The sequence below is a fragment of the Adiantum capillus-veneris genome, chromosome 23 (assembly GCF_014529385.1).
Source record: "Adiantum capillus-veneris isolate H3 chromosome 23, ASM1452938v2, whole genome shotgun sequence".
Taxonomy (NCBI): Eukaryota; Viridiplantae; Streptophyta; class Polypodiopsida; order Polypodiales; family Pteridaceae; genus Adiantum; species Adiantum capillus-veneris.
In genome coordinates, this window is record NC_140953.1 from 11,783,854 (window position 1) to 11,928,032 (window position 144,179).

A 144,179-nucleotide genomic window follows, 5' to 3' on the forward strand; every position below is an offset into this window, starting at 1 on the left:
TGGACTCAAAATTGTCACACATATCAATTGCCATAAGTGAAGCTATGGTTCTATAACAAGTACAAGGGCAATGTGCATGTACCAATGCCGAAGATAATTGCAACAAATCTGGAACAAAGGGAGCTCCTTGCATGGGAAAAACACTCTTAAAGAGCTCACCAACACTTGTAGTGCTCAAGCGCATCAACGCATAAAATCTTGCGCATCAGTGTACCTACATTGTGCTCTACAATCGTCACAGTGATGCAAATCTCAATCTGCCCACGAGCATGGAACTTGGAACCAATGAAAACCTATAAATGGTGTATAGTAGACTCACGATTGGAATATTCATCGATCAAAAATTGAGCGTACCATAAGTCTACATGTAGCCATGGAGAGATCACACAAATCTCACTCTTATGAGAGTGGATACAAGAATACCAATCCGTGTCTAAAAACAACCATATGCCCGTCAATGTTGGAGTGAAGTCAATCACAACAAGAGAGAATCACCGTCTTAATCCAATGACCACAAAAAGTGTATGGCAATCAAGCCAAAACTATGGCAAGAAATCTAGGGAAAATTGAACAGAGGCTTCCCTATAAAATGAGCAAAGTATCAATGCAAACTCTCAAACCATAAACCGCATCAAATATTCCAAAGTGGAAGAAACTCTTGACCACTATTAACTGACTAAAATCTGTCAACAAAAGATATGGAAAAGTGGGAGTAAATCTCGACCACTATAGTTTTTGAAAGAAGACTCAAAATCATAAACCTTAACACTACTCAATGCCAATGAGTAGAAATGCCAAAATGGATGCACAATGTGGCATACAATGGCAACCCACACTCAACATATATCCACAAAGTGTCCACACATAAACAAGCACCAAAAGAGGAGCAATTCAAAATTTGATCAATGCAAAAATAGTTCTCTCAAGAGAGCTCACTGGCACTCAAAAGTGCTCGCCAAAATGCATGTACAATGGGCATCACCCATGCACCATAACCATATGCAAATCCATCTGCAAATATCACAAGCCAAAGCACCAAATCCTTACCAAAGTGTTCTGTGAAAACTTGTGAAAGAAGCTCCACTTGTGTGCTCAAAAATCGCGCCTCTCAAGAGACCGCTTCGATGGTGTGTAAACACCCTTGTGATCCTTTACCCAAATATACCAATAAACGCTCAAACCACAAGCTCTACACAAGTTGAAATTGCATCTTCAACTCAAAATTTATGCACCTAACTTTGAGCACCTATCGTGCTTCCAAAAGTGTATGAAACTCACACACTATGCATGTAGAACCCTGGGAACTGCCGTGTCCGAATCCTCTGCCCAACCTCCCTCCTGGCCCTAGGATCCCTTCTCCACTGGGCAGCCAGGTCCTTGACCTCCAGGGTGGCCCTTGGCCTGACATTACTTCCCCCTTGGAGAAGCATTTTCGTCCTCAAAAACACAAGTGGTAGTATCTTTGTAAGAACAATGATGTTTTCCTTATTGGCATTCCATACGCGAGCCAATTGTGCATATGATACTTGGTGCAGTGAGGAGGTTCAATGAAACCAAGAGCAACATCTTGATTTTCAACATTGTAGTCCTTTTGCAACTACTTGTATCTAAATGGTAACTCAATTTGCACAACTTTCCATGAAGTTGTGAGCCAGATTTTCAACTCGCATGAGTATCTTGAAAATCTCATAGCTACTAAGGGACATAATAGTAGGGAGTTTCCTCATGTGAGATTGCTGAACATTTTGGAACACACAGAACTACATGTTCACCCCTAATGAAGGTTACATGCCAACATACTTTGTCAGCACACCTATTAAGTCCTTGACTTATGAAACTATTGAAACAGTATCCATCCCCACCACAACAGGTATTCAAAATTGAAAACCTTACTTAAGCAAATTCTAGAATAGGGAGAAAATCGCCCATTCAAAATGCGTTGTGCTAATGTATGCTCTTAGCAGATCCTTTAGCAAAAAATACTTGTAAGCTGCCCATCCAACACGGGATGAATAGCAGCAATAAGAGTGAGGTGCTTTCCCCCAATCACTTACAGACAGTCTTCCACAACTGACGATAAACTATGACTCAACCATTGAGTATCCAACCATATATTTTATATGGAGTGGAGACAACCAACTAGGTTGAAAGAGGATTGGAGTTTAAACTAGCCAATCACAAACACCCAAACTCAGCCATTACCTTGTATGGCAGGGTGTAAACTCATACTATATCTGCAAGAGAGATTGCACTGGCAGTGCAAAAGGGTGCAGAAAGAATAAAGTCTATAAATTTGCATGCCGCTCTGAACACATTTGTGTTAAACACTAGGGCCCATAACCCCTAGTGTGCATGCATTTAACACAAACATATCCGAACCGCAATTCCATGACGAGACTTTCCATGATAGTACGTGAAAGTCTTGCAACAAAGTTGGACCATAACAAAATGTGACAACCCAGTCACACCTAGGTACCAACCATGAGACATTCTCATGAACGTAGCATATGTTGCAATACATAGAAACGACCCTCCATTAAGGTGGTTTCACAGCACTTGTAATCGCAACAAGTCTGTACTTAGTACCCGACAATTTTTGGCCACTTAAATTGTGCCTGATACTGTGTGCCTCAAATGGTCTAATGAACGGATGCAATCAACACCTAGGGATTGTGTCGTGACAGATCATTAAGATTGGGTGCCAGTACAATCCTTGAGACATATTCACCACATGTGGAATATGTCTCAAATAAGGATGTTAGGAAAAGTGGCATCCATCAAGTACGAGTTGTACTTGTGTGTGGAGGTAACTGCAAACACTCTACGATGGGAGTGAGAGGGACCCTCATTATCATTCTCCACATTGGCTAAACTGAACTCCTTGAGTTCCTGGACCATGTGGTATCCCATGTGACAACATGTGCCAAATCGAACCCGACAAGTGGGGTCATAACAACATAATGTATATTGGACACTACGGTCCCAAAATACTTTGTTCCAACAGGCCCTTGGCATGGCTCTGAAAGATTCAAGCATACTTATATGACTTAAAAAAACCAAGCAAAGCATACTAAAAAATGGAATAACACCAAATCAATAGATGTGTACCTGGAGATTTGAACGTAATGGTCACTTATCCGTGTTCAAATACAGAGGAGCACGTCGCCCACCTGAGAAAAACCCAAGCAACATTGCACTGGAAACCCTGGGCCTGTTGCCTTCGCAATCCAAACCCGTTGCATAGAATCTACGTAGTCAAACCCCTTGGTAAGACCCTTTGTAGAAACTGCTCAACTAGCAGGTAACGATAGTCAACATAGTCAACCGTGTACAGAATAATTGGAATCAACTTAAAAAGTTGAATTTATCCACTACCGTGTGGTAAAGTGCGGAATTCTTTCCTTGAAAGTATAACAAAAATGGATCAAATTGTGATCCTCCATGCCGATGGGATGATTTCGTAAACATCCGCTGGGTCTTACCCCAAAACTATACTTCCATAGACACTCATAGTGCTATAAAGAGAGTAGGATATCAACACAAGTGAAATGCCTAGCTCTATGGATAGCCATGCTATCGCAACGATTTGTTGCAGCTAGACTTCGTGATAGAGATCAGCTGATGTGAGTTTAAGGCTATCAAAAACTCAACTCGACCGTCGCACTAAAAACACGTAGTGCAAAAATGACACTCGAAACATCCGTAATGACAAGACTCTTACTCGGCCATTAACATCGATGGGGAGTCCACTGGGTAGATTTGTTCAAGCTGGAGAACAATCACCCAAGGAATGCCAATAGTTGGGTCTTACCCTAGATCTGACAATGACTCTTAGCCAGCGTGTGTGGCTCATAGCCCGCATGGCAAGTAGTGTTCAATCGTCGAACCAATGAAGAATAATTTGGCTGGCATCTTGCCCAATTTCTAGTGGAGAGTTAAAGAACCTTCGCTCAGGCTAACTCGCGAACAGAACATGTATCAAAAGATTCTTAGAAAGTTGTCATTATTCTTCGAGAGAAATAATAGAGAGAAGAAGAGCATGCTGGGCTGAGGAACTTTCCTTAAATTTTGAGAGTGTGTACCCAATGTGTGTGCTCTTACACATCTTATGCCCGACTTGCAGCTTATCCTATAAGCATGCAAAAATCTGCCTGTATAACGCTCTCATCGAGAGAGGTAACAAAAAACACAAGCCACAGCTTGACCCACCTACCATGTATGGGGTCGTGACAGTACAAAAATGTCTTAAATATGGCACTTTTCTTGTGAAATAAGTCCTACCTTTAGTTTCCTTTTAGTGTTGTTGTGTGTGGATAGCAACCCAAAAAAAATCAATGCAAAACAATCCATCACTTATCTCGTGTCCTTGACAAAGTTGCTAGTGTGATAGCGGAAGCGTAATCCATGAAGCGGTGGAATTCATGCCACCTGGTTAGCATGCCTTGCATGCAAAATTGTAAGCCCGTGGCTATAGTGAGGGCCTCAAACACAATAGCCAAAACCATAAGTGCCTTGCACAGGTGTACTGATAGGGATTCTGGGAGTTAATACCGTGATTGTGCCAGTTCTTCTTACTTGAGTGCCAATGCCGTTGATGCTAAGGCAATGGGCATTATCTTGGCACAAGTGAGAAGCCTTGCTTCGTGTAAAACTATCAAAGCACTTTGCTTTGAACAACATACAATTCTTTTCAAAGTAAATGTGTAAACATGAAAAAACAAACAAAACTTGAAATTGTCTGACCTAGTCATCTTGCTGTAACCAGTTGCTTTAAATTTCCAAAGAAAAAACTCGCTAAAAGGTGGCTCATAACCATATCTGCTTTGCAAGAGAGAGTTGTTGCATATGCATATATGCCCTCATGTATCCTATACGCCTGTGTGGTACGTAATAAAATAACATGCAAACACATTGCCTATTCCTCCCCAATTTTGTATGCTCCTCCTGAGTGCTCATAGCTAACAATTGCTCTTTTTGACACACATATGTCAGAGTAGAACAGGATTGACCTTGTCAAAATATTTCATAGAGAATTGGCCTTGCAAAATTTTGTTACTGATTGAGAATCATAAGATTGCCTGATAGTGAGAGAGGTATCATCTACAGCCGAACTATCAAATATTAGCGATTGTCCAATACTACTGATCAAAGCAACCTTTGCTTGACAAGTTGGCATTGTAAAAATTCATGTGATGGTATAGGTGGTGGTCGACATTGGAGTCAGCTCATAGCTGTGAATACAATGTTTTTCCACTATGCTTCATGTGGTTACGTTGCTTGCTTTCCTCCTCCTCTAGGTAACACAACGAGGAGATATCAAAATGAATAGCCGTGCTCGTGAAATGTAACTGATGGGAGACAGCTTGCCTAGGCGCTTTTCCCTAGAAAACTTGTTGTACAACATCAAAAAATGGTAATTACGGATGGGCCGTGCTGAATAACTTGATCGTATAGGTCAGAGGCCCTGCCTAACTTGCCTTTGTATCAAGATGCAACCTCCGACGCACGTGTGTTGTCAAGTATTGTGTACTCAAGCCATGCTTGATTTATGGCTACGACCACAATCCGCCGTGCTTGTGCTTGGAGTGCATTTCGTGCACGGATTTTCGTTGCATGACAGAGCTATGCAACATGTTTGAAAGAATTTATCAAACAAACAAAAAAAAGAAATAAATGCATACCTTGATGTCGATCACCGGCACGTAGCATGCACCTATACGCTTCCCAACATGTGGCAACACTCCCCTTCCGGTAATAACACGGTATACAAGAAGATGTGCAGACAATTGTACTCCTTCCGGTTCAAACGCTGCAAAGTACGCTAGAATCTCCCACCTCAAGCGTGCTGGGATAGGATGCTGAAAATAGGGGCCTTGTCAGTGGGTAAGTGCCCTTGCATGGTCGAGCTAGGGCAATAAAAACAAAAAACAAAAAAAATTATACCTTGCATGGCGGCAGCAGATTGCAAGAGGTGGGAAGAATACAAGGCCGACGCTGCAGACCTTCTCCGGGCAAGGTGATGTGACGAATTTTATCCCCCACTGCAGCGCAAAGCCAACCATGTAACTTGCATGAGAATCGGAGCAGGTCAAGCGGCCCCCCTTCTTTATGCAAGCCCTCCTTCACACGCAACTTCGTTGATTGTTCTTGGCTTTGCAGGGGCGGTTTCCTGCACGTCCTCGACCTAATTCTAGCATGTCCTCGACCATGTTCCTCCTTTGGCATGCCTTCACGCACTTATCAAATCCTCCATGGTAGAGACTTCATGCAACCCTCCGTGCCTTCTTCCTTCCTTAGAGAGAGAGAGAGAGAGAGAGAGAGAGAGAGAGAGAGAGAGAGAGAGAGAGAGAGAGAGAGAGAGAGAGAGAGAGAGAGAGAGAGAGAGAGAGAGAGAGAGAGAGAGAGAGAAAAGAACCATGCCGAGCCTTGTTCGACTTGCATGCTCCTCCATGCCTCCTTCTCCCCTGAGCTCTGATACCAATGTAGAACCCTGGGAACTGTCGTGTCCGAATCCTCTGCCCAACCTCCCTTTTATAGCCTCCTGGCCCTAGGATCCCTTCTCCATTGGGCAGCCGGCCCTTGGCCAGGTCCTTGACCTCCAGGGTGGCCCTTGGCCTGACAATGCGGAAACAAGAAACCTAAAATTGTGGTATACAGTCAGTTTCAGTTGAATATATATTAAAAAGTGAGTATTTGCATAAAGTTTCTTTTACAAAGTTGTAGAGCAAGTCAAAACAAAGGGGCAATGAGGGCAAAATTTTCAGAACTGCACTCTCTACAAGGAGAAAAACAAATTTAAAAACAGTGTTACTACGCACACAATTTTTAGGGTAGCACCTTCACTTACACACTATCTTCTGCATTCTCGTCTGAGATTCCACAAAAGCATACATCGCTCTCAACTGAGCTCACAAGATCCCATTGTATTTTCATAAAGCTTTCAAGATTTCTTGATCTCTTCATCGTTGAGAGTAAGCTACCACCTCAAAGCTCTCAACACCACCATGCTCTCCGCGATCACCATGAGCTCTGATACCAATTGAGAGTGTGTAAATGTGGTGCATGTGTGGAGAGAGAGAGAGAGAGAGAGAGAGAGAGAGAGAGAGAGAGAGAGAGAGAGAGAGAGAGAACACAAGATGTCAGTGGAGCAGCTCACCATAATATGTGAGAGAGCACCCCTTATTCTTCTATCTAGTAAAGAATAACGTGTGTACAAGTGATGGGCAATCAAGTGTCTCTGGCGCATTCAACCGGGGTAAGAGGCATATCGCCTTTACCCCAAGTGTGGGAACGCTCCCTTAATTTGATTTTTGGTTAAGTTGTAATCCCTTGGGCATCCTTATGTGAAATGCAAGCTCTCCAGGAGCCATGGAGATGGACGATACATTGTGCAAGGCTTTGAAGGGGAGAGAGAGAGAGAGAGAGAGAGAGAGAGAGAGAGAGAGAGAGAGAGAGAGAGAGAGAGAATTGTTTGGTATCGATTCACTTCCACCTCTCCCCTCACCCCCCGCAAGCAATCATGTCCACAACATCCCTACTCAATTGATTAATCTTCTTCTCCATGCACATGAAAACTCACTCAAATGTAAACTCACTCAAATGTAGACCACCCCTTTTCTCTCCCTAATAATATCTCGATACCATTGTGAGGCCTTGGGCTCTGAAATGCATCTCTCCTCCCAGCCTCTTGTTCCTTTTATAGGCAACCCCTCAGCTATGGTTTTAGACTAGACCCTTGGCATGACACTACTGCTAAATTGTGTAAGGAAATGAAGGGGTCACTTTAAACTAACTAAGGATATGTGTCCAAAGACACAAGAGGAGATAGTCTATATGTCTAAAGTTCCATATGATGCAGTGGTAGGTTCTCTAATGTATGCTATGGTCTGGACAAGGCCAGATATTGCACATGCACTAGGAGTTGTGAGTAGGTTCATGGACAACCCAGTTAAAGAGCACTGGCAAGCTGTGAAGTGGATACTTGGGTATTTGAAAGGGACAACAACAAATGCTTTGTGTTTTGGAGGAACTGATATTTTTCTGCAAGGATATACTGATGCAAATATGGAAGGTGACAAAGATACTCAAAGAAGCACTACTGGCTATGTCTTCACGGTTGGAGGCACAGCAGTAAGCTAGGCTTCAAAGCTGCAGAAAGTGGTCTCATATTCTACAACGGAAGCAGAGTATTTAGCAATGACAGAGGCAAGCAAAGAAATTTTGTGGCTTCACAGATTTTTAGAAGAGCTTGGATTCAAACAAAACAATTGTGTCTTGTACATTGATAGAGCCAAAGCGCTATCCATCTTGTGAAGAACTCAGTCTTTCACTCAAGGACAAAGCACATTGAGGTGAGATATCACTTCATATACACTCTTTTGAAAGAGGGACAACTAAAGCTAGGAAAGGTATATACAAGTGAAATCTTGCGTACATGTTTACAAAGGTGATCAACAGAGATAAGTTGAGCTTTTGCTTAATCTTCAAGCAGCATTCAAGGATAAGAAGCCAGGATGAAAAGCAGTCCCACAGGTTTGGTTTGGAGATCAGTCTCCAAGTGGGAGATTGTTAAGTATGGAGCTTGATTTACCCCTTATAATTTTTTTTGTAAAAAATGCACATTTGTAAAGCCCCCGTTATGAGGAGAAGCCATCGTGTGTGAAGAAAAATCACTCACCGAAAACTAAAATTTTCACGGCCATCGCCGGAATATTATAATCGAACGGAAGCCGAAAAATGGTCGAAAAACGATCGGTTGGCCGGAAGTCAATGACCGGTGGCCGATTTCAAATTGGACTTATCTTCTCAAGGACGGCCACACATGGACGCATGGGAGAATTTAACTCGGATTTGTCTACACAAGGACAGCTACACACGGCCACCTCTCATGAGAGAGGGTAGCCCTTTTGTCCTATAAAAGGAGGCCTTTTCTACACACAAAAACGGATTGAAGAGGTGAAGCATTGTAATGCATTGTGAAGTTGATGCAACAAGATGGACGTGAGATGGTGAGAGTGAAGCAAGGCGGGATCTCCAAAAGGGTATAATCCTTTTGTAATCTACTTCTTGTTTTGAAGTACTAAACCCATTGAGTGGAACGTAGTCCACATTGGGTGAACCACGTATATCGTGTGCTCTCTCTCTCTCTCTCTCTCTCTCTCTCTCTCTCTGGTGTGTGAAAATTATCTCTCTCTCTATTAAGTAAATTACTCAATTATCTACTTAGCTACGTCATATTCCCTAACAAATTTATCCTATTTGAGGGGTGCTTTGGGAATTTCAACAAATTTCAAGGGTATTTTGGTAATTTTTCCTATTTAAAAACAACCAACTACAACTAGCGAGGGCTTACAAATATCGATCTTACAGTGAGTTTGTATTAACTAAAATTTGAGAAAGCCTCAAGTAAAACCATCCCCTCACACAATTCTGGCAAAAGAGCTAGAAAAGCCTTTGAATAACCAGTTTACATCAATTGTGCCATTGTTTGAAGATGTGACTAGTATTACACGTGACATTTCCATATAATTAGTAAAATAACAAAAGGTATACCTACTGGCTTCAAAAAAAAAAATCACTAGAAAATATATTCGCCACCTACATAGTGCAAGGACAGTCTGAAAGAGAAGAAAACTCTAAAGGGAAAATAAGCAAAAAAAAAAAAACACACAAATGTATGAATGTGCACTCGAATATCTCTACTCTGTATGGACACGAAGTCTTTTGGTTTTCCACTTTCATGGTCTTTCATTTCCTAAACTCACCCTTCGCTTATGCACTTAAGATGTTTTGAAAGGTTCTTTACTTTTTCGAAATTGGGAAGACCTAATAGTTTCATGTAAAAAGAAAACAAATTATGATTCCTTTTTAAGAAGACACGTGACGCTCACACCACTAGGCACACTTTAGAAATAAGCTTAGTTTTAATTTATTTCAAAATATTAGCTATTAGTATACTTCAAAATAATAAGGAAAAATTGCCAAAATACACCTCTAATTTGTGGAAATTCTCAAAATACCCTTCAAATTTCAAAAATTCTCAAAATACCCCTGGTTGTGAGAGTAAATTTATCCAAAGATAAAAAAAATTGTAGCTTTTCATAAGAAGACTGATTGTCTATCAATACAAGATACTAAAACTAGAATTTGAGCTAGTTATGTACGCTTTGGAGATGAATTGCTTCATTGTTTTTAGACATAATTGTCTTTTTTGGGGAGGTAATTTATGACAAATTACATGCTAAGCACTAAAAAATGGATCTCCATTGTCAGAAAAGAATAAAGATTAGGGAATCGTAAACATTCCAGATAAAATAGATACAAGGGTATTTTGGGAATTTTTGAAATTTGAGGGGTATTTTGGGAATTTCCACAAATTAGAGGGGTATTTTGGTAATTTCCCAAATAATAATAAGTAAACCAGCCAGATAAGGCAGGTGGAGGCGCAGGGTTGACAAGCTACTCTGAAGCATGGTTGGCGCCAACGCTGTTGTTGCTGCTTCCAGCAAGACGACCGTGACTAAGGGACGAAGTTGACCCTAGGGGGGCATGGAAAGGCTTGTGGGTTGTATGACAAAAGAGTCCACGTTCTAGCCCTTGCCATTTATAGTGTTGAAACGCTGCTCCATTCAAGCATTGCTGCACAACTTTGGGTGTAAGTCCTAGGCTTCCTGTATAGCATCCCCAGCTCAGATGCTGCAAACTATGGCCGCCTCTATGTTGGTGCATTCAACCAGGGTGCCCCAGCCTTGTCAACCTCCTCTTGCAGCTTTGACCTTCTGATGGGTGATAAGAGTCCACAATGAGATTGCTAAAGACTACTGGAGAAACATGTTGTGCTTGGCAATGCTTTGTCCTATGTCAATGCAAAATGAAGAGCCCTTACTAAAGCAAGTAACGTTCTTAATGAGTGTTCTATCTTGAATGCCATGCTTGCAACTTGAATACCCATGGCCTTACACAAGACCTTTACACTAGTCAGGGGTTGTTGGGGGAACATGTTATAGAAAAGCTTTGGTATGGTCTATATGTATACAAAATGTGTAGCCCTTACAAAACACAAAAAGTTCTTGCCAAGAGTGCATTCCAAAGTGTAGTCCCTTCAGAACATGTTGATTGCAGGATATGCCCAACATGGGCGTGGCAAGGAAACTCTAGGTTGTAGTTGTAGGATGGACTCAACATGGTTGTGGCTTTGGGCTTTTCTAGCCAGATGTGAAGAGATGGCCTTTTCCAAATGCAATCACCTATGCGTGCACTTTGAAGGTCTATGGCCTTATACAAGAACTTCACATGGATAATAGAGTCCAGCATGAGATTGCTAGATTGGGGCTGTTGGAGAAATTTGTTGTGCTTGGCAATGCTTTGATCTTAATGTATGCAAAATGTTAAACCCTTACAAAAGCACATAAAGTTCTTGATGAGCTTTTTATCTGAAATGTTGACTCTTTGCAATGCCTTCATTGAAGGATATGCCCAACATTGCTATGGCAAAGAAGCTATGGGCCCTGTGAAAGGATGGCCTTTCTCCAAATGTGATCGCCTATGCTTACACCTTGAAGGCATGTAGCCTTGTACAAAACCTTTACATGGGTGAGAGAATTCACAAGGGTGTTGCTAGGTAGTGGCTGTTGGAGAAACATGTATGTGGTGCCTTTATAAAACCACATAAAGGTCTTGATGAGCTTTCTGTTCAAATGTCTTCCTTTGGAACATGATGATTGTAGAATATGCCCAACAACATAGTTTCCTCTCAATTTTTGTGGTTAATGAATATCCTGTAAGCATCAGCAGTTTTGTGTCTACGTAGTGATGGCAAGTCCATCGAAAAATTTAGGGAAGTAGTTTTTTATACACAAGTGAAGCATAGACATGAAGAGCATGATCAAGAGTCAAAAAATTTCTTTTCTGACTGACCTAAATGTTTGCTCTCATAAGAAGGATTGGCACCAAGTTAGTAGGATACACCCTGAGCTGGCTTACTTCAGATATTTGCCTATTTAGGGACTTTTAACTAGTGGAACAACTATTTATGTCTTTTTTATGATTTAACATGTGTAACTTACACCTCTTTTGTCATAATGATTTGTAGTGAAATGCACCTTGTTATCAAAATGCACATTGATAACAAGGTGAATAAGTCAAAGTGCCAACACCAAATTACCATTGAGAAGTTCAAGTTGTTATCTTGTTCTTGAATACTATGACTATGTAGTATGAAATGGACTACAGTGTAAGACGTGGCTTCAGATTCTTGAATACTATGACTATGTAGTATGAAATGGACTACACTGCAAGGCGTGGCTTCAGATTCTTGAATACTATGACTATGTAAAAAGAAATGGACTATAGTGCAAGGCGTGGCTTCAGATTCTTATAAACTTTGGAGAGACACTGTGCCGATTGTCCACCATACTTCTGTATAGCACTCATGTACATCGTGCACAATCTATTTTTTTAAATAATTTCTCAAAATTTTCTTGCTACCAAATATTTAACTAGTGTTTCTTTTTCTTTCGTAGCTTATCAAAGGCGAGATTTTTGTTGTACAAACTTGCTCAAGCGAATAGGTTTTGATTTATCTATTTTGTTTAAAAACTCTTTTCAAGCAATTTACCCATAGTATCCTATTCACAAATCAAGGACTATAATTGCGATTTACACATAAAATACTAAGACAAGGCCAACTAAGCAAGACTAGTTTGATTGGATAGATAAAAAGTTTCCTTGAGCACTTCAAACAGCTTAGAAAGTTCAAATTACATAAACCCAATGCTAAACATAGCTATACTAGTGAATTTCAAAGGTATAGCTATTAGAAGACTCAAATAAGTTTATGCACATGTTATACTAGCACTTTAATGGACCCAATGCCTTCTTATTATGCCTCACCTCTAGCTTTAGTGCACTAATATCAATCTAATTAGGCTTCAATCAACATAATTGGAGTTGTAACATCAAGCGGATCTGAGATTGAGCAAGTAGCCCCAATGAACATTATGACACAAGCACAAGCAAGGAAATATGAAAAAACATCTTGGGGGATCATAATAACCACAATCAGCTCAGACACACATAAATAGGAAGCTAGCAATGTTAATAAAGAATTGCTTTTTGAGGTACGATCTCAATGCTTGATTGAAGAGCTCATTTAGTAGATTTCATTGGATAGATTCATCTGCCTTGTTCAAGACATAAAGTTCTCAACTTTCACTCATTAGCGTTCTTGCTAAGGAGAGAATTGTAAACGTATTTCTTCTGGAGATACATCTCATTAAAGCATGTAACTAAATTTGTTAATTTTCTTTGGTATGATTGTTACAAGTGATATCAAGACGTCCAAATTATCTATAAGCTAAAGTGTTTATTTCTTGTGTTCTAATTGCACATTGTGCTTTTTCTAGGCGAATAAACAAAGACAAAGATGAAACTCAGGTTCTCTGCTCAATGGAACATTTGGCATTCCCCCTTTCCAAAAACATCATAGCACCATTGGTCAGCTTGTCACTTATCGAGTTCACATGGAGGATAGCCCATTGAAAGCTAAAGGATTGTATAGCTACTTTGTGGACTTCAAGGAATCTTTTGATATGTTTCCCCACAAGAATCTTCACAAACACGGAGGAACTCCAAGTGCCACGGGAACATACGCATGCAATTTCTCATATTCATGAGAAGGTGATATTTCAAGTGCGTATGGGGAGGCAATTTCAGATTTCTTTCACAAGTACATATTGCATGTGATAGACACCAAGGTAAAGAGCAGCTATGTTGTTCTTGTCAACCAAATATGATAATCCCCAAAAATACTTAAGCCAAAAAGTGGACCCAACCAATATGCTATTCACAAACCCAAACTGGTAGAGGTTTGCTCATCATGTGGTTACACTAAACAAGCCACTGGCGCGGCGCACTGTAGATAGAGTAATTCCTGTGCAAGGCAACCAAAAGGTTGTGTAGTTATAAACACTCACATACTAGGCTACATATTGCACACTTTTGAAAGATGGTAATTTTTTAATTGATTTCAAAAGATTATTCATTGTTTTTTTTTTTTAATCAAAATAAGTAAACCGCAAACTTTGATGTGTTGTCTTCATAAACCCATTGAAAAGGTTTAATTAAGCTGGCGATCTCTTAGAGAAACACATATATTGATTGAATAGAGAAGAGGTTTTCGTGAGCACTGCAACCAGAACGTAGACTTGCTCAAAAGTTAAAGTAAATCAAGAGCTAAACATACCTGTACTAGTGAATTTGAAAGGCATAGCCATTAAAAGACCCAAATAAGCACATAATATAAGCATCATGGTGTAACTTTGAGAGGTCCCAAAATGTATGCAAAATGAATGGTCTAATCAGGTGGTTTCAATAGCTACGCAATGGAAAGATTGTGCGTGTTGCATAGCATAAGATGCAAAACATGCGAGACAATTCAAATCAGTAATTTTGATATGCCTACTATTGATTAAGCTGCATCACATGATAAACACTCTCTAACCCATCAAAATCAACTCAATCAAATGAAACACAAGACTTCACCCCATGTTTGTGTGTTCTCATTTGTGTGCTTAAAATGCTTTATGCTATTATCTCATGTTCCTATACAAGGTATCAAATGCAAGCATTTCACAGACCATGTATAATCAAAAGCCTTCTGGTTGATTTTACAAAAGCAGATGAATTATAGAGGGCATGGTCCAAGCTTCAAATGTAGGCTTCCACCATCGGTATAGAGGCACAACTTATCACAGCCAAGCAACGGATTAAAGAGCACGTTTAATAAATCGCACAGAACTATTCGGATGGATTCATTCACCTTGGTGTGAAGAATACTTGAGACTTCAAGGTATAAAGATCTCAACTTTCACTCATGAACCTTCATGGTATAGACAATTTTTGTAAAGCTATTTACATCTCATATAAGTATTTATGTAAATTTGTTTATCTTTTTTCTTTTTTGGCAAGAAAAGAGATCCTTCCATTAGTTAATAACTGCCCGAAGGCTACATACAAACCACCTCTACGAGAGAGAGCTACATCAGAAACATGGGGATACTCTCATAGTGAGAAAAAGTATGTACGGTGAAGGCTAGATCACGAGATGGGAGGAGGAAAACGCCACACTGGTGGCCGGTAGTGCCATCTAGGTGCACCTTGAACTATGGTGAAGAAAGTCCCTTGGCGCTAGAGTTGCAAGAAAGACTCTCAGCACTCCCGCATGCGGTCGGAGCTGCCCTAAAGTCTCTCAAAATGACCCCGGAGTGTATGTATTAGCTCCAGCCAAATGTCACAATCAATCTCTGCCAGTGGAACAGGGCAAGCCTCAAAGATGCGAAGGCAACGGGCCCCCCAGATGAACCAGAGTGAAGTGTAGGTTGACCCTCCTGGATCACTATCATCCTGCTGGTGGAAGCCAACTCAAAGTGGAGTGCTCGGCTCGTGAGAGTGGACCAAGCTGCAACACCCGTGTGTACTGTCGGGCTGTGGAGAGGGCTGGCATCAGCCGAAGAACCCAAAGCCAAACATGATGTGTCATCGGGCAGTCCCACAAACAATGACGATGACTCTCCAAACGATGGCCACAGACTGAACATGCTGTCGAGAAGCCGCTGTGTACCAACCAACTCCCAATTGTTGTAGCCCTGTGCGCTACAAGCCACTAAAACATAGTAGCTCTCCTCGGCTGCCTGCTGTCCACAACCGCTCGCAGAAGCTTGACAAGACCTCGGCTGTGAGACCCTCTTCCTGCCAGTGAAGTGTTGCAGCTGGGCAAGCCTCTCTTTGTGCTGTCAGTATGTGTCGCCCCAAGCGAGCTGTGTACTGGAAAAACGAGTCCTTGGGTGATCGGCTGAAGAGAAAGGATCCTGCCAGAACCACTCTCCCCGGTCCCACTGTACTCGTACCAAAGGGCAGCTCTCCCAAGCCGAAAGCTGCCAGTGTCCTGAGACTCTGTGAAGTCCACCCTCTCCCTGAATCTCAAAAAACATGCGGGGCACTGTGTCCGAACAAGCCCTAACAGTAATGAGGACCTCCAGGCACGTGAAGGCCCCCATCCATATGGGAGTTGTTGCCTCAAGAGGGGTATGCCACGCAGCTGGTATAGCCTCTGTAATATCCCGACACATGCTCTGCACCCCCCTCATGCCTCGAAGATGGATGCTCTGAAACTCCTCGGGAAGGTTTGAAAACTGTAGCCAGTCACCGAAAGTGGGGGCTGGATCCTCTGCCATGGGACCCCAAGAAACATGAGGCCTGCTGCCAACCAAATCGCCTCTCTATGTGCTAACCGTGGGGGTTCCAAACGAGAGGCTGCCTCAAGCACTCCCCTATGCAAGTGGATTGGTGCTGCTCCACGACAAGAGGCTGCCTCAAACTCTCCTCTATGCAAGTCGCGTCAATCTGCAGCTGCTCCCAGGACCTAAGCAGACTTGCAGCAAAGCGGTCCTCCCTGACTCAACGCATCTCTGTAAAAACCCACCTGATGGACGGGCTCCAAGGGTCACCCGTATGAGGGACTCGAGCACGAACCCGATGTAGCAACAACTCCTTCCAAGGCTCCTCCCCTGAAGAAGTCCTCTGACCACTAGCTTCCCAAGGAGGGCTCTGCTCTGCGGTGCTGGGTCAATACTCCCTAGCCCTCCCTGAGAACATGGTAAAGTGATGACCTGCCAGGACACTTTGGCATTGGGTGTCACGCCCTGACCACAAAAAATTCTTGATCAGCCTCTCCAGCTGGCTAATACAAGAGCTCGAAAAGATCCAGCAAGACGTGATGTACCACATAGTAGGCAAGAGCACCTGGTTGGGCACTACCACTCTACCAGCCAAAGATAGCCGTGCATAACTCTAATGAAGCAGCTTCCTCCTTATGGATAGGAGGGGAGCAGGTTGCTGTTCTGTAGACAAACCCAAGCCACCTGACAGTCCAGATATCGTATAGAAGTCCCTGGGGGGATCCACCTGAAGCCCTCTCTCGGCGACCAGTCGGGCGTAGGAGCCAACTCAACCCAAAAAGCCACAGTCTTTCTCCGGTTGATCAGTGCCCCTGATGCACAACAAAATACCTCAAGAGCCTGCTCACACCAGTGCAGACTGGCCTCATGGCCCTCCAAGTACATGCGTGAGTCGTGAGCAAACTCAGCGTCAAGCAACTCGATTCCCCTAATAGGGAGCTCTAAACCACACAAACCAACCACCTGTGAAGACAAAAAATTTGCTCATTGCCTCAACATAGAAGAGAAAAAGGAAGGGGGCAAGAGGCCAACCCTGTGTAATCGAACGCGCATGAAGCGTTCCCCTCTTCCCCCTGCCAAGAGCACCTGACTGTGCGCACATTTGTAGAGAGTCGACACTCCTCTAATCCAAGCATCTAGAAAGCCCATCCAGCATAGAGTGCCCTCCAGGAAATCCCAATCAACTTTGTCGTAAGCCTTCTCAAAATCAAGGAGTATCACAAGATCCTCTCCTCAGAGACGTGAGAGGGCCGACACCTCCCAGAAGGTAGAGATGTTGTCAAGGATATTGCACTCCTTGACAAAACCTGTCTGAGTCTCATGTATAATAGTCTCATAGTGGCTGAATTCTCAACCTCATAGCCTTTGCGAAGATTTTGTAGGCTGAGTTGAGAATAGTGATAGGTCGCCACTGCCGAATCTCGTCCGAGGAGCCCCCCTCCTTCAGAATAAGGTAAATCAGACCCTCACTCAAGTTGTCAGGCATCTCACCAGTGTGCAAGATGTGATGGTCGGCACTACATAGATCCGAACCAAGCAACTCCCAGTACTCCAAGAAAAAGTTGGGAGTCAAACAGCTACCTCAGGGAAGTTCCTTGAGGGCCTCATGGAGCTCCTCTAGCTGGAGAGGCATCTCTAGTCTCTGACACACCTCCTCGGGTAAGGCATCTATGCCCAAACCTGAACTCTGCATACACCGTGGCGCTCTGACTTTGGCTCAACTGAAAGCAGCTCACGGTAAAAGTCAGTAGCAAACCGCACGCATATCCTCTAGCTCTGAAGCAACTGACCCATCAGGTCTCCTCAATTGGCTAATACTGGTGCGCGCACGGGGAGGCACACTAGTACTCTGTCGCCCACCTGGGTCCATTGAGATGCCTATCGATGAAAAGAAAACTCATGGCACCGCTCCTAAATGGTGGTCAGCTCCTGTCGAGCCTGCTGCATCTACTCCTCTAACCAAGGACTGTTAGGGTGGCGCTCCTACATCAACTGTAAGGAAGCAATGCCTCGTCTGAGCCGCTTCTCCTCCTCCTTGGCCGCAGCGCCGCAGCCAAGCGAGCTGCAGACTCTTGAAGGAAGAAGCAGCTAAGCTCAGCAAGTCGAGTGGCCACTCTGCTAGCAGGGGTACCCTGCGTGCCCAAACTCTCTGTCCAAAGTGCCACCACCCGCTCTCTGAGCTCTGTATCTAACAAAATCCTCTCGGGGATGCGCAGCATCACACTCCCACTCCCCTGTCTGTTGGTCACAGTAAGAATCACTGGTGCATGATTTGAGAAAGAAGTCCTGCGAGAATGCAAACAAATGTTGGGATTGGTGATGGGTGCAATGACTTCAAAGGGGCTTGAAGCTCAAGGTAGCCATAGCTACACAATGAGAGAGAGAGAGAGAGAGAGAGAGAGAGAGAGAGAGAGAGAGAGAGAGAGAGAGATGAAATGAAATGAAATGTAATATTAACGTCTTCAAAAGGCCAAAATGACCTATGAGACCAAAAGGTTACATGTGGTGAATCTAATACCAGGTCTGCGTACAAAAAGTACAAAGAATTGAAAAGAAAATAGTGGGTAGGGGTGGGGTGAAAGCTGATACAAAGGGAATACAAAGGGTGAGCTAATACAATGGAGCTCTCTGACAGTCGAGGCATCATATACATATACATATACATCAATATCCCGAATGGCTCCTATGTCGCGCCAGTATAGTATGGATCCTTTGTCGCAATCTGCGTCGATATCCAGAGGGCCCCCTCGTCCGTGGGCGGCGGGACCGCCGTCCCAACTCTATCGCCCGATCAAGCGGTATGCCTCTGGTGCCTCTAGTGTTGTTATGCTGTAGAGGCTGCTCGAACTCCTCTGTCTGTGACTGAAAAAAAATTTTAATCTTCCGTTGTCGCTGGATCTCTCTCATTGTAGCTCTCTTCAAGAGGTCCTCTCTGTGTTTGCGAATCTCCAATAAGTATAATCCGAGGCATCTCTGATCCTGGTATCTCATGACTCTGGCTCAAAACCCTCTCTGAATAGACAGTGAAAGTGGCCTCGTATCTCATACTATATTGGGCAGTGACATATGTAATGTAGCTCTATCCCTAGCTCTATTTGGCACACCTGACAAATCCTGGACTCAAGGGGTACTCCTCTAAATCTGCCAGTCTCGATCTCTAGCTGATGTGAGGATATGCGTATCTGACCAATAGCACATCGTATCCCATGGGATAGATGAGTATCCATGTATCCTGGTCTCATCACAAAACCATCCTCCGTGAGTTGGAGAAGATGCTCTCTATAGAAAGTCATCTTCGTACCTAGCTCATGTGTAGGTTGTATCCATGTCCTCTTCGTATCCAACTCAATCAAGTCCTGTCTGATCAGCCTGGTAATCTCTTCCCTAATGAGGGAGATGGAGGGTGCGTCCAGAGAGTACTGAAATGGGGTAAGCCGGTCCAGAGAAGGTACACTTGCAATACTAAATATACAAAATGTACAATAAATTACCTTTATCAGAATAGGATATGTACATAAACACTCCACTTAAAAGGCTGAAAAGCTATCCGGCTAAGAGCCTTGGACTTACATAAAGGCATAAAAGATAGAATGTAATATCTTGCCACACAAGCGCTTATCCTCCACATAGGTTTCTACAAGTAAGAGTTGTTTCTCACCAAAAGACTCAGACTACGCTTGGGACGTGCCCACCCAACAATCCTCCCCTTGGACATGGCTATATTGAAGAAAGGTAGATCGAGACTCAATGCCAAACAAGCTAGTAGTCACACATACTGGGGTAGTCACAAGACTAGAAATAGGTCTCATCTGATATGGTGTCATGAAGACTTAAGATTCCTCCCCTCAAACAAATAAGGCGAAAGACCATATCTACAATACAACTGCCGGGATCTACTTGTAGTAGCACCTCCCCTTGCTCCTAATCGTCTTCTTCATTTGGTATGGTTTGCTGTTGACGCCCCTGCAGCTCATCCATGCTTTGTTAATGACAGCAGTAGGGTTCGGATCTCTTTTTGAAGAAGTTATTTGGCATACATAACAACATGCGAATAATGATGTCAGCACAAACGAGGAAGGTCTTACCTCCAATCACAATTGGGGCAGTGTCTAATCCTCTTATGGTGAGTATACACAAAGTATTATATCCATTGACGATAGATAATACATACATTTCCTTGTGATTTTGTGCATGATTGTCACCTCTATACATTGATCGAAAGAACATGGGTGTGTACAAAATTTCCATAGCATGTTTATGCATTATACTCGTGTCTTTGACAACGAACCGAAGGTACTTGACGATGTCGGGCTTGGCCATTTTTGGTTTTGCAAAACCCCCTTTGAGACGTGGCATGTAAAACAAAAATTCTTTTATTTATATTCTTTGAGCTGCACATGTCATGTGAAACTTTAGGGCTTGAATTTTTCCTTGCAAAATGCTGTCCGTACGAATTCTCCCTTGCAAGGACTTGGGGTCATAGGCCTGAAGCGCAGGAACAAGACTTTTGACAGAGGCTAAATGCAAAATGCAATGCCGTGTCTAGTACACATTTCGCTTGGGGTGCCACATACTGGCAGCCCTGAGAGAGGCTCGTCCTGCTGCAGCACTTCATTTGCAGGAGGAGGGTCTCATAACTGAGTTCTTGTCAGGTTTTTGAGAGCGACTGTGGGACTGCAGGCAGTCGAGGAGAGTTACTATGTTTCAGCGGCTAGTTGCACACAGAGCTACAGCAGTTAAGAGCTGGCTTGTACACAACGGCTTCTTGGCAGCCTGTGCAGCTTCTGGCCATCCTTTGGAGAGTCAACGTCACTGTCTGTGGGACGGCCTCATGGCACAACAGGTATGGCTTCGGGTTCTTCGTCTGATGCTACCTCTTTCCGCAGCTCGAAAGTACAGTTGGGGTGCTGCGGCCTGGTCCACTCTCACGGGCCCTATGCTTCATTTTGAGTTGGCTTTCACCAGCAGGATGATAGTGATCCAAGGGGGTCGACCTACACTCCAGCTTGCCACAGAGCTTATCCCCCCAGGAATGGCACTGAGAGGTGTGTTGGGAGCTTGTATGTGGCCTGACCACTTTGGTTCATCTGGCGGGCCCACTGCTTTCGCATCTTGGAGGCTCAACTTGTCCCTCCAACAGAGACTGTTCGTGACTTCTGGCCGAAGCTGATCCACACTCTCAGAGGTCAGTTTGAGAGACTTATGGGCAGCTCCGACCTCATGTGGGAGCACAGAGAGGCTTTCCTACGACTCTAGCACCCAGGGCCTTTCTTCACCATGGGGCAAGGTGTGCCTAGATGGCACTACTGGCCACTAGTTTTTTGAATTTTCCTCCTTCCGTATTGTGATTTAGCCCTCATTGTACATACTTTGTTTACTCTCTAGGAGAGTCTCCCCACGTTTTCTGATGTGAGGGCCGAGAGGCGGTTGGGGCAGGCCGTAGCTTTGCACTGCGAGAATGACGATTAATGTTGAAGGCTAGCTGTGGTGTTGCTTCAAGCTCGGGCAAAAGCAAAACAACGGGTGTCCATTTAAGTAGCAGTGCCGCAAATGCTGTAATTAGCAGCGACGGGCCAGGGAGCAGGCTTTCCGGGGTAGATTGAGCGTGCATTGCAGAGGGCTGAAGTGTCGATACCAAATGCGAATCACTGTGAAAACAATGAGCCCCCGGACAGTTTTGCTGAGCTTTGATAAGCTTGTTTGCCGAGAGTCCCGGAGCTCGATGATGATACTCAATGTAGGCTTGATGATGCCCACCAAAATTTTGATTAAAATCCTTGCTGACGAAATTAGATTCGCTACCTCGGATCAACTGACCGATTGCAATTCTCTTAACGATTTGACAATCTGCGGGAATTTAATAGCTTCAGGTTGATGACGAGCTTCTGTGGCTTTAATTCCCTCAGCACTAGAACACTTGAGAAGCCGTGGGCACCTCCAAGTTGCACAATGTGCCTATGCAAAGGCAGCCATGCCGGTGGACTTGGTGCCTTACGCAATGCGATTTACCATTGGATCTGGGGTCCGCCGGGTGGCCAAGATTGTGAGACTTCAACAAAAGGGGTGTTAGGTAGGCATTAAAGGCTCAAAGCCACACAGACACACCTTTCGAAACTCAGACCAGCAGATATCCCTGAGGCTAAAATGCAATAAATCTGAGATATTAATTGAGCAATTAAAATGACGATGCTGGGCCGATTTAAGCTCGAAGAGGTGCTACGAGAAGCTTTGAACAAGGACTACGCACACACATAAAAAATAATTCTCCATTTTGTAAAATCAAGTGCGCTTCTGTGGCCACAAATTGAGTAGCTTCGGTGAAACACTAATGCAATTATGAATCTAAAAGCGAGTGAAATTACCTACACACACACACACTCTAGTGACAAGTTAAAATTGATCAATTAGTGAGCTTTATCAAAAAAGGGATATACACAGTAAAGAAGAGATAAGAGGACACTCAATGAATGAGCTTATTATGAGAGTGCTAAATGAAAAACGCAAATCAAAATGTTAACTAGGGGGGATTGATTACACTCAAATGCACCCTAGCCTGAGCTTTCATACCACTTGTTGGGATCGATGATGGGTGCAATGAGTTCAAGGGGGCTTGAAGCTCAAGGTAGCCATAGCTACACAGTGAGAGTTAGAGAGAGAGAGGGAGAGAGAGAGAGAGAGAGAGAGAGAGAGAGAGAGAGAGAGAGAGAGAGAGAGAGAGAGAGAGAGAGAGAGAGAGAGAGAGAGAGAGAAGGTACACTTGCAATACTCAATATACAAAATGTACAATCAATTACCTTCGGCATAGAATAGGATATGCACATAAAGCCGTTACTTATAAGGCTAAAAAGCTATCCGGCTGAGAGTCTGACTTAGTTTAAGGCATAAAAGATAAAGCATAATATCTTGCCACACAAGCACTTATCCTCCACATAGGTTTGTACAAATAAGAGTTGTTTCTCACCAAAAGACTCAGACTAGGCTTAGGACGTGCCCACCCAACAACAAATCCTCTCATGTCACAAATACGGTCACTCACATAGAAGCGATCTATCCGAGATAGATTCACTCCTCCTACTCTGCGGTCAGAGCGAGAGAAAGATAAGCTGTCTGGAGGCCGCACAAAGCTTGCATGCTGCCAAATATTTGACATCCTCAAGGTCATACATAAACGCTCCAAAGCTGCCAACTCACGCCCGTGCACAGTAGCATGACTACCTCCAATCCTATAAAATGGGTCCTCCAACATGTTGAATTTCCCCCCGACACATCATTGCTCTGCATGCGGCAAAGACTCTACAATATGTGACCAAAATTCAGTTCGTGCACTTGCCACATTGCACGCATAGATGTTCAGGAAGCCCATGAGGCAACCATGAACTTGCATAGTACTACACTAGGCCTTGCCTGGCACAATAATACCTTTGCCTACAATGGCCTGCTGCCATGTTCGCAATAGTCATATATACCCCTCCCTGAATGCCTCCAAACCCAAAAGCAGCTGACCAAAATGTCTCATAGCCGCCACGCAGAATTTGACCACATCGCCGAATGCAACTCTCGCAAAGATGGTGCTCTTGGTGCATAAGAATATCATACCACCCACAAGGCATCTCTGAGGCTCCTGACGCAAGCGGCCCCTCTGGCGCTGAAATTGGGGCCCACTTAAACCCTGCACATTCCATGAGACAATCCTCATGGGATCAGTGAGAAAAGACCGATGCTACAAAAGCAGCCAACCTCGCTATCTTCGGGGCCGGCTTGGATGGGGAGTAATCTGCTTGGATGGGGAGTAATCAGCATCTAAGCGACCTCTAAAGAGACACGTCTAGAGTGACTATCCCACCCACGCCCAAGCAGAGCGTGTGGTCCATAGGGCTACATCCTTTGTCCAAGAATCCTCATGTACAAATACATAGCAAGGAGCGCTCTGAGTGTCAAAAAAGTGAACCACAAGGTGTCTACATCTTGCTACATCCGGTGGCGTCACACTGAGCTTGGTTAGGGGCCAAAGTGTCTGTATCAAATCTGTCAACCCTAGGTCCCTTGTGTGGTGTGAAAACTCTACAACCTGGACCTACAGCCGGTCAAGAACTGTGTGCAAGGTCCACTCTGTGTGATCCTTGCCACACAACCGAAGGGAGAAACCTACCACTGTATCCAAAGCCTCGGTGCCTCTGACTGCTAGAAAGAGGACGTGAACTCGGAAGCAAGCTGCCTCAAGGTCGGGAGTAGGGTCACCAAGGAATCAGGTGAAGCTGTAGTCAAAGAAATCCCACCGTCAGCCAATGTCAAAACTGGTCAGCTCGCGGGGGACTGATGCAAAAGAAGAGGCATGTACCAGAAGTGGTGTCCTCAAGTAGGGTTGTCCCTCCCGAGCCATTCGACTTGTAGAGAAAGCACTACCAAGAGAGCGTCTAGCTGCGGATGAGTGTCCAGTCCCGACTCCCCTGTGTCGTCGGAGGAGTGTGGGATGGGCCAGGTGATGAGGTTGAGGGCCCAGCAGGGGAGACGGGTGCAACGAGAGGTGGGGATGGGGGGGGGGGGGGGGGGGGGAGGAGTCTCAAGGTGGAGGGTAGGGAGGTGGTGGCGGTGGTGAAGCTGAGGTAGAAGGGGGCTCCTCAGAGGACTCCTCCTCCAAGGGGTCGAAATCATTCTCTATCGAAACCCAATGCTCCTGAGATGCAAGCAGTCTGCCACCAAGGGAGGCGGTGTGGCGAGCCCATCGCAGTCGACGACAACCAGGCACCTACTGCCAGCCATCAACTGGCTGGTCGCTAACCTCTGTCGAGGTGTCAGTCTGTGTGTCCTGGATACCTTGTCAGTTGCGCATGTTTAGCCTTGGGGGAATGAGTATGCGCTGTGGGTCAAGATCTCCTGCAAGGACATGCCTTTGCTAAGTGGCCGATCTGCCTGCAAATGAAGCACTGGTTCAAGAGTTCGAATACTTCACCCTCTAGCGTAACCACCCACCACTCACCCTAGGGAGAAGAACCACTTCAGAAGGTGAGTGTCACGAACCAAAACACGTACTGAACACCTGCAACCTTGGCGGCAACTGAAGTTGTCGTGCACGGGGTCTCCAAGATTGTCCCGATCTCGGAACCAATCTTGGAAAGAAGCGGTAGGTACTCTCTTCTCAGGCCAGGGAAGCAGACCGAAATGGGCAGATCTGCCGCCTCGACAAGAACATCCGAAGCTGGGTCGAAACCATGGCACCATTGTCAGAAATAAGCTCTGACCACTCAGATGGCCAGCGGGTTCATCGAAATGACCTTGGCAGCCATCTCGGGAGTCTCAAACTCGATCTGGTAGTATCCTCGCCCAAGAAGCTGGATGTCAATGATCTTTCCCACCTCTGCCAGAAAGCGGGCCTGGAGGAGGTCACGTACCTCACCTCGACTGGGTCGACTGCCAATGATTTTGCAGATGGCAAAGGTGGCCTAAAGGCGCTGCACCTTTGCTGCAAGGCTCGCCTGCTCTGCTGGCGACAGAGCACGTTGTATGGTGGGCTAGGTGGGGTCGGGCGAGGGGGCTTCATCTGAGTCCCCCTGTACCGGAGCACGAGCATCCATCTATGTCTGCTACTGCTGGCAAGCGGGGTGCCGACACAACCTTTGCTGCTACAAACCCTTCCTCAGGAGGGAATCCGAACTAGGACAAAGGGAGGTCGACACAATGAGAGAAAGAAGGGTGGGAGGCGGAAGGGGAGGGCAAAGGGAAGGGGGGGGGGGGGGGGGGGTGCTGTTAGAGTTTTGGCATTTCAAGTGAATTGCCCATTGTGATCCCATTATTTAGTTTGTCTTTTAGGTATTTATTTTACTTATTTTTCAAAGTCTGGGTAGGGCAATTTACTGAGGTTGCTATATGAGCAGCCCTCAGCCCCCACTGTATTGCATCAATTCATTGCCAAGGTTGGTTGGTTCAAAGTATCTCTCTCTCTCTTTCTCTCTCTCGTGTATTCTCCCCGCTCGTGTATGCTGTAGCAGGCTACAGTGTCACTTTCACAGGACACACAGTTAGTACAGTTGGTCTAGGCTGGTTCACACTGGACGGAAACTTTGGGCTGGGCAGTGACACGTGGCAGCAGAGATACGGATTGGTCTAGTGGACATCGTGGCCAGGTCACCACATGGCTGACATTTATGAGCTGTTGGTGGCTCTTTATGGTGGTACATATGAGTAGTAGCGGTTGGTCATCGGGATCTTCTTCACCTCTAGTCCAGTGACGTAGTCGGCTAGAGAGAGTCTATACACAGAGCACTTATTCACCATCCTTGCACATCTGAGCCTCGACACCCCATTGTACCTGAGAGTCCTAGGGTGGAGTTGAGTGTGCTGCCACGCCAAAGTCTGTATTAGTTCTTTGAGATAGTCGAGTCATTTGTTGTGGTCTATTGTTGCTGTTGTGTCTTTGTGAGCTCAGTTGTTGTCTATTGTTTCCTGTTTTCAGTCTGTTAAGTGAGATTGTCACGCACATTGCACTGAGGAGCACCCACTGTAGAGAGCACAACACACTATCTGTGCTACAGGTACTCTCATTTTGGCGATCACGGTGGGACCCCAACTGAAATCTCACTCTGTGAAGTACAAATCTTGAAGCTAGTTGGGTTTATCTAGCTTCGCCTACCTTGCCTTGCACTATTCTCCTCTCGCCTTGTCCAACTGGTCTAGTCCTCCCTCGCCGTAGTCATCTCTCGTCCTGGTCCAACCAGTCCTCGTCCCTGGTCTAGTCCTCCTCGTCCCTGGTCCAGCCTGGTCTAGTCACTTGCCTGGTCTAGTAGAGTCTAGACCAGTCTTCAGCCAATTCAAGGTCTTCTTGCCCAAAGCTGGGTTGGGTTGGTCGTCACTGCATGACACATACAAGGCGGTCAGTCGAGCGTCAAAGCGCACTACTGAGCCCTCTAAAGTACTACAACAGAAGAAGACCTTTGGTACCTAGTAGAAGTCCATCAACCTCATCACCCATACCTCCACATACATCACACATTCCTTCATCAGGTTCCACATCTACCAGATCACCTTCTCCAATAAAGCTCTCTCCTATTCTACCACAGCAGGCTATTGAGCAACAGGTTCAACAAGTGGCCATGGAGGCGTTGGCTAGTGTGTTGGCCAAGGTAAACATCAAGTTCCCCACCTTCAAAGGACTCTCTTCAGAAGATGCAGACGACCATGCAAGGAGGTTCGTATCTCTCTGTAGGGGTCGTGGTCTTAACAAAGAAGATGCTTATTTGGTACTTTTTCCATTCACCTTGGACGGCTTAGCAGACAAATGGTACAGCCAGTTTGCAAAGAACCATTTTGCAACTTGGGCAGCCTTAAGACAACAATTCTGTGCAGCTTTCAAGCCAGGTGACTACCAAGAGAAAGTGTTGGATGAGTTGGCCAACATGGTGCTCCAGCCAGAGGAGACTTTTGCAGAGCTTATGACTAAAACCAAATCCCTGGTTGCCAAGCTTCCCCAGCAACCCGGTGAATTCATGGTTAACAAGTGGGTGGAGAAGGCGCTCCCCAAAACCTCTCAGCAAAAACTCCGAGAGAGCCTCCGACCCGACGCCACTCTGGAGGAATTCATCGCAATTGCTACTAGGATAGAGGGGGCTAGGAAGCTGTTCACCAACTCCCCTCACGTAGAGACCACCTCTATGTTTTTGGAAAGTCCTTCTGATCTTTTAACTTCTTTACGTAGGGAACTAGAAGCCCTAAAGTTACAGCGAGCTCTTCAAGAGGAGAGGTCCTTCTCTCTTAGACTAGAGAAACCTCCACATCACGAGGCATTGGAACAGATCAAGCGCGAGCTAGAAGAGCTCAAGTGTCAGCATGAGACTAAGGCTACGGTTTGGTGTAGCTCATGTCGCTCTCCAGGACATCCTCCACAGGATTGTCCCCTTCGAGCTTATTGCCACTTTTGCGAAAAGTCTGGGCATGAGGACAAGGACTGCTACTACCTCAAGGGATTGCGACAAATACAGCAAAGTCTTGGTCCTACTCTTCAACAAGGGCCAGCACCTGCATCCAACATGGTTTCTTCCTGTGGCCATCCACACCATATGCCACCTTTGCTGACAGCCCCTCCTATGCAAGGTATGCAAAGTACTTTTCCGTCTCAGAGCTTTAATCATATCCATGCTACCTCATCCCCTCAAAACTTCTATGCCTCCATCTCCACCTCCATGCACCAGGAGCAAGGACCACCTCGCACGTCGACTCGCCCTTTGAATCGGCCCATTTTGTGCTACAGATGCGGGGAATATGGACATTACCAAAGCAAATGCCCCTTGCCAGAAGGGTCCCCTCCCTGCCGTCATTTCCTTGAAATGAAGGATCACTACAGTAAAGATTGCCCTAAACTTCGTGCATCCACTACTGCGAACCCAAGTCAAAGCCAAAATGAGTTTACCTTTCCGAAGCTCAATTTGATAGCACTGAGCCCCACTCTTCCTTCAACCACCCCCTTCCACCCATGTGGTTACCACTCGAGAGAAGTTGCAGTTGGTAGAGGAGTCAGCGAGCTTCCTCAACCGGGCCCAGAGAGCCGCTCTCGGTCTTAGCATTCCAGCAAGTTCAACTCCCCACACATTCACACACCAGTGGATACCCTACCTGCAGGCTGTTAACAAGCCATCCCCCAGTGCCATGAAGGAATTCAAATCTTTGCTCTCCGATATTAATGACGCTTTCTTGGAAGCAGTTTCCGATCTACAAAAGATCAAGGTACCTGAGAAACCACTAGTAGAACAGGAAAAGCTTATAGCAGAGACAGTCTTGAAGAACACCTTCCAACAAGTGACACGTGGCAGCAGAGATACGGACTGGTCTAGTGGACATCGTGGCCAGGTCACCACATGGCTGACATTTATGAGCCGTTGGTGGCTCTTTATGGTGGTACATATGAGTAGTAGCGGTTGGTCATCGGGATCATCTTCTTCACCTCTAGTCCAGTGACGTAGTCGGCTAGAGAGAGTCTATACACAGAGCACTTATTCACCATCCTTGCACATCTGAGCCTCGACACCCCATTGTACCTGAGAGTCCTAGGCTGGAGTTGAGTGTGCTGCCACGCCAAAGTCTGTATCAGTTCTTTGAGATAGTCGAGTCATTTGTTGTGGTCTATTGTTGCTGTTGTGTCTCTGTGAGCTCAGTTGTTGTCTATTGTTTCCTGTTTTCGGTCTGTTGAGTGAGATTGTCACGCACATTGCACTGAGGAGCACCCACTGTAGAGAGCACGACACACTATCTGCGCTACATATGCTTCCGCATTGTCGAATTTGACATGGTATCAGAGCGAGGTAAAGAGAACCGGCACTGTTGAGAAGCCTAGAAGAGACGGTGCTTCCCATTGCTCTTAGTGTTTCCTGTTGCTCTATCGCAGTGTTTTAAAGTTGTGGCCTTGGTGGCGTTTTTGGACAGCACTCCATTGAATGAGAAGATGGCGACAGCGTTTGGAAACGCCCGACCCCGTTCCTCTTCACCGACAGCACTTGTTCTCTCTATTGCCCTGCATTTTGAAACGCAAGTGTACTCTACAATGCACCCCGAAATCCTCCTTTGCTGCGCGTTCTGAAACGCTACATGCCCCGCCCCCTCCATAGAGTATGAGTATACCTTTTCTATAGTAGATTTTGAAAGAACAACAACTATGACATAATACTCAGATGACCATTCATGCGACTACTGAATATAGTCCAATACTGGGGATATGATCATATATACCTCAGGCAGATGGAAACCACAACGTTCTCAAACAGAGGCGTGGAAGACCCTGCAAAATAGCAAAAAGAACATGTTGCAATCCATAAAACAGACAAATCTGCATTACTTGGAAAATCCAGTAGCAACATAATCGAAGCTACACGTAAACAGAGAGAGACAAAGAGGGAGATAAAGTGAGAGAGCATGTGCAGGTGCACCTCCTAGAGTAGAGTGCTACGCCGCGTGCTGAGACGCCCTTATCTACGTGACTTCTCTCATCACTTGCATGCTGCCTGCATCTTGAAATGTTGTGTTGGCCTTGCTTTGGGATTTTGAAGCACAGTGAAGTGGCATCAAAAGTTTTAGTTTGTGCGGCTTGGGGACGAGTTCTCAAACTCACGGGTGTGAAAGGGACTTGCAAAGGGCAACGGAAATTTTGTTTTTGGTAAGCCAAGGGAAATTTTTTAGGTCATTTGGAGAACCACATTTTGTACCTATGGGATCCCCACCCTTGCTCGGCCACCAACAACTCGAATGACCAAGACCAATCACCGACTATGGAAAGATCATAGACCACCATCCAGTCACAACGGCCTATGCTCAACCGAAGCTCTCAAGGCATGCTTGACGAGGTCGACAGTACCAGTACTCAGTTCGCTCCCTCGGTACCCATGAAGTCCGACCACAGTTGTTATAAATGTGGCACGACGCTTTGTTTGGCTCGAGAGTTCGAAGCTAAGCAGGAACTCACAGATAGACAAAGACAAAGGCAAGTTGGACAAAGATTACGGTAATAAAGATTTGACAGAGGAGATTGGTATGGCACATGTGGTGGTGACCACAATGACCACGGCACCAGATTTCAAGTCAAAGGGCAATTGCCGCCACTAGCTTCAGCCAAAGAGAGGCTTTGAGTGGCACAGAGGGGCAAATTGTGCTCCTTATATTTAATTCGGACACTTGTGTTGGAGTTCAAGTTAATGGTGTTTGAGCCCGTGGGTCGGGGTTCAAGGCACATGCATCTGGCAAGGAACCAATCAAACGTATCAAAAACACTACAGATGAGTGCACGAATCCATTGTTGTGGTCGGATTATGGACAAGATGTGTTTCAAAGTTCATTATCTTGGAAGTATTTTCGAACATGATGTGTTCACGATTCATGAATGGGGATTCTTGGACGTAGTGTGGTCTACAGTTCAATTTTCTAAGAGGAAACCGATGCTCAAGATGGCATTCTTCTAAGGTACAAACTTGAGGGTAGCATAACCGAGGTGTATCCGGTAGATTGATCAACTACTGGAGTGTCCATGGTAGCTTCTTTATCAACTTGGCCTCACTCTTTATGTCCACTATGAGTTGCAGAGAGGTTGTTAGAGTTTCGGCATCTCAAGTGAATTGCCCAATGTGATCCCATTATTTGGTTAGGCTTTTAAGTCTCAGGTCTTTATTTTACTTAATTGTCAAAGTCTGGGTAGGGCAATTTACTGAGGTTGCTATATAAGCAACCCTCAGCCCCCATTGTATTACCTCAATTTATTGCCAAGGTTGGTTGGTTCAGAGTATCTCTCTCTCTCTCTCTCTCTCTCTCTCTCTCTCTCTCTCTCTCTCTCTCTCTCTCTCTCTCTCTCTCTCTCTGCTCGTGTACGCATCCGCATCGTCGACTTTGACAAGGGCAGGGCAGGAACAGCGCGAGCGGGGGGAGAGGGGAATGTGCAGGGCGGGGAGCAGGGCAGCGAGCGTAATCCAACTGGTTAAATTTGTTGATCTTATTTGGTATGATGGTTATAAATGGTATCACAAGCTGAAGTGTCCATCTCTTTTACTATAACTGCAAATTGTGCTTTTCCAAGGTGAAAAACCAAAGATGAAGATGAAACCAAGGTTCCATTTGGCATTTGGCATTCCACATTACTTGCATGTACACTCTTAACAAAAACCAAGGTAAAGAGCAGCTGTAATGTTTCTGTACGATGATGGCGAAAAATAGACCGGCCAAACAATGCACCCAACCGGTACGCTGTTTACAAACCCAAATTAGTAGAGGCTTGCTCATCATGCAGTTACCCCAGACAAGCAACTGACACACTCTATATAGAGTAAAAGATGTGCAAGGAACTGAAAGCTAGCAGAATTATGAACAAATTTACAGAGTTACAGCTTCACATTTTTCGTAAATTATCAAGACGTGCTTGTAGGTCACTGTCGATGCCCATGTCATCTCCATTGGCAACGCTAGCTTGTGGAACTTTTGATCCTGATGCCCTTGCAGGTTCAGACGATGCCATTGGAGCGCTCACCAGCTGCAAATGGCAAACAGTAAAACCTCAAGTTTTGTTTACCAGAAGGACTCCACTTAAATGCCATTAATTACAGCTGATAATCACAACTTTTTGAGAGAACCCTTCACAGCACCATTCCAAATCTTCCTTACACAATCCATATACCTGAGAATCCAGATCAATGCCGATTTCATCTAGTACTTGATTCACAAGCTCCTCTGTTTCCTCTTCTTCTTCATCCCCCTCCATCGCATCATCAATAGCGTCTCCCATCATCTCTGTAGTCATCTCCATTCTCTCATTCTGCCTCTCAAACTCTTGCATTATCCTCTGGATTGCCAGCAAACTCATTTGCCGGTTCATTTGTCTCATTGCTTTTGTGACGCCTTTCATTGCCTCCGCCATTGATTGTGTTGACTTCAAGGTCTGCTCAAATAGTATTAATGTAACTGAGAAAGCTCCCTTCAAGGGAAGACTAAAATTGGCCCCAAATCCTTACCTGTATTCTTAAAGAAACCCCTTGCAATTGAGACTTCAAAGCATAGAACTTGGTGATTTCATGCCTTGTTCGAATTAAATCTTTTGCCATTACCCGCACTGCACCCTGTCATTGATAATGGTTTCAAACGTCTCAAAAGTTAAATGTCACCGAGTCATTAAATTCAACAGGAAAAAGCATGTGTAACCGTCAAAAGAATGCCCACCAAACACTATTTTGAAAAAAACCACTGTTCTATTCTTCATACATTCACCCACACGCGCACAATTTTTTTTGTAAAAACACAAAAACTCACAGTACAAATAGATGCATCATCACAAACCATCCAAAGGAAAGTTTGCAGTTCTTGAAATGTAAAAAGTTATGAAGAGACTACAGCAAATTCATCGTAAGAAATCTTAATGCTACATAAAAGTGCTGTTTGTTTGTCATGCGAGTGCATACACGCCTGTGTTTTGTTGCAGGACAAAGTGGAATAAGATGACTACAAAATAAGGTGCTGAGAAGCTAAATATAAATTAGCTTCGAGACTAGACCGAAAGAAATTGTTCAAGATGATTGTTGAAAGCGCATGGACACAAGGGCACAGACAGGCACTAGCAATTATTTTGTCTATGGAACGCACAGTTCTATTCAATAGACCAGGCAGCGAGCTTCACAACGAGGGCAATGTAAATAGTAGGAAAATCTTCAAGCTTAATATCATGAATTTTATTTATTTTCTAACGACCATAAGGGATTGTCAGAGAGCTAGAGCTACAAAGGGAGGCAAAGGAGTCAAAATCAGCCTACCAGAACATATTTCTGGTTTGCATCTGCCAAAAGAGTTCAAAAAGCACTATCTCAACAAGAAAAGAGGCATCAAAATCATCAAAAGAAACTTTAGCATACAGCCGAAATCCCAAAGGAGGCACATATGCTAGCCTCTTTTCTGAAAGTCTCCCTAAGTGCATCGTGGAAATTCTGTGTCTCGCGAGGAAGTCATTGCTTTTGCAATCAATCCTGTTGTACTCAAACATAACATTTGTTCATTGCAGACAATTATTGCCCACAAGCACTCGCTGCAATGTCATTGTTCTGTCCAAGTCAACCCTGTCACGTCATTCGTCTAATAATTTGGATCTCCACGTCACAGCCTTTCCGTCCCTATAATTTGGATGAAAATCTCTTGGCTTTCCACTCACTGAGCAAGCACCCAGAGACATTTGTAGAGTCCCATGGCCTCATTATGGCCATCACACAGCAGCCTACTCATCCATTTGTCGTCATGATCGATGCTTCACATAAAGCTTCTGGAGGCGCATTGATGTAGAATGATGTGTGATTGCTTTTGATAGATCATAGTAAGAAGTTAACTGCTATTCAAATTCAATATCCTGTCTATGACAGAGTTTTTGACAATTGTGCATGGTAGAATTGACATGTATGGTCACGCGCCATCAATACACGTATGAAGACGTGCAGTACTAATCAAACTACATAAATTATAATGTGCTGTGGATGTTACGTACGATAAAAATAGAAGATTTGTTATTTTAGCTTAGAGTCTCGTCCTTAAAGAATAAACAAGAGGAAAAAGAGCTTATTAGGATATGGCTAACAAGGCTAGAGCGCAAACAAATGGAAAAAGGGCCAAAAAGCAGCCCACAATGTTAAAAAATGGTCATTTTGGCCAGTCAACAAAGGCCCCAACATTGACCTGAAAGCTGTCAAACGAGTCCTGAACAAAGTACACTAGTTCATGGTACGAAAAAGAATGTACAAGTTGTCCCGTACGTCAAACGTGATTAACCTTGGTGAGTGGGCACTTGAAACATTATCGTTAGGTAGCTGACATGTGATTAAGACAGATAATCAATCAATGCAATACATTTCACTCACCCTATTTTAAATCGTCACAAGTTCCTTGCATATGACCACTAACTGTGTCCCTGGTCTTCAAAGATACTCTTAGCTGTTTGCCGCAACCTAACAAAATAGCAATCTCAACTATTGTCTTCAACATCCTTGAATGTTCGTAGGCTTGGAGTTTCAAATTGGAAACTCCGTCTCAAGCAAAAGTGAAACTCTTTTGTAGCTTATTCTCTTAGACTTTCATCCCCCATTGCTTCATGGTTTTGACATTCTTGTATGGCTAATGCTTATTCAGGGCTGGCCACCCACTGCATTGCATGTAGATTGCATGGCCCAAACCTTCGAGTCGCTTTCGTCTAGTCATTTTGGGCAAGATGGTGGGGCTTTTCATTTTTATCCATATTTATGAGGTTTTAAGTTTTCCATAATCTGGATTTTTGTCGGCTGATTGCCCTACATAACCTACTTCACTTTATGTGTGCCTAGGGTGGGTAGGCTATCACTCGTGCTTTGAGTTAGCAAAGCGCACTCCAGAGGGGATATCTGATTTAGTTCACTCCACCATTGGGGTGAAACAAGGTTGCCCATTGTCTCCTACTCTACTTGGTATGTATGTTGAAGAGGTGTCTAATTACATTGACACAGAGGGTGATATTGGTGCCCAGCTGGCAAGGACGTGGATCCCATTGTTGTTATATGTTCATGATATTGTGTTGATCTCTGACTCGCCAGAGGGTATGCAGCGACAGTTGGACGCATTACACAAATTTGCAAAGGATAGTAGATTGTCTGTAAACCTTGGTTTTAGTTATGGTGTTTAACACCACACCACAGTGGATCAGGAGATCAGCACCGACTTTCACATATGGTCAAGAGATTGTAGAGTATACAGATGCATACACTTACGTTGGGGTTGTCTTCACTGGGCCGAGGTTTTCTTTCGGGAGAGCAGTAGAGACTAGACTGACTAGAGCTTTTGCGGCCTTGGGAGGCATGGAGAGGATGTGTTCGCAGGTTCAGTTTCAGGAACCTCGGACAAAGTTACGGCTCTTTGATACCTTAGTAGCCTCAGCTATGTTGTATGGGGTGCAGGATGGTTGGAGACGTATGGAGAGGCCCTTGGTATCTATGATCTCTCGACTGATCAGAGCCAAGGCCTCCATACCCCATGCTATCATTCGAGCAGAGCTAGCTGCCCCTCCTATGGAGATTGAGGCGCTTACCAGATCAGTCTCCTTTATGCACAGCTTGTGGGATACTACTAGAGACAGATATGCGAGACTGGCCCTTGATTCTTCCAGACAGTTAGCTCTTCAAGGGGACACTTCATGCTGGTATGCACATATGACATCATGGTTTCAGACGCATGGTTTCACCATGCACAGGCTGCCCCCTTTCAGTACTCTCTTCAGGCACCTTCGATGTCTCTTACACGGGTGGAGATTACTAGACTCATCCGTCAAGACCCGATCCAGCTGAATACCAGGAGGACATGGATAGAGCCGCCACAAGAGTTGGGCATGAAGAGGGCTTTCTATAGAGAGCATCTTCTCCACCTCACTGGAGATGGGTTTGCGATTCGACCTAGCTACATGGACACACATATGTCTCATGGTTTGCGGTGTGCCATTGGTCAAATACGCACATCCTCACATCAGCTGGAGATTGAGACTGATAGATTTAGAGGGATACCAGCAGACAGAATATGCCGCTTATGCCGGTTAGAGCCAGAGACAGAGCTACATTACATATGTCATTGCACAGTGTACTAAGAGGTACGGGGTCGTTTCCACTGCTTATTCAGAGAGGGTTTTGGTCCTTTCTCTAGGGTCATGAGTTATGAGGATTAGAGATGTCTTGGGATATATCTACTTGAGTTACACAGATATAGAGACACTTTACTGGGAAGAGATAGAGAGAGACAGTCCCAGAGACAGATTACAGATTTCTTTTCACTAGATATGGGACAGCCAGAGGAGCAGTCATCATTGAAGAGCTTGGCCCACACTCATTCGACCACTACCGGCACTCTCATCGACCGAGCACTAGAGCTACGGAGATCTAGACGGCAACGATTGAGGAGAGGGGCTACACAGCATCAACGGAGACTACAGCAGAGGATTTGAGCCATACTCTCTCGATATCCAGAGTGCATATGAGGATGGATTCTAGTAGCAGTATCTAGTTCTTTTGTACCCAGACATGGTATTAGATTCAACATTTTGTAACAGATTGGTCTCATAGGTCATTTTGGCCTTTTGAAGACGTTAATATAACATTTCATCTCTCTCTCTCTCTCTCTCTCTCTCTCTCTCTCTCTCTCTCTCTCTCTCTCTCTCTCTCTCTCTCTCTCTCTCTCTCTCTCTCTCTCTCTCTCTCTCTCTCTCTTTTTTGAGAAAAAGTCAGGGCTGTATATTACTGAGTACAAAATAATCCCAGCGGATGCCAAAATAGCCTATCACGTGGGGTGTACAAGCTGAATGAAAGGAGGAGAGCCACTATAGTGACTACTCAACTAGAACAATCTCATGGTGGTCGGTGTGAGGAGTGGAGGAGAAACCACTGAGGAGGGGCATAATGCCAAGTAATCTGACCACCTGTCAGTGTGAAGAAGAGTGGGAATCGTGCCCAACGCCGAAGGAAGGCAAATCGACCAGACTCGGCTGCTCTAGATGTACCGGAGGACGAATCCCACTGCCAAATCAGGGTGTGAATGGTGTCCAGCCAAATGGCAGTGAGGATATCCTAAAGGAGCTGTGGAGCCACACTGAGAATGTGAAGACAACGAGCTCTCCAAATATTCCATAGTGTAATACTAGTGATGACTGAGAAAACTGCATCACATGTCTGCGTATCTCCCTGCCAAGCAATCTGTGGTAGCATAGCTAAAGTCCCTCGTCGATAACCAGTCGAGGTAAGCATGAAGGCTGGATCTGTGGCTGAGCCCTCGTAGAAAAGATGAAGGCCGGGCATCGACATCAACCATGAGACAGATCCCCAAGTAAGAAATCCATGCTGAACACCTGATCTACTGAGTAGAGAGAAAACTGCAAGCCACACTACATGGGAAGCTGAGCATGACCAAAGACAGTGGGCAGGTGTCTCAAGTTGGCGCAAAGGGCAGCGAGTACATAACGGATCATGACCCATAGTAGCTAGCCAAGTCCCAACTGGTAGTCCCGCATGACCAATCATCCACATGAAAAAGGAAATACGACAAGCAACATGTAAATCCCAGATTGCGAACCAAAACTGTTGCAGATAGGCATGAGAGAGACCTGAATGTAACTAGAAACACATACGAGTGGGCTGCTGTGGTTGCTATCTCATCAATGCTAATCTTCCAATCTTGACAGTGTACTCAAAGAAGGATACAGGTGCACCTGTGGGATCTGAGTGAGGCCAATGCCACTCTCCTGGGTCCCAATAAAGCTGCGATAGGGCACGGCCCTCCCACACCCAAAGCCTCCAAAGTGCAGCATCAGCGGAAGCAAAACGGGGGTCAACACAACGACGCTTCCCACGTGAGCCAACTACTCGTATGGCCTCCCAACGGGCGCCGGAGAAGATAAGTAGTGGAGAAGTGGCAGCATACGTCAATCTAGCATGAATCCCCTGAGAGTTGGCAGTATCAACTGTGAATAGCATGGTGTCCAAACGAACTAATAAGAGAGTGCTCTGGTCAAAGAGGCCTTCCCAGCCATAATGAGGGGGCATCTGAACCGTGCCGCGCATGACTGCATCCCACTGTGAAGGAACGGCAGAATCGATCTCAAGCAGTCTGTCTGGCACCCCGCGACCAATGTCATAATGTTCTGCCACAAAATCTGCATCCAGCATACTTGTCTCATAAAACAACTGCATAGAGGCAGCAGGGCCAGAGTCCCAAGCAGCCCAATCAATGTGAGTCCTCTCTCCAAGCTGACGAGGTGGATTAACCGAAGAATCAAGAACTGTAGCATTCCAAATGAGAGGCTGGCGCTCAATCTCCTCACGACATGAGGGAGGTGAGCGTACGATAGTCCGTCTCACGGAAACCCAAATCTGAAGGAGCGATCGGAGAAAGGGTGAGAGGGTGGAAGTGGACAAGGGAGCATCTGTAAAGAGAAAACGATACCCTGAATACCAAGTATGACCGTCTCTAGTGCCGAGTCGTGGAGTCACTGTGCAAAGAGCAGCCTGAAGAAGCATCTTCCAAGGTTCTTGGCCGGGAAAAAGACCCCAAACAATAAGCTTGGTAAGAAGTGCGAGGCTCTGTAACTCTGGATCGATGATGTAGACGGCCTCCCTCTGACCTAGGACGAATGATCGTGGACCAGCGAACTCTAGCACGAGTATCAATAGTCCCATCTGTGCCACTCCATAAAAAGTTTCTTACTAGTCGGCGGAGCTGAGCTATCACACCAGAATGTAACATCCAACAAGAAGCTGTATACCATACTGTAGCCAGAATGACTTGGTTGGCGACCAATGCACGGCCAGCCAACGACAGATGACGTGAAGACCAATGACATAGCTTCCTGCGAATAGACTGTAGTACGGGTGCAAACTGCTGCTGTGAGGAAACATCAAATCCAACCTGGAAGCCCAGGTATCTGCATGTCTGACCCGACTGTAGCCATGTGAAACCATTAGCTACCCCCCAAGTAGGTATGTCATCACTGACAACCAATAACCCAAAGGATTTATGCCAGTTAATGCGTGCACCATTGGCAATGCAAAAAACCTGTAGGGCCTCGCGCATTGCATCAAGAGCGGGTAGCAAATAGCGCAACATGAGCATAGTGTCATCAGCAAACTCTTGATCGATAAGGTCTGGAGCTGTAGATACTTGCATGGTCAATCCCCGAAATGCATGACTCTGAGCACGAAGAAAGTCAGACATAGTCTCTCCCACAAACAGATACAGATATGCTGCTAAAGGACATCCCTGACGGACAGATCGAGAAAGCTCAAAACTGCGACTGACACGGCCACCAATAGTAATAGCGTTGCTGGCAGTTCTGAAGAGAGCGGAAATACCTGAAATCCATCTCAAAGGGAAACCCATCCTGGCTAAAGATCCTTCGAGAAAGTCCCAGTCGACACGATCGTATGCTTTCTCGAAGTCTAGGATGAAAAAAGCAAGAGGTTCAGAAGATGATCTTGCCCACTCTACTGCCTCATAAAAAGTGAAGATATTATCCAGGATGCATCGATCCATAACGAAGCCTGTCTGAGAAGTATGAATAAATCTTGTAAGAACAGTCGCAAGCGATGGTTGATCAGTAACGCTAATATCTTATAGACCGAAGGGAGTAGGGTAATAGGTCTCCACTGTCGGAGCTGAGTGGTGTCACCCCCCTTTGGAATAAGAGATATGAGACCTGAACAAAGAGCCGGATGCATATATCCTGATGCAAAGATGTCCTGACAACCGCGAAGCAGTGGTATATGCAATACATCCCAATATGTCAAAAAGAAGGCTCTAGTGAGACCATCCTCGCCTGGACAGGAGGATGGATCAAGACTCTCTATAGCAGCATGGAGCTCTGTAAGTGTGAAAGGCGCCAACAAGATCTCTGCCATAGTGTCTGTACAACGATGTCGAGTGTGCTGCCAGATTTGCTCACGGGCAAGTAAAACCTCAGGAGTGCATACATCAGCAGTGAACACTGTCTCAAAATAATCTGCAGACATATCAAGAATAACATCAGGATGCATATGTAGTGTCCCCTGAGCATCGCACAAAGTCCGCAGAGTGGTGCCAGGAGGGAGTTCTTTATGCGCCGCGAAGAAGTCTTTATTCATTCGATCAGCTTTAGCTATCCAATGAGACACTGAAGCATGATGCGTGAACTCAGACCTAGCCTCCTGTACGCGACGAATCTCTTCTGTGAGCTCTGTCTGTCTAGCAGCGAGATAAGCATCCTGAGGCCACTCCTCAAGCAAGCGCTGAGTGGAACCAAGAGGGATGTGAAGATCAGACTCGCGTACTCTCAACTGACGATGAATGATAGCAGTCTGATCACGGCAGTAAATACTAGACTGAGAAATGCAATGAGCAAGAAACTCTCCAGGGGGTCCACAATAAGAAGCATCCGTGGACCACAAGTCATGAATCTGCTGCTGCAATACTTGAGTGGTGAGAACACTGTCAGGGATGCGGCAACCTCGTCTCTGAGCAGAAGATCTAGTGAAGGAGATAAATAATGATGTGGGAAAATGATCTAAGAGGCTGGTTCCTCTCCATATAGTAGTAAATCCGCCTAGAGCTGCTGCCCAAGGGCCAATGTAAAAACGGTCAAGTCGCTCTAATAATCTCCCCTGCTGTCGCTGAAACCCCCAAGAGTAATGAAGAGTAGCAGGGTGATGACCAAAAGAGGGTATGTGCAAGGCGTCAACACCTTGAATAGCTAGAAGAAATCGATCCCAAGCTGGCTGCTCATCAGGAGAAATGGATGATAGAACGGGAGGTGTGGTGGCTCGCCAATCAAAGTCGCTCTCAACGTTGTTGAAGTCACCTCCAACAACCCAAGAGTCTACAGCAGGTAGAGAGAGCAGCAGCCAAGGAGGACCAAAAAGTAGCCCTCTCCCGAGGGGTAGTGGGTGCGTAGACTGACATAAAACCAATGATAGATTCCCGAATCCGAATAGAAACATAAACTGCTCTGCCAGCGACTAGTGTGCCATGCTACTGAACTGAGGCCAAATAACGTGGCCCCACTGAGATGCATACACAGCAACTCTGACCATGAAGGCCCAAAGCAGGCTCCCAAAAAGTGCGAGCGCCCGATGGCATGAGATTGCCAAAAGGAGTGGCAATCTTATGCTCCTGTACTAGTAGTATATCCACAGTGCCCACTACATGAGTGTGTAAATCTCTGCGAAGTAAAAGCTTACGGGAACCTTTTACCCGAGAAGTGTGTAAACCATTAGCATTTCAAGAAAGTACATGTAAATCCATAGACTGCATGAAAGAGTAGGTATAGTATCTGACTAACTGCGCATCTTCTTGGAGGCAGCTGGACCATCCAAGGGGTGAGCTTCAGGCGGTAGGAAAGCAACCCACAAGCCCTCTCTAAAATATGGTGTCTCATTGCACCAACTGCGCACCTCAGCTTGTTTACATTGCATTACCAATGCTGCAGCCTTGACACCCCAAATGCGCATAGACATAGGAAGCACCACATCTGAGGATACATGAATGACCATAGGCAGTGAATAGCAAGCATAAACATCACTCCACTCCATAGCACCAATACATGAAGGATAGTGAGGAGACAAAACATCGGGGGCAGAAGTAGACAACCATAAATGTAGCTGAGCCATAGTCTGGGCGTGCACAAAATGGAGAACCTGATCCTCGGACCATTCCTGAGCAGCGTGGAATGGAAGGAAAAAGGAATGCGTAGGCTGAGAGCGACTGCCAATCAAAGAAGGAACACAACCTGTCTTGTGATGCATAAGGTAGAGCTGTACCCGCAATGGTCCATCTGAGTCACCGCACATCTCAGCCCAATGAGTGCCCCAGGAAAGAGGGCAAGAGCTGAGAAAACTGCGTGGGACGTAAGTATGAGCTGCTGAGGGAGGGGGGGGACCAGAAGGTGGAGGGGGGAGAGCAAGGATAGGAGGAAGAGGAGGAGGAGGGAGAGGTAGTAGCGGTGAATGATCCATCTGAAACCGGCCTGTTCAATCCAAAAAGGGCGGTAGACTTTACTTTAAACCTTGATTTAGCTTTCACCCATTATTAGTCGTCTATTTTACCTGTACTTTCAAGACACAACAAAGGGGAGAGGGATACAGGCTGCTAGATTGCACCTGTATGAGTAGACGGACACCAGATTGGCCCCTAACTTAGGCGCCCCTTTCGGTATTTCTTTATTGTTCAAAAGAGGGAATAAACGCTGTGGTTCCCTACAAGCTGCCCCGCACAAACTCGACTGAGTTTCCATTGTTCCAGCCCGATTTCGGCAGCATAACTGTACTAGAACCCTTCACAGTCAGTATTCCCACGCATTGGCCGACTTCCCGACACATACGAGCACTTTGCAAAACCTGGCGAGAATCTGCAGCACGCTGAATTCTCTGTTTTCAGCCCTGAAAATGCGCCAGATCACCTGTACAGCGGTCCCCTTGCGTCCCCGAACCTCCTGGGGGTATTAGGGTCCGTTTAGGGCCAAAACCCTAAACCTGCAAAAATACACAGCAGGCTGTAATTTACTGTTTCGGGCTCCGTTTCGCATGCCGGTCGCATCCGTAGCAAGTCCTCGAGCTCCCACACCTGTAGGGCTACTTGCCCTTTGAATCGGACGAGATTTCTGGCGTGAAACCTCTCCGAATTCACCTGTACCTGCGGGGGGATTAGCCGCTAGCTAATCCAGTACCTGTGCAAGAGGCTCTTGCCTCGGCAATCGCGCATGAACCCACACAACTGTACATTGGTCAAATGAAAAGCCCACTAGAGGGGCACAACATACTGCCAAAGAGGAGAGAGAGGGCAGTGCATAGCGTGCAGGGCATCACTCCTGGCACCGCACTGTACATAGGAGGGAAAGCAAGCACTCCATAGCTCTTAACCTGTGACCCAATTGAAAATGAGGCTCTCCCTCTCCTAAATTCAGCGCCACTTCTTGATGCATGAGGCAAGTGCACCAGAAGGTGCCACTTGGCACATTTATAAGCATTTTCCCGTTTCGGGGTTGCCGTCTAAAAATATCCCAACCGGTTGCCCAGTTGACTTCACGGCAGAGTAAGAAAATGTTCCCCTTGTCATTCCGGAGGTAATGACGCCAACACATTTTCAAGTCCCAAAATAGCAGTTCCCTAAATTTTAGGAGATGCTGCCATTGTATCTTTCTAGGTCATCCGACCCTCTTTGTACACTGCGGCCACATCCAGAACTGAAATGTAGCCTCTGTAGCAAAGGATTCCACTTTGGCTAGTCAATGACCCCACTTGGCTAACCATAGTCCTTGTCCAACCTTAGTGCTCTCTTGCCCTCAGGCCTGGACTCCCTCTGGACAGTTCCACACTAGCTATGCAATGCAGGGCAGTTAGATTTCCCGAGGGGTGTTTCCAAAAAGTGAAAGTAAATAGATAATAAGAAAGAAATCAACAAAAAGGATAGATAGTAGTCACACGCTGGTGACACCATCTGCATGGGAATAGGAGCCTCGGGAAGAGGGGAAGGAGCGAGTGGAGGAACATCAGGTGAAAGAGGAGCTGGTAGCAGAGGTAAGTGATCCTGTGCTGAAGAAGAAGATTGGTGAGGAGAAGCAGGGAGAAAGGGGGTGGTGGAAACTTGAGAGGGAGCAGGAGAGGTAACACTAGGGGCTGCATGCATTGGAGGTTGCGGACGAGGACGGAAGGAATGGTTACGACCCACTGTCTGCCATGCTGCCTCAGTAGGAGCTGAAGCAGAGGGAGGAACATGGAGGGTCGAAGCTCTAGGAGCACCTGCAGGCTGAGGAGGTGCTCGAGTAGTAGTAGTAGGAGCCGCTTGTTGGCGTTGACCACGTGGCTAAGCATGAGTGCCACGAGCCGGCTGCTGTTGTCGCCGATGGCGTGGCAGTGTGGGGCATTCTCGCGCCAAGTGTCCCATCTCATGACAGCGTAAGCACTGCCCTGGACGGCCAATGACTACCATTCGACAAGAGTAGTCTCGATCACGCACAGCCACAGTAACTGAATCTGGTAATGAAGTATCCCCAAAATCCAAGACCTGAATGCGAGGTGGACCAGATGAGAAGATGCAGGATCCTGGAACTACTGTGCCAAAGTGAGCAGCAATCATCTGAAGGAGATGCTCATCAATAAAATGAAGAGACATATCCGGGAACGAGAGGGTCAGAGGGAATCTGGGAATAAGGTGTTGACTGTCAAACTCCTCAGTAGTAAACTCGGGATACCACCTCGTCAAGTATATCATCCTGCGATCAAAGAGTATCGAAGAGCGAGCCAGGAGAGCTGAGGCAGTGGCGGGATCTGAAAGACGTACCATGAATATGCCTCTGCCAAGGAATGTAAGCTCCAAGATCCGTCCTTGAGTAGTGCCCAATGCAGTCTGACACCAATCGCGTATAGAAGATCGAGGTGGAGACTGTCCAATCATCCGGCCAACCAAGGCATGCTGTGCCAAGTGTTGTACTCTGGAGTCAATGCGTGTCAACAGGTCGCCAGTACAGTCCACGCGACAGGCAAGTGGTGATGGAGCGCCGTGTGTAGCACTCGAGACCGGCAAAGCCACCATGAAGAATGGGCGAAACTGGCAAAAGGAAAAAGCACGACCCGAATTGAAGGTTGGACACTTTCTCTCTCTCTCTCTCTCTCTTTCTCTCTTTCGCTTGCAGGCGATTGAAAGAGGCGCGCGGTTAGGGTTTGGGACAGTTAGGGTTTTCGGATTTTTAGGGTTTCGTGGAATTAGGGTTTCGTGGAAGCTGACTGTTAGGGTTGCGGGGAATTAGGGTTACGCCGGCAGCAGAGCACACGCAGGCAGCAAGGGCGTGCAGGAAGCAGAGCACGCGCAAGCAGCAGGCTGAGCGCGCGACAGGCAGGGAGCAGGGCGCGTAGCAGGGCATTCCGGGCGCGTGCGGCAGACAGAGTGCAGGGCGTGCAGGCTGCATAGTGCAGGGCGCGTGCGACAGGCAGGGAGTAAAGCGCGCGGCAGGGCGTGCAGGCTGCATAGTGCAGGGCACGTGCGACAGGCAGGGAGTAGGGCGCGCGGCAGGGCGTGCAGGCTGCAGAGTGCAGGGCGCGTGCGACAGGCTCTCTCTCTCTCTCTCTCTCTCTCTCTCTCTCTCTCTCTCTCTCTCCCCCCCCCCCCCCAAGTGTGGTAGATTGGTTATGCCATTTCCCTCTTGAATAACAGGTCTTGAGTTCAACGCCTCGTCGGCTAGATCTTTAAGGTCTCTTGGGATAGTTTCCTACGACGTTAAAACTCTCTCTCTCTCTCTCTCTCTCTCTCTCTCTCTCTCTCTCTCTCTCTCTCTCTCTCTCTCTCTCTCTCTCTCTCTCTCTCTCTCTCGCGCGCGCGCAATTACATGAAAATCCTTCAAACTCAAAAACAGTTTCCCCCAAAAGCTGGAGTTAATTGCACCTTGCGCAAATTGCGGAATTCCGTATGCTGCCACGTCAGCACTACCATCGCAAAATCCGGCCGTCCGTACAGCCTATCAACGTGATTTCCAGTCCGTAGAGTCAGCCTACCAACTCCCTGGTTAATTCCTAGTGTCCCTAGGGCCCTATCGGCAGATACCCATAAGTTGGAATAGCTTATAAGTTTGGTCTTTGTCTGTTAGGCATGCCACGTCATCAATTTGTGACGTACCCCCTCTTGAAATAATTGTAATCACCCTCGATTACACCTGCAAAACAGACAGAGGCCATAAACCAGTTCAGTAGAGACTCACTCTATGTACCGATACGCTAGACAACACAAATCTAGCACTTGCATATAGACAACTCAGTCAGTGCACATTCAGATTATATCCAAATCAATCAAATAAAAATTCATTCCAAATCTAAGACCATGATTCCTGGCAATGTATTTAGAAATCGCATCTAGATCCACACCGGACCTCACTAATGTCGGATTAGCTAATTCTTATTGTAAAGACCGGAATGGTACACTCATTTCGTCTTTCAATCCTGCACTCAAACAAAATCTCATGAAAGAGTACACATCAATCAGATTCAAGTTCGGGAATTCCCATTTCCAATTTTCTTAGTCATAAATTCATTCAGCAAAATACTATCAGCATAGCAATATCCCTGAAATCCAAAAGGAAATCAGTGACTTTATTCTGTCTAGATAATCTGTGACAAAGGAGCGGAGTGACTCCCCTCTCGTGCAGTCTCGTCTGCACCAGATTCAACCTTGCTCATCTGCGGGATCTTTCGGAATAGACGCAGCTAAGCCGAGAGCCTCGAGGTAAGTTCCAATATCTGAAGAGTATCTACCAAGTCTAATCTCGCAACCTTGTTCGGAAAATCTTACTCCCACAACTTGCACTACAGGATATCCAAAACTCCATTCTACGAGACTATGCTAATGGCAACGATGTTTGTTGGGGCGTAGAAGTTTTCCGTAATTTTCTCGATGGCCGTAAGACTACTGATTACTTGGTTCCAATACCCTACGCACATGGCACGAGTACATGGAAGGTCAACCTGAATTTCGTGGTGTACCCCTTGCCCAAGCAACATTGAATGGGTTAAAGAAAAACTTCGTACCGGAGAAATTTGTATTATCAACAAAACCCTTTACATTAATGCCTTTCATTTGCTATGATCACCCACAGTAGAAACCGCCCGTGCTCGTAAGGTACTTATTTTAAATCAGCAATGGGACTGTTTAAAATTATGTTCAGAGTCTGGGACACGAACATTAAAAATAACGTATGTTATTCTTTTCATTCTGTTCCCCTCGACCTCTTTCACAACGTATTTGGGAAACTTCTGTGTAATAATCTCTACCAGAATATCATGATGTATGATAACTTTCATAAACCACAGATGTCCTTTGACTTTTGGAACATGTGCATTGGGGACCAGTGGGATTATTAATCCCCATACTTCTCGGACCACCTCACGGAAGCCGAAGTAGAAATACATGAACGCGAGCACATATCAAACATCAATCTGAGTTGTCATAGGTTAAGGTGGATTCACGCAATGAGTTAGAACATTGATAATGCACACTCACACTGAGATAACTTGAGAGGACGCCTATGACATGTAGCTCATGCATATCGGGGTCATACTTGCACTCAAAAAAGATTGATGCTTTGGAGTGTGGGCTAGATCCGCCAGAAACAACAATTACAATCAAGAAGATGGCATGATCATGAGAGATTGCTCGTTGTGCATATGTGGGGTGAATTCTTTGAATACGTATATGTATTCACACGCATCTTGGATTTATGGTTTGAAGCTAGAATCGTGATGTATATGAAAAGAGCTTTCATTTGATACCCATATTGATGTCTCTTTTTATCCCTTTTAAGTTTTCTCTTCATTCCAGCCATCATTATCTTGCTGAAAACTAGCTCTACATCAGCCCAAGGAACCCTCTACACTACTCCTGTCATTTCCCACTCTATGTGCCATGTTCACTACTTCATGAAGCAAGTTCTCTCTCCTCCTAATTTGTTGTTTTTATAGCAACGCCCAACGCCTTCGTGTGTGGGCAAGATCCTATTGGTATTGTAGCCTTTGGCCCACAAAAGTCCAAAAACTATTCTCAGTCGCCCTATCTTTCCCCATTCTATGGAGTCAAACCTTGCCCTTTGGGAGTTGCCTATTGACCCTTGAGAGGTGCACCTAGCCACATGCAACTACTATATAAGTAGCTAGTTCTTGTACACTTCAAGTGTTATTGTTAGTTCAATATCAATCAAGTTATCTTTGAGTCTACACAATCTTTCTCTCTTGCAATGAGTAATTAGTGCGCCCCTTTCGGTATTTCTTTATATTGCTTGAACAAAGCACAACTCTTTGGCTCTGCTCTGCTCCACTTCTCCATGGCTCTGCTCTACTTCTCCACACCGTAGCCAGACTTAACAGTTTGCGTTGTGAAGGGCCTCTGGAAAGAGGTGTGGTCAAACCAAGCTGTCTGCACCGTAATCATCCTGTAGAAGTAGGGAAGCCAGACTGAGCAGTCTGCGCTGTGAAGATCCTCTGAGAAGAGGAAACGAAAGACCAATCTATCTGCACCGTCTTGCCTGTATCTCCTGCCTCCAATCCTCCGGTGTCAACCAAAACAGAATCCATGCCAACAATGCCACCAAACCGTGACTCGGTGTGGTTCTAAATGTGAATGAGTTGGGTGTAAGGTGCAGCGGAATGAATGTTTGAGCTTTGCTCAAGATGAGTGCTCCGAACTATGCTCAAGGTTCCTTTTGTTCTTATGGAAGGGAGAGCCTTCCGTTCTTAATGAGAGAGTGCAATGAACACAACAAAGTGAACGGACACTGTGCGTGAAAGTGCATGAGACTGAGAGATAGAGAGAGAAGAGAATACGACACAAGAGACGTAAAACCCTCCTCCGAAGGCCCCACTCTCTATGGCGCGAGCCATCTACTATTGATTGCACAAATCTCTACAATGCTTGGACTTGCCGACAATGTCGACGACGATGAGGACAACGATGAGACGGGTTGAAATCTGAAAACGCTAATGGCTGAAATCTGCAAATCTTAATCTGCTGAATACTGACTCTATGTCGGTGACGATGACGATGCGACGATGCGACGACGACACGCTGAAAACGCAGATGCTGAAATCTGCGTTTCCCGGGCTGAAACTGTAAACCTTGCAGAAACTGACCGTGCAGCGAGAAATTGCTGCGGGAAGGTGAGATTTGCGAGGTTCGAAACTTGATCTGCGATGTCTAAGGGCTGAAAACTGAAAATGCTGATGCTTCTTGGTGTTCCGTCGCAGTGAATCTGCAAAACGCTGGGGCTGATTTGCAAATCAAAAACGCTAGGGCTGAAGATGGTTCTGGTGTCGCCGGATGTTCTACAAATGCAAAACGCTAGGCTGATCTGTTGTGTCGTGATGACGCCGGGCTGATCTACTGTGCACAAATCGCCAAGGCTGGTCTGTAGATGAAAAACGCTAGGGCTGTCATGCTGATGCAGAAACGCTAGGCCTCTTGGGGTTCTACTAAGAAGTTGTCTATTGAGCGAGTGCTCCTGCTGCCTCTTCTGCCAGAAAGTGCTAGCTCTGGTTTGCTTATATACAAACTTAGCAAAATTGCCCTACCTACTTTCCAACAAAAGTCACTTAAAAATAATAAGTGAAAAATGTCAAAAATAGGGAAAATAGGCCTATGCATTGTAAAAATGCTACTGATGGGATCTGACAGGAATCTGATGGTCATGTTGTGTATAACCAGAGGATATGCATCTAATCTAAGTGTCTGGACATGTACGGTCTGCGAACAGACTCACAAAAGTGCCAGATCACTTCCTATTCTAGATTGACTTGACTGAACTGAACCCTGATCATGCTATAGCTTGTCCACGAACAAGGGTTGGATGTGTCACGTGACATTGGGAGTGGCCTACTGCCCAAGTCGAGGGATAAGTCTACTATAAGGTTACCGAGGGTGAGTGTAAGCAACTCTGAAGGTAGCAATCCAAATGATCACGAGTGTAGAAGAGCAACTGCACTACCATCCAAGCCAAGCTCCGAGTGACTCCGGAAGTAGTCGCGGGATGATGCCTGATCTCCCACATCTTGCGAGTACACTCTCCAAGAGAGTTCAAGTCACTAAAGTCCCATTCCATGTAAAGTGAAGGAAAAAAATATTGTCTTCTCTAAAGACTGTGTATGCAATGTAGATGAACATAGAGACGGAGTGACAACCCGTTCATGAGACACATGCAAACAATGAGATCGAATCTTTTCTGTTTGATCGAAATCAATCAACTGTGGCAAATCACAATGGAAATGCGCATGCTGGGTGCTCATACTTTCATGTGCTCTTTCGGAAACTGTGTCATGCCAAGGAAGAGACATGGAATGTGACTTCCTGACATACAAACTTTTTAGCTTTTCATGAACAATCCGCATACATTTGTGCTCATCCATGAGAGAAACGTGCTCAACATACAATATGTCATGCCTAGGAAAAGGGATCACATAACGATGCTGACTAAAATACAGGAAACGATCACGAATGAAACATTCGAACAATGCGTGTGTGATCAATCATGCGAACACATAATACTTCCTGTGAGGGTTCTTTGGACCTAGGCTCGAGAGCCAAGATCGGTTCTTCGTGACTGATCGAATCTGCGACGAGGTTAACTTTGCTAGAAAAAGCATCCACTAACACATTATCCTTGTAAACAATCACATCATCTTCATGCAGCTCATCGTGCTTGTGAGAAATCACATCTTGATCATGCAAATCATCATGCTTGTCATTGTCATCCAAATCATCATGCAAATCATTATCCTTCAAATCATCATGCTTCTCATAATCATGCAAATCCTGTGGGTCATGCTGTGGAGAAAAAGAGATTGAGAGAATCTCCTTATCCTGAATCCTTTCAACCTTGTCCTGCATATTAGCAATGAGAGATGGAGAAGGAGCAATGTCCTCTCCATGAATGACGGTAGGAGAATCACTTTTGGCATTGAGAGTTAAAGTGTTAGTCTCAAAATCAATGAGAGCGTTAGTCTCACGAAACCATCGAATGCCCAAAATCATATCACATCCTGAGAGAGGAGAAACAATAAATCTTCTAGTGAAGGCAGTTTGTTGAATTGCAAACAACACATCAAGACACTCCTTCGTGATGAGAGCGTCCATACCGGAACGAAAGCCAGAGACCTCGATAGGAGATCTCGGACTAACTTTGAGGCGGGCTCTCTCAACAAGAGAGGAACTGATCACATCATGCATACTACCTGGGTCTTAACAATATGACAAAACGGTGCCCCGACGTACGACCATAACATTTAATGAGAGAATCATCAATGGGAGGGTCCTGAGAAACTTAGGACACACTCGTGTTATCATTCATTGCATTGACAGAGGAAGTGGGTGTTGTGGGTTCTTTAGATTCATTCGATTCAAGCTTAGGACATGTTCTTTTTATGTGACCCTTAATGTGACAATGAAAACAACAACCTTCCTTAGAATAAGTGCTTTGTTCTTCTGACGTGATGTAACCTCCTACAATTCCTTGTGCTACCTTTTCATCTAGAGTAAGCTTAGGTTTAGCAATTGTGTTAGCCTTACCCTTAGATTCATTTGAAGAATTCTTTGATGAGAAACTCTTGGAAGATTGATTAGAAGAGTTATCATTCTTACCGCTCTTACCGTTCTAAGGGTTCTAAAAAGTCTGCGAGGTACTTGTAGAAGTCTTGTTCTCCTTAGGCTTTCCCTTGTTGTGCTTCATCTCCTGGGCGAGAGCAATCGCTACCGCCTTGTTGAGATCGATTGGATCGAGTACCTTGACATCGTACTTGATATACTCGTCCAATCCAAAGAGAAAAGCCTCTTTGCGCTCATCATCCGATTTTCGTAATTGAGTGCCTAGCTGCAAAACACGATTAGAAAAAGACATGACCGGCATACCATTTTGCTTGAGAGAGCGCTAATCGTCTTTCAATCGTGCGAGGTACTGAGGTGGCATAAACCGCGCCTTGAGCTTGTCTTGGAAATCAGCCCAATCGAAAGAAAGGGGCGTGAATCCGTCGGCTTCCTCTAAGTGCGCACCTAGCTGTGCCTCTTGCCATGCGTGGTACCAATTGATGGCATCACCGGTAAGGTACATGGCTGCCGTCAAAACTTTGCTATTTCCTGTCTTCTTAGTTGTCGCAAAATAAGCATTAAATTGATGCAACCAAGAATGAATAACCGTAGCATCCATCTTATCGTCATACTTACTGAAAGTCGACTTCTCTGTGACTGGACGGTTGGAATCCGCGTCGTGGCTTGCACCACTTGAGGAACTCCCACGATCTTTGGGTGGTTCGGTCTTCGAGGCTAGGACTTGGGCAAGCAATTCTTGAGTGGGTAGCTTCCTTCGAGCTTCACACTCGGCCTCCAAGGCCGCGGCTCGTGCTGCTGCTTCCTCCTTAGTTCTTTTCTTTCTTTTCTTGCGTCGCGCTTGTGTTCTAAAGCAAGACGCTTGTCTTTCTGTTGTGCGGCATGTCTGGCATTTCTTTCGTCGCGCTCGCGGTCCTTGGCTTCTTGGTCTACGGCAATTCTTGCAATTCTGTCGTCGTGCTCACGGTCCCTAGCTTCTTGTTGTTCTGCTTTGCTGGCGAGTTGTGCCAATGCAACTCGATTCGTTTCTTGTTGTTGTGCCATCATGTCCAACATCGACTTGACCATCATCTCCATAGGAGTGAGTGCAACTCGTGGCGTAGATGGCGAAGGGGGAGGGTCGAAAAAGTCTCTTGGTGGGGAAAAATCTTCGCCGCCTCTCTCATGCTCATCACCTGTATGCGAAGTATCCATTCCGCTTCGGGTGACGACCATGCACTATGATCTTTGGTTCTTAAGTTCACGAGGAACTTGGGTTCTTGAGGGTCTTGGTTCTTGAGGTTCTTGAGGATCTTGAGGTTCTTGAGGTTTTCTTTCGCTTGCAAATCGCGTTGAGAAGGATCTTCTCTTCACCCGAATTCTACTCTTTTCCGCGGGCGCACCCCTTGGCGGCCTTGCGCTCACACCAAGGTTGCTTTTTCCCACCTCACTTCGATTGGCCGGCCGCTAAGTGCACGGTCCGTTCTCAATGAGTGAAAAGAGACACAAGGGGAGGCTGGACAAGCCCTTCTTTCTTGGGATTCCTGTCACTCTTCAACAAAACACGATTAGGAATCGACACGCCCAAGTAAACTTGGGTTCGTGCGACCTCAACAAGCAAAAAAAATTCTTGTGGTTCTTTCCTTGAGTGATACAGAACACTGCCAAAGCTCTGATACCAATGTTAGGTGCAGCGGAATGATTGTTTGCGCTTTGCTCAAGATGAGTGCTCCGAACTGTGCTCAAGGGTTCCTTTTAGTTCTTATGGAAGGGAGAGCCTTCCGTTCTTAATGGAAAGTGCTATGATCACGAACAAGGTGAATGGACAATGTGCGTGCAAGTGTATGAGGCTGAGAGAGAGAGAGAAGAGAGATACGACACCAGAGACGACGTAAAACCCTCCTCCGAAGGCCCCACTCTCGTCGGCGAGAGTGGTCTACTTACTGATTGCACAAAGTGGTACAATGCGTATGCAATGGACTGATGCAACTTGGACTATGCCGATGACGACGACGGTGACGACGACGACGACTTGATGGCTGAAATCTATGGTCTTCTATCTGCTGATTTTCAGGACTGTTTCGGTGGCTGAAATTGACTGTTTTGGCTGCGTTTTAAGGGCTGAAAATGGTGGATCTCTGCAATGCTTCAAAGGGTTACTCTGCTATAGGCTGAAAATGTTGTGGTTCTGATGTCGCTGAGGCTAAAATACCAAAAACGCTGATGCTAGCAAAAACGCCAGTGCTGATCTGGGCCAGAAATCCAAAAACGCTGATGACGGTTGCAATTGGAAAACGCTAGGCTGCCTGATGATGGGGCGATCATGCAATGGGTGAAATCGCTAGGGATCTGCTGTTGCCGGCGGTGACTGCAAGGAAAAACGCTGTCTGATGTGTGTATCCAAAAATGCTAAGGGGTGCTGATGGTATGGCGAGGTTGGGAGCTCCAAAACGCCAAGTACTGGGGTACTACTGAGAAGTTGCCTGTTGAGCAGGAAGCTCCTGCTGCCTCTTCTGCCAGAAAGTGCTAACTTGGGTTTGCTTATTTATTAACTTAGCAAAATTGCCCTACCTACTTTTGTTGGAAAGTCACTTAAAAATAATAAGTGAAAATAACCAAAAATAGGGAAAATAGGCTAAATGCACTGAAAAATTCCCCTGACTGAATCTGATGGATTTTGAAGGGAATACTAATGATCATGCTGTGTGCAACCAGAGGATATGCATCTACACTCAGTGAATGGGCATGCACGGTCTACGAATAGACTCACAAAAGTGCTAGATCACTGCTAATCTAGACTTGACTGGACTGACTGAACCCTTGTCGTGTTGTAGCTTGTCCACGGACACATAGGGTTGGATGTGTCACGTGACAATATATAAGCAACCTAGGGCTAGCACTATCTGGCAGAAGAAGAAGGAGAGCATCAGGCACTCAAGTGCAGCAGGCCTCTGGAGACCCTTCTCAGCAAGACGATTTCCCCCCCCCCCTCAACCTAGCGTTTTGGAGCAACCTCAGCCAGCGTTTTTGCTTAGCAAATTCAGCCTTGCATTGGCGTTTCCAAGCAATGTTTTCAGCCAGCGAATTCAGTAACACAAGCTTCTTCAATGAGCGTTTGTTTCCCCTGCTGCTTAGCGTTTTTCAGCCAGCCCCTTTCAGCGTTTTTACAGCAGCTGTCCAGCGTTTTCAGCAAGGGCAATTTCAGCGAACAAGTGCACATTGCAGCAGCTACTTCGGCAAGGAAACCCCAGCCAAACTCAGCGTTTTTACCTCAGCCATATCAGCGTTTTTCATCAGTAAATTCAGCCAATAGAAGCCAACAGATTCAACCATTCCAAGCAAGAAAAGAGGACCCAACAAGAAGCATCCCAAGCACTCAGTTTTCAGCCTTAGCATCGTCCTCGTCATCCACTCCGTCGACATCGACATAGCCATTATATTTGCATTCAGCATCTTGTACCAGATTGTGCAATCAAATGTAGACCACTCTTGCCATCAAAGTGGGGCCTTCGGAGGACGGTTTTACAACATCTCTGGTGTCGTATTCTCTTTTCTCTATCTCTCAGTCTCAGCACCTTCACTCAGAGTGTCCGTTCACTTGTTTGTATCCATTGCACTCTCTCATTAAAGAACGGAAGGCTCTCCATTCCGTAAGTAAAAGGAACCCTTGAGCACAGTTCGGAGCACTCATCTTGAGCAAAGTTCAACATTCGTTCCGCTGCACCTTACAAGGTAACTTCATCCTCTGTGAAAAACACAAGCCGAGAGGCTGCTGTCCACCCATAAACATAACTGCAAGGTGATGAAACACTGCTGTCCAGCGATTTTCAGCGTGCTCGTACGCTCCTGGCATGGTTCGGAGCGGTGCAGAGGGTGTAGGGAGGGCGGGGAATCAATATAACAACCCGAGGTGGGCTGAAAACATAGTAGGTGTTTGGCTGAAAGCTGCTAATCTGAAGAGGAACTGAAGAGGAACAAGACCGGCAATGCACCGGATGCAAGGCCGTGTGTCGTAGGCAAGATCTGGTGGAGCAAATCTGAGCGTTGTCCCCTCTGCTGCAAAAACGCAGCAACTGTCCAAAAACGCAAATGGCAGCCAAAAACGCTAATGGAAGAAGGAGATTTTCCGCGACGAAATTGCCCAAAAACAGTAGCGCTGGCAGCCAGAAGCAAAAACACCATGTGTAAATGCAAAACCGCAAGTTGAGGAGGTTCCCCCGCCACAAAAAAACGCAGATTTCAATCGCTTGTCTGGTGCATGCAAAAACGTTGGCAGATATGTGCTCCTTTAACAGAAACGCTCGTTGTTGCTGATCCCTTAAATAGAAATCTTGATGCAGAGATGCGCCCTTGGATCATCGAGAGCCTAAAGCTACTGACACCATGTGAGAGTGCGCATGTGCGGAAGCGCGCGCACGCGAGAGAGAGAGAGAGAGAGAGAGAGAGAGAGAGAGAGAGAGAGAGAGAGAGAGAGAGAGAGAGAGAGAGAGAGACCACAAATGCAAGATATGGTGAAGAGGGGGCGATCAGCCCCTCATGACTACCATGAGCAGAAGACCCAATACACAATAACCAGATGATGGAAGTGGGTACCCCCCTGGCCCCATAAATAGGTGCCCATGGGGAGGCAGGGCAAAGCCTGGAGAAATCCCCCACGACCCAACATAAATGATATATGGAAATATATGAGGGCGCTTGGACAAAGTGGGTGGCCGGCCCCAAACTCGGGCGGCCGGACCAGGTACAACCTAGACTATGGGTGGCCATCTTGGAGACATACTAGCCGTACAAGTATGCCCTAGACCTATGAGGCAGCAGAGTGGTGTAAGTCTAACAGAAGTAAGGGTGGGAGTGGCTAATACGTCCGGGGTCAAGACACGAAGATACTTCAAATAAAATTCCACTACACTTTGGAAGCGCCCGTTTGCTCTGTCTTCTCTTTGGTGGGACCGGTATTCTTTCAGAAAAGCACACGCCTGAAGCTCTGATACCACTGTCACGGGACAAGCACCACGTGCCAACGGAAAAGAACAGACTGAACAACTTTAGGCACTTCAAATAACAACTGAACTGAAAGAGATGCACAACACACGAGACGAGGAGTGGTGGAATTCCACCCCAAGAGAGTACTGGCCCCAAACGTTGCTGCCCCTTTCGGTGTTTCTTTATATTGCTTGAATTCAATACATTGTCGGTACTCCACCCTCTGCACCTCCGTACTGAAGTATGCCAGACAATGAGCCCTTTGCTTATATTTAAAGGCCCTTTGCTCATATTTAAAGGCCCTTGGCCATAAAAAGCAATTACATGAAAATCTTTCAAACTCAAAAGCAACTAGCCCAAAAGCAGATGCTCAAAAGCTGCCAACGCAAAAGCAGGAATCTGTATAGCTCTGCACGTCAATAGTCAACATAAAACGGGGAATTTTGTACAGGCTTCCACGTGGCACTGTCAACGTAAATCGCTGGCGTCCATATAGCTACCATATCATCTAAATTCACAACGGGAGATTTTGTGGAGAAATTTCTTTTGCTGCTGCTTCTTCTTCTACTACTTCTAGGGTTTAGGCTCCTTGGTCGGGATCTGCAGGTTGGTTCCGTTCTTCAGTGGCTTGACACGTTAGCAATTTGTGACAGTGGCACACCCCTTTAGAGGCACAGCTCCCAGGTGGATGGGGGCCTTCACACGCCTGGAGGTCCTCATTGCCATTAGGGCTTGCTCGGAGATAGTGCCCCCCATGTTTTTCGAGATTCAGGGAGAGGGCCAGCTTCACAAAGTTTCAGTAGAGGCCCCACAGGTTGCGGAGTCTGTTTTTAGAGGATTAGAGTTGTCGGCATCTGTGGGAGGACTTGTGTCATCGATCTTGACCCAACACATCTTGAGTCAGGACACTAGCGGCTTTGGGCTTGGGAGAGCCGCCCCCTGGCACGAGTGCATTGGGACCCAGGAGAGTGATTCAGCCGACCACCCAAGGACTCCCTTTTTCTAGTACACAGCCCGTTTGGGGCACATATTCATAGCACACTGAGAGGCTCGCCCAGCTACTGCACTTCACGAGCAGCTGCTGCACTTCACTGGCAAGAGGAGGGTCTCACAGCTGAGTTCTTGTCAGTTTTTTGGGAGCGGTTATGGGACAGCAAGCAGCCGCGGAGAGTTACTATATTTCAGTGGCTGGTAGCACACAGGGATACAGCAGAATTGGTTGGTACACAACAGCTTCTCGGCAGCATGTGCGGCCTGTGGCCATCTTGTGGAGAGTCAACGACATTGTTTCAGGGAGTGCCCCATTGCACAGCAGGTTTGGCTTCGGGTTCTCCGGCTGATGCTAGAGCCCAACAATACACTTGGGGTGCTGCAGCTTGGTCCATCTCACGGGCCCAACACTCCACTTTGAGCTTGCCTCCACCAGCAAGATGATAGTGATCCAGGGGGGTCGAACACTATAGCTTGCCACAAAGCTCATCCCTCAGGAGTGGTGCAATAACAAAGAGTGGTGTTGGGAGCTCATTTGCGGCCTGACATTCAGGTTCATTTGGTAGGTCTGCTGCTTCCACATCTTCGAGGCTCGGCTTGTTCCACCCGCACAGACTGTTCCGAACATTTAGTTGAAGCTGATACACACACTTAGGGGTCACAGTTTGAGAGACTTCAAGGCAGCTCTGACTGCATGCGGGAGGGGCCGAGAGGCTTTCTTGCGACTATGGCACCCAGGGCCTTTCTTCACCATGGTTCAAGGTGCCCCTAGATGACACTATCGACCACCAATGTGGCTTTTTCCTCCTCCCATCTCGTGATTTAGTCCTCATTGTACCTATTTTTTTCTCACTGGGAGAGTCTCGCCATGTTTTTGTTGTAGACCTCTCTTGTAGAGGAGGTTTGTAGCCTTCAGGCAGTTATCATTAACTAATGGAAGGATCTCTTTTCTTGCAAAAAAAAAAAAAAAAAAAATCCCAGAAGGGCCACCACAGTTTGGGGCCATTACTTACAGTCTTGAAGTGGAACTCCGCCACTCTCTCTCTCTCTCTCTCTCTCTCTCTCTCTCTCTCTCTCTCTCTCTCTCTCCAAGCCACTCTCGTCCCCAAATCCATCTCCCCCCTCCCCCGGCAAGTACAGGTTCGACACAGACAGTGTGCAACAAGAAATTTTCAAATTTTCAAAATTTTCAGCAATCAAATTGCAGAAAATTTTTAGAATTTTCAGAGTTTGATTGCAGGCAGAAATTGAGAAAAATGTCAGATTGCAGATTTTTTTGCAGAAATTGCAAGGGTACGCAAAATGTATGCTTGATGCGGGAGAAAATGTATGCATAATGTGGAAACATATGTGCACATAGTGTGGCTCTCATTTTTTTGGCGACGATTAAGCATGAGGAAGCAGAATGATAAGAAGAAATGACGGAAACCATTACCAAGATGAACCGCAACCTATTGGGCACAATAAAATGTTCGAAGGACGCGTGTTGATCCAAGAAAGCAAGATAAATGCACTAGAAGATCGTGTGATGGCTCAGGATGAAGAGATTGCGTCACTCGAGAAGGATCTCGCTGAAGCACGATCAAGAAACACACTTGAAGAGGGAGAATTGCAACCCTCAGTAATAGAAGAACTCAACACGATCAAGGAGCAAGTACGGGCCATCAAAGAGGGAGAAGAGCAGCACGAAGAAATGATGACTTCTTGGGTGGATGTTATTACAAAGACTTGACAGAAGGCGGATAAAGCCGAAAAATGGATCGAGGTTGCCAAGAAAGGAAAAGGCAAGCAAATAACGTCCACGTCCACACCCACTATTATTAATCTGACACTAGAGGAGGAGCAAAGAAGACGTGTGCGTGCTTTACATGTGAGAATTTGCAGCCTTAAAGACAAAGATAATGTGGACAAAGAGGTAAAAGAGCTCATGGCTTTGATGGGGGTTCATGAGCCGATGCACACAAGAGCTTGGAGAGTGGGCAACAAGAAAAATGGAAGCAATGCGGAAACCTCGAAAGAAAGGGCACTCATCCTTCGTTTTCCCTCCATGGAAGCATAGGTCGATTTCGGCCTCCAACGGACGTTAAAACCTCTCTCTCTCTCTCTCTCTCTCTCTCTCTCTCTCTCTCTCTCTCTCTCTCTCTCTCTCTCCCAACTCTTTCTTGGGTATTGTACATTGCAGATCTGAGGTTGGGACCAGTTGCAGAGGAGGGAGATCCACATGGGTAGTGGGCGGTCCAGCAGATCACGGCTGATCCAAAAACGAGATCTACGGCGAGTCGTTTGAGGCCACGCAGCTGTGTACAGTCGGAGAGGGCTACCATCACCTGTTGCTGCTCTGTTCAGCATCCAATTCACCTTTTCCGCCAGCCACTCTGACAGCCCTACCTGCACAATCTGCCCTTTCTCTCACACTGTAGAGTAGTGCAACCCCTTCTCTTGGGCTGCCAGTTCTGACAGTGTAGATATTTGTATGTACTATCGCTTCATCTGTGGCTGCCCGGTTGATGGGGGTACCCTCTTGTGCATTGGTGTGTCTAAAGAGTAGAGGTACAACTGCCCAATTTCAGATAAGTATCTTGCACCGATAGCTGTTGTTTTGTGCCCCTTAAAACAGCACATGTTGCTGCTACTTCGCATCATCCACTGCCAATTTGACAGACCATGGAGATTATTATTGACTTGGTTTTAAGTTGAAGTTTTAATTCAGGCTGTCAACCAATTAAGTCCACATAACGAGAAGTCACAACAATTCTTTGACTAATGAACATCTTTAGTAACATTAAAGCATACAGGTGCACCTCTTCACATGCAAACCTGATTTTCTTAGAAGCTACTTTTCAAAAACTAGATGTTGCCATGTTTTATATAAAATTTATATGTTTAATAAAAGATGAATATGAGAGGCGGAGCAAAGGCATACCATCTGATTTTGTTTTGCTGTCTTCTTTATTTCAACAATCAGCTTCTTTTCTTGGGCCTGCAAGCTCTGCCTCTCCCTCTCTATCTCTCGGATCGACTTATCAAGCATGCGCTTGTTCTCCCTAAGTAGTTCTGGACGTTTACAAAAGGGGTGATCAAAAAGTCTAAGAATTTGCAAACACAAACACATGGAAAGAATGGCATACCTGCAGGTGTCTTCTTCTTGCCAAAAAGGAAACTCATGTTGTAGCCTTATTTAAGGAGAGCAACCTTTGCAAGATGTATGCGCGCGCGCGCGTGTGTGTGTGTGTGTGTGTTTTTGTGGGGGGGGTGGGGGGAATTTAGCTAACCCTATGTATCCTCAAAAAGATCAGAGCGGCAAAATGAATCCTATTTCTTTACTGAATCCTTAGTTGCAGCCCGCAAAGATTGTCTCAAGTAAAGGTATTTCCTGCACAAATTATTTGAAAGTTAATAATAATTCCAACAGGATGTGCAAGGAGAAACCATGTATTAAATTACAGGCAATGGCATTATGCATGAATATTTAAACCCTAAGCAGAAAAGATATTTAGATTCTAAAGTCTTAACCTCTGAAAATTTCTTTGAGGCAGTTTCTAAAGAACCACCAAATTCTCTATACTGCAACACAATATATAAAGATGAGCTTACGAATTAAAAGAGAGGCTAAAACACTTCCATAAAACACAAAAGCAAGGCACACAAGAAAACGGATAAAGAAGAGAAACCAAATCACCTAAATTTTCTATAAACAAAAAATAGATAAAGAAAAACCAATACTTACTTGAAAATGTTTTAGAAAAGGATTAGACAAAGTAATAGAGAGAAGCTTACCTGACTGAAACTTTGAACAATCACAACAAGGATAACACACAACACAAAGACCCTAGGGGTCGACCATGCAAAACTTACCATACCACGTAAGTGCAAGACAGGGGGTCTTTCAAAAAGCTAGATAAGCCAGAGTTTACCGGAACGCGGAACAAGAACGACGACGGGATCCCCGCGGAATAAGCGAGTAGACGAGGGGTCCGGAACGGGAACGGCATGGAACAGGAGGCATAAAAAACACCCAAATAATGCAATTTTTTGCTTTATGTGTTTGAATACAAGTAGTATTAGAGTCCTTTGACTCTAATACTCAAAGAAAACTCGATTTGAAGACCATTCACCCCTATTATGACTTGATTGCGTCGAGTGGTGATATGCAGTCATAGTACATACACAATAACACATGCGATTACAGATTTACGCTCTCAAGAGACAAGACTTGAAAGTTGAGCCATAGCATTGAGCAAAATTTAGTTCTCCATTGATTTTGGCTAACAAGGCCCGCCAAGGCGCTACAAAAAAGATAAAACTCAAGAGACTAGAGAAGTCTAGACTCAAGAGTGCCAAGGCCCAAAAATCTAAAAGACCCGAGCTTAAATTCTAATGTACTCCAATACAAAAAAAACAATCCCCTCCCCTGCGCACGCACCTGCACACCCTCTCTCTCGCCATCGCTCTCTCCCCCCCCCCCCCCCCCCCCAATCCTCCCTCGAGATGCCTTGCCTTGCATAACCCACTGCCTGCTCTGCCCGCAGCCAGCCCAGCGCGCAGCAAGTTCACAGCGCGCCCGCCCCAACCCCTCGCGCCTCAGCCCGTCCGCCCCTGCCTCGCGTTCCCACTTGCATTCCCCCCCCCCCCCCCCCCAATCCCACTTCTTAGCTCACAGGAGTTTGTCTTTTCAGCCTTCTGGGAGTTTCACGTCACCTTCGTCCTTCTCGACTCAGTAGCAGACACAGAATGGCGGTTTCTGCTCCACCTCAGAGGGACTCCACTGAAGCCCCCTCGCCCGACACCACAGATCCGACCCTTTGACTTGCTCTCTCGCTAGAAGAGCAAGCGAGCTTGATGGCCGAAGTCGAGCGCTTGCAAGCCACTTCAGTTATTTGTAAGATCATTGGCACTCGGCCCAGTCGGGGCGAGGTTCGGGATTTACTACAAGCCCGTCTTCTCTCCGATGTGGGCAAGATCACCAATGTCCAGATCCTCGGGAGAGGGTACTACCAGGTAGAGTTCAAGTCTGCAAATATGACGGCCAAGGTGATTTTGATGAGCCCACTCGGCATCCGAGCAGCTCGAGCTTGCTTCCGATTTTGGCATCATGGTTTTGACCCTTCTACAGATGTGGTCCAAGAGGAGGCAGACTTGCCGATTCCGATCTGTTTCCCAGGCCTGAGGCGAGAGTACCTCCCTCTCCTCCCCAGGATTGGTTCCATGTTCAGGACAGTTCTCGAGTCTCCACGCACTGCAGCTTCAGTTGTGGCCAATGCCGCAGGTTTACCTACTGTGCGGGTTCTTGTTCGCAACACACACTCCCTCCCCAAGGTGGTACTGCTCCTCGGGTGAGTGGGGGATGGATCAGACAAACTATGGACTATTCGAGTCTCCCAAACTAGAGATTCATTTGTAGGCAGATGGGCCATTTGGCAAAGGCCTATCCTCGTAGGAGACCTCGACCCACAGCGCATGCGCAGCCTCCCAAGGCTGAGCATGCCAAGCAGCAAGATACACAAGACGCACAGGTTGGTACCTCGACAGAGACCAGTGATCAAACAGCTGACGGTTGGCAACAAGTGCCTGGTCACCGTCGACAGGGGGCGGCTCGCCCTACTGCTCCCCCTGGTGGCCGACCTTCTGCAGCTCAGCAGCACTGGGTTCCGACTGGGAACTGTTTTGACCCCCTTCAGCAGGACCCGCCTAAGAAGGCCCTGTCCACTTCAATTCCTCCACCATCGCCTCCTCCTCCCTCACACGCTGCCGCTCCGCCTCCCCCGCCTCCTCTCCCCCCCCACACCTCCGCCTTCGCCTCCTGCCCCTCCTCTCTCCCCGATGGGTGCCCACAGCCTGATCTCCCAACCCCTCCTTCACTCCTCAGACGCAAGATACTAGACACGTTTCTGCCGCGAGGCATTCTCTTGGCAGTGCTTTCGCTACGAGCCGTGTGGCTCGAGAGGGACAACCCCACCTGAGGCCGCCTTTTTTGGTGCAGACTTCTCCCTTTGCAACAGTCCCTACAGGTTTGACTAGCTTCGACATTCGCAGACACTGAGGCTTCTTCGACTACAGCTTCACTCGGTTTCTGGGTCACTCTTCTCCTGACCTGGAGGAGGCTAGCTTTTCAATCCACGTCCTCTTTCTTGCAGCTAGAGGCATTGAGGCTTTGGACACAACGGTGGGTTTCTCCTTTCCGTTGTGTGGTAGGGATCTCACAGAGTGGACCCAGCACACAGTTCTTGACTGGCTCCAGATTCAGCCTATTGAGTTCTCACACCACACGGGGAACTTAGCGGTGACAGATATGGTGCAGACACTTTGGCCTCTTGCCAAGTTCAGTGTGACGCCTCCAGATAGAGTGGGTTGCAGGCACATTGTGGTGCATTTATTTGATGACACTCAGTGCCCTCCTTGTTATGTATTTGTGCATGAGGATTCTTGGACAGAGGATGTAGCCCTTCAAGCTGCACGCTCGGCTTGGGCCTGGGCGGGACAATCACTTCTTTCACGTTGTCTAGAGGTCGTCCGGATGCGGATTACCCCCCATCCAAACGGGCCTCAAAGATAGCGAGGTTGGCTGCTGCAACAGCATCTGTTTTCTCTCACTGACTCCATAAGGATCATCTCATGGAATGTGCAGGGATTAAGAGGGCCCAGTTTCAACATGAGAGGGGTCAGTTGCGTCAGGAGCTGCAAAGATGCCTTGTGGGTGGTAAGCTTGACATTCTTATGCTACACGAGCATCATCTTTGTGAGAGCCGCATTTTGCGATGTGGTCAAATTTTGTGTGGTCGCTATGAGACTTTTTAGTCAGTTGCATTTGGACCTGGAGGCATCCAAGGTGGGGTATGTATGACTATTGCGGACTCTTTGCAGCATGCCATTCTAGGCAGAGGGATTATTGTGCCAGGCAGGGCTCAGTGGATTACTATGCAGGTTCAGGGTTGCCTCATGGGCTTCCTGAACATCTACTCGCCCAATGTGGCGAGCGCACGTGCAGAGTTTTGGGCTCACATTGTAGAGTCTCTGCCACAGGCAGAGCAATGGTGCATTGGGGGAGACTTCAACATGTTGAAGGACCCCGTTGACAGGATTGGAGGTAGCCATACTACAGTGCATGGAGTTGAGTTGGCAGCTTGGGAGAGGTTATGTATGACTGTGGGTTCAGATATGTGGCAGCATTCTAGCTTTGTGAGGCCACCTGACAGCCTGGCCTTCTCTCGTTCGGACCGTAGAGTGGGAGGAGTGAATCTATCTCGGATAGATCGCTTCTACACTAGTGACCACTTCTGTGACTTGGGTGGGTCAGTTTGCATTATGCCTGGGACTTCTTTTTCAGACCATGCACCGGTGATCCTCACAGTGTCAGGTACAGAGGAGGGGGAGCATGATGCTTCGCATCTATGAGAGGGTCTTGCTGGACTCTGCGCTCTTAGAGCGAGTGGTGTCTCTTTGGACAGAGGGCTTAGACTTGCAGGACTCTCCTGCTGACAGATTGGCCTCTGGAGTCTGGACTTGCTCAGCTTAGTCAGCTATTTCTCACGGAGTCTACGGCCCGCTTGGCTGCAACGAGAGAGGAGCAGCAGCGTCTCCGACGAGGTGTTGCTTCCCTATCTATAGAGGATACAGGAGCAACAAGACAGTTCGCCAGGAGCTTGCCAGCACAGAGAAGAGGCGCCAGGAGTTTGCTTTTCATCAACAGGCATCTCAGTGGACTCAAGTGGGTGACAGAGTGACAGGGGCTTTCTTTGAGACAATGGAGCCCCAGCAGGCGCATGCCAAGGTCAGCCAGTTGAGGAAGGCCTGACGGGTCAGTTGCTTTGTCACGTGACACATCCAACCCTATGTGTCCGTGGACAAGCTACAGCATGACCAGGGTTCAATTCAGTCAAGTCAGTCTAGAACAGGAAGTGATCTTGCACTTTTGTGAGTCTGTTCGCAGACCGTGCATGTCCCATTGTCCAGACACTTAGATTAGATGCATATCCTCTGGTTGCACACAACATGACCATCAGATTTCCATCAAAATCCATCAGGAGATTTCCACCTATTTTCCCTATGTTTGACATTTTTCACTTATTATTTTTAAGTGACTTTTGTTGGGAACTAGGTAGGGCAATTTTGCTAAGTTTGTATAAATAGAAACCTAGCGCTAGCACTTTCTGGCAGAACAGGCAGCAGGAACTCCGCGTTCAACAGGCACCTTCTCAGCAAGACTTCCCACATCATCAGAGCTAGCGTTTTTGCATCTGCAAGGACCTAGCGTTTTCATCAACAGGCAGCCTGGCCTTGTTTGCATTGCAAATCAGCCCCGGCAGCAACAAGACAGCAAATCCCCTAGCGTTTTTGCATCAGGAGAAAGATCAGCCCTAGCGTTTTTCGATCAGCCTGACGTCTCAGCGTTTTGCAGTTCCATCGCGACGGAACCTCAAGATACACCAGCGTTTTCAGTTTTCAGCAGTCAAATCCCGCATAGACCCCCGAACCTCGCAGATCTCACCTTCCCACGGCAGATTCTCGCTGCACGGTCAAATCCCGTGAAGTTTACAGTTTCAGCCCGGAAAACGCAGATTTCAGCATCTGCGTTTTCAGCGCGTCATCGTTGCATCGTCACCATTGACATTGTCACCGACAGAGTCAGAATTCAACAGATAAAGATTTGCAGATTTCAGCCCTTAGCATTCTTCGATTTCAGCCCGTCTCGTCATCGTCCTCATCGTCGTCGACATCGTCGGCAAGTCCAGAGCATTGTAGAGATTTGTGCAATCAATAGTAGACCGCTCTTGCCATAGAGAGTGGGGCCTTCGCAGGAGGGTTTGACAACATTCTGGTGTCGTATTCTTCTCTCTCTGTCTCTCAGTCTCATGTACCTTCACTCACAGTGTCCATTCACTTTGTTTGTGTCCATTGCACTCTCTCATTAAAGAACAGAAGGCCCTCCCTTCTGTAAGTAAAAGGAACCCTTGAGCATAGTTCGGAGCACTCATCTTGAGCAAAGTTCAATATTTCACTTCCGCTGCACCTTACATGCTTCAAAGCCAGAGGACATTGCGTGTTGTTGCCACACCGTGACCTGCTGTAAGCAGAGCCTCAGTCAGAGCGTGAGGATGCATGTAGAGAGCAGGTGTGGGCACAGATGCCTTGTCTTGTGACTGAGGAGATGCGCCAGAGTCTTGAGCTGCCTTTACAACTAGAGGAGCTCCACGCGGCCCTCATCACACTCCCCCGTCGTGGCTGTCCAGGTGAGGATGGTCTGACTCCCAACTTTTTCTTAGAGTACTGGGACGTGCTTAGCTCAGATCTCTGCAGCGCTTTTCAATATATCCTACACACAGGAGAGATGCCTGACAGCATGAGTGAGGGCCTAATCTACCTTATTCCCAAGGAGGGTGGATAAGATTCGACAGTAGCGGCCCATCACCATCCTCAACTCAGCCTACAAAATTCTTGCCAAGGCTCTGAGTTTGAGCATTCAGCCACTTCTAGAGAGCATCCGTTTTGTCAAGGAGCGCAGTATCCTTGAAAACATCTTTACTTTCTGGGAGACGTCTGCCCTCACGCGCCTCCGTGGTGAGGATCTAGTGATACTTCTTCTCGATTTTGAGAAGGCCTACAATAGAGTTGACATGGACTTTTTGGAGGGCACTCTACGCAAGATGGGCTTCTCAGATGCCTCGATCAGAGGTGTGTCAGCTCTCTACAGATGGGCACACAATCAAGTACTTTTGTCGGGTGGTAGAGGTGATTGTTTCATGCTCACACATTCGGTCAGACAGGGCTGCCCTCTTGCCCCCTTCCTCTTTCTGTTCTATGCTGAGACGATGAGCAGGTTTTTGCTTTCACAGCAGGTTGGTCTACGTGGCTTAGCGCTCCCTATTCGGGGAGATGAGCTATTTGGATGCTGAGTTTGTCGACGACTCAGCCTTGTACTTGGAGGGCCAGGAGGCCAACCTTCACAAGTGTGAGCAGGCACTTGAGACCTTTTGTTGTGCATCAGGCGCATTGATCAACACAGTGGCTTTCTCGGTTGTTAGTGCTCCTACGCTTGATTGGCTGCCACGTGAGGGTTTCAGATGGATTCCCCTAGGGACTGCAGTTCGGTACTTGGGCTGTCAGGTTGGCTTGGACTTGTCTCTGGAGCAGCAGATTGCTTCCCTCCTCCTATCCATCAGGAGGAAGTTGTTACATTGGAGCTCCGCACGACTTTCTTTGGCAGGCAGAGTTGTAGTGGCCAACCAGGTGTTGTTGGCTACTATGTGGTACATCACTTCTTGTTGGATCTTTTCGAGTTCCTGCATCAGCCAGGTAGAGAGGCTAATCACGAACTTCCTTTGATCAAGACATGACACCCAGATAGCCCGGGCCAAAATGGCATGGTAGGTCATCACTCTTCCTTGTTCTCAAGGAGGGTTGGGGATCATAGACGCAGCACAGCAGAGTAGAGCCCTTCTTGGGAAGTTTTTTGTCAGAGAACTACTTCCAAGGGAGGAACCCTGGAAGGAGTTTTTGCTTCAGCGGTTTAGTGCTAGAGTGCCTCGGGCTGGAGGCTCCTGGCAACCTTCGACCAGATGGATTTTCACAGAGATGCGCAGAGTTGGCCTGAGCAGAAGACTGGAGGACCGTTTTGCTGTGAGTCTGCTCCGTTTCGGGGAGCAACTGCGGAGAGGCCTGAAGCGGCATCAACCTACTTGCAAGGAGGAGCGCCTGAGACAATCCCTGATTTGGAACCCCATGGTTAGCACGCAGAGAGGCCACTTGGTTGATAGTAGGCCTCATGTTTCTTGGGGTCCCATGGCAAAGGGTCCAGTGCACTTTAGGTGGTTGGCTACAGTTTTCAAGCTTGTCAGAGGAGCTTCAGAGCATCCAGCTTCAAGGCATGAGAGGGAAGCAGAGCATGTGTCAGGACATCACAGAGGCAGTTCCAGCTGAGTGGCTCACACCTCTTGAGTCAGCAGCGCCCAAATGGATGGGGGCCTTCACACGATTGGAGGTTCTCATCGCAGTTCGGGCTTGCTCGGAGACTGTCCCCTCCCTGTTCTTCGAGCTATAGGGTGTGGGTCGTTTACATTGTGTTTCAGTAGAGGTCCCACAGGTGGCAGAGTGCTGTTTTCACAGGATCCGTGTTGTGGGCATCTGTGATCCAGCTTCAGGGCATGAGAGGGAAGCAGAGCATGTGTCAGGACATCACAGAGGCAGTACCAGATGAGTGGCTCACACCTCTTGAGTCAGCAACGCCTAGATGGATGGGGGCCTTCACACGACTGGAGGTTCTCATCGCAGTTCGGGCTTGCTCGGAGATTGTCCCCTCCCTGTTCTTCGAGCTACAGGGTGTGGGTCGTTTACATTGTGTTTCAGTAGAGGCCCCACAGGTGGCAGAGTGCTGTTTTCACAGGATCCGTGTTGTGGGCATCTGTGGGAGAACTTGTGTCATAGATCCTGACCCAGCAACTCTTGAGACTGGCCACTGGAGGCTGTGGGCTTGGGAGTGTTGTCCACTGGCACGAGTGCAGTGGGATCCTGTGGAGTGGACCCTATCTCCTCAGCCGACCACCCAGGTGTCTCTTTCTTTCCGTACACTGTTCGTCTAGGACGTCAAATACTAGCAGCACGGAGAGAGGCTCGTCCTGCTGCAACACCTCATTGGCACGAGGAGGGTCTCACAGCTGAGTTCTTTTCAGCTTTCTGGGCAAGGTTGTGGGACTCCAGACAGCCGCGGCGAGTCACTTTGTTCGAGTGGCTGGTTGCACACCGCGCTACAGCAGTTGGGAGCTGGCTTGTACATAGTGGTCTCTCGGCAGCATGCGCAGCTTGCGACCATCCTATGGAGAGTCAACGCCATTGTCTTTGTGATTGTCCTTTGGCACAACAGGTTTGGCATCATGTCCTTCGGCTGATGCCAGCTCTTTCCACGGCACAGCAGTACACTTGGGGGGCAGCTACTTGGTCCACTCTCATGGGCCCGACGCTTCAGGTTGAGTTGTCCTCCACCAGCAGTATGATAGTGATTCACGGAGGCCGACCTACACCCCAGCCTGCTACAAAGCTTACTCCACAAGAGTGGTGCAGTGAGAGAGAGAAGCTCATCTGTGGCCTGACATTCTGGTTCATTTGGCGGGCCCGTTGCTTTCGCATCTGACCAGCAGAGACTGTTCGGGATCTTTTGCTAGAGCTGGTCCACACTCTCAGAGAACAGTTCGAGAGACTCCAGGGGGTGATGAGATGGCACTACCGTCCACCTGCGTGGCTTTTCCCTCCTCCCATATCTTGATTTAGCCTCAGTGTACATATGTTGTTTTTTCATTGGGAGAGTCTCCCCCCTTATGTTTGTCGTAGCCCTCTCTAGAAGAGGTGGTTGTAACCCTATGGACAGTTTCATTAACTAATAGAAGGATCTTTTCTTGGGGAAAAAAAAAACCATAAAGAGACTACAAAGGGGGCAATACAAAAAGGTATGAAAGTTCGAGAGTCTCAACTCTCAAGACTCAAGAGCCACTAGCCTAAGTAAACTCCCAATTAGTAGTAGTCAGCTACATGTCATGCACATCCTCCCATGCCTCACCATCAAGCTATGACGGCTCCGCCTCGGCCATGGAGGAGGAGGACGTACTTGGTGTCGGTGCCTCTGTATCTCCACCTACCTGAGGAGCCTCTTGCTCCATCTCCCACTGTGTGAAAGGATCCATTTGTTTAGTCACACTCTTGCGAAGCATTTTCAAGTTTACGCTCACAAAGACAAGATCATTTGCCTTCTCTACTCCAAGCCGATTCCTCTTCTTGGAAGCAATGCAGCTAAAGGTACTTCACATTGCTCCAAGCATGAGGTACTAATTGACTGGTGACAATACGTATCGCCAGTCTTTGAAGCTCAAGGCCATCATAGCCATAGATGATAGTCCTCCCACCATAGCATTGAACCTATCTTCTTGCAATCAATCTAAGCATCCGGAGTTCCAAATGACCCCTGCATCTCTGTTTTGTCTCAACTAATCCCTGACAATGCGCCGCCCATCTCTGTCTAGGACCATCTTGTTCAAGATCTTTGTAAATTGATTCATGTTTAGCTGTCTCTTGCCCTGCACCTTGGAGCTTTGGATCCATCATGTATGATGTCCTATGCAAAGGAGAGGCATATGAATTCCACCTCTTCTTGCAAAGAGCATGGATCTCTGCATATCGCTCTACATTCGGCTCAAGCCGCTCAAGCTCCTTCGTCTCATAAACCTCACCAATGCAAGGCTCCATGCCATCTATAACCCGAAGCAAATGAATCACGGGTTTAACTTGTGCGTCTAGACTCTAAATCCTTCCAAAACTCTTAATCCTATGTCTTCTCCTTGCACACAGTCCCTACAGGCTACAGCAGAGAAGGTGGTGAACTCATCACTAATGAAAACCTGTAGGACCGCATTTTGACATTCAGAAAACCTACGCACGAGGAGAAAGTTGAACGCGAAGCAGGTATCTAAATATTTGAGGAGCACCTTGCCACCCAGCCTCTTGAGGTACTCGGACCGAATTAACTTGAGATTGTTAATGAAGTTCACAAGCAATCTTCACTGCATTTGCAATGACTGGAGCAACAAGAAACAGCCTATAGTTGCCTTATCTTCCACAGAGGCAGAATATTTAGCTGTTTGTAGTGCTACATGTGAGTCAGTGAGGATTCGAAGGCTACTTTCCAAGAAGGGATTTCCCCAGCAGACCACCATTATGTCCTCTAACAACCAAAGTTATATATAGCCATTGCGAGGAATCAGGTGTTCCATGCTGGGACCAAGCATATAGAGATAGAGTATCATTTTGTTCGTGAGAAGACCAAGGATGGCCCTATCCAACTAGAGTACATCCCGACTTCAAATAACCCTGTTGACATCTTCACCAAACCTCTTCCATAGGCGACATTATCCTCTCATGCCAACTCCTTTGGACTTGTTTCCCGTCCAAGAGTTGAGAGGGGGTGTTAGAGTTCAGTTTCTTGTCCAGTGGTAGCTCCAGTATCTCCCAGAAGCAGATTAGAGAGTGACGGCTGTTTTGTGGCTGTGCCCGGCCGTACCTGAGGTAGATGTACCTATTCTCGGTAGTGCACTCCACAATGTATGCCACATTCAGAGTCTACGCTGCAGTCAGATTCTAAGCCCTACATGCAGCAATCAGAGTCTATGCGTGCCGCATGTCTTGTATACAGTGAAACTTCTCTTATTATATTAAATACCGATTTAATATAAATTTAGTATAGTAATCGCGGTATCTAAGAAGTGTTACCTACTAAAACCGGCCCGTAGGGCGGTAGACTTTAGCTTTCACCTGAATCTTTACTCAACTAAACTTTACTTGAACTTTACGACACAAAGGAACTTCACGATTAAACCTGTGACTGGAATTAAGACTTCAATCAAACCACGGCTTGGCAGCTAGAGTGCTACCAACTGGCGCCCCTTTCGGTATTTCTTATTAAACTTGAGATAAAACCTGCAAGTTCCTATGATCGGTCCCGATTTTACCGGGCTGAAAATGGCCTACTGTAGCCCGATTTCAACAACATAACCGCAATAGGAGGCTTCACAAATAAAATCCCCATGCAAGCGGTGACTTCTTCGGTACGAGCACTTTCCCAAACCTGGCGAGAAGCTGCAGCACGCTGAATTCTCTGTTTTTCGACCCGAAAATGCACCAAATCACCCGTACAAGGATCCCATTGCTTCCCCATGGCTCCTAGGGGTATTAGGGATCAATTAGGGTCAAAACCCTAAACCTGCAAAAATACACAGCAAGCTGTAGTTTATTGTTTCGGGTTCCGTTTCGCGTGCCGGTCGCATCTGTAGTAAGCCTTCATACTACCGCACTTGTAGGGCTACTTGCCCTTTGCATCGGATGAGATTTCTCGCGTGGAATCTCTCCAAATTCACCTGTACTTGCGGGGGATTAGCAATTAGCTAATCCAGTACCTGCACAAGAGGCTCTTGCCTCGGCATACGCGCATGAATCCACACAACTGTACATAAAAATAGAAAGCCCTTGAGTTGGGCATTACAATTCTGTAATCAAAGGGAGAGAGGTGCACGAGAGCGGAATCATCGCGCTACATAAGACAAGGGAGAAGGCAAGTTTTCCATTAAAGCTGTGATCACCTGCACCCACTACTCACACACACTTGTGTTCACTTAATGAAGCAAAATTCAGCCTCTAATCTCAAATTCGGCGCCCCCTCTTCATGCTAGATTGGCAATTCCACCTGGAGCTTGTTAAAGTTTTGGCATCTCAAGTGAAATGCCCAATGTGATCCCATTATTTAGTTTGGCTTTTAGGTATTTATCTCTTGGGTAGGGCAATTTAGTGAGTTTGCTATACAAGCAACCCCTTGCCTCCATTGTATATACATTCAGTTATTCATTGCCAAGGTTGATTGGTCCAAGAGACTCTCTCTCTCTCTCTCTCTCTCTCTCTCTCTCTCTCTCTCTCTCTCTCCTTGGTCTCTACGCTTCCGCATCATCGACTTTGACATGGTATCAGAGCCACTTGGTGTAGCTCGTGCATGAAGGCCTTGGACGTGGAGGAGCAGCCCACAAGAGAAGAGAAGAGCATACCTATTGCCGGCACCCTCACCGTTCCCATCCTGCGGTCTCCCTGCCTTGCAAAACGTTGTCCCAAAGAGCCCCACTAGCCACCGCTAGCATTTCAAAACGCTGGCGTTTCGCAATGGATCACCTACAGCCGGCACCGCTTTCCCCCCATCCCCTGCGTGCATTTTGGAACGTTCGTCCTGCGCCATTGCTGCCCCCAGCATCACAGCATTTTGGAACGCAAAAGCTAACAGCGCCCTTGGGGAGCTTGTGCCCCTGCGTTTTGAAACGTTGCTAGTCGACAGTGCCCCGTTTGGAGACGACATCAGACCCCGCTTCTCTTGCGTTTTGATATGCAACGACAAATTGGGAAGGTGTGGCTTTGTGCCCAATTTACAAATGTTGTGGAGCAGCATAAGAGAAGCAAAACTTGGAGCTCTAGAGAGGGACAACGAGAGCAGTTCGGGAGCATTCAGAAGCTCAAAATGTTGGGCAAAGCTTCGTGGATCGGCTTGGGAGAACAAAAAGGCGGGAATTTGGAGTTGAAGGGAGGAAGTTTCCCGGAGTGGCTTGGGAGACGGAAAGGCAAGCAAATTAAGAGAGCGACAGCTGAAAGTTCTTGTGGTTTGGGATTTTTTGTGGCCCTTGGAGTGCGAGGAGTACAAGTTTCCAGTTTTTGCAAATTCAAAACGGCCCCACCTTGCTCGACGACAACGACCAAAACCAACCAAAAGCTATGGATAACGGATCGTCAACCATCCATTTAGCAGCCTATGTACCGGCACAATTCTCAAGGAACACGACAAATTGTTTGGCTTGAGTTTGTGAAGTCAAAAGCAAATCTGCTGCAAAGTCAACTGATGCACCAGTTGAGAGATTTTTAAGCAGGAAGCCCAATTACATGTACGAGTGCCAAGTGGCACTTTTTGGCCAATTTACCAAGTTTGGGAGAACAGAACTCGTAACTGACTCTTTGGAGCAATTTTGGAGACTGTTAACGCTGATTTTCAACCATTTCTCTCCATTTTTGAGCTTCCCATGACTTTACCTAGGACCAAAGAGCTCATTTTCAGCATTGAAAGGCATCAGATGCGTGTTTACAGGGCTGTTTTGCTACGTTTTCAGCGATACGCAAGTTTTGGGAGCCATGGAAATTTTTTCCTTTTTACATCTATTTCTTCACAGATGCATTACAGGTCAAGGACAGAAGAGGGGACGCTCGATTTATGCTGGGAGGATGCTTCATTGAGAACCTGTCACCACAGGTTAAGAGCTATGGAGTGCTTGTTTTCCCTTCCATGTACACTGTGGTGCTGGAGTGATTCCCTGCACACTACACACTGCTCTCTCCCCCCTACGTGCAGTTATGTGATGCCCCACAAGAGGGCTCTTCATTTGACTGATGTACAGCTGTGTATGGGTTCATGCTTTTGTGCTGAGGCAAGAGCCTCCTAGCTGCTGCTCCAAAGCAGGCACCGGTGAGGGTCATAACCTCACCGTACAGGTGCAAATTCAGCGTTGGAAGAGTCTTTCAGTCAACGAGCTTCAGCTCGAGCCACCGTGATCGCCAAAATGGCATTGGAGCTGATCTCTTAAAACAGCTAATTCCAGTGTTAGAAGATTTCAGCTACTAGTGTAGGAAGATTTCAGACAATTGACTGGACAGGAATCAGAAACTAGACTAGAATTTGGATACTGAAATAAGAATCAGACTTATGTACTGGAAATAAGGTTCAGATTCAAATTCAAAAGACTGGACGAGAAGTAAGTGTAACTGGAATATATGCCATGATTGGAATTACAGATCAAGATTACAGCGGATATGATTTACAGAGAGAAAGTACAGCCGACAATACTGCCAATGATTCTCAAGTACAAGTATAGCCAAGGCGCTAACCCAAATGATAACAATTGCCAACCCGATTACAATGTAAACCCGATTACAATGTAATGGGCCCTATTTATACACTTCGGGTTTACTGTAGTAATTACCATAGTAACTACTAAGTAATTTGCTGCCCATCTCCTAAGAAGACGTTCCCACACAGTGAATTATCCAACCGTCTACACTCGTGAACCCGAAACAAAATTTATTGTTCATGTCCCAAATACATTTCAGATGCATAGAGATGCATGGTTTCATAAGCCTATTGGCTGAAATACATCATACTTGTCGCTGAGAATAGCTATGTCTGATTTGTACTGGGATTTTTAGCGCGGAAGAGGCTTCTACTGATATCTGCTCGCGTAGGGGATGCCGACATGAGTTCTCCTTGGCTGAAATCTACTTTTGAAACGCGTGGGAGTGCTGAAATTTCAAAGGCATCCGGTATTGTGCTTGTCTGGGTGCAACAATTCCCCGCAGGGACGCACACAAGCTCCTATGGCTGCATTGCGTCGCGGGCTTCACAACCTCTGCATGGCCTTCACGGACTCCAGAGTCAGAAAAACGTGTAGAGAGAGAGAGAGAGAGAGAGAGAGAGAGAGAGAGAGAGAGAATGGGCTGAACTAAGAGCTGAGAGAGGAGGCTTCACGTATGAGTGAAAACTGCTACAAAGGGCAATAGAGCACCACCAGGAGGTAGCGCTAGGCCTTTCTTATGGTCCTACAGGGAAATTGGCCATCTATCGCAGCATGAGGGGGGGGGGGGAGAGAGAGAGAGAGAGAGTAGAAATTTCCACGCTGGTCTGCAGTTTTCCCAACACTATAGCTGAATTTTTTAATGTTTATTGATTCTCGCCGCGTTCAAACTGGTCGGCCACTGAGTTTAAAAGGTTTTTAAACTTTACACTTGAAAACGGGCATTAAATCCCAGTTTTCAAGCCAATCTAGGGCATTATTGACCCGGCCGATTTCATCTCTTCCGACTCAATGTGCCAACGGTCGTATTTCCATTGTGCCCGGCTAGCCACTTCGTGGGCGGCCATCGTAAAAACTATTAAATTGTAGCTTTTCTCAGCGAACTGGGAACACCATCTTCTCCATGTGCTTGTTTTGAACTATTCTGCACTACGTCCGGCTACTATTCTACTTATCATACTATCCGGACACGGATAAATTTCCAGATGGCACATTGCACTAGAAAGTTTTACCCGTTCATAATTGGTATCAATAAATTCATAAATTCATTATGTGCACAAAAATCATTTTCATTTATCTGTAGACGTAGCTAGAAATATTATATCATGTGATGGGTGACATTAAGCATTGAGAAGGAGTTGTTCCGTAAGTTCAGTGGGAGAGACCGGGTAACGAGTATTCCCATGCGTCACAGGATGGGTGACGGGAGCATCAGATAGAGAATACTCCATTGGTCTAAAAAGGAAATCCAAACTAGGTAAGAGTTACGCATAAGAAAGCAAGCACATGAATAAAGATGGGTTCTAAGAAGCTTTGAATAAAGCGTAGGATATTTTTGAGTGCTTTTTCATACAAGAAAGTATATCCTTGCATTGCATTTGTACATGAGGTTGCATCCAAGGACACTTGGAGAGTGCTCTCTAAGCATTAGTTTTCTGCTCACAAGTTTTTATTGAGTTTTTGAACAGGTTCACACTTATTTTAATAAGTGACTGGCTGCAGCCCACTTATAAATAAAGCAAAATAAAAGAGGTCCCCCCCCCCCCCCAAGCTAAAAACAGTAGACAAATAGCAATCTTTATCTCTCGTCTCTCGAGAAAACACCCGCACACCCTCTCTCTCTCTCTCTTTTCCCTATTTTGGCTGCCATTTTCACCTGCTATTGTTGGGAGAAAAAGCACCAGCCTCCTCTGCTATTCTTGCCACCTCTTTAGGCCTATAAAAGCAATGGGGCGCCCCCCACTCTCAGCAGTTGTGCTAGCGCTAGGGAAAGGAGACTCTATTAGGATGGAACTGTAAGTGCTCACGACAAGTTTGTATGCAAAGGTTTTTTTCCGTGCCAAGAGCATCAAGTGAATGTTGTGCATAAGATCTACAATTCTTTGCTACTATGTTTGTGATTTTGCAAGTACTCCATCTTGGAGAAGGAGCAAGGAGGCTTCGACCTACGCTTGGGAATTCCGAAAACAGAATCCGAGACGGTTTGCAGAGTTTCTATGCTATGAGTACAAACTGGAAGATATCTGAGTTGAGAGCTAGTCTCTCGAGTTCCCCAATAGGTAGGAAAAGACCATCGAATCTGAGATCTAGAACGGAGGGGTTATCTCCAATTCTAGTTCTTGTAAAAAGAATCTCCCCATAATTAAGATTCTCTCTAGGGGGGGGGGGGGACCAGCATCTTTTGGTCCCTAACATTGTGTCAATCTTCTCCCTTCTCTCTCTCTGTCAAGTTCTATTTATTTTCAACTTGTTAATTGCTCGCGTGCGCTCTCGTTTGTAGCAACATGGACTCATGAGGCTTTCCGGTAAGATAGCATAGTCAAGAGACAAGACAATATTGGTATGCATCGGTTGACAAGATGGGTGTAGGACTCTAGTACACTATGGATAGTACACCTCCTATCTAGTATGAGTTCAATCCTCTCCACACATCTCCCTCTCTCACCATGAGCTGAACAGAGTAGTGTGATAGGAGTCAAAGTCCAAACAGACACATAGAGAGGACATGGCTGACTCTGGCCGAAGCTCTACCCACCAAGATTGCTGATTCTAGATATCCAGTTCCTTATGCTAACACCAACGTCCATAGTACATAAATCTATTCTTACCACATAGCTTGAGGGTAGTGATTGGCACCTCGCAATCTCTTCACACCCCTTCTCTCAGTCTTTTCACACCCCTTAGAGATTATGGTGGGCAGAGTAACAGGCATTTCAAGAGGCCACGTTATGCAGACTATGTAGAGAGGAGAAAGAGAGACTAAGACTCGTTTTGTTTTCCAATGTGCCTGTTACACTCATATATTGGTCTGCTATCCCTCTTTATTTGGTGCGTTAGAGCTTTCCTTCCAGAAATTGTTAATGACTCGAGTTTGTTAGTGATGATGACTCGATTCTGTTAATCATCATGCTCCCCCGCAAAGACAACTAAGTCGCTTCTAGCTCAAATGTCTCACATCCTACAAGCTGAGGGAGACCATATCAAGAAAACCAGACTTACGGAGTTCTCACAACCCACACAATTGTCATCCCATCAAACCGTGACAGCACACCATAGAGTCACGTTCACTATAGTATAGGAGATTAGAGCACGTCGACAAGCGTGCATGAGCTTCTGGTTACAGACATCAGAGCTCAACAACATCAACATCTTTAAATAAATGTGGCTGGGAAGATCATGCAAGTTTTGACACAGGGCTCTCTTAAATATGACATATTATTGTACTCCCCTACACGACCTAATACTTTTTGTATAGCCCATGGCCACTACATTTTGTAACATGTGCAAGTTCTTTGTGCCCTGAATGAGACGTAAATGAACAATCCAATTTGTAAAGGAAAAAAGAGCCTTATACAAGGTATATACGGAAGCTCATATGATAAAAGACAGAGCTGAAGATCATTCACACTCTTCCATGATAGAAAAGGAGGGACTTAAGTATTGCCTACTTTCAAGGTAAGGCAACAAAAGACATCAACAACAAAAACAAAAAAATAATCACGTATACACAATACCCTCTTTGCAACTCATCATTGCGAGTGCACACTTGTTCCATTATCTTAGTCCTTATGCTCCTTGGATTTCATTTAAATAAAAACTACGATGCAAGTAAACTTACTTTTCAAACGAGTGGCACCTATCTCATTCACCACTCAAATTCTTTTGCTCCAAAAAATTGATTTTAGCCATGACAACCCCAACACTTCATGGTACTTTGGTTTTCTTGAAAAGTGTTCTCAACGTTCATGGCGAGGCAGCAGAAGACAACAGCGTCATAGCCAAAACGAAACAAAAGAAAAGAAGGGGTGGTGCCCATCTTCAAGAATAACCAAGGCACCATTAAGTAATTTACAGATAGGACACCAGAATGGCCAAGCCTACGAAAAACCCAGTGTCTACCCTAAGTTCTAACCCTCCATGCAAGTCTCTGCTCTCAATGTAGAGCTCGTAAACAAAAACACTATGCATTAACAGAATGAGTAAACAAAATCATAGTGATTACCCGGTGCGATCTGCTACAATTCGACTCAACCTTCAAGGCCAGAGAGAGAGAGAGAGAGAGAGAGAGACGTTGCTCCCCGGACCCCGAGCTTTGCGATGTGGGCTGACTTCTCACAAGAGTCATTTTGTCCATTTTTGTACACTTTTCACGAGGCTGAGGTGGATCAATGAACGTTAAGGTCACGATGGCTCAACACTAAACACCATCGAGTATTGAATGAAACCTGAAGTGAGGCATATTTCTTGCGAAACTCAAATACCGTCTGATAATAATAATTCATGCCTTAAAATTGAAGCCTAGTTGGGCTTCCCCAATAATGATATGAGGTTTCATTTGACGCTTTCATTTAGGAGTCTAAACTTCATTTCGAAGCCCTTGGATTCTTGCAAAGCTTCCAGGAAGGCCCGACCTCCGCGTCCCAAGTATGTACACACACACATATATGTTGCTAACTTGTTAATAGCTTTGAGAGAGTAAACGTCCAACTCCAAGGGTCAATTTTAAGTTTGAGAAAGTAGAAGTTTTTTTTTTTTTGTAGAGGGCCAAGGCTCACCGGCACCTAATCTTTTAGTGTGAAAGGAAATAATTACTAACTCAAAATATCCTATTCTCATTTGAGCCTCACAACTCACGCGTTTCCTGCCTAGCTCTTCAGACTTCTCCAATCCAAAGGTCGACTGTGTGCTGCATTGGTGCGTGAATAGTGTGCCTAAAAGCCTTCGCCAAAGGTGCGGTGCGCCTTACGAGAGCAAATCAGCAAGCATTGAGCACATATGTGTGAGGGAGCCAAAGATTAATATAGTAGGTGCATGCTCATTCTATTTCCACGCTTTGAACCTGGTGCATTCAGCGTCTTTAAAATAGATGTGAGAAGAAAAATAGTTATGATGTTCTCAATAAATATAAAATTCCAATGTCAGTATTTGTTTTAATCCTTTATATGTTATTGCTTTTATATGCATCCTAGATATATCTTGAGAACATGAAAGTGTGAACATTGTATTAGATAAGAAAACTTTCAAAAGCCAAAACATAAGCGTGACTCTTGAGGATTAAAAGATGTGTGTATCTTATTGCTTTTATATCATTCCTATTTGAAAGAAGTGAGCTTTGTTATGAACTCCAAAGTAAATTAGACATTAAAACTCCAACCTTTTAAGGACCAAAACAAAAAATAGGATTTGCTTGAAATTTATTTTTTGGGGGGGAGAGAGAGAGAGAGAGAGAGAGAGAGAGAGAGAGAGAGAGAGGGAGAAAATAAGCTTATTCTTTTTATTTGAAGATAATCCACGAAAACTCACACATGGCAGCATTTGGTGTGCTTGCTCACATGGGCATCAAGTACCTTCAAGCTCAGCAAAGGTATTCTTGTGGTGTATGAATATTTTCTCCATATAGCCATTGTTTTCATTTATGCTATAATGCTTACACATGCTTTGTTTTAACTTATGTTAGCTAAAGCAACGAACTTTGTTTGACTCTTATGGCAACAATAAGAGACAAGGAAGCAATGTACAAGACATGGGGTCCAATAGTCAAGTTATGTTGGAGATTTTTGGCTCCTCAAGCATTTGCGAAGGGCATGACGAGGACATTGATATGGAGGACCCTGGGAATGCATTGCAAGACGACATGGAGCTTCATGGTATGCCATCTGCTAATCCAACCTCTAGTAATGTGGAAACAAATGCACCAGACACTAGTAAGAAAAAGAAAGTTCGAAAGTTTAGAGATGAATGGTTGCATAAGTTCAATTTTTTGAAACGTCTTGTCATTGAAGATAAGGAATTTATGAAATGCATTTGGTGTGAGAAATACAAGCAGAAAGGGCCGTGGGGAAAGGAAAGGGCTGCAAAACAATTCAGATAGTTGCTATTCGCAAGCACAAAAGATCTCCCCATCACATATTTGCCACATTGAAAGTGCTTAATGAGGGAGGTATTCAAATCAAAGAGCATATGGAAATCTTGAGTAGCAAAGTACAAAAAAGAGTCATGACTTGCATGAAGTTGATGTATTTTGTTGCCAAAGAAGACCTTACATGCAAGAAGTACAAAAAAGTATGTGACTTAGCATATGCTCAAGACGTGCAAATTATGCCTGTCAGAAATGATATTCTTCATATACCAATGTCATGGCAGGAAAAGACTTTTCTTCTTGCATTTCTGATTATTTACAAAACATGCAATTAGGTGAAGTGAAGCAAAGTCCTTTCTTCTCATTGATGATTGATGAATCCACGGACAGAGGTTTAGAGAAACATCTCATTGTTTACATTTCTTTTTTGTCATGTGCTGACATGGGTGTTTGTAAAACACACTTTGCAAGGCTGGTTATTGTTGCAGATGGTTCAGCCCAAACAAAGTATGATGCACTTAAGAAAGTGCTACATGAGTAGGGTCTTGATATACATCACATGGTAGGTATTGCAACTGATGGTGATAGCTCAATGCTTGGGTGCCATGATGGTTTAGTGGCAAAATTGAGAAGAGACATCCCTCATCTTTGTTGGAATTAGGGTTGCAGAGAAACACACACAGCTTGGAGAAGACGAAGGAAGCTCAAGGCACACAATAGAGAGAGTTACTTAGTGTGCAATGGAAAGATAGATAGCCCTAGAGTGATGGGCGTATATACAATGCACGGGGGAAAAAACCTCCTAAAGAGGGAAAAAATGCCCCGGCGGTCCTAGTGTGTTCACACACATCACTACCACATGTATATGGTAACAAATCCCCCCTGGAGTGATGCGGTGAACGAGAGCTGGCACATGAGTAAAGGGAAGTGCCATGCCCTGAGGACAGGATCAGTCCACAAAGGGGAGTAAGCCCAAAGCTTTGCGGAAAGCTTCAAGCTTCTCACGAGACAATGCCTTTGTGAAAAGATCTGCAAGGTTGTCCTGTGTTGGCACATAAGCCAAGCTGATCTCTCCTGCTGAGAGCCTCTCCCTGACATAGTGGTAATGCACCTCAATGTGCTTTGTGCGAGCATGAAAAACTGGGTTCCTCGCAACTGCCAATGCGCTCTGACTGTCAGTGTAGATAGTGTTGGCAGTGTCCTGTCCAACACCCAAGTCAGCCATAAGGCGTCTGAGCCATACACACTCAACCGTAGCTGTGAAGACTGCCCTGTACTCAGCCTCACAACTCGAAGTGGCCACAGTAGGTTGCTTCTTGCTCAACCATGATATACATGAACTGCCAAGCATGAAACAAAAACCACTTGTGGACACTCGCGTGTCAAAACAACCAGCCCAATCTGAGTCCGAAAAAGCATGTAAGTCTGGCGGCAATGATCCCCCCTTGGGATAAAACAAGCCAAGATGTAAAGTGCCACTAAGGTAGCGGAAAATCCTCTTGACAGCCTGCCAATGCTTAGACCCTGGGCTATGCATAAATCTGCTGACCTGCGAGACTGCAAACTGAATATCTGGCCTCGTGTTGCATACATAAATGAGGCAGCCAACAGCAGTTTGGTAAAGAGTGACATCAGCAGGATCGCCAGCATCATGTAGACTCAACTTCAAACCTGTTTCCATGGGAGTGGCAATAGGTTTGCAATCCTCAAGTCCAAACTTACATAGCAATGTCTCTATGTAACTTTTTTGACACAAGGCAATACCACCATCACACTGCTTAAACTGTATACCCAAGTAATGATGCAACAGCCCCAAATCTTTCATCTTGAAAGTAGCATTCAAATCAGCCTTAAATTCAGCAATATGTCTCTCATTTGGTCCAGTGATCAGCAAATCATCAACATAAAGAACCACAATGAGAAATACATCATCCTCACGCTTTACATACAATGTGCTTTCTGTTGGACTGTTACGAAAGCCTCGTTTAACCAAATGAGTGTCAGCTTTCTCATACCAAGCACGAGGAGATTGCTTCAACCCATACAAAGCCTTCTTACATTTGCACACTTTGTCCTCTTGTCCTTTTATGACAAAACCGCGAGGCTGCGTTACATAAACTTCCTCAAATATGTCACCATTCAAGAAAGCAGTAACAATGTCTGATTGATGTACATCCCAACCAAAATGAGCTGCCAATGCACATAGAAAACGCACAGTAGTCATACGACAAGTGGGAGAAAAAGTCTCTTCATAATCTATGCCTTTTTGTTGTGCATAACCCTTTGCAACAAGTCGAGCCTTATGGCGATCGATCTCACCATCCGGCTTGCGTTTCAACTTGTAAACCCACTTCGTACCAATGGCCTTTTTGCCAGGAGGCAAATCACATAAAGTCCATGTGTCATTCTCTATAAGTGCATCATATTCTGATTTCATGGCAGCAATCCAATTTTCTGAATTCTGTGCTTCATCAAAAGACAGAGGCTCCTCAACATCATGTAAACTAGACACAGCCAAAGCATAACAATCTGATGCATAAGATGCATGGCGAGAGCCTGAACGAGTACGACTAGATAAAGGTGCATCCAATTTACTGTCACGCAATGTATGCACCAGCCATTTTGGCATACCTCTAGCCTGCTCATTTTCAGCCCTTTCCTCATCAAGTACATCATGTACATCTGCATTAGTAATAGGCTGTTCTAAAACATTTTCAGAAACCCCCATAGGCTGTACATTTGCCTCATTGGAACTTACATTCGTATTTCCACCATTGAAAAGAGGCAACAAAGTGTCATAAATGTCCTGTGAGCTTACATTACTGTCTCTAGTACATGACAGCAAGGGTTGAACAGAATCTTCCACAAACACTACATCCCGTGAAACCAAAATACGTTTTGTTTGCGGATGATACAACCTGTAACCTTTGCTTTCAGCACTATAACCAACAAAAATACATTTGACAGCCTTATCATCCAATTTTCTGCGCTGCACTTGTGGCACCAAAGCATATGCCAAACAGCCAAAAACACGCATGTGCTCAATAGAAGGTTTTCTATCATGCCATGCTTCATATGGAGTAATAGACTGCAAAGCTTTCGTAGGACACCTGTTAAGTACATAAGTGGCACACATGATGGCCTCAAGCCAAAAAGAATGCGGCAAAGCTTGACTTTTGACCATACATCGTGCCATTTCCGTTAGTGACCTGTTTTTCCTCTCAGCAACACCATTTTGCTGAGGTGTATAAGGCACTGTACATTGGTGTTTTATCCCACGACTAGCCAGAAATGCATTAAATTCATGAGACATATACTCCCCCCCTCGATCGGAACGGAGGGTGCCCATAGTACATTTTGAGACATTTTCAGCCATAGCCAAAAATTGTTTGAAGCACATAAAAACTTCGGACTTCGCTTTAAGCGGAAATACCCACGCATGCCTGGAGTAATCATCAATGAAAGTCACGAAGTACAGGTAATTGCCCAAGGACGGAGTTTGCATGGGCCCACAAACGTCACTATGCACAAGCTGCAACCTGCATGTGGCCCTAACTGAACCATCCTTTGGAAACTTAGAACGCTGCATTTTACCCAGAATACAGCCTTCACAAACATGTTTGATAGGTGCTTCAAGAGGCGGCAAAGAAGCAACCATATCAGATTTCTGCAAACGCAGCAAACTGGCAAAATTCAGATGACCAAAACGTGCATGCCAAAGTTTTGCATCTGAAATAGCCCTTGAATCTGCAACAGCATTTGCAAAATTTTGTCCACACTTGTCATACAAAGTGAGCTTATACAGCCCACGGCACAAAAGCCCAGATGCAACAATTTCATCACCAAAACTGAGATCATGAACTGTACATCTGTCATCCACAAATTTGACTACAAGTCCAAGTCTAGCAAGTGCGGATACAGACAATAGATTCTTCTTGATCCCAGGTACATAAAGTGCATCAACAAGTGTGAAGGAACTGCCATTAGCAGCAGTGAGCACAATCTTTCCAACTCCCTGAACTGGATAAGAGGCGTTGTTGGCACAAGTGACTGAATTCCCATGAGGGACAGACTCGAGAGAGGTAAACAATTCACGATGTGAGGTAATGTGCTTTGTAGCACCACTGTCGAAATACCACACATGTGAATCTGCAGCAACTGACAAGCATGCATCATGGACAGCAGGATTGTAAGTGCACTCTGCACTAAAAGCCCATTCTGCATCAACATCAGCATCACAATCTCCTTTCACAGAAGACTCAACAATGGCTGCATTTGTAGTGGAACCAGCATTTGCAGTGGAACCACCCTCTTTCTTCTTAGCCTCTTTGGCCTTCAACTTAGGACACGACTTGATCAAGTGATCATTGGCTTTACAATAATGGCAACGCATCTTCCTTTTGCCCTTATCACCAGAATTGCCAGACGAAGTGCTGCCAGCAGAAGCATTAGGAACAGAATTTTTGCCACTCGCAGCAGAACCATAAGAAGTGGCTGCATTACTGTTACCACCCTTTCTTTGAGAAGCAATAAAAGCCTGTTCAACTGCACGCTGCCTAGTCCTGTTTTTTCTAGAAAGTGACTCTTGCAACAGCAATGTGCATAATGCATCAAACTTGACAACTTCAGGATTTCCTTGGGTCATCAGTCTCCAAGTACTAGCAAAAGTCTGGTAGGAATCTGGTAAGGCATCAAGAACAGTCTGCACAAGGGAACTGTCAGAAATGACTTCACCTGCAGAAATGAGTTGCTCATTGATATCCTTGACACTAGCAAGGAAAGTGTCCATATCATCTTCCTCATGCATAATCTTCGACTCTAGCTCTTTACGCAGCAAAGCAATTTTAGCCTCATTGCGGCTTGCATAAAGACCTGCTAGAATATCCCAAGCCTGTTTTGCAGATTTTGCTGAACGGATGTGAGGAATAATGGTGCGCTTCACAGACAACGCAATCAATGCATGTGCCTGCGCATCCTTAACATCCCAACGAGCTTGTTCTGCTGTAGGCAAAACAACTCTAACAGCTGCAATCCTTGCAGCAAGACCTGCAATATCCTCAATATCGCCTACATCTTCAGAACCAGGACGTACATCAATGCCCTGCACAATGTTCCAGACACCTTTTGACACAAGAACATGTTGCATCATATAAGCCCACATAGGGTAGTTGTCCCCATCCAACCTGTCCTCAGCAGCAAACATCTTGAACACATCTGTGTTGTTGTTGTCAGCCATGGTAAATGCTGCACCTGATGTGAAAACTGCCCGAAAATAGGAGAAATGGAGCGGGAACAACTTGTGCTATATAGCACAAACCGTAGAAGACTATAAGGCACCTGTTATGCAGAAAACGGCACTGACAGAAAATCTGCACAAAATGACGAAATAGCCTGTGCAGTACTGCCCGTAGTGGAAACGGAGGCCGAAATGAGCCCAAATCAAAATTCTGAGCAGACCGAGCTCTTCGAGCCCACCCAAAATATTTGTCGACCTGCGAACGCTTGCCAAAGCTCACTGAAATCAGAGAAAGTGAGCAGGCGTGTGCTGGAGCAGCTGGCGACTAAGCCCGGGAGGACGTGACCTGCTCTGATACCAATTGTTGGAATTAGGGTTGCAGAGAAACACACACAGCTTGGAGAAGACGAAGGAAGCTCAAGGCACACAATAGAGAGAGTTACTTAGTGTGCAATGGAAAGATAGATAGCCCTAGAGTGATGGGCGTATATACAATGCACGGGGGAAAAAACCTCCTAAAGAGGGAAAAAATGCCCCGGCGGTCCTAGTGTGTTCACACACATCACTACCACATGTATATGGTAACAATCTTGTCAGCACACACTGCGTTGCACATAGAGAAGCATGCATCGAAGTGTTTTCCTTGTTTGTCTTATATTGATAAGATTGCGAATAAGGTTTACTCTTGGATTCATGGTTCCAATTTATGACATACAAGATTTTAGAATCTTTTGAAAGAGATGAACTTACATGTTCTTGAAGTCTTACATATTCATGATGTTAGATGGCTTTCTCGTGGAAATGTTATGGAGAGATTGGTTGCATTGATGCCACGAGTTCTTACTTTTTGGAAAGAGGGGGGCCCTGTTTGGTATAAAAAGTTATGCATATACAAGGTTCTATTTGTCATTCATTTGCTTGTTGATGTACTTCATGATTTGAAAGTGCTTAGCAAACATTTTCAGGAAGGTGATGTTGACATAGCTTCCATAAGTGCATATATTGAGATCACTTTGTCCTCACTGATGCAAAAGTTCTTAGCGGATGATTTTGTAAAAGGCACAAAAATTTTGAACAAGTTTATGTCAAACGCTGCAAATGGGACGTGGATGTATGTAAATGAAATGGGGGTGGAGTATGTGCATACTATGGTATATGAGAGAATACCTGGCAAAGATAAAGAAGGTAACTATATTGATCCTGAAGGTGGTGATGTAGACACATGTAAGCAGCTTGCAAGGAATTTTTTCCATAAAGTAATTGATTGTGTTAATGATCGATTTACTGATGTATTTTTCTTGATTGCTATGAAAATGTTTTCTCCACAATTTTATCCAAAGGATGCTAAGTGCTCCAAGTCCTCAATGGATCGAGAGAAGAAAGAAAATGAATGGTTGAGTAGACTGTTGGAGAAGCTGGGAGGCTCCCTTGTGGATGCGCAAGGATGTAGAGATGAAGTTTTGTCTTTCACAGATACGTTGTATTATGCATGTGAGATGATGTCTATGAAGGATGCATGGCAGCTTTTTGCATCTAATGCTCATTGGCAACGTACTTATCCAAACTTACTAAAGTTGTGGTAGTTGAATCTTGTCCTTCCAGTGTCATCTGTATCTTGTGAAAGAGGTTTCTCAAAGCAAAATGCTATTAAAACTTGTACTCGTCGATGCCTAAAGGTGGATACACTTGAGATGCTTATGCGTATTTCCTTGATAGGTCCAAAGAAAGATGATATTGATTGGATGTCTGTGTATAAAATTTGGGAGCTCAGGAAATGTCGAAAAGCAGTAGATGCATAGACGGCTTGTTGATGCTTGCATTGCAATACTGATCTATTTGGTTGAAAACTAATTTTCATGGATTTTGATTTGGATCTTATGGATCGCATAGCTCTAACTAGTGCTATTGTTTACTTTTTGCAGCTATGGATCAAGTGAGATGGTGTGTATTAGCTTGTTGTAGAGAATGCAAGTTTTTAGCATAAATTGTCATTGATCAGCAGCCTGTGCTAGATTTATGTTTAATTATGTTTTTTATGCAGGACCAATTTCGAGTCATGTTAGAGGTAGTGCGTTTGGTATTTTGTGCATTTCTAAGCGGAATTTTTCAGCCAAGCATTTAGTATTTCATGACTTATGAGGTATTGTGCTCGTTCACGTTTTTTAAATGAAGTCAACAAAGTGCTCTTTTCCAAGCAGGCTCTTTACATTATCAGATTTTGGTAATTTCAGGTTTGGTGACAATCGTGTGTAATGAAGTAACTTCTGGTTGCTGCTCTTTTCTTTTTGGAACTTTTGAGATACATTTATTTTTGTAAGCTTGTTACGACAATGTGTAGTTGTTTGAGATGTAAAAGTTTTTACTTGTTAGGTTACTCTCTCATAGAAGCGCAGGTTGCTCTCTTATAAAAGAGCTTGGGTACTCTCAAGTGCCAAATATATGTGACGACAGGTAATCCAAACAATTTGCTCTTTTAGTTGCAAGTATCTAAGATTGCATGTCAACAATTTGTTTCATTCACAACCAATATGACCACATAATGCTACTCACTAATTGGGTGTTTTTGTGTAGGTTTGCAGAACATATGAGAAGATAAGTGGTGTTAGCCAAGGAATTCTAGTTTTGATATTGCACCAAATTGCAAAGAGAGGTAAGTTTAAGCCTCAAAATTGATTCTTGAATACACGTGTTGATGATTTTTGATAACTAAATCGTATGTCGTCATTAGGTTATCTTCCATATCTAAATTGTATGAGTTTCGTTGACTAGTTTTGCTTAAATGGTATCAGCAAGATTACTTGGTGTTTAATAACTAGATTGTTTGCGATAATTGAAAATTTTAGGGAAGCTTAGATCTTTGTGGGAAGCTTCATATGAATCTCAATGGATAGACACAGGGTGTCCCTACCTTTGGCTAGTGGGAAGTCAATTTTAAGGCGTGGGACTCTGATTTGTCCGTGTTTACTTTTTTCTTTGCCTTTCGAATCCGACTTCATTTTATGAGGGAGTGAAGTGGCTTTGGGGACAAGAACCTCACACGAGCACGTGATTAAAGCATTGGAATACCATGTGTGAGCTCTTGGGTTTGAAATGTGGATGTGAGAGGGATGAGTCACTTGTCGCCCTTCCTTAAGCTCCGCCCGAAATGCCCTACATCCTTGATCCCACCATCATGGGGTCATTAAGACCCCGTGGCATATCGTGTTGTGGGTTACAATGGCCTACTTAAAGAGTGTGTGTGAGTGACGTGACCCCTTTATTCCAAACATACACATATCCCTTCAAGCCTTTTTTTTTTTTTTTTTTTTGGGGGGGGGGGGGGGGGGGGGCAATTTGATGCGAATATCAGCTAGTTTTGTTGGATTTCACCCTCGCACCCACACCCGCATGTTGCAGGGGTTGAACTATAGCGGGCGCGCTTAAAGCCCCTTGCCTTTATCTCTAGGCCAACTCCCTTCAAGCCAATTCTTAAGCAGAAACTTTACAAACTTGACAAATCTAAGTAGAATTTTCCTTTTCACTCTCCTCCCAAGCCGTTGTTTATATTTTCTAATGGGTTGAATGTTAAGCTTAGACACACTTTTCACAAACACTACTCAATGCCGAGAAAACAAATATCAAATATTTCTCAATGTGGCCTACATATGCAAAAGACCATGCTCAATTAATGGCCCTCTTCTATCTATAGTTCTATACTATATACTATATATAATGCACCTTAAATTTTCAAGGCCTGAAAAAAAGAAAAGAAAAAAAACCTGTTTCCATATTTTATGCCTACCTTTATCCTAACAAAATACCACTTTGATGCTCTTCAATCCTTCATCGTGGTCAACACTCTATGATTTAAGCTGCAAATCACTTTCTCTATGAATCAATATGATTTCCATCTTTGTGGTTTTCTATTTCGCTTTCATGTTCTTCATTTATTCTTGTATAGGCAGGCCTTGTGATTTTATCACTTGTTCTTTTTGGCTTTCTAAAAGAAACCCTTAGTGTTGTGTTGGGTTAGGGAGAATGTCATTGTTTTTGCAAATCACTTTCTCTATGAATCAATATGATTTCCATCTTTGTGGTTTTCTATTTCGCTTTCATGTTCTTCATTTATTCTTGTATAGGCAGGCCTTGTGATTTTATCACTTGTTCTTTTTGGCTTTCTAAAAGAAACCCTTAGTGTTGTGTTGGGTTAGGGAGAATGTCATTGTTTTCAGTGCATGATGGAGACTTACCTTTCATTTCAATCCTAACATGTCTTTACTTTTCTTGCATTCTATTGTTTTAGAATGCTAAAGTGAAGCTTCACCTTGCATAATTTTAGTAAATTTTACACACACACGCATATGTTTTTTTTTGCATTTTATTGTTTCTTTGTGAATGCTAAAGTGAAGCTTCACCTTGCATAATTCTATAAATTCTATACACACACACACACACACACACATATTAATTAGTTCTTTTTATTTCACATTTCATTTCACAACTTCACATGGGTTTACATTTCTTGCATTTTATAGCCTGATTCCAGTTAGTGTTAACGTTCAAGAAAGTCTCTTTTATTAAGCGGCCGCTGATCGAGTTTCCTCCTCGCAAAGAAGAAAACTAGAAATACTAGTAGAAATTTTGAGATTTGTAGAATTTTTGGACGACTTTCTCACATATTTCATCGGTTTTTCTTCTGTTTACCATGGTTTGCAGCTAGCTAGTCTTGATTTTCAATCGTCTCAAGACTAAGCTGAGGCAATCCTTTCCCAAACACTAATACCAGTTTAATTCAACCTAAAAAATTTATCACTTTCTTATTGTTTTTGAAAGCCGTCGTGACCCTTTCACTTGTTATTTTTGCAAAATTCACAATTGTGAGTGAATTATATTAACATAGCAAAAAAAAAAAAAAACAAGTTCTCGCCATGCTCAAGCCGAGCCATGAAAACTTCCCTAGGTCAACCTTACATCGGATGATGGAGGAGCCACCCGAGTGTAAGTGATAAGACCACCTTTTCACCTAAGAGAGACCGACATAATGGTAACAGCCTTGCCCACTCATTAGAGTTGACATGTTTCCCGAAGGCAACAATCTTACCCTTCACTTTTGTATTTTAAATCTAACCCTTCCTCTTTTTTAGATTAGATGCTTTGTACAGCCTTCTTTGAGTGAACCAATGGAGGGGTTCTTTGGCCTGGTTTCCGTTTGTGGTGAGGATGAGGGAAGGGAGAGGTGAAGGGAGGAAGGAAGAGAGGGGGGAGGGAGGGGAGTGATTAGAATCATTTAGGAATCATAAGATGTGTGGACGAATGATCTGACCAAAAGCAAAACCGTGTGCCCACTATGAACGACGCAGGGGGATTTTTAATCCAAACATGATCGAGTTTTGAGTTGTACACAGTGGTTACATCATGAATTTGTTGTGTGTAGCCATGTGACTGGAGCTCTTCTTCCAAGCAATGATATTGGTTGTTTGTGGGCTCATTGTCTACATTAAAGTCTCCCATGATGACACTTATTCGTCCAGGATGGGATTGTCGCATCAAGGTATGGAGCTGTGACACCAACGAGGCTAAAGAGTTTTTTGGAGATTTGTAAATGCATATGATTTCCCAATCGAGGTGCTCATGGATAGCTAAGGTAACTTCAATGATTTCTATTCCTAGAGCTAGCAGTGTGTTTGCAGAGTGCAGCTTTATGCCAGTCTTGTAGTAGATTGAAACATCAATTTTGTTGTGGTGAGGGACATGATTAAACTCTGGTGCAAGATCAGTGGAAGGATTTCTTTGCTTTGTTTCTTTAAGGCACAAAATGTCAGAACTTGCAAAGTTTGGATCCTCTTTGATATGATTGAGATATTTGTGACTAGAAACTATGTTCAATGATTGAATGATATGATGTGGGCATTTGTATGCGAATAGAACTTTTGTCAAATATTTCCATTTGGCTTCATTGCTAAGGCGATCAAGCTCATCAAGCACAATCTTGTTGAGTTTGATTTGAGATGGTTGGATTGGATTGAGAATGTGGAGGTTTGATGGATCTTTGATGCGGGAAAGAGCTGTGTAGACTAATCCATGTGAGTTTATTAACGTTGGATCAAAGGCTACTATGCTCATTGTCAAGCCTTGTGATCTATGGATAGTGCATCCATTTGCTGCCTGGATTGGAAATTGGGTTTGAGACATAGTGTTCAATGCATTTTTTCCAACCTGAAATTCTTTTGTTGTTTGAAAAATTGGTGTCCATTGGGGGTTAATGGGAATCATATTAATGTGTTGGGCATCTTTGCTTTCTACAAGTTTTAGAATTCCATTCGCACCATTCATAAGACCATTGGAAATATCAATATTCCCACCACAAATCTCAACAATCATTCCTGCTTTAAGATCCAAAGTTGAGGCCAAGCCTGCAGTGTCTTGCGGATTGTTTGGCATTACAAGTTTTTTTGAGCACTCTATTGAGAATAGCAATGAAGTCATTGTCTGATTGATGCATTGTTCTTGTGAGCTCGTGGCATTTTATATGGGTGTGCCAAAACGAAGGCGAGAGCAGCCCTGCAGAGTATCTTGTGGGTCGCTAAATATCCAACGGTCTCAAACCGGGCTTGCTTGACATAAGTCACCGCAAAAGATGACATCCAGACCACCAAATGGTTTTACGTGATTGTGTATAATTGATCGCAGCCTTGTGTTACCACCAAGCAACCACCTTTTATGTAGCCATGGGCCGGGCTTGTCGGTCAGGTAGGAATGGTGAAGAGTGATCGCCGATGAGAGGCGCACTTTAAAACTGGAACCTATAATGTTTGGGTAAGATTGTTTGGCTAAGTGTGGGCGCCCAAATGTGAATGGGCAAGCCCATATAAAAGTCAATCTAAACCTAAAATACCTCACTCTCTCATTTGTGCAATGCAAGAAAAGTGCTCTTGCTCTATCTCCTGCTCTGTCTCCTTTGTGTACTAGGGTGTGTGTGTTTGAGAGAGAGAGAGAGAGAGAGAGAGAGAGAGATCGAGCATAGCAGCGGCACGACGGCAGCGAGGCGGTTGAGCGTAGTGTAGTGGCGACTCTCTCTTCTTTGCGGCAAGGAATTCTCCACGACAGCAAGCATAGAGCGGTGAGTGACACACCTGTCATCTTTGAGCTTACTAGTTTAGGCTAGTTTCATGCTTGGAGCCATCTGTGGCTCGCACACAGTGTTAGGCAAGTCCCTTGCTTCGATACGTGCGGCAGAAGCCCACATTTTTGGTGCCGTTGCTGGGGAATCGCCCTGCACTAAGCTCAAGAGGCACTCTGTGCTTCTTCTATGAGTGTTTGTGTTAGGAAGGAAGAGGAAGAAGAAGAGGTTGTTTTTTGCAAGTTTTTATTTTCTGCATAATCTCTGTTTTCTGCCAATGTCTGCTTGCACACAATCTTTTGCACAGTTAGTAGTTAGTGTGCTAGTAGTGAATGAGTGTTTTTTGCCAATGTCTACTTTTACACCGTTTTTTTATTTGCACAGCTAGTAGTTAGTGTGTTAGCTAGTGAATGAGTAAACAATTAGCAAAGTAGTTAAGCTTAGTTAGCATAGTAGTTAGCTGTAGAGGAGATAAGGTTAGGTTAGTTAGGAGAGTAGGTAAAGGTGTAATGTGTGTGTGGCCTAAAAAAGCCACTGAAACCACGCGTGCGACGATTGCTCGAAAAAAAAATAAAAAAAATTTAAGCGTGAGACGTGAGTATGCGGGATCGTGATCATTCCCCAAGCCCAGGCCCAGGCCTCAGTTCTCAGTTTTATGATATAAACTAGACTCACTCTTATATATATAACCTACCCCCACAGTAAGGAATGAGGGCATGTGGGACAAGTTCCTCAAATCCTCCACCATCCCCTTCACACTCACCCTTTGGATTTACTAATTCTAGTTCTCTCCCCACCTAAGAAAAGACTAGTTTTAGGATTTCGAGGGCTATACATAATTGAATTAAGGGCTGTAAAGCACGACACATCCCTCTAGCCAAGACGCTCGTTTTGAGCTATTGTACGCCATATTATGTGGCTCGCTTAAAAACAGGGAACAAAAATACAAAAATCTGGGTTGTAAACACCTAAAAAACTAGGTGAGCGGCTTTCACGGGCACTCACCAACACCTCTAGAGTGTTGAGGCCACATGCACCTACGCTCTAGTTGTGTGCTAGAAGACGAGCACATCGAGAGTGTCTTCGTTTACACGGGCACTCATTGTTCCTCTGCCTTAGGCTCTAGGCCCTCAGCGGGAACCCAAGGAAGTACCACTCAGGACCCGTATATTGCGTTCAGTGACTCTTCCTCTAACTACGACGTCATGGAGGGTTACCCAATGCCTAATCCTGATAGCTCAAGCCAAGACATGCATGCCATGGGCCCACGGTCTGGGCTAAGCGTGCTTAGCCGCTTAAAGGAAACCTTTAGTAGAGCCACTCGCTTCAAACACGGAGCTAACGATGTAAATGACGGGGGTGGGGAAGTAAATTTGTCATTCATGACCAACGTAGACCCCATGCTCTTAGAGAGTGTGCACGTGAATACTCCATTCACTGCACCCCCTGACTCTTCAGAGCTATTCCCCTCCTTATATTACTTGATGGTAGAAGCCTTGCCGAAGTACAAGAAGTTGAGCGGTATATCATTGCGGCTAGGGAAAAGGAAATCGAGAGCTTATGTAGGGTGGAGCAATGAAGAGAGTTAAAAGCAAAAGCCCCTATGTCAATATCCTCGCCAGGAGAGTAATTGAGTGCTCATGAATTAGCGACCACTAAGGGTCAACCCATAGAGAGCCACACTGCATCAAGTTCAAAGGACACCCCTAGCACCTCAATCCTAGATGGAGCGTTCTTAAATGAGAACTGGGAGTACGAACTACAAAAAAAAACTCTAATCGACCTATACACAGGTCACACCTATCACATGGGTTGGTTAGATGTCCTACAATCCACAACGGGTGCTACTAGTGTGGAGGATACACAACAAAGAGTTTGTGAGGTCATCCATAGGGTTATTGAGCTAGAGAGACAGAACAAGGGGATCCACATGCCTTCAATGGGTCTCATGAGATTCTTGATATAGGGAAGGCTAAACAACCAACCTTATTGCAAATGGAGGCTCCCTCAGTAAGTTTGATGGATCCTCCATACGTTTTTTTGCCAGGGGTCTCGGTGCAATCTGAGCCCACAAGTGATAGCTTTACCTTTCCAAGTCTAGCTCATCTTTCCCTTGATGACACCACAACTACCATTGCAACCCTAATGCTGGGCATGCCGAGAAACATGCCATGGACCTCATTTGTTAGTACAACACCGTTACATGGTAGCTCAATGCCTACAACACTACCTACAAATGTGTACCAATCGTATACACCTATGGGCCCTTGTACTCATGTAGTTCCCACCCCTCCCATTGTTTCAAAAACCTATACTCTAGAACCACAACACCCAAGCTCTTATTTCAATGGGACCATACCGGCTAGCATTAGCATGTCACATCCGACGTCTGTTATGCCTAGGGCCACAAATATGAACTTTGGGCCACCACATGGCACAACACCGTACCAAACGTGGAATGCAAGGGCTTCCTATGCGCCAAGCCTAATGCCAATACCTACTCCACATGTAGTCTCTGGAGCGCCTTCACCCATGGGCTGCTCACTTAGGTGACTTGGCAATGTTTGATCAAGCTATCGATCGATCTATTGCTGAGAATATGCGTAACATGCCTGATAGAGAACCTAGAAGTAAGGCAGTACAAATAGCCAAGCTCACACAAAAATTTAGTGGAGACGGGTATGTGAGAAAGCATATCCAAGTGTTTGAACAAATATGCAATTCTCTAGGAGAACACAATGACCTGCATAAGAGTAATGCTTTAAGCCTAACCTTAAAGCATATTCTCTAGGAGAACACAATGACCTGCATAAGAGTAATGCTTTAAGCCTAACCGTAAGTGGAAAGGCGGGGGATTGGTATAGAACCCTAAGGGTGGAAGGAAAAACGATTTACCCTACTCTTAGGAGACTGTTCTTGAAACAATACATACGGGAGGGAGTGCTTTGGGGTGTAGCCTCTCAGCTCCAGAAAGCCCAATGAGAGGAAGGAGATTCGGTGAGAGACTTTATTAGTCGCTTGAAGCATTTGAATTCTCGTTGTAATCCAAATGAGCGCTTCAATAATAATCAATTGCTTGATAGTGAGGCGGTCCGGGGCGGGCAACAAGAAGAGTGGCCTCTAAGCACACTTCTAGGCTCCCATGCTGCTCAATTGGGTTGGGATTGGAAAAAAAACAACAAACACACACCCTAACCCTACACAATTTTGGGACACCACCTAGTTTTGGATGCGAACTAGGACGCGTAAAGAGAGAGAGAGAGAGAGAGAGAGAGAGAGAGAGAGAGAGAGAGAGAGAGAGAGAGAGAGAGAGTGCTCGGGCTGCTTTGAAATGTATCGACAATGATCAAGCAAACACAATTTTATATGTAAGAAAGAGAGAGAAGGGGGAGGGGGTGCTTGTTGCATTAATACCTTCTTGCAAATCTGTCATGACCAATCAAAGTGAGATTAGTATTCGTTCAACATAGCTTGAGTAAATTACACCACAACACATCACAAGAAAAGCCACCCCAATCACTGTCTTAAGGCCAGGGGAGTCCTCTCCACCTTGTCGCCCTCTTATAGTATGTGGGATTTATAGCTAAATTGATGACAACACCCAGAGACAAGCTATCAAGAACTTAAAAAAAAAACACCAAGACACTTACACATCATTGTTGTCCATTACTTCACGTTGGAAGAGAGACAAAGTATCCAAGCTTAATCCAAATCCACCCTCCTTGATTCAACAAATGTTGGGCTTACACTAGTAGGAGAAATGATAGATTTCCTACTCTCAATTGAATGATCACTCTCTCTTACAATGGCATAGAGTTCCCTTGCTAATCATCCCTAATACAACACATGCATATGCATAAGACAATGAGCTTCCACTCAAGAGCTCCTTCTAGAGAGGTTGAGCTTGGCTTCTCAAGCTATAGCATACTGCTCTTGCTTATGGCTCCCCCCTTTTTGTGCTAGCTACACCCTCCTTTTATAGCAATTTTGAGGGCTAGGGTTACTCCTCTAACCATGGTTGGGTTAGATTTTCAGCACTTATCTAATTTCTTTTTCTTGGAATTGTCAAGAAGTTGGTGGGGATAGATGAAGAAAAGAGAGAGGAGAGAAGTGGAGGTAATAGGACTTTTCATACTAGGTTAGTGTTAGTAGATTAGTAGAGTTAGTATTTTTATTGATTTACAAATGGAATTGGATATTTACAATGGGAGTATCCATGTAGGATACAAATAAGGAAGAAAAAACTCTTAATAGGTAAGAAAATATGGATTTCTTACAATGTTGATGCTCCAAGTGTCTTGAGTAGGGTCAATTTTGACGCTTGTTGACGGTCCACTAGCTTGACAGTACATTTTTTCTCCACTCTTGACCTTCCTTGGGAGCCAAGGTAAGTGAACATGAGTAATCAATCACCATGATGCTGTCTTTCAAGAAAAGAGACTGAATTTTGTGGTTTTTTTTTATAGATATGGGTAATATGGATGAAGAAAAATGAAACTAGGTGGTCAATTTTGGAATGGAAGTGTGTGTAGGAGAGGAAAATGATAAAGTGGAAGAGGGAGTGTGGCTGCATAGCATGGGCAAACTGGGGTCCACCAATAAAATCATAGCTCACAGCTCGTAGCTCAAAAACATATGAAAAAATTTGAGGTAAAAGTTCAGCCCATGAGCTACAACTTTTGTTTGTATCACCTTTTCAAATTCAGAGAGCAAGTGATCTTTAAAAATTCAGCAAAACCGACTGTTTTTTTCCATTGCACAAAGACCTTGTGGGGTCCTCCTTTGGATAATTCTTTTGAATACCTCCAAGAGTGAGCCCCCCATAGTGCATGCATATATGCCACATACCCTTGACCTTATTTGGTAGGTCTATAATTGAAGATATTGTTGAGATCATGATATAAGTGAATAGTACAACTAAGAAAATCAAATATTGAGCGGTCTAAAAAAAATATCTACATGTCAAATATAAATAATATAGGTGGAAAAAATATAAAGGGGTCAAAATAAATCTCTCTCATTATAAGTCTACCATAAAAAGATGAATATTTTTGGTGGTCTAATTTATGAGAGTAATAGAGAATAGATGTAGGAAGGAAAAAATCACAATAGTGAAAAAAATATACACATAAATAGAACTAGTTTTTTTGGATTTTTGTTGGGATGGAGTTACACCAAAAATAAGAGAAGCTTGCATGAAATTATTTTTATATGGAATAAAGAGTATGCAAAATGGTAAGAAAAAATATGGTAATGGTGAGTCAATGTACATAGCATAAATAACACACCATAGGTAGAAATATTTAAATAAATACCAAAATAATTATGAAAAATCCTTTTATTTAGACCCTATATACAATGAAATATTTACGCACAAATGGGCCATAATATACTTATATTTTTTTAATTTTTCATTAAAGGTATCACCACTTGGGAAGCAGCCACCACCACTGCGATCCAATTGGAGGATAATTTAATGATTCAAGGAGAAAGAGTGTTTGTTGAACCTAAGTCTACTAGCTCGCAAGCATCGGTGCATCAGCCAATGACCCTAAAGCCTATTGCTAAGGAGCCAAAGATATATGAGATGACTTTAGCAGATCTCACCAAGGCTATTCAAGAGGGTCTTACAGACAATCATGCTCCGCAAAACAATCATATGTATCCAAGAAGGGAGCAACAATGGTGCTCAGTATGCTATACTCCGCATAGTACTAGTGAATGCCCTAGTTTTAGGGTAAAATTAATGGGAATTGCAATGCATGTGGGAGGTATGGTCATCAAGCTACGGATTGCATAGTATTTAAGCACGCGATGGCCAATAGACCTGGCCAATAGACCAACCTTAGCATGGACAGAAACACCTCGAGTGCCTGCATTGATGCCGGCTCCACCTCTTGAACAAACGTCACAACACATGGTCCCTAGGGCCCAAAATGTTGTTCAAACAACACCCTTACCACCCCTAGTGCTAAGACCGCAACCACCACATCCGAAAATCATGTCTGTTCAAGTGGGTTGTGAGTCATCTATTGCTTGTTTGGAAGGCTGTGAGGAATATATAGACCCTAATATGGCCTATGGGATGGATGTGCTTGAAGAAACTCCACAATACTACATGGAGGACTATCGGGGACAAGTCAAACCTGTCTATCAGGTAGCTACTCTTGCTGCAAGAGGCCAAAATATCAATTACATTGCTAAGAGACCACATCTTCAATTCTATGAGTGTGGAGGCCCACATCGTGTGGCCGAGTGTCCTATTAGGCTACAAAAAAACGCCACACTAATGCAAACTAATCAAGCGATCACGTCTACAATGCTGATACTCATGTGTAATCGATGTGGTATAGATCATTTGATTGCCCAATGTCCAAATAATCCAAATGCGTTGAAGATCATGCCATTAAACTTGATTGAGGTTACCAAGGAGCCATCACAAAGTACACCTGTGGTACCAATAAACGTACTCACACGATCGATGCTCCAAAAACAAAATTATATTCTTGAAGAAAGAGATACGGCATCAATTGCCCAATCTTAGAAGAATAAGAAAACACGAACGAAGAGATTGCAAAAAGCAGCAAAGTCAGACACAGTTCAAAGAACAGCATAAGGACTAATGACGACCCCGTATATATGAACGACACTAAGAGGATTCTGATTCAGGTGAAACCATGGAGACCAAAACGACCACTAGGGAGGAAACCAACAAGGAAGATCTTCATGAGCCACAATGGCCAGGATCCAAGAAGAAGATAGGAACTTATCCAAACCTTACAGAGAAGATCGAGCGGGTCAAGCAATTAAGGAGTTTGGTAGAAGATACCCAAAGGGATCTAGAGCCAGCACCTAGGCAGATCCATAGTACAGACACAGTGTTTTCTACGCAACAACAACCTCAAGTCCATAGACCCCTAGCCATACTTAGTGTCATCCAAGAAGAAAGTGACTTAAAGTCATGGGAAAGTGGGCGTTCTCAGTTCTTGTTGGAAAGAATGTTTACAAAAGGACTACCTGGCCCTATCAAAGAAATGGAGATCCCATCTTCCTTATGTCAAGGGACTGAAGCCCAAAAGGTGCCGTTAAATATTGAAAAATTGATGGACTTCATGGCTTTAGAAGTTAGAACCACCATCATGTCCAAACTATATGGAGACCCTGAGCTATTCTTAGCTCTTCGAGCTTTCCTCAATGGAGAACTAAAGGTCGGGCTACCACAATTTGCACAGATGGATGGAGTTAGGGAGATGCCAATAGAGGAGGAACACTTAGATCCACAACCCAACTTAGATGAGAACCCTATTGTAGAAATACCTGTTAACAAGTTGGGACAATACGTTGAGGAAGATGAATCCAATGCATCCATACCAATCACTACCAAGGGATTAACTGTGAAGGGAATCCTTGATGGTGGTGTTGGGTTAGCATTGTGACTAAAATTTGTTGGCAAACTATGGGAAGACCTCACCTTGCGACCACAACCATAGTAGTAAAGATGGCCAATGGGTCTATTGTTAAACCTATTGGGATGCTAGAAGATGTCAAGATCAAGGTCTTTGGACATAAAATAAGAATTACCTTCATTGTTATGAAATTCTCCAAGCACACTATGGCATCTGAGATGATCTTGGGACGTCCTTTCATGAGGGAAACAAAAATGGTGCATGACTGGTATAAAAACCATGTCTACTTGCAGTTCCAAGATTCTGTCATTCGAGTGGATCTTGTAACTGGTCGAGAACATCCTCTAGGAAACAGGTTTATAATTGATCATAGATTTGACACCACAGTTCACTCAGCCCCATTGCAGTATTGTTACACGTGTAAAGCGGACACTGATGTTGGGGAAGATTCTCCTTATTGGATGTACTACCTGGGATGACTGAGTCGGACAATGTGGATTGGGTCCATCTAGCTGCAACCATAGACACTTGGGGAAACAGGGGGATGACCTGGGTAACACTTGAGGGGGATGAAATTCCAACACTCGTACCCTTAAATATGCTAGAAGCAATGCATATAGCTTTTGATGACCTACAAGATGAAGGTATGACTGGCATTGGAACCAGTAGCGTCTCACAAGACTATACCCACACGATTTGGGGTCAGAATCATCAATTGAAATTGACCATGAGGACGAAGAATCTGAGTTAAATCGTAGTGAAAATGTGGGGAAAAACCATTCAGGGTCTAGTGGTACCCTAGATGACAATCTATCCAAGGGAGCAGAAGACACAAGTAGCGATTCATCTAGTGACTCTTCACTAGAGATCGGTCGTAATAAAAAATTAGACAAGAAGAGTAAGAGATATAAGAGGCAACAATATCGAGCAAATGTGCTGTTAACCCTCACGGCTCACAGACACCATATCACCTACGACGGATGTTGTATTATTTACTTGGTAGAGTCAGGTACGGGGCTTGTCGGTCCAATAGGAAAAGGGTAAGATTGATCGCCGATGAGAGGCGCACTCTAATTGGAACATTCAAGGGTTTAGTTGGCTAAGCATGGGCGCCCAAGTGTGAATGGGCTGAGCTCATATAAAAGTCAACTAAACCTAAAATTCACTTATTCTCTCATTTGTGCAATTGAAGAGTGCTCTTGCTCCATCTCCATCTTCTTCTTATTCATCTCCTTGTGTGTGTGTGTATGCGAGAGAGAGAGAGAGAGAGAGAGAGAGAGAGAGAGAGAGAGAGAGAGAGAGAGAGAGAGATTGAGCATTGCGGCGGCACGACGACGGCGAGGCGGTTGAGCGCGGCGTAGCGGCGTTTTCCACTTCTTCGCGGCAAGGAATCCTCCATGAAGCAAGCGTAGAGCGGTGAGTGACACACCATCATCATCTTTGAGCTTACTAGTTTAGGCTTGTTGTGTGCTTGGAGCCATTTGTGGCTCGCACGCGGTGTATATTCGGCAAGTTCCTTGCATTGACACGTGCAACATACGCGCACATTTTTGGCGCCGCTGCTGGGGGTTGCCATACACTAAGCTTGAATGGCACTCTGTGCTTCTTTTGTGGTGCAATTTCTATTGTAGGAAAGGTAAGGAAGGAGGGTGTGTGTGTTGAGAAGAGGGATTTGGTGTTATACTGTGTGTTTTTTTTGTTAATGGAGTTTTCAAAGGTACTTTGTTTATTCTCTTGTATTAAGGTTGTTAGTTTTCTTTGTTAATGGAGTTTTCAAAGGTACCGTGTTTATTCTCTGTGTACTAAGGTTGTTAGTTTTCTGTGTACAGTAAGTAGGAAGTAGATCTGTGAGAGTTAATAGAGCGTGTTAATGTGTAACAGTAGGTGTATTAGTTAGAAGTAGGTAGATAGAGTTTGTGTGTGCTCTGGCGCAAGCCGCAACGACCTTATCCTTAAGAAATAAAAATAAATAAATAAAAATTATTTTTTTATTTTTTATTTTTAAAAGGTAGGACCGGGATCGAGAATATCTCCCAGACCCAAGCCCAAGCTCACGCTCAGGCTTAGGGCTCACTCGCCTTTTAAAATTACGAATTTTAGCTTCACACGTAGCTAAAATTCGATTTTTTGAGGACCAACGGAACTTCACATGCCCGAAAATTGTGTTGTAAAGCACACGGTGACCCTCTAAGTGATACGCTCGTTTTGAGCTATCACACACTTTAATAAAAAAAAATCAAACATTAAAAAAACATTTAAAACGTAAAAAACACGAGTGAACGAACGCTTAAAAAAGTAAGCGGTTAACCTTCGAGGTTATTGGCCGACGCTTGTAGGGTGTCAAAGGCAGTACAAACCAAGACCCGAACATAGCGGCTAGTGACTCTTCCTCTGACTACGACGTCATGGAGGGTTTCCCAATGCCTAATCCCGATAGCTCAAGCCAAGACATGCATGCCATGGGCCCGCCGTCCGGGCCGAGCGTGTTTAGCCGCCTTTAGTAGAGCCACTCGCTTCGAACATAGAGCTAATGATGTAAATGAGGGGGGTGGGGAAGTTAATTCTCCATTCGTGACAAACGTAGACCCTATACCCTTAGAGAATGTGCACGTGAATACTTCATTCATTGCTCCTCTTGACTCTTTAGAGTTATTTCCCTCTGAGGTCGTATTACCCGATGGTAGAAGCCTTGCTGAAGTGCAAGAGGTTGAGCGATATATCCTTGCAGCGAGGGAAAAGGAAGTCGAGAGCTTACGTAAGGCGGAGCAATGAAGAGAGTTAAAAGCGAAAGCCCCCATGTCAATATCCTTGCTAAGAGAGCAATCGAGTGCCCCTGACTTAGCAACCGCTAAGGGCCAACCCCGAGAAAGAAACATTGCATCTACCTCAAAGGACACCCCTAGCACCTCAATCCTAGATGGAGTGTTCTTAATTAAACTGGGAGTACGAATTAAAAACAGAGACTCTGACCGACCTATACACAGGTCACACCTATCACGTGGGTTGGTTAGATGTCCTACAATCCACAATGGGTGCTACTAGTGTGGAGGATCAACAACAAAGAGTTTGTGAGGTCATCCATAGGGTCATTGAGTTAGAGAGACAGAACAAGGGGATCAACATGCGTTCAACGGGTCTCATGAGATTCTTAGATACAGGAAAGGCTAAACAACCGACCTTATCGCAAATGGAGACTCCCTCGGTAAGTCCGATGGATCCTCCCTATGTTGTTTCTCCAGGGGTGTCAGTGCAATCTGAGCCCACAAGTGATACCTTTACCTTTCCAAGTCTAGCTCATCTTTCTCTTGATGACACCACGGCTACCATGCCTACCCCAATGATGGGCATGCCAAGAAACACGCCATGGACCTCATTTGTTAGTAAAGCACCACTACATGGTAGCTCAATGCCTGCAACAGTACCTACAAGTGTGTACCAATCGTATGCACCCATGGGTCCTCGTACTCATGTAGTCTCTACTCCTCCCATTGTATCAATTACCTATGCTCCACAACCACAATACCCAAGTTCTTATTTCCATGGGACTATATCGGCTAGCATTAGCATGTCACATCCAACGTCTGCTATGCCTAGGGCCACACATATGAACTTTGGCCCACCACATGGCACAACATCGTACCCAACGTGGAACCCAAGGGCTTCCTATGTGCCAAGCCCGATGCTAATACCTACTCCACATGTAGTCTTTGGAGCGCCTCCACCCACGGTGCCTGCTCACTTAGGTGACTTGGCAACATTTGCTCAAGCTATTGGCCGATCTATTGCTGAGAATATGCGTAACACGTTGATGGAGCAAAAGATGTCGTGCGCACACTCACACACCCAGACAACTCAACACAACACAAGGAATTTACTTGAATTCCTCACCTCACTCACTACCACTCAAAATCTCCCTAAAAACTCTACCCACAAGCTCAATTCAAACCCCAAACGCCTCGACCTACAAGCCCTTGCCTGCCCGCAAACACTACAAGGTGAGTCGAGGTGATCAACACTTGAAACCACGCTTGATGGTGACCAAAACATACAATAAAAACCAAAAACTCCAGCCACAAAAGGCCACTCTCAAACCATTGAAAAAGCTTCACCAAACTCCACTCTGTTGGACTCTTTGGAGTAGCGCCAACCCTAATGGCACCGATATAGGGTCACATAGTCTTGCAGAAAGCCGCACCTTCTTCCCTCAATTCCTTGCACACACACATCCATGGAAACCTCAGAACTTCCATAGACTCTCCCAAGTGCAAAATTGAAGAGAGAAAGCTCTCATTCACTCCTCCATACACTCGAAAACAGGACGAGAACGCAACGGGACTGCACTAGACTACCTTTAGGAACCCTGCTTCCTCCCACACACAAAGGGGTGAAAATGTTGATATTACTCTTTAAAAGTCCTCCCTCAGCTGGAACACTCACGCCACCGTGAGTGATGTGGCAATTTGAAGCCATTTCACACCTTTTTTGACCATTTTTTGACCCTTTTTGGCCCAGTTTTGGCCAGTTTGTGACCCCTAGCGGGCATTTTTCGCAGGAAAAACCCCAAGCGGACTCCAAAATTCACCAAATTTTGCAAGCTTGATCCTTGATACCCAAAGCACATTTCCACATCCCCACATTCCATTTTTGACCACTTCTAGGGCACGTATCACCGCAGATCAGGCGCTGCAAATAGACAACTACCGCATGTGTCAAACTTCTCGAGCAGGATGAGAGTACCGACACTTGTCACTTGCATTATTTACATTCTAGAAAGCTCAAACACATTATTTAGAGCGAAAATAAGCCACCTAGAACCATATCCAAGGCCGAGATACTCTATCTAGGCAGGTACGTATGCTCAACTGCCGACACGCAAGCACGCATATTTACAATGTGCACACGTTGCACCTTTTTTCGAACTTGAAACCACTTTGCAAAGCTCCCAAATGCATGTATTTACATATTTTTGTACATATGACCATGCATATAAACGCTACTTTGTACACGCCAAAAGCGGTCTATCATCATTGCCCACCCTCTAGGTAGAGCATTTATGCTCAACCAAGAGACTATTTGCATCTGGAACCATATCCCTCGCAAAATATTTCTTCAATCTATAACCATTTATTCTGTAGCGCAAACGTTCACCAGACAATTTTTCCAAATCATAGGTGCCATTAGAAAATACATGCTTCACTCTGTATGGACCCAACCATTTGTCCCTCAATTTCTTCTGAAAAGGAAAATCCAAGCGAGAATCATACTTCATCACCAAATCTCCTTCTTTGATCTCTTTCTCTGGCAGCCTCTTATTCATTTTCTCCATCTTGTCTGTGCTTGTTGAAGATAATAATCACTGGCTTTCTCTCTATTCATTCGCAACAACTCTAGAGAAAGAATTATTTCTTGCAGCTTGTCATTATGCTCACCTTGCATTCTGTACAACAACTTCAAGGCATCCAACTGCACTCGTATGGGCATAAGAGCTCCCTTTCCATAAACAAGCTCATATGGTGTAAACTGTGTTGACACTCTATACGCAGTTCTATAAGCCCACAAACACTTTTCCAAGTCCAAGTCCCACTCTTTAGGATGCTCTCTAGCATACTTTGATAGAATCTTCACAATTTGACCATTGCAGTTCTCAACCAACCCATTGCATTGTGGGTAGTAAGGAGAAGAATGCCTATGCTGAATTTTCAATTTCTCCATGAGAGCAGCAACAAGTTTTCCCCTAAATCCTGGTCCACGATAAAAAATAATAACCATAAGAGCTCCAAACCTGCAACACACCTGTTCATATAAAAAAGAGGCCACTCTTCCTGCTGTTACATCTTGTACTGCTCTTGCCTCCACCCATTTTGTCAAATAGTCCACAGCGACAAGGATATACCTTTTACCATTGTTCGTCCTTGGCATTGGACCTACAACATCTACTCCCCATTTTGCAAATGCATCAAAAGACATTATAGATTTTTGAGGCTCAGCTAAAAGCTTTCGATTTGCAAACACTTGGCATTCATGGCATGACTTGCACCAAAAATAAGCATCTCTCATCATAGAGGGCCAACAGTAACCTGCTCTTAAAACACGAAAGACAACCTGATCCTTGCCTTGATGCCTGTTTATTCATGGTAGTGCTCCAAAATCAAGCCTATCTCTTCTTTGTACGACACTTTTCTCAAAATGCTATCCTTGCCACATAAAGCATGAGATCCTCACCTACCAATGTGTAGTTTCTTGCTTTTGCAACTATTCTCTTACACCGAACCTTTGACATGCCCTCTGGACATTTCCGTTTACCAAGAAATACTTCTACATCTTGCAATGATTCCCTTCCTGCATACAAGGCTTCCTTGACCTATAAAGGAGCTACCAAGGCATCCAACTTTTCCCTAGCCAACTCATCAGCTTCTTTATTCTGCTCACGAGGAACATGCTTAAACTGTATCTTCTCAAACTCATGCAAAAGCTTCTTGATGCCATAGAACCATTTCTTCAAATTGTCTTTCTTAACATTCCACAAACCAAGCAACTGATTCATGACTAGCAATGCATCCCCTTTTGCAATGACCCTCTTCAGTCCAAAATCAACACACTGCTTCAACCCAAGGAAAAGCGTGAGATACTCGGCCTCATTGTTACTTTCAGCTTCATCAAGATCGTAAGCTCTAGAAAATATTACATCGCCTTTTGGGTTCTTAATGACTACCCCACCACTTGCCTTTTGAAGAACTTTTCTGTATGCACCATCAAACATCATTGTATACGCATCTGTAATATCTACTTCCTCTTCATGATCATCCTTGTCAACCCTTGGGTAAGATGGAAGCTCCCCCCCCTTATGTACCACTATGTCTGCCAAGTGAGCTTTAACAGAATGATCCACTTTAAACTCAAACTCATACTCTTGAAGCTCCAAAGTCCACTTTAAGATGCGCTTGCTAGGCTTCAAATGTTGTACTACATCCGGCAAAAGATTCGATGTGGTGAGCACATAGAACTTTTGGGGCAACAAATAGGTTTTAAACCTTCGACAAGCAAGAACCAAGGCGAATACCCACTGTTCCATTTCCGTGTAGGAGAACTCGCTTATATTTTTCATCTTGCTCTCAAAATAAACTGGCTTAAAGTTCCTTCCTTGCTTTTGTAAGAGAACCGACCCAAAAGCTACTGACCCCACACTAATAGATACATAGAAAATCGACTGCAAGTCAGGAGGACTCACTGTTGGTAAAGCACACAATACCTCCTTGATGCCATCAAAAGCCTGTTGCATGTCTTCCCTCCATTCAAACCCTTGAACTCTTTGACTCAATTTCTGGAGAGGATACACATACTGACATAGCATCCAGAAAAAACGTGACAAGTACCTGAGTTTATGCACAAATGATGCCAAATCCTTTGTGTTGCTGGGCGGATCCATAAGCAATAAAGCCTTAACTTTCTCTGGGTCAGCTTCTATTCTATTTTGGAAAACCACATGTCCTAGCAAATGGACTCTGGCATGAACAAACTTACACTTCTTTGGGTTGAGTTGCCCACCCTCTTGTTGAAGCCTTTCAAAACTCAACCTCAGCTTCTGCAAATGTGTGACCCTTGAGCTATAACACCCAATGTCATCCATGAAAACGCGAATGAACTTACCCAAGTAGGGACCAAACACTCTATTCAGCCATCCTTAGAAGGTAGCATATGCATTAACCAGCCCAAAAGGCATTCTTTTGTAGGCAAAACAACCCCAAGGAGTAATGAAGGTCGTCTTCAATCGATCTTCAATCGCTATCAAGATCTGAAAGTAGCCAGAAAATCCATCCATGATTGAGTAACGTTCATGACCTGCAACCTGATTGAGGATTTCATCTAGAAAGGGTAGTGGATAATGATTCCTTTTTGTGGTATCATTCAAAGGTTTGAAATCGACACATATCCTAAATCTTTTGTTCTTCTTGGGCACAATGACAACTGGAGAGACCCATTCGGACTCCTCCACTTGAAAGATGAAATCTGCTTCCAAAAGCTTCGTCACCTCTTCATGAAGTGCCTTCTCATGAATGACCCCCAATCTCCTAAGCTTTTGAACCTTTGGCTTGGCACCTTCTTTTAGATTGATTCTATGCTTGACTCCTTTAGCTTCTTGCAACTCTGTATATTCAATGGCGAATAGCTTTGGAAACTCTGTAAACATGTCTTCATACTCCTTTTTTTCTTTTTCTGTCAAGTCCTCTCCTAGCATGCTCCTTACATTCACTTTGGCAGGCTCTACAATTGCTTTTGGACTATCCTTCTCCTCCTTGACCTTCACATCATGCATTGATGCTTCCTTTTCAACACTTATCCCAAAAAGATTAGGACATAATTGCATCAAGCATTCCTCTACACTTTCTTCTGATGATGTAGAAGAAGCATCACTATCGTATGATGTGGTTTCGGTCGAATCCGTATCTTGCATCTCCACTAGGGGCTGTGTACGGCTCTCATGTGTCTTCATGTTGTAGACAATGGTCCTTCCTTTCTCTTTGTCGGGGATGGTGATCAAGCCCGTGCCCCAATCCGGCTTAGCACCAAGGGTTATAAGCCATGGCCTCCCTAAAATGATTGGATACGCATTCTCACCCACTTGCATCACGTAGCAATCAACCAAGCACTCAATCCCCAAGACTTTTATATTCACATCTTCAACAATTCCAAGACACCTTGCCTTTTTGTGGTTGGCCATCCTCATACGGATCAAAGCATTCACTGAAATCTTAACGCCTGCTTCCTTCATGATAGCCTCGGTCATGAAACACACGTGGGCACCACCATCCACATATGCTTGCACTTCCGTCTTCTTTCCCAGCATAGCTTCAACTATTGGCACCATATCGACTGGGTGACCAACCCTCAAAGATGACACCATGCTTTGACGCTTTTCCTTCTTGGAAGGGAGCCGCATACTCACACACTTGGTCCACTGCCTCCTCAATTTAGCATTCAAAGCCACCAACTGACCAAAAGATATATTTGCCTTTTGATTTAGTATGTCGTCGACAATATCATAGTCTTCAACACCTTGGCCAAGGAGGTAGTCCTTTGGACCAATTTTCCTTCTTCGCTGCCTCTTGCTACTTTCTGGTTTGTCTTCTGCCTTAGCCTTTCCTTTCCTTGCTCTTGTTTCCCTCTCTTATTCTGTCTCTTTCTCCCTATCATGCCTAGCTCTCTTATTGGCCAAAACATCCACATCTTGATGCTCAAGGGTAATGATGTTAATAGCCCTACCTTCTCCATTTGTAGGCAATGGTTGCAGTTGTTGTTGCGGCGACGGTGCTTCTAGTGCCCGTTCTTGATGATTCTCTTCTATTCTTCCTCGACCACGTCCATATAGGGGGTATATTCCTCCTCTCTCTCTTGGTGGTTCAGGACAATCAGGGGTGTAGTGACCCTCTTCATCACAATTGTAGCATCTTCCTTGTAGCCTTCGTCCCCTGCCTCTCCCAACTGGCCGCTCCTCTCTTTGGTTCCTATTCATTATGTTAATTCTTAATTCTTGCAACTGACCAGCAAGATCATGCAAAACCCGGGCCGTAACGGGATCTGGACCTTGAACCACTCGCTCCACTCTATCATCCGTTGTCACTGGGACCATTGGTTGCACCACAACTGGCTCAGCATGTGTCAGGCCTTGCTCCCACCTTCTCTTGATCTTCTTACTCTTGGCGTCGGCAATTTCCACAGCTCTTTCAAATGTAGCAGGCTCATCTTGATCGACCTTCTCCCTTACACTTGGATGGAGACAATCCATAAACTGACGTACTTTAAAGAAATCCCCTGGAGGTACTTGGGATGCCACCTCTAATTGAACCCAAAGTCCTTTGAAGTGTTGCAAAAACTCTTTAAAGTTAGCATGAACATATTGCTACAAACCTCTCAATTTTGTTGTCGCTTCTGTTGCGGTTAGTTTCTTTCCAAACATGTCAAAAATTGCCAGCTTCACCTACTCCCATGTTTGATTTTTTTCTTCCTCTAAACCTTCAAACCACTCCCAAGCTTCTCCTTTGAGCGCAAGAGGAAATACATGAAGCTTGGCTTCATCATTCACAATGTGCATACCAAGCGTATGCCACTCGAAGTCCGCAATCCAATCCTTAACATTCTCCTTCCCTGTAAACACTGGCCGACTATACACCATCCCTTTGAAGTTGCTTCTCGCTTGCGTGAGTAATTCCACAAAATTTGAAGTCTTGCACCTCAACCAAACCACCACTTTTCTTCAATGAAGCTCGAACATCACAGCAAAACCGCTTCACTTGGGTGCACAACCGGCAAATTTTCGCTCCCCAGCAGGATCGCCAAAGGATGATGGAGCAAAAGATGTTGTGCGCACACTCACACATCTAGACACCTCAACACAACACAAGGAATTTACTTGAATTCCTCACCTCACTCACTACCACTCAAAAGCTCCCTAAAAACTCTACCCACAAGCTCAATTCAAACCCCAAACGCCTCGACCTACAAGCCCTTGCCTGCCCGCAGACACTACAAGGTGAGTCGAGGTGATCAACACTTGAAACCACGCTTGATGGTGACCAAAACATACAATAAAAACCATAAAAAAAAACCAAAAACTCCAGCCACAAAAGGCCACTCTCAAACCATCGAAAAAGCTTCACCAAACTCCACTCTGTTGGACTCTTTGGAGTAGCGCCAACCCTAATGGCACCGATACAGGGTCACATAGTCTTGCAGAAAGCCACACCTTCTTCCCTCAATTCCTTGCACACACACATCCATGGAAACCTCAGAACTTCCATAGACTCTCCCAAGTGCAAAATTGAAGAGAGAAAGCTCTCATTCACTCCTCCATACACTCGAAAACAGGACGAGAACGCAACGGGACTGCACTAGACTACCTTTAGGAACCCTGCTTCCTCCCACACACAAAGGGGTGAAAATGTTGATATTACTCTTTAAAAGTCCTCCCTCAGTTGGAACACTCACGCCATCGTGAGTGATGTGGCAATTTGAAGCCATTTCACACCTTTTTTGACCATTTTTTGACCCTTTTTGGCCCAGTTTTGGCCAGTTTGTGACCCCTAGCGGGCATTTTTCGCAGGAAAAACCCCAAGCGGACTCCAAAATTCACCAAATTTCGCAAGCTTGATCCTTGATACCCAAAGCACATTTCCACATCCCCACATTTCATTTTTGACCACTTCTAGGGCACGTATCACCGCAGATCAGGCGCTGCAAATAGACAGCTACCGCATGTGTCAAACTTCTCGAGCAGGATGAGAGTACCGACACTTGTCACTTGCATTATTTACATTCTAGAAAGCTCAAACACATTATTTAGAGCAAAAATAAGCCACCTAGAACCATATCCAAGGCCGAGATACTCTATCTAGGCAGGTACGTATGCTCGACTGCCGACACGCAAGCACGCATATTTACAATGTGCACACGTTGCACCTTTTTTCGAACTTGAAACCACTTTGCAAAGCTCCCAAATGCATTTATTTACATCTTTTTGTACATATGACCATGCATATAAACGCTACTTTGTACATGCCAAAAGCGGTCTATCATCGCCTGATAGAGAGCCTAGAAGTAAGGCGGTACAAATAGCCAAGCTCACACAAAAATTTAGTGGAGACGGGGATGTGAGAAAGCATATCAAAGTGTTTGAACAAATATGTGATTCTCTAGGAGAACACAATGACCTACATAAGAGCAATGCTTTAAGCCTAACCTTAAGTGGAAAGGCTGGGGATTGGTATAGAACCCTAAGGGTGGAAGAAAAAACGATTTACCCTACTCTTAGGAGACTGCTCTTCAAAGAATACATACGAGAGGGAGTACTTTGGGGTGTAGCCTCTCAGCTCCAGAAAGCCCAACGAGAGGAAGGGGAATCGGTGAGAGACTTTATTGGTTGCTTGAAGCATTTGAATTCTCGATGTAATCCAAATGAGCGCTTCAACAATAACCAATTGCTTGATAGATTCATTAGGGGATTAGGACATGAGGATATCTACAATGGCTTAGTCATTAGAGGTATCACCACTTGGGAAGGAGTCACTACCAATGCGATCCAATTAGAGGATAATTTAATGATTCAAGGAGAAAGAGTGTCTGTTGAGTCTAAATCTATTAGCTCACAAGCATCGGGGCATCAACCAATGACCCTAAAGCCTATTGCTAAGGAGCCAAAGATATCGAAGATGACTTTAGCAGATCTCACCAAGGCTATTCAAGAGAGTCTTAGAGACAATCGTGCTCCACAGAACAATCATATGTATCCAAGAAGGGAGCAGCAATGGTGCTCAGTATGCTATGGACCGGATAGTACCAATGAATGCCCTACTTTTAGAGTAAAATTCAATGGGAACTGCAATGCCTGTGGGAGGTATGGTTATCAAGCTAAGGATTGCATAGTATTTAAGCGTGCGATGGCCAATAGACCAACCTTAGCATGGACAGACACACCTCGAGTGCCTGCATTGATGCCGGCCCCACCTCTTGAACAAACATCACAACACATGGTCCCTAGGACCCAAAATGTTGTTCAAACAACACATTTACCACCTCCAGTGCTAGGACCCCAACCACCACATCCGAGAATCACTTCTGTGAATCAAGTGGGTTGTGAATCATCTATTTCTTGTTTGGAAGGCTGTGAGAAAGATATAGATCCTAATATCGCGTATGGGATGGATGTGCTTGAAGAAAGTCCACAATACTACATGGAGGACTATCGGGGATAAGTCAAACCTGTCTATCAGGTAGCTACTCTTGCTCCAAGAGGCCAAAATATCAATTACACTGCTAAGAGACCACATCTTCAATGCTATGAGTGTGGAGGCCCACATCGTGTAGCGGTGTGTCCTATTAGGCTACAAAACAATGCCACACTAATGCAAACCAATCAAGCGAGCACGTCTAGAATGCCGATAATCATGTGTAATCGATGTGGCATAGATCATTTGATTGCCCAATGTCCAAATAATCCAAATTCACCGAAGATCACGCCATTAAACTTGATTGAAGTTACCGAGGAGCCATCACAAAGTGCACCTGTGGTACAAGTAAACGTACTCACACGATCGATGCTCCAAAAACAAAATTATATTCTTGAGGAAAGAGACACGGCATCAATTGCCCAATATCAGAAAAAGAAGAAAACACGAAGAAAGAGATCGCAAAAAGCAGCGATGTCAGACCCTAGTTCAAAGACCAACATAGGGACTGGTGACTACCCCGTATATATGAATGACGCTGAAGAGGATTCTGATTCAGGAGAAACCATGGAGACCAAAACGACCAGTAAGATAGAAACCAGCAAGGAAGATCTTCATGAGCCACAATGTCCAGGATCCAAGAAGAAGATAGGAACTTATCCAAACCCTACAGAGGGGATTGAGCGAGTCAAGCAATTAAGGAGTTTGGTAGAAGATACCCAAAGCGATCTAGAACCGGCACCTAGGCACATCCAGATTATAGACACCGTGTTCCCTACGCAACATCAACCTCACCAAGACCATAGACCCTTAGCCATACCTAGTGTCATCCAAGAAGAAAGTGACTTAAAGTCATGGGAAAGTGGGCGTACTCACTTCTTGATGGAAAGAATGTTTATAGAGGGACTACTTGATCCTATCGAAGAAATGGAGATCCCTTCTTCCCCACATCAAGGGACTGAAGTTCAAAAGGTGCCGTTAAACATTGCCAAATTGATGGATTTCATGTCTTCAGAAGTTAGAACCACCATCATGTCCAAACTATATAAAGATCCTGAGCTGGTCTCAGCTCTTCTAGCCTCCCTCAATGGAGAACTAAAGTTTGGGCTACCACAATTTGCACAGATGGATGGAGTTGGGGAGATGCCAACAGAGGAGGAACACTTAGATCCACAACCCAACCTAGATGAGAACCTTGTTATAGAAATACCTATTAACAAGTTGGGACAATACTTTGAGGGTGATGAATCCAATGCGACCATACCAATCACTACCAAGGGATTAATTGTGAAGGGAATCCTTGATGGTGGCGTTGGGGTTAGCATTGTGACTAGAAATTGATGGGAAACTATGGGAAGACCTCACCTTGCGACCACAACCATAGTAGTGAAGATGGCCAATGGGTCTATCGTTAAACCTATTGGGATGCTAGAAGATCTCAAGATCAAGGTCTTTGGAGATAAAATAAGGATTACCTTCATTGTTATGGATTTCTCCAAACACACTATGGCATCGGAGATGATCTTAGGATGTCCTTTCGTGAGGGAAGAAAAAATGGTGCATGACTGGTCTAAAAACCATGTCTACTTGCAGTTCCGAGATTCTGTCATTCAAGTGGATCTATGACTGGTCAAGCACATCCTCTAGGAAACAAGTGTATAATTGATCATAGATCTGACACCACAGTTCACTCGGTCCCATTGCAATATTGTTACACGTGTAAAGCGGACACTGATGTTATGGAAGATTCTCCTTATATGGATGTACTACCTGGGATGACTGAGTCGGACAATGTGGATTGGGTCCACCTAGCGGCAACCATAGACACTTGGGGAAATAGGGGGACGACCTGGGTAACACCTGAGGGGGATGAAATGCCACCACTCGTACCCTTAAATATGCTAGAAGCAATGCATATAGCTTCTGACAAGACTCATCCTAAAAGAACGAAGAAAACATACAAGTGGGTCCCTAAAGCTTCTTTAGAGACCATAGCCAGTGCTAAAAAACAGAAGCTTTGTAAAAGACATCCCACTCGCTCCAAAAAAAGTAAGGAAACGTGGCGTTGGATTTCTAAACGACTATTGGAAGCCCAAGGCTACTATCAAGGAAATGATCAAATCTGGGTGCCAAAACGTAGATTGTGTTCTTACTTGTCACCTGACCCATGTGCGCCCAATCCCGTAGCTCTAAAACGAATTGACGATTGGGGAAAGAAAAAAATCACGGAATGCTACACACCTACTCCAGAGCTAGTTTGGGTACCAAAGAAGGAACGGTTTGTTCCACCTAGCTCAGGAAGGGGGGAGTCCCATGAAGCTTCTAGCTCCTCATGTAATGCATCCATAGAGGTAAAAGCTTCTCCATAGCTTCCACCTACAATAGTGGACCTCCATAAAGCTACAAAGGAATCCACACCTCCCAGTTTTCAAGAATCACCTTATGAACCACTTCAAGTCCGATCCTGGGAGAGTACCTTACCACCCTTGCAACTTGACGAGGCACCTAAGGTAAGAGAAAACTACTGGCGAAAATCCTCACCTATTACCAACTGGAACGATTGGTTTCAGAGGGCGACGAGCTCATTTCAAACGATATGATCTACCCAAGGAAGGGGGGAGTGTTTGCTGACAGTCATCATTCACTCACTCCCTTTTCAACCTTCCTCCTTGACCTCTTAATATCCGAATCTTAGGGAATGTATATATAAAGCCTTATACTCATAAAAAACAAAAATAATAAAGAGCAAGAGCAATTAGCAAACGAGTATGCACGATAAAAGTCAAAACATTGACCAGACCTACACATTCACATCCGATACACTGAAACAGAAACCTATGTCATAAAACAACTTTGATCCTCATCACTCAAGTGATGGAGAGTAGGTACAATTAGTAAGATAGGAGTGTTTCTGTTTTAGATTTTAGTGATTAGCAATGTTCCTTCTTCCCACTGATGTGCCTCCTAGAGGTATTCTTTGTGTTTCCTCGTGTGTACAGGAACGTGTTGCTGTTGTTAGGATTTGGACCCTCATGGGATCTTTCTCTCATTCACACTTCAAATCAAGCGCGACCATCAACACAAATAGGTGTTTCTTGTCCATTAGCATTGTCCCTTATCTTTTTTGCATCCATGTTTGTCTGCTTTGATTGTGATTGGTAGCATAATATTCAGCACATTTGCTTAGTACCAAACATTAAATTCAATGTAATTTTTTATCATAAGCACTAGTTTAGGTTTAAAAAGAAAGCAATCCGACTAAGCTAGTTTGATCAAGCTAGGTGTTAGAGATCTTCTCTTAATACCATGGGGAATGCCTTCCTAATAATCAATGGTTACTTAGGTTCTTAATCCGATTTAGGTAGCATTGTGTGAAATGTACTAGGGCTTTCTAGTGGGCTTAGTCCCTATTAACCTTTAGCTTAAGTATTATAAAGGGAGTTTACTAGTGTGATGAGCTTGGGGAGGGTAACAGTGTTATATGCCCCCCAAAGTAACAAAATTAAAATGTTGAAAACGAAAAAAATAAAATAAAAAAAATCAAAGTGCCACAATGTAAAATCTTAAGCTGGAAGAGAAATCGCAGCTTGATTGGGTACTTCACTCACATGTATCGCCTATGGTACTAGAGCCCTAGAGGTTCCCAGTGTGGGCGCTTTTCCTTGACAAGCAAAAAACCCAAGGCATACAAAATAAGCACACACATTAAAATTGAATCACTTTGAAAAGACTTTGGGGGTCAAAGAAAAGAAAATAAATGTGGCGATGATTTCATGAGCAATTCCTTTTATCGTAGCTTAACTACAAGGTCTTCTAGGTATAGCTTCTAGTCAGCCCTCGAACATGAAATACTTGGCTCTCGCGATTAAACAACTTATTTGACCAGAGAAAATTGAGAAGCTTACCCATGGAATTAATAGTCGATCTTTAGTGCCTTTCGACCATTGAATTAGCTACCCCAAACTTGTTTAATTTTTTACCTTTACAGTTGTTTATGCATTTGATTATAATGCAATTTAATGTTTATTGTTGACAAATGGTTTAAAATTCTGTTACCAATCACATTGACTGCCTACAACTGCATATGCTTTTTAATTCTATATGAGAATGCAATTACTGTGCCAATGTTGTTTGATTTTGCAGTGAGTGAAGAAGGCTAAGGGCATTCATCTCAAATGCTCTTCCACCTCAACAAACGAGCTTCAACTCAATAGCTTTCGAGGACGGAATCTACATCAGGAAGGGGGGCATGTTAACCCTCATGGCTCACGGACACCATATCACCTACGACGGACGTTGTATTATTTACTTGGTAGAGTCAGGTACCGGGCTTATCGGTCCAATAGGAAAAGGGTTAGAGTGATCGCCAATGAGAGACGCACTCTAATTGGAACATTCAAGGGATTAGTTGGCTAAGCATGGGAGCCCAAGTGTGAATGGGGTGAGCTCATATAAAAGTCAACTAAACCTAAAATTCACTTATTCTCTCATTTGTGCAATTGAAGAGTGCTCTTGCTCCATCTCCATCTTCTTCTTCTTCATCTCCTTGTGTGTGTGTGTGTGTATGAGAGAGAGAGAGAGAGAGAGAGAGAGAGAGAGCGAGAGAGAGAGAGAGAGAGAGAGAGTACGATCGAGCATTGCGGCAGCACGACGGCGGCGAGGCGGTTGAGCACGACGTAGCGGCGTCTCCCTCTTTTTTGCTGCGAGGAATCCTCCACGAAGCAAGCGTAGAGCGGTGAGTGACACACCATCGTCATCTTTGTGCTTGGAGCCATTTGTGGCTTGCACGCGGTGTATCAGCAAGTTCCTTGCATTGACACATGCGACATACGCGCACATGTGCGTGCTAGAATAAATTAAAAGAAATCTATCGCAAAATGGATTAAATATATAGGGGCATGTGATGCTCATTGGAAGTTGGTAGATAACTGGGGTGAATACCTTCAAAGCATTATGTGGTGTAGTCCACAACCCATTGACATTGCACAACTAGAGACTACAGAGAAGCCAAAGTTGAGCCGTACCGTAAAGAGACAACAAAATCGAGAGTTAGCTCAACAACAAAAGGAATCGGAAGTGAAATCACAGTCCACAGAACAACAAGACCCCACCAACTTACACCTTGCACCTGAACCATTCAAATCCTACACCACAGAGGAACGTAAGGTTGTGTATACAAAGGCTCAAAGAAAACCTATCGATGGAAGCAATGGAGTCTATGATGGTCCAGGGATAGTTAAGAAAATAGAGTTAGCAGATCCAGGATAAGAGTCCAAACCTGTTTTCATTGCCCAAGATCTGACAGAGACTGAAGAGTGTGTACTTAAAGAACTTCTCAAGGAATTCAGGGATATATTTTCTTGGACATATCATGATATAAAAGTTCTGCCTTCCGTGGTGCAACACACAATCCCCATGAATAGCATGGCTAAACCAGTTCAGCAATGACCCTACCCAAAGAATCCTAAATATGCAAAGATTGTTCAAGAAGAGATTGAAAAGCTTGTAAAATGTGGATTCATATACCTATTAAGCACTCAGAATGGGTGTCTCCAATAGTGATTGTGCCAAAAAAGAATGGGAAACTCAGAGTGTGTGTGGATCTCAAGAAGGTCAATGCCGCCACTAGGAGGGACCATTACCCCTTGCCATATCCAGAACATTTGCTTTTAAGAGTTGCAAGGAAGGAAGCATATAGCTTTTTAGATGGGTACTTTGGCTACAATCAAATCATAATTGCGCTAGAGGACCAAGCTAAAACAACCTTTATAACCGAATTTGGGGTGTTTGCATTTCGTGTTATGGCTTTTGGCTTAACCAATGCCCGCGCTACCTTTCAAAGATTAATAAACACTGCTTTTAGAGAATATTTGAGGGAGTTTTGAGAAGCTTTCTTAGATGAACTTTGTGTTTATTCCTCTTGGAAAGAACATCTATCATGCTTAGAAAAGTGTTGAGAAGTGTAGATTGTATAGCATCTCCTTAAACCCTTTTAAATGGCAATTTTGGGTTAAACATGCAGTCATTTTAGGACATATAGTGTCCAAAAATGGGATTTCCATAGATGAGAGCAAAATTAAAGCCGTTGCTAAATTGCCACCACCTACAAACTATAAAGGAGTTCAAAGGTTCATGGGCCATGTTGGTTATTACCAATGGTTTATTTTAAACTTTGTCGAGATAGCTCATCCTTTGTACAAGCTTCTTATTGAGTTCCATTGGACTGTGGAGTGTGACCATGCTTATGAGTCATTGAAAAAGACCTTGAATAGCGCTCCTATTCTACGAGTACCCGATTGGAATGTAATTTTCCATGTGCATATTGATGCATCAAGCTTTGCTATTGGGTGTGTTCTAGCTCAACCAGGAGAACATAAATTGGACTACCCGATTAGCTTAGGAAGTTGTCAATTGAATGATGCCAAGAGATACTACACCACTACAGAGCGACAAGGTTTAGGTATGATTTACATAGTCAAGAAATTTTGCTACTACCTTCTGGCCAACAAGTTTGTTTTCTATGTGGATCATCAAGCCTTGTTGTATCTAGTAAATAAACCTTGTTCCACGTGAAGAATTACACGATGGTTGTTAATTCTTCTTGAGTTTGATTTTATCGTTGTGGTGAGACCTGGTAAAAGACATGTCATGGCCGATCATTTGTCTCGCATACCCAATGGTGAAGCCCCTACTAGAGTCGATGATGAACTGCCCAATACTTTTCTATTCCTAGTTGAAATGTCGGGACAAGGGCAAGGCCGGACTAGACAAGGGCAAGGCCCGACTAGGCAGTGTGGAAAGGGAGTCCAACTAGGGCAAAGGGCTAGGAGCAATGCTATATAGTGGGAGGTTGGGAGGTGGACTCAAAGGAACTAGTTCCCCTTGTCTCACATTGGTATCACAGCCAGCTAATTTTAGGGAAGGCGTGGAGCACTTTTTGCATGTGCATGAGGGCAAGGCCGTGGAACTCTCTCCTTGACAGTTCTCGACGAGACCTTGTTCGGCGGGCAACCCCGATCGCGAGGAGGAGGACGCAGAGCTTGACCACGCCGAAACGGGCCGTGGCTTGGCCGCCTAGGGTTGCGCTCGCCCTACTGAGGTGAACCCGACATAGCGCCATCGCTTGCCAATCAACGCCGGGGCCAGTTTGGCTCTCCCCTGCTCGTCCCCGTCGCAATAGAGCTGCAGTTGAGTTTTTTTTCACACTCAGGGGGGGTGCCCAAACCGTTTGGGTTAGTGGCCAACCTAAATTTTTTTGCAAGCAAGGGTGGGTACCCACAGGAGGGATCCCCCCTTTTGTTCGTGAACGCACAGGATTGTTTCCCAGGCACTATATGCTTGTGGTAACGTCATGATGGTGCAGAACTGCAAACAATAGCTTTGAAATTTTCTGCCGACTGTGTGGAATCATCTTGGTGCTATTCAATGGGTAACTTTACGGTCTCCTAAAGATCGGACGACCAACAAAATGTGTGGTGGGTGCTTTCAAGAAATTTGGAGTACCAACGAAATTGCCGGTCGCTTCAAGCTTGGAGCAGGAACGAAATCAGCAAGGCTAATTACCGGTGTCAACGGGATTCTTTATTGATAATTATCGGTTGCGGTGCATCCTACATCTACGAAACATCTTATCGACCTGAGGTACTTTTCTTGATATTCCTTCCACTGCACTGTGTCGCCATGGATTCAGATATCAATATGACTTTTGATTTCGACCATAACACGCCAGATCCTGCCCATGATGGCTCGCGGCCGAATGCTCTCAAGGAGAGTGCACGCGACGCTACGACGGGTGACGACACTTATGAACTGCTTGATATTCAAGAATTTTGTGCACTTCACACACGCATATCAGTCATGGAAGGAAATTTTGCATCTTTAAATGAAAACGTCACTAAATTATCCACGTTAGTGATACAATTATTGCAACAACAGTCCAAGGGTCCTGCTGACACACACATGCCTGAGCACGTTGCTACACAGTGGCAAGGCCCTTCTAATCACGGACAAGGTTCATCTGCCGATGCTTTGCACACTCTCACTGCAAAAGAGGTGGATGACTTGTTGCAAAACACCAAACCACCGACTTTCAAGAAAGAGGACCGAGATCACAATAAGGATGTAGTGAATATCTTTCTCAGCAAGTGGGATGGAATTTACGCCTTACGGCGTACTCCGGACACAGTCAGAGCACTGCAAACAAGTTTAACTCTGGAAGCCAAGGCCTACAAATGGTGGATGTCTCTCAAGGAGAAGAATATCATACCACAGAGTTGGGCAGCTTTTGAAACTATGTTTCGTAAAGAATTCTTGCCTACAAACGAGGCAGATCGGAATTGGACTGCTTGGGACACGTGTTCCATGCGCCAATACCCATCATTACTTGAATATATATGTCACTATCGGGATGTTATCCTCAAGTTGGAAGGCCTAGACACCTTTTAGCAAGTACGTGGGTTTATCCGTGGTTTGACGCCAGAGCTTAAGAAGCACGTCAAGACTCAAGACCCTAAAACACTTGAGGAAGCCATAGTGAAAGCACATATTCACGATGATCCAGATGAAAAGAAATCACGTCATAATCATGTGCCTGCTAATACACATGGTAATACACGCATGCGGTACGAGCACAATAAAAGAAAATTTATAGTAGCAATTCAGAAGCATCTAAAAAACCCAAGGGGTCTAGAGGTCCTCTCTCTCCTGAGGACTTTGATAAAGCTAAGAAAGAGAAATTATGTTTTCAATGTTTAGGAAGCAGTCATGGCAAAAAGGATTGTCCCAAGGGGAAATCTGTTGCTCATGGCAAGGAGAAAGCAGTGCACACGGTGCAACTGTTGCCTCTTGAGTCTTCCTCACGATTCTCTACAGTGGAAGTAACACACACCGAGGTGGTACATCAATGCTGTCTCACAGCTTCCATGTGGCAACAGACCTTCGGACCACATGAGTTAGTACATATGCACGGATCTCTGCAAGGGCACAAGGTGCGCATCTTGGTAGATGACGGTGCTACTCACAATTTTATCAATTATGGATTGGTGAAAAAACTCAAATTGCCTCAAACTCCGAGTACCCACCGCTACAAGGTAGCAATGATGAATGGACATGATACTGAAATCTGGGACACTCAAGTCCGAGCTGTTCCATTGGAAGTACAAGGCTACTCCACATCCTTGGATTTTCAGGTTATGAACATGGAGAGGGCAGACGTGGTCCTTGGTAGGGAATGGTTGCATAGCCTAGGACCATCACTGAAGCGTAGCTATGAGGGCACAACATCTTGATTTTCAAATCCCATGGCGCACATGTGTTGTTGTTAGAAGAGAATGATGTACCTTCTTCACCATTGATATTTACAGTTGAGCTTATGCAGCTTGTTTCTGATAATGAAATAGGTCAAGTTTTATTGTGTTACTCATTGTCTCATTTTCTCTTTAACATTGAATTTGTTGAACATTCCTCAACGCCGCATGCTTCTCTTATCTCTCTTCCACCAATGGCTACTTCTCAACAAGCAAAAGTTGCTAGTGAGTTAAAAAATTTATTAAAGGAATTTCACGATGTTTTTCCTAATTATTTGCCACCAAGATTACCGCCAACACGATCGGTTCAACATAGCATTGATGTGGTTGCAGGCAGTAAACCTGTCAGTAAAATGCCCTACCGCATGAGTTACTCTGAAGCTGTTGAGGTGGAACGTCAGCTTGCTGACTACCTTAGCAGAGGGTTCATACAACCCAGTTCTTCACCATGGGCTTCTCCTATCCTATTAGTGAAGAAAAAAGACGGCAGTATGCGTATGTGCGTAGACTATCGTGGCTTAAATACAGTTACTGTTAAGAACAAGTACCCATTGCCACGTATGTATGAGTTGTTCGACAAACTCGCTCATGCTCATTTTTTTATGAAGATAGACTTGTGGTCAGGTTATCACCAAGTCCGTATTCGACTTGGTTATATACCCAAAACTGCATTCCGAACAAGGTTTGGACACTACGAGTTTTTGGTTATGCCTTTTGGGTTAACCAATGTGCCCACAACATTCATGACACTTATGGATAGTGTCTCGAAGCCGTACTTGGGCAAATTTGTCATCGTTTTTCTCGATGACATTCTAGTCTACAGTGCTTCTGAAGAAGAACACTTACAACATCTGAGGCAGGCGTTCAAATTGTTACGAATAAATAAATTATATGCCAAGGAATCTAAGTGTGATTTTTTGAAAGAAGAAACTCACTATCTTGGGCATGTTATTTCAGCTAATGGGCTACATATTGATCAATCCAAAGTGGATACAATCCGGAAGTGGCCTTCTCCTAAAAATCTGAAAGAATTACAGTTTTTTTTAAAGGATTTGCAGGTTTTTATCGAAGGGTTCATTAAAAACTATGATGCTAATATTGTTGTTCCCATGACGGACCAACTGAAAGGCAAAGGCAAAGCTTTTCAGTGGAGACCCGCTCAACAGCATAGTTTCGATACGCTCAAGGATGCATTAGCTACAGCTCCCATACTAGCTATTGTAGATCCTTTGAAACCATTCGTTTGGGAAACGGATGCCAATGACCGTGCTATTGGACAGTCCTGTTACAAGACGGGTGGCCAATTGCATTTGAAAGCAAGAAGCTGGATGCAACACAACAAAACTACTCTACTTATGAACGTGAACTCTATGCAATAATGTCTGCCTTAAAAACATGGCGACATTATATGTATGGTGCTCAATTTGAGATTGTGTTTGACCATGAAAGCATCAAATGATTTACACAAAAAATTGATTTGAAGGGTTGGAAAGCCAGGTGGGCCGAGATTCTTCAGGAATATGACACCAAGCTCCGGTATCGTAAAGGATGATACAATGTGGTGGCTGATGCTCTAAGTCGTATGTCGGAAATCAATTCTCTCTTGTTCACGGAACTTCGTAGTGAATTTTTGGATTCTCTAAAGGGCAAATATGAGCATGATGATGCATATTCCAAAGTGTGGAGCCATGTACAAATGAGGGATCCTTCTCACTCCAATGATGGTAGTGTAGCATTAACCTCCACACATAGTTCTCCTCTATCGAGTGATGAACTACAGCGATGGAAGCATTTCACCATCGACAATGGGTACCTACTCCATAAGGGGAGAGTTTGTGTACCGACGGACACAGACATTCGGCGCCAAATTCTTTATGAATGTCATGAAGACTTATGGTCTCGTACAAGGACAAATTTACTGGCTAGGTTTACATGGCTTTGTTCAAGCTTATGTCTTGCATTGCCAAAAATGTCAAGTTAACAAAGCAGAGCGCCTAAAAGCAGGAGGACTCTTACATCCTTTGGAGATTCTCAATGGTAAATGGAGAAGTATCTCTATGGATTTTATTATAGGTTTACCAACCATTGTACGAGGTCATGACTCGGTATGGGTGGTCGTAGACCGGTTGACTAAACTATGTAAGTTTATTCCAACCAAATCAATAATTAAGACTCCAGAACTAGCCAAGTTATTTGTGAACAACCTATACAAGTTGTATGGTTTTCCAAGTAACATTGTCAGTGATCGTGATCCCTAGTTTAACAGTCATTTTTGGAGGGCTTTGTTCAAACAATTGGGTACACAACTAAACCTCAGTACAACCGATCATCCAGAAAGAGATGGTCAGACTGAATGAGTTAACCAAGTGCTAGAGGATATGCTCAGAGCATACGTTAGCAAGAAATAGTCAGACTGGGAAGAATATTTACCTATTCTCAAGTTTGCTTACAATAGTGCTAAGCATGTCACAAGTGGATTTAGTCCTTTCATGCTCATGTATGGTTTTCAACCTAGGTCACCTCTTACGGTGGGGTTGGCAACCGAAAAGCTCCAATAAGTTAAGGATTTTCTCCAAGACCACATGGATATGATGAAACTCGCTCGTCACAATGTTCGACAAGCGCAGGATCGGTATAAGAAGTACGCTGATAAGAAATGTCGGCAAGTTACATTTGAGTAAGGGGAGGAAGTATTTTTACGTGTGCCAGAACATTCAGAAAGTCTGAAAACTGGGCCAACACCTAAATTATCTCCACGATATTGTGGGCCTTTCAAAATACTCAACGAGTAGGTGATCGTGCCTACAAATTATTGCTACCTACACATTCTCGTATTCATCCGGTGTTTCATGTAAGCCGTTTATGTAAGCGGTTACATGGGGACGACAATATCATTGACCAACAAATTTTGGTTGATTTTGTTGAATCTCCTACCTTACCACATGAACCTGAACGCATTCTCGACTATCATGATTTACGTACGCGTCATCATGTACGTCAACAAGCCTTAATCAAGTGGAAAGATCGACTTGAGGAAGGCGCCACTTGGGAAAAAGTTAGTGTTCTTAAGAATAAGTTTTCCACTTTTGTTTTCAAGGACGAAAACTCTTCTTTAAGGGGGAAGTAATGTCAGGACAAGGGCAAGGTCGGACTAGACAAGGCAAGGCTCGGCTAGGTAGTGTGGAAAGGGAGTCCAACTAGGGCAAAGGGCTAGGAGCCATGCTATACAGTGGGAGGTTAGGAGGTGGACTCAAAGGCACTAGTTCCCCTTGTCTCAAATGAAACCATACATAAATGGAGTGATAAGATTGTGAACTTTCTAGTTAATGGTTTTCCACCCAAAGAGCTTCGTAAGGACATAGCTCAAAAACTGTTAAAAAAATGTGAACCTTATTCTCTCATTGCTGGAACTCTCTACAGGCTAGGGAACAATGATATTCTTAGACGTTGTGCCCGTGAGGATGAGTATTTATACATACTGCAAGAAGCCCACATGGGTATAGTCGGAGGACATTTCTCAGGGGAACTAATAGCTAGAAAGATGTTGCAATCAGGCTATTGGTGGCCTACCTTATTCAAAGATGCATCACTTTCTGCAAAAGGATGTGATGAATGCCAACGTTACAAGATCACACAACGAAAGGATAAGATGCCCTTACATCCTGTTAAAGTGACTCAACCATTTGAAAAATGGGGGTTGGACTTTGTAGGCCCAATTAGTCTGGCAACTCATAGCACTCAATCTCGATATATTATCGTTGCCACTGACTATGTGACAAAGTGGGTGGAAGCCAAGGCAACACGTAAGGCGGATGCAAGGTGCCAAGAAGCCAAGAAGCACGTAAGGATTATCGTACTGCGTACAAAGTTGCCATTAACTGCACACTATTTAAGATGGTGTATGGCCAAGAAGCGGTTATGCCATGGGAGTTTGTCTCTCCTAGTCTTCGAGTAGCTTCAAAGAAGGTTGGGATGGCAACCCTTTAGTTGAGTGCTTATATATCCTTGAAAGGCTAGATGAAGAAAGGAAATTAGCTGTGCAAAACGCACTTGTGGAGAAAGAAATGGTTTGACCATCATCTAAAGAACAAGGATATCAATGTTGGCGATAAGGTCCTTATGTATGGAGTGCGTAACAAAAAGAAAAAGTTGAGATATGCGAGAAAATGACCATATAGAGTATGTGAAATCACCCCACAAGGAACCATTCGTGTGGAGACTCTTGATGGAGTTGAAACTATCAAATTCCTCAATGGTAGCAAATTTAAAAGATATTATGATCCAAGAGGCGCTACGTGCCATCCATAAAAAAAAGGCAGCCAAGGCACAAACATAATTGAAGAACATACAAGCTCAAGCTGAGGCTAAAGAGTGACAACAACGCATAAGACGCCAACAAGAGGCCAACCTTGGAGTTACACATGCATTCCACATTGAAACAGAGGATGATTGGTCGGAATCTGATACACCTCTACGATACCCTATTGAGCTAAATAGCGCCTATGGAAAAGTGCTATATAATGCCTTATTGGACAAGGGTGCTAAGTATAATTTGTTGTCATATGGAGTATGGTGTCAGTTGGGAAAGCCACCTCTATCTGAGAGTATTATCCAAGTCAAGGGTGTCAACAAGAAAAAAACTGTGGTTTTTAGAATCTAGCACACTTCGGTTAGTTATGACAATGGGTTGTAGCTCAAGACTTTTTGGTCATGCCTGCTGGAGCTATGGAGGGCAATCTACACCTAGGACGCACGTGGATGATAGCCACCAAATGCACTATTTATTGGGGAACTGGGGATATCACAACGCAGAAACCAACTCTTAGCCCTGCCACTCAAGCCATAGTCCCTGAGATATTTCCTCTTAAGAAAATAAAACCCAAAACATTGCATGTCCAGGAGGTTGAACCATATGTCCCCATAGCCCAACTTTCTAGAGCTTCAACTGTTGTAGTTGAAATAAAGCTTGAGACACACAAGACCCATCCTAATATAAAAAATAAAATGTACAAGTGGGTCCCTAAAGCTTCTTTAGCGACCATAGCTAGTGCTCAAAGATAGGAGCCTGGTAAGAGACGTCTGGTAAGAGATGTCCCACTCACCCCAAGAAATGTAAAGAAACGTCACGTTGGATTTCTAAAAAAACTATTGGAAGCCCAAGGCTACTATGAAGAAAATGATCAAATCTGGGTGCCAAAATGTAAATTGTGCTCTTACTTGTCACCTAGCCTATGTGAGCCCAATCCCGTAGCTCCAAAACAAATTGAAGTTCGTGGAAAGGAAAAAATCATGAAATGCTACATACCCGCTCCAGAGCAAGTTTGGGTACCAAAGAAAGAACGATTTGTTCCACTAGCTCAGGAACTGGAAAGTTAAATGAAGCTTCTTGCTCTTCATGTAGTTCCTTTACGAAAATAGAAGCATCGACACAACCTCCACCTACCATTGTACATATCCATACAAACAAGAAAGAGTTTGCACCTCTCGCTGTAAGTTCACCACCTACAACAACGTTGCAAATAAAATCATAGGAGAGTACCGTACCACCCTTGCAACTAGATGAAACGCATAGGGAGGTCGAAAACTATTGGTTAAAGCCATCACCCATAACAACTTGGAGCAATTGGTTTCAGAAGGTAACGACATCATTCCAAAAGGTACGATTTACCCAAGGAAGGGGGGAGTGTTTGCTGACATCCATCATTCACTTGCTTCCCTCTCAACCTTCCTCCCCGACCTCTCAATCACCCATCTTAGGGAATGTATATACATAGCCTTATACTAGTTCTAGCAAAAAAACAAACAATTAGTAAAAGAGCAAGAGCGACTAGCAATGAGAGAGCACCCTAGCAGATCCTACACATAAGTCCAAATTCACCATGTCACATCAAACAACACACAAAAACAACTCTTATGTTGTAAAGACCTAACCAAATCTATTTGTATTCTCAAAGATGGCTAGTTTACCAGAGGCATGCGCTTCTATTTTTTATGAAAGGTACCCATTTTATTTTTCTCAAGTGTTTCACATCTGCTATCCTGTACTTTCTTGCGAATGGGATTTGGTAGAGAGACTTGCACGTGAAAGAAATTTTCAGGAGTTATGGCTGATACGTCTATGGTTAACTAGCGATCCCTACCCAGTAGCAAATGTTTCTCCAGTTGCACATGCTTATTCTTTTGCACATGATGAGTATCCACGCATAGCGAGGTTCTTGATTAACACGCTGTCGAGAAATTTGCGGTCTTGTCAGGAAAGCACCGGGTTTATGGCTGTGAGAGTTTGTGAGAGAACTCAACAAAAACTATATGAAGGAGTTAAACCATAGATGCCATGAAGACTAGGGTTTGGAAAGAAGTGCAATCAAAGAAGACTCACTCTTTCTCTCTTGCACTCACACACACAAAGAAAGAACACAAAAGAGAATGTCAAAACAATACGAAGATGAAAACATCAAGGCTATGGTCATATCGTATCATGGGTAATATGAAAGGTTTAATAGATGAGTTAATGGCATTCAATCTTGGCTGACCAAATAGGCTACGAATTGTTCTTTGGAATTGTAGTTTTGTGCTTACCATAATATATATATTTTGTCTAGTGATTGGGATTAATTGTGTGTACAAATCCTCTTGGTTCATAGCAAGATAACTACGCTTACATCAAAAGAAAAATTATAGTCTATGAGAGGTAGTATGATGGGATCCGGTGATAGAAGTATTTCATTGAGTCTTTCAGGGCCGAAGAGAAACACTATACGTTGTTGAAAGTGTATTTTACGGCTAATCCATACGTTAATTCTAATAGATTGTACAGAGTGAAAGCGATAGAAACGATCATCATGTGGGTTATTTATCTAGGATAATATGTGAGAAATGTAGATATGAGAAAAATGTAGATATGAGAGAAGTGAAGAGATGAGAAGTTTCCCTCCCAAGCCCTATTCTTGCCCGTAGGCAATAAGGATACTGCGGGGAGAGATGTACCTGTAGCAAGGAGAACCTAAAATTTGTAGAGAGGATGAATTACTAAGAGTGAGAGAGATAGGTTTGGTTAAGGAGATGAGATTAGATACATATATATATATATATTTTGGATTAGAGATGAAAATGAAAACAACAAGAAATCAAGAAAACATCAATGTAGAACACATCTTACTTGACAAACCCTTCGGCACCATTATTGATGGAGAGAGAAGAAGAGTGGATAATTCCACTTTGATTGATACATCAAGTGCAAGACCTTCTTTGATTAGAGTTGATCTTCCAAGGTTAGCTTGTTGCAAGAATGGCTAGTCTCCCTCTAGGAGAAAGTGTAGGCTTGGGCTTATGTTAATGGCTAAGTACAATTAGGCATTACTACTCACTCCCTCAAGAATTCCTCTCATCAATGGCTTGAATGCTTGAGTCCTCTTTTCAAGGAAGAGGAGGTCCCCTCTTATAGGTGAAGGGAACCCCCAAGGGTTTACACAAGAAGAGAGGAGCCAGTGTGAATAGGAATTGGAAAAGTTGGAAATGAGCTGTCCCTGCATGATGTGGGCAGACTGGGGTCCAGTATTTTGATCATATCTCCTCAACCGTGGCTCCAAATAAAAAAGTAAAAATATGGACAAAAACTTCAGCTCATTAGCTACGAATTTGAATTTAAAATCATTTTCCAATTCGGATTGGAACCTTGTGTAAAAAATTCATCAAAATAGGGTCTATTTCTTGCAGCAAAAGTCTTCCCGTGGTCCCCTTAGCCTAGACTTTCATTTAATTCCAAAGGACACCTCATGCCATATGAAAGCATGACATTGCTCCTTGACAAAGATTTGTAATCATGCTTGCAATAATGCATTAAAATAAGTGTATCTTGAAATCATGCCACCTAGTGTCCCACTAGGATTTGATTCCCTCCTAATAGCTATCTAAAAAGAAATATAAGAAAAATACATAGAATATATATATATATTGGATTTTACCCTAGATATAGGATCTATCTAGGGTGTGAGATGATAATGAAATAGTAGAAATAAAGAATCAATGCTTTTTGCCCCAAGTTAAAGAGGCGGAGCTATTGATGCTTTTCCCATAGTATTTTCTGATGGTACAATAAGGATAGGTTACCCTTGAGAAAAATAATATGATGAGATAGAAGGCTTATTATTATACTTAAATATGAATATGTACATTATAGGAATAATAATTATGTATCTAAAAAGTTACAAGATAGATCTTGTAGCATGCGTTCCCACTATGTACGTGTCACAGCACGACATCCACCCCCTCTAAACCTGCACATCCTCCGGTATGTGCCATATTATTTCTTTGTAAGATCAGCCCTCTTGTACATCTTCCTTGCTTTCTTCTTCACTAGATGATTCCAAAGCTTCATCTTCACTTTGATCTTTACCTGTGGTTTGCTCTTCTTCCTCATCAACATCTTCTGGATCATTGTCTCCTCTTCTCTTAAACATTTTGATCCTTTTTCCTGCAATGGGAATCTTTACTTCTGTACTATCTAGTTCAGACAAGCTGTAAGTAGCATTTTCATGCACATGCTTTACAACATACGGTCCAAACCATCTTTTTGAAAACTTACGCATGACTGTGTGCTGGTTATCAAGGCTACTATCATACACCAAAACCCAGTCACCTTTGTCAATTGCTTTGCTCTTGAGTCGATGTCGTTTATCAAAGTATTCCTTGTTTTTCAACCTTGCATTTTTTAGTCGTTCTTTTGCAGCTTCAATGTCTCCAGGTCTTCTCTCTAGCTGCCTTATACGCAGTGCAAGGAGATCTTCCCTGCTAAGCCCCTCTTGCCAAGGTAGTACATTCCATGTGGGAATTGTATCTTCAATCGGCATCACTGGCTTTTGACCATACATTAGCTCCGCAGGCATGTAGCCAGTTACTGAGCTATGTGTTGTACGATCAGCCCATAAAGCATATGGTAACAGTTTTGGCCACTCACCAACTCTTCCTTCGCAAGCATTGGCCAAAGCTTTGATGGTAGGAGGATGCCCTCTTTCACTCTTTCCATTGCCTTCACGGTTGTAAGAGAAAGCTTGATTCCTAATCTAGAAAAGAACTCCCTTGCTTCTTCGGCATCCAGTTCACCTCTATCTGCAGTGATTTTTCCCACACAACCATAACGGCAAATCACCTCATCAAGAAGGAATTTGCACACAGCTTCTGTGGTTTTAGCTCTTAATGCTCTTCCTTCAACTTGGTTAGTTAGGTCCTCTCGTGCAAGAACCAAGTATCTCATCTGCCAAAGTCCTAGAGGCATTGTGACTAGATCCACAACCCATCTATAGTGCATGGCTAGTGGATATGTACGGTGCAATCCATCACGATGTCGAACATTTGAATACACTTGACAAGTTACACATGTCTCTACAAACTGAGATACATCTTTATACATACCCTTCCACCAGTATTTTTCTTTCAACTTGGAGAAGGTTGCCCATACACCCCTGTGTCCAGCCCATAGACTCTCATGAAACTCTTGCATGAGCTTTACTTGAGTCTCTTTTTTACATATAACCCGTTGTGGTGTAGCACCCTTTTGTTTAGGATGCTTCCACAAGTAACCATCCCTCAAAAAGTACCCATATGCTTTCCTGGGTATCCTCTTGAATTCTTGTTCAGACCAATCATCCTGTTTTGTTAGAGTACTCAAGTAGCTTCCAATTAGAAGCCAATCACCTTCATAAAGCTCTTTCAAGAATGATTCAAATAGATTAGTCATGCAGACATTGTTACCTTTGACATGAGAGATAGAATAGAAATTTGTGCCTACATCATCTCCCTCGTCAATCATTTGTGACTCATCTTCATACCTTGCCCTTGATAGCATATCAGCCACTGTATTGTCTTTACCTGCAATGTGCTTAAACTCAGGATTTAAGGACTTAATGTAGGCAATCCACCGCAACATAGCAATGTCTGGCGTTGAGCAGCTTGTAATCATCCCAAGAAGTGGTAGAAAATCTGTTTCTACAACCACACATGCACCAATTAGGTACTCTTTCCCACTTTTCAAGGCTGTAACCATACCCCATAACTCTCTCTTTATCTGTGGATAGTTTCTTTGGCGAGCACTTAGTACCTTTGCTCCAAATCTTACCACATACCTGTGTCCTTCTTTGTCATCTTGCCCTATTGCCCATCCAATCCCTGTAGGACTGGTGTCTACTGTCACAATTACTGGCCTTTGACACTCATAGTCCACCTTTCTCAAAGTTGTTGCTGACTGGAGCAACTCCTTTAGCTTTTTCATGGATTTTACATGTGCTTCTGTCCATTTAAACTTCTGATTCTTTCTAAGCAGCTGATAAAGAGGATCAACTACATGTGCATAATGTGGAATCCAAATAACATAGAAGACACATGCTCCCAGAAACCTTCTAACCTCAGTGATGCTAGTGCACGTTTCTTTCATTCTTTGGATGGCATCTACCTTTGTTGGACAAGGTTTCCTACCATATGGCCCGCACATGTGCCCCACAATAAGCACTTCATTGACACCAAACATAGACTTTTTCCCTGACAATGTAAGATTCACTTCTTCCAACCTATACAAAATTTTATCACAATCATTTATGTGATTTACCACAAACCTGCGACATCCCTTGAGATCCAAAGCTTCATCTTTGTCACTTTCTTCACATCCTTTGATAGGCAAATCATCAATGAAAGGCATTGTGATTTGAGGAATAAAGTCACGTAAGACCTTATTCATCCCATTCATCATATGTGCAACCGAGTTGGTTGCTCCCTGTCGCAAGGTACACATCCTTACCAAACCCAAAGGTGTCCTCATGGTTGTCAAGTCTCTGCTTTTGATTGCAAGCTGAAATTGATCATACCCTGAGTAGAGATCCCCCATTGAGTAGATTGCCCTCCCTGAAAATGCCTCTGCAAACTCATCCACAATTGGACGTGTACCTACATTTCTAATTGTCACCTTGTTCACTGGTTGCATATCTTGGATGAAGCGTAGAGAACCATTCTTCTTCGGAACTCTGAACCACCTGTTTGAGTATGGAGCACAAGAAGGCTCCAAGATTCCCATTTTGATTTTCTCATTCAACAGCTCTACTAACTTTGGCAAATGAGCTTTTGGAACCGGAATAGGCCGCAGATTCCAAGGCACATGAGGTATTGTGAAAATTACCATAGGAGCTACAATAGAAGGATCAACACATCCTATCTCATGTGGCTCAAATGCAAAAGCCTTACCATGCTTTGAAAGCATTTCTTTGAAGCACTTTGTCTCCTCCTGTGTTAGAAACTCCTTCCAACCAATCTGCAAGTCTTGGAAAGACTCCTTTGTGAAGGTATGCCCAATCTTTTTAGGATTCCTCAAACTTGGTTGTAAAGAAGCCTGCTCAATCTTTTCCCTGTTGTTGGGTGGTAAGGGTGAAGCTACTGGTTTCACCTTCTTTGCTACACTCTTGTATTTAGACTTCTGGGCCAACTGTTTGGCTTTCTTTAAAGGCTTCTATTACTTGATACATTTCCATAGAGCAAACTTCCACGGCTTCATTTTCAAGATGCAAATTAGACCCCATTATAGCATCAAGCTCACCCATAGTATCTACAAAAGAAACTTGTTCACACAAACCCAAAACATTTTCAGTAGGCTCTAGCAACCCACTCTTTTTCATACCTATTTGTACATTATGCACATATTGCCTCTCACATCTCTTCAAATCTTCAAGTTTTGTAAAACATACTGATCCATTTTTTGTTACCAAGGAGCTCGTTGAAAAAGCTTCACCTATTTTTGGATCAGGCGAGACCCTTTTTCTTTTTGTACCATTGCAATCCCGCTTTACAATGGTACTTGGCCAAAACCCATCATTTCCCTATGATCATGAAACTCTTTGCTCACCTTTGGTAGAGGATGTTCTCTGAGGTTGTCACGATTTCTTTCATGGTTTACACAAACTGTGAGAAATTGGACAGCTCGTTTACCATCTTTGCTACGTATCCTAGCATATGCTGAACCATCATCCATTACCTTTGTTTCCATTCGAACTCCCACAATGTAGGGTTGTCCAAGGATGAGATGATATGAAGATGTATCCTGTACAAAGAAGTTTTGGTCAATCTTTACATCACCTATTGTTACCTTCACACCTGGACATGCTGCATACAATTCATCGGATGAATTGTTTGCCACTTTTACCATCCAGCCATGATCTGTGTCCATCAGCCATTTGCACTTGTTGTAGAGACTCTTTGACATTATGTTTATTTCTGAACCATGGTCAATCAAGGCAACAAATGGCTCTTCAAGATCACCTACCTTGACCAAAGTTTCTGTAGTAGCCCTTGCCCAGTGACTTCGTGAATAGTAGCTCCTAAAAATATCTTCAACTTCTTCATCATCATTTGAGAAATGCACTTGCTTCACTCTCCCACTAGATTGGTAGCATCCTACCACAGCTCCATCATTCTCCTTATTTTGCAGTTGCATCGCTTGTGTCTTTGAGGTTTCCCCTTCAACCTGTGGACGAGAAACTTCAGCAAGGGTTTGCCTCTTCCTCTTGATTATGTCAATGATCTCCTCATGGAATTCACGCTTTGCAATGCCAAGAACTTCTCCCAGAGTAAACTCAATCTTGCTATTCAAGATCCTTTCCTCCAAGACTTTCTTTAAATCTGTAGCAACCTCAATATCAGATTGTAGTTTATAAGTTGGGCCTTTTGTCTTACCTTTCGTTGGCTCTTTCTTCTTTCCTGTTGTAGACTTCTCCATGAGTACTTTAGGTGGAGATGCTCCTTGTGTTGAGGGTGTTTGAGAAGGCATTGAGTCGCTTCTTCCCCCACTTCTAGAAGCTCTTTTTGATGGTCCTTCATCAGCATTCTGACGTCTGCGCTTCTCTTCTACAATTGCCTCATTTTGTTGGCATTTTGTAATGTAGGCATGCACTGACAATGAGTCCACTGGATCATTCCATCCTGTTTCTAGACGTATGCAATCACCTACTTCATGTAGAATCTCTTTTGTAAGCTTTCCCTTTTTAGCTAATTGCATGACATTTGGCCAAATTTGACCATGATGGTCACTCACCTCTTCATCACAAAAATGTTCAATTTTTACTCCATAAGTAGCTGCCTCAACTGAAGAGGTGGCATGCTTGGTTGCCCTATCTTCAACTAAGGTTTGCATTCCCCCCTTCCCAAAGTTAGTTCTCAAGGGTAGACCTGTCTCTCTTAAGTGAATTTTACCATCCTTAAAAAAGACAACATCTTTTGACAAAGCATCACTAAAATCATCACAATCCCTTCTTACATGGTCTATACTATCACACCAAATACATCTATTAACAAACCCTTCTTTGGGCTATTGTGTTTGCCTAGGAAGTGGCCCTGATGGTTGGCCTTTTTCTTCAAGCTTTGCAAACTTCACCTTCAAGTCACGCATTCCCTTCACAAGCTCATCTAGCATGGACTCATTAAACTTAGGAGCGATAAAAGTAGGCTTTACCATTTTGTCAGAAGTTGAGGTGGAAGGACTTGTAGTGTTTACTACCATCTTGTCCCTTCTTCTTTGTCGTTTGGCAAGCAGTGAGACAACACCTTCAACCTCATTCCAGTCGGTCTTTAGTCCTTGCTCAGCATCTTTATCTTCAAGAAGAAGCTCCAAATTTTCTTGAAACTCTTTACCTGCAGCTTGTAAGAAAAGATCTGTCTTCTCTGCATCTAGTGTGGCCCTTTCTGTCCTAGTGAGTTGTGCATAGCGCCGCTCAAATTCCCTAAGTAGCTCTGTTATTGATAGTCCTTGCTTTGGCTTGACTACCCATTCTAAGAATGTCCTTTTGGTCACTCTCTCCGAGTCCTCCATGAAATATTTCTCCTTTAAAGCTACTTTGAGTTCTTCCCAATTTCTCCCATGCCCATCTTTAATTGCCCTAACATGCTCCCTAATTTCTGGAGCAACAACTAGCTCAAAGCTTTGAATCATCTCACCTTCTGACACGCGATGCAGCTCCATCTCCTTCACATACTCGCGTAAGTACTTGGTTACATCTTTGCCATTGAACTGATCCATTCTGTTGACGACCGCTTGTATGGCCTTTGTTGCTGAAATCTCCCTTCTTTCAGTAGCATGTTGTTGTTACATAAACATTGCAAATGCTTGAAACATTTGCATTGTTGCTGGGTCAAAATGCATACCCTGTTGCTCAACATGATCACCCATGGTTACCCACAAACTCTCACCCTAGCAGATTCGCGTCGGGTTCACCAAAAATATGTCGAGAAATTTGCGGTCTTGCCAGGAAAGCACCGAGCTTATGGCTATGAGAGTTTGTGAGAGAACTCAACAAAAACTATATGAAGGAGTTAAACCATAGATGCCATGAAGACTAGGGTTTGGAAAGAAGTGCAATCAAAGAAGACTCACTCTTTCTCTCTTGCACTCACACACACAAAGAAAAAACACAAAAGAGAATGTCAAAACAATACGAAGATGAAAACATCAAGGCTATGGTCATATCGTATCATGGGTAATATGAAAGGGTTAATAGATGAGTTAATGGCATTCAATCTTGGCTGACCAAATAGGCTACAAATTGTTCTTTGGAATTGTAGTTTTGTGCTTACCATAATATATATATTTTGTCTAGTGATTGGGATTAATTGTGTGTACAAATCCTCTTGGTTCATAGCAAGATAACTACGCCAGCTCTCACTAGCTACTAGCTTGCAGCGCCACAGCTCCCCATCACCCTGTCTCCGTCTACGACCTGCACAGTTCAGCTCCTCCTCAGCTCGGCTTGCACGCCACCTCTCACTAGCTACCAGCTTGCAGCGCCACAGCTCCCCCTCACCCTTTCTCCGTCTACGACCTACACACTTCAGCTCCGAATCGCACTGCGTGCTGCTGGATCAGCCTCGATTTCGCAGACACAGACATCGACGAAAAGATCTTTAAGGTGTCTTGGGATAGTTTCCTATGATGGTTAAAATTCTCTTCTTCTTCTTCTTCTTCTTCTTCTCTCTCTCTCTCTCTCTCTCTCTCTCTCTACCACGTGCCCTCCCACCCTTGTTTTCCCTCAAAGCTTCAAGAGCATCTACCCTGATTCCCTTTAATTCACCCAGAAAAAGTCGTTTTTGGCACCTACTTGATAAACTCACCCATAAGCCCAAAACTCTTGATTAATTAATTTAGTCAAAGTGCAATTTATTTGTCCTTAACATTAGGTTGGTAACCTAACAGGACATAAAAGTGTCCTTTCAGGGTTTTGAAAAAAACCTCCAAAACCATAGTAGATCCACTCATTTTGTAAAATCCTTCCATGAGGTTATAGTTCAAGGCCTACTACACATGTAAAAAATAAGAAACTTGTAAAATTTCTCATCTTTTGGTCACACCAAGCCTCCAAAGTTGATGGACCAATACATTTTCATCAAAACAGTCATTTCTTACGTTTTGTTGCATAAAAATAAGATTAGGGATTTTTGTAGGACTTGAGATAAATTCCCTAGCTAACTTCAATGGGTCGGTGACCAGAACATATGATTGCTTCTCACTTACTATTTTTTGTTTTGCCAAAAGAAATAGGTACAAAAAATTTGAATTTTTACCGTTCTGCAAACCTATCATGAAAGTTTCTATAGCCACGCTCAATACAAATAATATATGCATGTTTTCTTAGTTCCCTATTGTTCTTTAGATTCATAAGGAGCCATGGAGCATGTCAAAAGAATATTACATCTCTTACCAAGGGGAATCTTGGGGACAAAGATGAAGTGCTAAATACAACAAACATGAAAAATCTGGGTTCAACATTATGAGTTGTAGAATCCCATAGAAACTCTTTAATATCTAGCCAAATTTGATCCTTATGACTAGATATGGTTACTACCTACAAACAACATGTAGTTGTCACAAGAAACTAACAATATTGAAAAAGCTATACTTGATATACTAGAATGTTTTGTTTTCTTCTATAATTGGAAAAATCAATCATCGTTGTCTACTATGCAAAATAGGGTATTAGGTGCCCCAAAACTCAAGGAATATTAGCTTTATGTTACAATATGCGACATAGAAAATCAAAACTGCATTTGGATATCATGAAAGCCACCAAAAAAATCATAGAAGAGCTAAAATTGGCTAAAAAACAGGATTTGACAATTTTTGTAATTTGGTCATAACTTACAACTTTAACATTTATTTCTCCCTAGAAGCATCAGGACATGTTGAGGACTACTAAAGATAGTTCTCTAGCATTATAGACCTCACAAACATGAATTCTAGAGTGGTATAGTTGCAAAAAGTTGAAAAAAGCAAAAAACAGGACCCGTTTTTTCACGTAGTTTAGTTTGTGAAATGTTGTGCAAGGACAAGGTTAAAGATGGAATTGATATTCCAAAAAAATGTCGAGTTTTTTTCAGCTCATGAGACAACTTTCTAGATAGATAGCACCCCAAAATCCATTTTGAAACTCTTGACATAATTCAAGGAAAATGGTCACTTAACAGGACATAAAAGTGTCCCATTACCAACCTAGTGTTAATGGTAGTCTAGCATTTCATAAATCTTGCATTTACTCATTTCCACATGTACTTTACATTCCTCTCATGAATTATTGCCATATAATTTCGCTTGCATAAAACAGTGACTTTGCCTTGCAGATTCAAATCTAGATGCTCTACAACATGGACAAAATGGGCTTTCTCTCACTAGCTTCCGAGGGCGTAATCTACATCACGAAGGGGGGCATGTTACCACCAAGCAACCACCTTTTATGTAGCCATGGACCGGGCTTGTCGAACCCGCTAGTAATGTGTTATGTTATTGGCCGGGCTTGTCAGTCAGGTAGGAATGGTTAAGAGTGATCGCCGATGAGAGGCGCACTCTAAAACTGGAACCTATAATGTTTGGGTAAGATTAACTAAGTGTGGGCGCCCAAATGTGAATGGGTAAGCCTGTATAAAAGTCAATCTAAAACTAAAATACCATATTGTCTCATTTGTGCAATGCAAAAAGAGTGCTCTTGCTCCATCTCCTTCTCCGTCTCCTTTGTCTACTAGGGTGTGTGTGTGCTTAAGAGAGAGAGAGAGAGAGAGAGAGAGAGAGAGAGAGAGAGAGAGAGAGAGAGAGATTGAGCATTGTGGCGGCATGACGGGGGCGAGGCGGTTGAGCGTAGTGTAGCGACGGCTCCCTCTTCTTCGCCGCGAGAGATCCTCCACGATAACAAGCGTAGAGCGGTGAGTGACACACCATTGTCATCTTTGAGCTTATTAGTTTAGGCTAGTTGCGTGCTTGGAACAATCTGTGGCACGCACACCAAGCGATTACCTTTTATGTAGCCATGGGTCGGGCTTGTTGGACCCACTAGTAGTGTATTATGTTATCAGTCGGGCTTGTCGATCAGGTAGGAATGGTTAAGAGTGATCGCCGATGAGAGGTGCACTCGAAAACTGGAACCTATAATGTTTGGATAAGATTGGCTAAGTGTGGGCGTCCAAATGTGAATGGGAAAGCCCATATAAAAGTCAATCTAAACCTAAAATACCTCATTCTCTCATTTGTGCAATGCAAGAAGAGTTCTCTTGCTCCATCTCCTTCTCCGTCTCCTTTGTGTACTGGGGTGTGTGTGTGCTTGAGAGAGAGAGAGAGAGAGAGAGAGAGCATTGCGGCGGCACGACGATGGCAAGGCGGTTGAGTGCGGCGTAGCGACAGCTCCCTCTTCTTCGCGGCGAGGAATCCTCCATGACAACAAGCGTAGAGCGGTGAGTGACACACCATTGTCATCTTTGAGCTTACAAGTTTAGACTAGTTGCATGCTTGGAGCCATCTGTGGCTCGTACACAGTGTTAGGCAAGTCCCTTGCTTCGGTACGTGCGGGAGGAGCCCACACCTTGTGTCTATAATACACAAGAGTCTGTTTCCAATCAAAGTTGCCTCATCAAACACAACTAGTCTAAGGTTTTTATAGAGTCGGGAGAGCTCGGCAAGTCTTTCAGAAGAAAGAGAAACATTTGGTTGGAAGACAAGGGGCAAGCGTAATGCTAAGTGAATTGTTGTGCCTCCAAGGTTGAAAGCTGCTTCTCCTATATATGCCATCAATAATGTTGAGGGAAGATCAACATCAAGCCTTGCACAATTGCCTGCAAAGTGAAAGTTTTTCCTATTCCTGCATCCCCAGTCAAGAAAAGATGGATTTGGTTGAGTTGGTTGTAAGTGTTTCCTAGTCATAATGTCATAAAAAAGGTAGCGTTGCTCGATGTTCAACTTGGACACAAGAGAGTAGTACTCCTCGTTGCACATCACCAATTTTTGAAATGTTGGCAAGGATCTTGTGGTGGGCTTCCTTATTTGAATATCAAGGGCCAACTCATATTTGAAAGGCTTGTTATGCTCGAAAATTGAGGATGAGGGCAATGAGAGTGTTTTAGCGCTTGTTACACCAAGTTCCAACTTGCAATATTTTTGACAATTCTCATCTATAATTGTAAAGTTTATGGTATATTTGTCTTTCCAACAGTCAACTTTCCTCAAAGGTTTTCTCATCGCCAATAAATGGGAGGAGCAATAAACAAAGCTCATGGAAATGCATCTCTGCATTCTTCTCTACAATGAAGTTAGCATATCTAATGACCCGAGCCTTCATAGATTCGTGGGTAGAGCCGCGTATGTAGTGGTAGTTTCTTGCGTAATCAGCCAAACATATGTGTGAAAGCTTATGTGGACGATGAGTGTATTTGGTGACAAGGTCGTTAAAAAAAAAGCTTGTATCATCAGGATTCAAAGTATTCAATGTAGCTCTCCGTTTCAATAGAAGTGTGCATTGGCTTTCGAAGTCTGCGTTGATAAACACAAATTGCTTACTCGCACTATATAAGGGAAAAATAATGGCAAAATCCAATGTAATCTTCATCATTATGCTGGTGTGCCACTATGAAAAAGACCAGAAGTTTTACCACTCATTGTTGCTTCTCATGCAAGGAACACATAAGAACTCTTTGAAGAAGCTATGGCCAAAGCACAAGAATGGGGCAATGAAGTGGAAAGCAACCACTCCCTTATCTCTCCCACAAACTTTTCAAATCTGCAAGTGAAAAGGATCCCTCCATGGAATCCCTAGAAGGAGTGAGATGCCAGACATACTCTAGGCAATATGCCTTGCCAAGCCAGACATACACTAGGTGTTTGGGCATGAGTACATCTCTTTATAAATAAAGAATAAGGATCCCTCTCACACACAACATCATAAGAGACTGCTCCACCCACATATGTGTACCTTGCTTCTCTACAACTCGCACTATGCACACTTCCCACCTTTGTAGTGCTCACAATCGCACCATGTTATGATTGGTTTAGTAGCTATTCTAGTGGGAGTGAGCTATGCAATCTGAGTATGACTTGATTGTTAATAATGAAACTTGGGAATAAGCCAAATTTCTTGAGGAAAAGAAAGCATTATTTTGCAAATGGATTTACAAGAAGAAGTTTACATTGGACGATCCGAAGCCTAAGTATAAGGCGAGGTTAGTTGCTAAGGGTTTCAAGCAATAGAAATGTGTAGATTTTGATGAAATCTTTTCGGTTGTGGTCAAGATGACTATTTTTCATATGATGCTTGGATTACTAGCTATTAAGTACTTGGAATTGGTCCAAATAGATGTGAGGATGGTTTTCCTTCATGGAGATCTATCTGACCATTGTTTCTTTCCTATTCTACCAAGGGAAGTGGATAGCTTATCATTAGCCTAACAATGCCAATATTTGAGATGGTATGGGATCCTTATCATCCTGTTTGTAGTGTTTTGTCTTTCCTAATAAGCAATACTACCCCCTACCCCCCCTTTCTCCTTTCCCTTTTTTTTTTTCCCCACCCTTCCCTTTTCCTTCCCCCCCTCCCCAAACTAATTAATGGCTTTATGAAAAACTCGTTTTGGACACCACCTAATGGGAAGATTCACATAAATTTTCATAGGATATATCTCAATTCTCATTCTCTCTACATTTATCATGATTTTTGCACCTTCTAGTTGTCATATTGGATTTGACGTCCCCTCAAGGTAGAGAGGATGTAATATGGTGTTGCTTGGAACCACCATGGATCACAACCCTAGTTAAACGGAACCCTCTTGATCAAAATGAGTTGTCTTGCTTTGCTCACTCTCTCATGATATCTATTAATATTTTATCATAAGCATTCAACCTTCACTTTTACTTACCCTCCACTATTTCTTACCTACATCTATGTCTTGCTTAAATATAGCCTCTTCTTGAAAAATGTAACAAAACCCACACACACACTACTTTCAAATATTCATTGCCACAATGGTTTTTCACCCTTTACTTATCTATGCTGAGATATGATGGTTTGAGCAGCTTCCAGTAGAAATAGTAGAAAGACACAAAATCATCTCAAATGTCTTATGTCTAACCTTTTTGTCAAATATCATCCATGGTATATATTTGAACCATTTTAGATCCAAAATTTTGCCCCTTTGTACTACAGAAGAAGTTAATGGGGCTACCTAGAATTTGCTAAGGTGTAAAACTTCTTTTTCTTACAATTTTTCTTACAATCCTTGAAGGCTTGCAGAAGAATTTATTCCTTTTTTACCTTGACCCCTTTTTAAGAGCTTTGCACCATCAATTTTTGGCTTTATCGTTTCATATTTATCCATGTTTATTTCCAATAGAACCCATATAGAGATTTTCTTTTGGACCAAAAAAAAGAATTAACCCCCTCCCCCCCCCGCCCCCCTTTCTCTTTCTCTCGCTCATGTGCATACTCTCTCTCATGTACTGCGCGCGCGCACACACACACACACAACTTAATGGTATTCTCTTTTTAAACCTAATTATTGAAAATATGTAAAGTGGAAACAAAAGCCTTTTATTAAATTTGAAGCTTAGCCCTAAATACTTTTGAAAAGTCTATAGGTCCAATTCCCCCTAAACTAAACCATATTCTACTTACTAGAAAAAATCTATATGTCTATGTCGATAAGAATTTACCCCAATGGTTCTTAATCTATATCTATTCTCTATGCGAGGAACTCCTTAATTGTAGCAATTTCTATATGAAAAACTTTTCACATCCAAATGCTTTGAGCCCAATAAATTTTATGCTAATGTAGGCGCCCCCCCCCCCCCCCCCCCCGCAAAAAAAATAATTTTGGAAAAAAATATTAAAAAAAATCATGTTCCCCTTATATCTGTGTCATGGATATAAAATGATATTAGAACACGTCATAGCTATATCTGCTTGTAAGACTAAGTCTTCTACTAGAGAGTTCTTTTGGATCAATGGCCATAAAATGTTAGCTTTGCTTAAATTCTAATTGCAAATATCAATCACCATGCTGCCAAGGAGTGGAAAGCTTTGGCCTCTAAAGGCATTAGTATCTATATAGATGAAGGTCGTCCAATTTTTGGTGTTTGACAAGGACAAAAGTCTTGAAAGCCTTGAAGAGAAAGCCTTTCACATTATATTTCCCAATGCTACATTTACTTTATTTTGGAAAGGATGCAACAAATGATTTGAAGTTTGAACATAATAATTTTTTGATTTTTTTAAAATTACAAATCATTTTAAACTTAAGAACGGAGCTTGACAAAAGACTTTTTTCTAACCAAAGAAATTAAGGACACACTTGAAAGTTTTCCGATTATTTAGGT

The 144,179-nt window shown here is 44.2% G+C and overlaps 3 protein-coding genes and 1 pseudogene across 3 annotated transcripts; 3 read left to right on the forward strand and 1 right to left on the reverse strand.

The window, feature by feature from the left end:
• Window positions 1-31,800: 31,800 nt before the first annotated feature.
• Window positions 31,801-79,127, reverse strand: LOC147427416 (vacuolar protein sorting-associated protein 2 homolog 1-like). Its single transcript, XM_086497345.1, has 6 exons — window positions 78,909-79,127; window positions 60,410-60,654; window positions 60,205-60,335; window positions 32,708-32,812; window positions 32,374-32,634; window positions 31,801-32,229 (listed from the first exon to the last, which is right to left on the reverse strand). The coding sequence occupies exons 2-6, from the start codon at window positions 60,444-60,446 to the stop codon at window positions 32,089-32,091; spliced, it is 675 nt and encodes a 224-aa protein (XP_086353471.1). The 5' UTR covers window positions 60,447-60,654; window positions 78,909-79,127; the 3' UTR covers window positions 31,801-32,088.
• Window positions 79,128-80,429: 1,302 nt separating this feature from the next.
• Window positions 80,430-80,777, forward strand: LOC147427417 (uncharacterized). The gene has a single exon (XM_086497425.1). It carries the CDS (start codon window positions 80,430-80,432, stop codon window positions 80,775-80,777), a length of 348 nt encoding a protein of 115 aa, XP_086353551.1.
• An 89-nt stretch (window positions 80,778-80,866) lies between these two features.
• LOC147427418 (uncharacterized) lies at window positions 80,867-81,426 on the forward strand (annotated as a pseudogene).
• A 5,600-nt stretch (window positions 81,427-87,026) lies between these two features.
• Window positions 87,027-87,584, forward strand: LOC147427419 (uncharacterized). Its single transcript, XM_086497424.1, has one exon. It carries the CDS (start codon window positions 87,027-87,029, stop codon window positions 87,582-87,584), a length of 558 nt encoding a protein of 185 aa, XP_086353550.1.
• The last annotated feature ends 56,595 nt before the right edge of the window (window positions 87,585-144,179 follow it).

What these genes read in the sequence shown, in the direction of transcription:
- LOC147427416 (XM_086497345.1), bottom strand. Translation starts at nt 60,446, where the DNA reads ATGAGTTTCCTTTTTGGCAAGAAGAAGACACCTGCAG. An exon ending in CAGCAAAACAAAATCAGATG is followed by an intron (nt 32,813 to 60,204) that starts GTATGCCTTTGC and finishes TATCAATGACAG; the next exon opens with GGTGCAGTGCGGGTAATGGC. An exon ending in GGGTTTCTTTAAGAATACAG is followed by an intron (nt 32,635 to 32,707) that starts GTAAGGATTTGG and finishes CTATTTGAGCAG; the next exon opens with ACCTTGAAGTCAACACAATC.
- LOC147427417 (XM_086497425.1), top strand. Translation starts at nt 80,430, where the DNA reads ATGGGGTCCAATAGTCAAGTTATGTTGGAGATTTTTGGCTCCTCAAGC.
- LOC147427419 (XM_086497424.1), top strand. Translation starts at nt 87,027, where the DNA reads ATGCAAAAGTTCTTAGCGGATGATTTTGTAAAAGGCACAAAAATTTTG.